General features: G+C 40.2%; 8 protein-coding genes and 1 long non-coding RNA gene across 19 annotated transcripts; 5 read left to right on the top strand and 4 right to left on the bottom strand.

The window, feature by feature from the left end:
• Positions 1 to 5,169: 5,169 nt before the first annotated feature.
• LOC123716412 (rab GTPase-activating protein 1-like) lies at positions 5,170 to 20,962 on the bottom strand. Of its 7 annotated transcripts, XM_045672184.1 has the most exons (25): positions 20,801 to 20,962; positions 20,548 to 20,694; positions 19,545 to 19,754; positions 17,037 to 17,166; positions 16,638 to 16,881; positions 16,369 to 16,568; positions 15,425 to 15,606; positions 15,227 to 15,352; positions 15,032 to 15,130; positions 14,795 to 14,955; positions 14,619 to 14,721; positions 14,373 to 14,535; positions 10,155 to 10,245; positions 9,938 to 10,082; positions 9,662 to 9,850; positions 9,451 to 9,576; positions 9,272 to 9,382; positions 9,062 to 9,192; positions 8,860 to 8,981; positions 8,672 to 8,775; positions 8,404 to 8,514; positions 8,135 to 8,326; positions 7,957 to 8,050; positions 7,824 to 7,851; positions 7,455 to 7,583 (listed from the first exon to the last, which is right to left on the bottom strand). In XM_045672184.1, exons 2-24 carry the CDS (start codon positions 20,683 to 20,685, stop codon positions 7,844 to 7,846), a joined length of 3,180 nt encoding a protein of 1,059 aa, XP_045528140.1. In that variant the 5' UTR covers positions 20,686 to 20,694; positions 20,801 to 20,962; the 3' UTR covers positions 7,455 to 7,583; positions 7,824 to 7,843. The 7 variants fall into 7 exon arrangements, with proteins under 7 accessions (XP_045528114.1, XP_045528122.1, XP_045528106.1 ...); XM_045672158.1 differs by lacking the exon at positions 7,824 to 7,851 and having other exon boundaries at positions 5,170 to 7,583; positions 20,847 to 20,962; XM_045672166.1 differs by lacking the exon at positions 7,824 to 7,851 and having other exon boundaries at positions 5,170 to 7,583; positions 16,638 to 16,824.
• Positions 20,963 to 22,995: 2,033 nt separating this feature from the next.
• Positions 22,996 to 24,487, top strand: LOC123710413. Its single transcript, XM_045662283.1, has 4 exons — positions 22,996 to 23,222; positions 23,388 to 23,466; positions 23,787 to 23,870; positions 24,204 to 24,487. The coding sequence occupies exons 1-4, from the start codon at positions 23,129 to 23,131 to the stop codon at positions 24,478 to 24,480; spliced, it is 534 nt and encodes a 177-aa protein (XP_045518239.1). The 5' UTR covers positions 22,996 to 23,128; the 3' UTR covers positions 24,481 to 24,487.
• A 669-nt stretch (positions 24,488 to 25,156) lies between these two features.
• On the bottom strand, positions 25,157 to 28,903 carry LOC123707623 (stress-activated map kinase-interacting protein 1). The gene is made up of 6 exons (XM_045657856.1): positions 28,471 to 28,903; positions 27,952 to 28,341; positions 27,336 to 27,670; positions 27,054 to 27,223; positions 26,200 to 26,338; positions 25,157 to 25,980 (listed from the first exon to the last, which is right to left on the bottom strand). Exons 1-6 carry the CDS (start codon positions 28,791 to 28,793, stop codon positions 25,778 to 25,780), a joined length of 1,560 nt encoding a protein of 519 aa, XP_045513812.1. The 5' UTR covers positions 28,794 to 28,903; the 3' UTR covers positions 25,157 to 25,777.
• Positions 28,904 to 30,087: 1,184 nt separating this feature from the next.
• Positions 30,088 to 35,149, bottom strand: LOC123707613 (SET and MYND domain-containing protein 4-like). Its single transcript, XM_045657844.1, has 7 exons — positions 34,775 to 35,149; positions 34,452 to 34,647; positions 33,930 to 34,289; positions 33,182 to 33,823; positions 32,846 to 33,061; positions 32,626 to 32,749; positions 30,088 to 30,430 (listed from the first exon to the last, which is right to left on the bottom strand). The coding sequence occupies exons 1-7, from the start codon at positions 35,094 to 35,096 to the stop codon at positions 30,239 to 30,241; spliced, it is 2,052 nt and encodes a 683-aa protein (XP_045513800.1). The 5' UTR covers positions 35,097 to 35,149; the 3' UTR covers positions 30,088 to 30,238.
• On the top strand, positions 30,496 to 31,946 carry LOC123707632 (dynein light chain Tctex-type protein 2B-like). The gene is made up of 4 exons (XM_045657868.1): positions 30,496 to 30,552; positions 30,761 to 30,884; positions 31,260 to 31,409; positions 31,490 to 31,946. Exons 1-4 carry the CDS (start codon positions 30,537 to 30,539, stop codon positions 31,653 to 31,655), a joined length of 456 nt encoding a protein of 151 aa, XP_045513824.1. The 5' UTR covers positions 30,496 to 30,536; the 3' UTR covers positions 31,656 to 31,946.
• A 5,413-nt stretch (positions 35,150 to 40,562) lies between the features above and the next one.
• LOC123715906 (aquaporin AQPAe.a) lies at positions 40,563 to 63,591 on the top strand. Of its 4 annotated transcripts, XM_045671274.1 has the most exons (9): positions 40,563 to 40,741; positions 43,708 to 43,794; positions 44,889 to 44,963; positions 52,055 to 52,251; positions 60,012 to 60,155; positions 61,377 to 61,448; positions 61,594 to 61,731; positions 61,803 to 61,883; positions 62,839 to 63,591. In XM_045671274.1, the coding sequence occupies exons 1-9, from the start codon at positions 40,720 to 40,722 to the stop codon at positions 62,938 to 62,940; spliced, it is 918 nt and encodes a 305-aa protein (XP_045527230.1). In that variant the 5' UTR covers positions 40,563 to 40,719; the 3' UTR covers positions 62,941 to 63,591. The 4 variants fall into 4 exon arrangements, with proteins under 4 accessions (XP_045527230.1, XP_045527238.1, XP_045527255.1 ...); XM_045671282.1 differs by lacking the exon at positions 43,708 to 43,794; XM_045671299.1 differs by lacking the exons at positions 43,708 to 43,794; positions 44,889 to 44,963.
• A 1,552-nt stretch (positions 63,592 to 65,143) lies between these two features.
• On the bottom strand, positions 65,144 to 99,915 carry LOC123712244 (E3 ubiquitin-protein ligase UBR4). Its single transcript, XM_045665289.1, has 88 exons — positions 99,774 to 99,915; positions 99,432 to 99,529; positions 99,100 to 99,236; positions 98,693 to 98,813; positions 98,283 to 98,545; positions 97,892 to 98,191; positions 97,613 to 97,735; positions 97,394 to 97,533; positions 97,116 to 97,317; positions 96,635 to 96,791; positions 96,396 to 96,556; positions 96,151 to 96,316; positions 95,903 to 96,075; positions 95,672 to 95,828; positions 95,483 to 95,586; positions 95,265 to 95,408; positions 94,978 to 95,193; positions 94,716 to 94,903; positions 94,466 to 94,646; positions 94,289 to 94,394; positions 94,058 to 94,208; positions 93,504 to 93,978; positions 93,117 to 93,433; positions 91,435 to 91,574; positions 90,216 to 90,414; positions 90,075 to 90,139; positions 89,846 to 89,996; positions 89,615 to 89,776; positions 89,385 to 89,536; positions 89,193 to 89,299; positions 88,898 to 89,112; positions 88,455 to 88,825; positions 88,219 to 88,383; positions 87,950 to 88,144; positions 87,696 to 87,880; positions 87,372 to 87,533; positions 87,154 to 87,286; positions 86,875 to 87,071; positions 86,561 to 86,803; positions 86,342 to 86,489; positions 86,131 to 86,264; positions 85,893 to 86,048; positions 85,739 to 85,825; positions 85,427 to 85,669; positions 85,180 to 85,360; positions 79,011 to 79,225; positions 78,788 to 78,935; positions 78,569 to 78,718; positions 78,326 to 78,500; positions 78,108 to 78,253; positions 77,857 to 78,029; positions 77,521 to 77,791; positions 77,259 to 77,435; positions 77,078 to 77,176; positions 76,849 to 77,008; positions 76,277 to 76,775; positions 76,094 to 76,197; positions 75,873 to 76,017; positions 75,606 to 75,797; positions 75,358 to 75,532; positions 75,150 to 75,284; positions 74,973 to 75,072; positions 71,532 to 71,751; positions 71,262 to 71,452; positions 71,080 to 71,186; positions 70,853 to 71,013; positions 70,634 to 70,774; positions 70,446 to 70,546; positions 70,263 to 70,372; positions 70,036 to 70,184; positions 69,628 to 69,966; positions 69,474 to 69,555; positions 69,259 to 69,396; positions 68,950 to 69,147; positions 68,692 to 68,882; positions 68,420 to 68,608; positions 68,160 to 68,328; positions 67,845 to 68,080; positions 67,641 to 67,761; positions 67,283 to 67,557; positions 67,073 to 67,207; positions 66,845 to 67,003; positions 66,580 to 66,762; positions 66,231 to 66,509; positions 65,978 to 66,153; positions 65,771 to 65,911; positions 65,516 to 65,702; positions 65,144 to 65,440 (listed from the first exon to the last, which is right to left on the bottom strand). The coding sequence occupies exons 1-88, from the start codon at positions 99,893 to 99,895 to the stop codon at positions 65,219 to 65,221; spliced, it is 15,657 nt and encodes a 5,218-aa protein (XP_045521245.1). The 5' UTR covers positions 99,896 to 99,915; the 3' UTR covers positions 65,144 to 65,218.
• Positions 99,916 to 100,239: 324 nt separating this feature from the next.
• LOC123713102 (sideroflexin-1-3) lies at positions 100,240 to 106,495 on the top strand. 2 transcript variants are annotated; one of them, XM_045666615.1, is made up of 9 exons: positions 100,240 to 100,405; positions 102,408 to 102,555; positions 102,801 to 102,955; positions 103,021 to 103,138; positions 103,214 to 103,289; positions 105,096 to 105,181; positions 105,328 to 105,455; positions 105,532 to 105,716; positions 105,878 to 106,495. In XM_045666615.1, the coding sequence occupies exons 2-9, from the start codon at positions 102,410 to 102,412 to the stop codon at positions 105,935 to 105,937; spliced, it is 954 nt and encodes a 317-aa protein (XP_045522571.1). In that variant the 5' UTR covers positions 100,240 to 100,405; positions 102,408 to 102,409; the 3' UTR covers positions 105,938 to 106,495. The 2 variants fall into 2 exon arrangements, with proteins under 2 accessions (XP_045522571.1, XP_045522562.1); XM_045666606.1 differs by lacking the exon at positions 100,240 to 100,405 and adding an exon at positions 102,158 to 102,302.
• Positions 106,496 to 126,185: 19,690 nt separating this feature from the next.
• Positions 126,186 to 128,000, top strand: LOC123711170. The gene is made up of 5 exons (XR_006753910.1): positions 126,186 to 126,306; positions 126,940 to 127,019; positions 127,143 to 127,239; positions 127,319 to 127,444; positions 127,589 to 128,000. It is a non-coding gene; the product is annotated as an uncharacterized LOC123711170 (long non-coding RNA).
• The last annotated feature ends 7,686 nt before the right edge of the window (positions 128,001 to 135,686 follow it).

The raw sequence follows: 135,686 nt of genomic DNA on the forward strand, positions 1-135,686 counted from the left end.
TTACAATTTAAAATAAATAATTTTGCAAACACACAGAAGTTGATATGCATCAAGATACCTTGCTTTTGTTTGCTATATCTGGCACCTGTCATTGCACAGATAAGATATTAAAATGGATTTCTTATTTATTTCGGCTGTCCTCAATGCGATCATCGGATTAAAATAAGCCTTTGAGCTGATAAGAGCGACGCGTGACTTCAAATGCATATAGGAAGAACATTTCGTGACTAACTTCTTTTGATTTGAATTAACTAATGAAATTATTCAGCGTAAGATTTAAGGATTATGAAACTAATAATCCAAGTTTGTCCAATGACAAAATAAACTATATTTTACCGACTTCAAACTATGGATTGCAATTTTGTATGTATTTTTTAATTTCCTGAAATTGTTTAAATATTACATCAACTTTTATGTGATTTTCATTTCATTACCAATTATGTACCACAGTTGATATATCTAACCATCGGAATGTGTTCGACTAAACGGGAATAAAGAAAGCGAAACATGACTTTTTCACTTTTAAGATCTCCTCCGACCAATGTGAAGTTTCTCTACATAATTAAGTGCTACCTATTCAAGATATTATGAGGTCAGAGTGGTTCGATTTAGGAACTAACCTAATTCTAGTTTCCTCCGCCTACGCACACATCAATTATTTATTCGAACTCTATTTCAGATGTTTTAAGTTGATTATTATACATTTCTGATGGTATTGTTTCATATAAGTAAAATACAAGATAAATAACATAGCAATTGGCGCCAGGCTTCAATATGAAAAACCCAAAACAATATCTTTGCTTTATCTACGTTATTTCGCACTGATAATAAAAAAGAAATCTATGAAAATTATTTTCTAATTTATTAAAAACAGAAGCAAGTTTTAAACGTTCTACTAATATAAGTTCCCGATAATTTATGCATTGTAGCATGTACGTATAAATGATGGTCGATGTAACAGACAAATCTACATAAAGACTGCAGGAAGTGGTCACCGTTCGCCAGCCATCATTACTCTCCGCTGACCGCATGACATTACCGCTGCCGCAGAAGACATAATATACCTACTGAGTATGACAATAACATATTATTTATTTCATTGTACCACATATATTTCACGATATTAGAATAATTAAAATAAATAGACATGAAAAATGATTAGGATAAATAAAATCTATCCAATCCAATAAAACCGAGTGGCAGCTCCTGTTATAATAAAAGAAAAAAACACTGTCAAGCTGCTGAAGCGATGTGTAATCGATATGCATTGTGATCAGATTCTGTTGAAAGACCACACTAATGTCTTCCGGGAAGTGTTGCGTAAAACAATACAGTAACGATGAAATTCATCTTTGCGAAGTAACCTTACTTTCATTATATTACAGTGGAATTGCGATAACTCGAATGTCAAGGGAACACCAAAAAAAATCTAGTTACTTCATAGAGTTTTCAACTTAACAGGAACTTCAAGATATACATATGATTTTACTGCTGAAATTTCAACTAACAGAAGCGCGATTTTTAAGTGTATTTTTCGATTTGTAAAGTAGAATTTCAATAACAATTCAACTTAAGTTTTGTAGTATATATTTTTTGATGATTGTATTCATTCATTGCACGTGTACAAGACAAAAACAAATATAGAAGCCCCGAACCCGAACATTTATTTGGGATTTTATTGCAATTATTTCGGGGAATTCCCAGTAAGACGTCATATATTTTACCAACTACGACTTTTTGAAATTCGAGTTATAAAGTATTTATTATCATTTTACCAACTACGACTTTTTGAAATTCGAGTTATAAAGTATTTATTATCAATACTTCGTAGGAAAAAAAACTTTTTTTTCTAATTAGAAAGTCTAAATAATTCGAGATACCGCGTGGTTAGGGGTTGAACGGAAGGGAATGGTTTTTTTTTAGACTTAAAGACGTTCAAGTTATCGAGAGGCCACTGTATTATTTAAGGTTTATGTATTTTAGACGTGTAAATTACACGTCCAATCCTTGTACATAAGCATTTAAAATAATATCCATTGTAGGTAAGCGTATTGCATCAACTGGCCTGTCCCAATGTTTATGATTAACGTGACATTTGTAATAGATCCGATCTACTTACCTCTTTCATCTATGTTATAATTATAAACGATTTGTTATGCGCGTGCGCACAGAACGTGACCGGAGAAATGTGCCTAAGAAATACTGTTATAATAATATTCATCTACCTTATTTTAGTAAATTGAAAACAGTGATATATTTTAACTTTATAGTCAAAGTTCAGAATCCTAGAGTAAAAAATATTTTATAAAAATAAAAAATGTATCATGGAATATAAGATTCCACATCTTTAAATTTGAATCAGTAGACATCAACTTCATAGTAAGCCCTTTTACACAGCTTTTCTTTAATACATTTTATTACTAAAATTTATTAACAGGCAGGTAGGCCAAGATGATCTAATCTAATCTAATGAAGAAATTCGATACATTTTAAAATTTTACTACAAAAAAGCTAAAAATGCAACGCAAGCCGCGAAAATATTTGCGACCTAGTGCTGTGTCTGTGAGAGTAGAACAAATTTGATTTAAGCGTTTTCAATCCGGAAATTTTTATGTCTGGTCTCCCTATTACGCATAAAACGGACGCCATGAAGTTCTGAAATAGTGGAGCAAGATCGGCATATCAGTATTTACGACGTAGCTGAAGAACTGGGAATTGACCACAACACAGTTTTGGCGCATTTGAAAAAAACTGGGCACACAAAAAAAGCTCGATATTTGGGTACCTAATGAACCGTGTACTCATTTGTGATTCTTTATTACGACGTAATGAAACCGAGCCATTTTTGAAGATGCTGATAACTGGTGATGAAAAATGGATCACTTACGACAAGATCGTGCGAAAAAGGTCGTGGTCAAAGGCCGGTCAGACTTCACAGATTGTGCTGAAACCTGGATTAACTCAAGGATGCTGTCTGTGTGGCGGGATTATTCATTATGAGATGTTATCACCAGGCAGCACCATCGATTCTGAAATCTACTGCGAACAACTGATGAGATTAAAGCAAGAAGTTGAGAGAAAGCGGCCGGAATTAATCAACACAGGGGGTGTGGTTTTTCATCATGATAACGCTAGATCTCTCACATATTAAACCACTTCAGCAAAAATTAAGAGAGCTTGGCTGGGATGAATTTCTAACATTTATTTGAAATGGATAGTGTATTTTATTATATTTTGTTTATTGTTTGTTCGTAAATAACTTCAATATAACAAAATAGAATTTAAAAATTATTATCCACAAAAATAGCGGACTGATTATTGACTATCAAGAATAAGGTCAATATCGCATAATCCTATCCTGCCTTGCCTGACGACGACGAGGGGTGTTATGCTCTTATTGGACAGCTATTTCGACTAAGAAAATTACGTCCTTATTCATATCGTGCACCTAATTCTCAAATAGCATTTTCTAGATTTATTGATTTTAATCAGTATCTTAAGACACCGTAAAATGAAAAAATCAATAGCAATGTTACGTAAATAGATTTTTAAAGCAACTGCTATACATTCGTGTGATACTTCTGTAGACGTCTCCTTACGAGATTCGAAGTGAGCAATCCAGATGAATGATCGTTGCTCCAATTCAAACAACTCAGAATATCAACAAATAGAAAACAAGTTACAGACGTCTGAAGTTATTTGGAGATAATTGCTTATGGCGAAACAATAAAATTAAGATCAGAACGCCGAGAGGCGCCCATTCTGCTTCTGCTTGCGATTTATTTGTGGCATTCCCTAATTTATATTGAACCTTACGTGCTTGTTTGGATTTATTGGGCCTTTTACATTCTATTTAATGTAAAAATAGCGACGCAGTCTCTTGTCGCTGGAAAGGACTATGAAATGCATTGTTTTTAAATATTAAAATTTGGTTATAATCATTTTTTGCAGTGGTCGAAAGTATTATTTAAAGTAATCAGCATATGAAAAGAGATTCATATGACAATGAAAATATAATGCCTCAGTCCTGTTACAAGTAATAATTATACTAATTAATAGCTGACATTTGGACAGCGTAAGTTATTCAAACAACTTTCTTTAGCTGTCATAAAAGAGATTTTAAAAGTAATTAACGTGACAAGTAAGTGTTGTGTGAAAGCCTCCATTATACCGGTGACACTGAAGTTTTCACCGGCGCATATCGTGCGAAAATCTTGTAATCATTGGTTACAACAGCTATTACTCATTAATATATAAAACAGAGACGCCATTATATAGGAAATTAAAGAGATTTACATCTTACGAGAAGGTATGCACTATTTATAAATGAAACACTAATTCAAGAGCAACTCACTCATGAGGATGTGCGTTTGAACTTTGAATCACGTCTGTGCCCTAATGGACCTACCTGTGTAGTTAATACTAGCTTATAGCATCGACTGAACTTGACATCGTGTCATCTATCTGCGAATATGTATAAAAACCAACAAAAATCTATTTTTAAAATTTGTATTTTAATACAATATAATAAATAATCTGAATTTATATAATAATGTATGTACATTAAGCTAGCTAAACTATCACTACACTTAAAACTTTCGTCAGGCCATTCTCGAATGATTGAAGCATAATGATGAATAAATGTTTATGCAATATCCTGATCTATTAGCTATCAATTGTTCTTATGTACCTACTTACATAATACAAGATACAAATGAGTGCCAGTAAGTCGTGCAGTGAAAACACGGCCATAATTCACACAGCAAATTAAGCTTTTTTTGTACTTTCCAACCGGTCCGACTATGGCAAATGATAAATGACTACTTCGGACTATCCAATAGGAGATCATTTCTTTGTTATTTGAATTACGTAAGATATATATGTTAGATTGTAATACAAACGCTTCAAAGAATCGGAAGTTTTGGAGAAAATTAATATTCTCTGTATATTGTTCATTGACTTGTACGAGCAAAAGACGTTAACTTTTTACGGTAAGTGACTCGTGCTTTTATCTCGTTTCCGTTCACACGAGCACCACGCCGCACCTGCGAGGGGTCGGCGCGGTTACCTTACACCTGTCTTCATTTTCCCTTGACCTTTATAGGCTTTAGTTTTAAGTTATTCATATAAGTATTAAGGACACAAAATAATTACAGTAAAACAAAAGAAAATATCTCTCATCTTTATTTAGGAACCAGCGGAAATTAAAAATATTTTCGCTTATTTATACAGCAGCTACCGTAGTTGCCCTCGGTTGGACTCGTGGCCATAAGTTTTCATTAGTGCTTAATGTACTCTTGCAAACAAACGGGCAAGTACAGAAATCAAAGGTCGATTGCAGTTTATTAAATGAAATTTTAATGTATGACGGTAAATGGTATAAATTAATGTGTGTCAAACATGCTGTGAGTGTGACAAGACGAGGTCACGCTCGTGATTAGGTTTTTACATTTAATTTAAATAAGTTTACAGCCGACCCCTTCTTATTCATAAATTTATTTTCATTAACTGAAATGGACAAACGTAAATTTCCTAAAATGCCCGTCGTTTTGTAAAGGGCTCAATATAATACTAACGCCATCGACCATCACGATCATTCTAATCCTCAGACATAAATATCGAACAGCTGTTTGTAATCATGAATTACGTCAAGGGCGAAACGAGACATCGTATTTTTAACGGATTGCAGAATTTATTGTAGTAGAAACAAATTAACTGCTCGCCTTTATGAAGTCTTTTCAAAATACATGTTAATGTCATGAACGAAAAAATGTGATGAGGTCGACTGCATTAAACAAATAAATGCGGGTCTACTTCATTAGGAGCTAGGTTTCTTCAGGGTGTAAGTAAAAGAGAACATTCCTTGGAAATCATACATTTTCACAATAAGACGGAACAAATCACTATTTATCTACAATCGACGTTTTCACAATGATTCAGCTATTTCAACGTGGAATGCTTTGTGACGGACGCCAGAAACACTTCTTCGTCGCTCGCATTAACGAGCTTATTTAAAAAAAACTGTTGCATTTTCACCAAACATGAGAAACATCGGTAAACACAATTATATTTTTCAATCTAACGCTAGAACACAAATGCAAACTTAAAGGTTTGGTCAAACGGCGGACGGGGCGGGACGGCGACGCGACCTGAGCAGTTGTAATGTACTAATTAATATAGGACATGTCACGCAGAGAAGGTAATACAAGAAAAGCACCGCGGGACGGGGCGCGAACCTACACGTTGTGTTCTATGGATACTCGTTAGTAGTCCAACAGAGAGCGGGAGGGGAAACGTCGCGCCCGAATCGAAAATCGAAGCCACATTATACTGTATGATTTGGCCTTCCTAATACAGAAATTCGAGCTTGAAATCAGCGATTTTGGAATATATAGGAAGGGAGCTCAAAAAGTTTGTTTCAAAATGCTCGAGAAGTCACGTCGCGTCGCCGCCCCGTCCGCCGTTCGACCGAACCTTAAAGACTTTGAAATAATACTTAATATACATTTTAAACATTTCAATCGAGATCATAATAATATTAAGCGGTTCTCGAGTGGCGAATACTGATAATCGTAAGCTTCCAGAACTCAGATCTAACTTTAGTCGCAGAATAACGAAGATATGTACACATTTATCTCATGCATATATTCAGTTTCCAATGATTCGACGAAACCGTGGAAATTATTTCTAAAGAGAGACATTAGCAATTAACGGTAATAAAGTTAGCGATACACGAACACTAATTAAAATATCATTCGATATGCATTCACATAAAAGGCACGATCGCACCGAGCATCGTCACGTGTCACTCGAGACTCGGTCATTGTCGAAAGTCGAAATCACCATATGGCACTGACTCACCGAGCTTTACGACTAAGATTACGTTTTTGGGCCCACTCTTCAATAATTCAAAATGTCGCAAATATGAGGATATACTACGCAGAAATTCGCTGACACGTTAAAAAGAAAAATGTAAGACAGACGCGACACTTTTTGCCAAACGAGTCGGCCGAACGATACACAAACTGTTCACAACGATCGAAACGCGGCCCTTTCGATCTACTGCTTGTCTTCAGCTAAAATTGTGATGATATTTAATCTATTATATACAGCATATTCGACTAAGGCTATTCCCTTGACGTTTCGTCTACGTCCGCCGGCGCGGCTCGGCGCCCACGGCGAGCGAAGACTCCAGGGTTGCGACTAGGGTGACGAGCGGGTGCCCGAAGCGACGTCGGGGCGCTCGAAGGTGTCGCCCCGGGAGTGGCGGCGAGTCGAGATCCCGCCTCGTCGCGGAATCCGTCAACCCAGCGACGGATTCCTGAAGGTCGTCGCGTCGCAGCTCCGCCCGCTCTCCTCCCCCCCGGAGACGTCGAGCTCGACAAGCGAGGAGCGCCTCTCGACGTTTGGGTCCCTCGACCGGCGGACGGCGTCCGGGCCGCGGGGCTCGGAGACGCGCCTCTCGTCGCGGCCCCGCGGGACGGGCCGGGGCCGCCGGCGGACGGGCGGCGTCGACTCGGAACTCGAGTTCGGGAGGTACGTTTGGAAGGAGGGTCGGCTCTGCGCGGCCTCCACGATCGAACCTACGGGAGACGAGGCCGGACGTTAGATCGGGTCGAAACCGGGACTCGTCCGCGACGCGCGCGAGTCGGCATGCACTCTGGGAATACGCGACGCGGACGCGCCTCGCGGAAGACTACTTTGCGGGAACTGCGTCCGTTCGAACGACAACACTCTAAGATCGACGTCGAGCGTCGGCGAGAGGATGCGGATGCGGCGGATCTACTTCTGAACTAAGAACGTGCCGAGAACTACGTATTCACCTCCTCCTCGAAGCGTCGGCTCAATGACCTACAATGAAAGACAGCGTTCAGACCGGTGGACGGGAAACATTAAACGGAATCGTCTCGGAAGCGGGACGGCGAACGCCACGCGGACGCGGCTACTGAGCCTCACCGAGAGTGCGGACGAGCCAGGGCGTCACGGCCTGCTTCTGATTCATCGCAGATTGCATCTCGTTGAGGGCGGAGTTCAGCCGGTGACTGAGTTCCTGCAACAGTCGGGAGACGGTTCGAGTAAACTTTAAGCGGAGACTGAAACTCGACGCGAGAGCGAAAGGAAACTATGCGCCGACCTGATTGCTGCACTGCGCCTGCACGTGCGCCAGCTTGACCTGCGCCAACTCCAGCTCCAGCTCCCGCACCCGCTGCTTCAGACGGGCCTCCGTCTCGCTCCAGGTCTTCTCCTCGGTCTCGCCCGCCCGGCGTTCCTCCTCCTCTCTCTGCGCCAGCTTCAGGCTGCAGCCCACGCAGCTCTTCGTGCAGTCCTGTAGCGAGATCGATACCGATGCAGACCGAGTGAGCGACAAGGGGCAGACCGAAGGCGCTTCGGGGAGCAAAATACCTGCAGATGATGCAGTTGCCTGTCGAGCCTCTCGCAGATCTCTCGGTAGTCCCGGGCCACGGCCGAGTGGTGGCTCGACTCCTTCTGAGCTTCTTCCAACTTATTGCGACTCTGAAACGATGCAAAGAACCTTCGTCGAAGACGGGTAATCATTGTGGAGACGCATCTCTTCAGATTCAATTTTCGCACAAAACAATATTTATAATCATTTAAACAGAATCCGAAGAGATCAGAAATTAGAGGAAGTGCGTCCGTCGGCCCACAATACCTGCGCGAGTTGCTTCTCCAGTGTATCTTTATCCTGCTGCAGTTGCGCGTTGATTGCTTTGAGTCTCTCCAACTCCACGTTGATCTTCTCCTCTTCGGCCGATTCTGAGTAAAGTACGTTTTCTGTTCTAAAGATTGCTTTACAAAACACCGAATGAAAACCGTTTCCTTATTAAAGAAAACACCTACCTTTGATAAACTTCTCGTACTCCAGCTGGTATTTCTGCAGCCTCTTGACCTTGATGCCGCAAGCCAGCTTCACGATCTGCCGAGACGACTCTTCGGCCCGACACTTCTTCGGCAGAGTGACCCTGGAGATCGTGCGCGGAAATTGTTTTCACTCGTCTAATTCATATTTGAATCTTTTATAAAATGTAATAATTTGTAATACCTAAAGTACTTGAGCACCCCTTCGAAGTCGTGCTGCATGAGATCCTTCTTGCAGCGCGTCAGCAGGGCTAGAGACACCTGGAACAGCGTGTCCACGCCCTGCAGCAGGAACACGTCCAGGATGTGGTACACCTGGAATCAGAGCGTGCGTCGTCATCGGCGGTGAGGCGCTTCTTAGCGTCCGCGACGGACGGCCACGAGCGGAACTCACCAGCGGTAGAGGAAACCTGGCCGTGAACACCGTGAGAAACCACTGGGAGGCGAACATGTGAGGCTCCACTCCCAACTCTTGGAAGTGGGCGCGAAGGTCGGACAGTTGCTCCTGAAATCAATGCTACTGCTCAATTTCCATTCGCATCTACATCACACTTGTATAATAAAATAACTCACCTCCATTAACCTATCGAGCTGATGCAGCCTCATGTACAGGGCTTCGAAGCCGTCTTTGTACAGCTCCCGCAGGCCGTACCCGTACATGAGACGAACCAACAGACAAAAGGCCTGCTCCTCCGGCATCTAAACGAGTACAATAATGAATATGTATCATGTAAGCAATTCGTAGAGCGATCCAATTATTCCGACCGCTTCACAAAACACTCACGTGCAGCAGCAACGTCGCGGCAAGAAAGCTCAGCCCCTGGCAGTAGCCCACTTCGTGGTCGTAGACCGCGTAGGCCCTGGCCATCCTGAGCAGCGAATCTTGGCCGAGGCCACCCGCCTCGCGGAAGAAATCGTGCGCGGGGAAGGTTCGCGCTATGTCTCGCTGGATCACAGCTTCGAACGGACAATCCTGTCGAGAACGGTCGCCCTCGCATCACTTCGAGATAGAGTAATATGTATATCTACCGCGACCGCGACGGGAGCCAAAGAGACGCACCTTACTGATCAGCGTCCTGTAGGTCTCCATCAGCTTGTGGTTCTGGTCCACGTCCGCCAGACGCAGCCACACCTCTCCCCGAAGGGCCTCGGGCACGCCCGCTCGCACCAAAGATCCCAGGGCTCGAGGTCGGGGCCCCACCCAGCTGTAACGCATCACGCTCGATTCACAACCTTCGAAAATCCGACGTGTGGTCTAATTTAGAATTCACGCATACCTTCTCAGGACTTGGGCCCAGTTCTCCAGAACATCTTCTCCACAGTCCTTCGACACTTCGCCGGTTCCGCTCAGCAAGGGTTCATCGCCGTCTGCGAGCGGGAGCAGTGACGGTTAAACGATTTCGTTAAACTCTCAATTGAGACCGATTGAAACATCGATGACATGACACAGCCCAAAAGGTACTCGAGATAGACATTCGCACATTATTAATAGGAAAGATTTTACAATGTTTCTGACTAACTTTTTTGCAGAATATCTGCCGGCACATCATTTCCAGTTAATACTGAAATGTCTTTTAAGGCAGTTCGTACGAGATGATATTTTACATCAATGTGCTCGCTTCTCTTTCGACTGTCTTTTTCGTTTCTGTTCTAGACAAAGCTATTCATATGAGACATTTATAGAATAAAAATTCGACAGGGTAGTGCGTGCAGAAACTGTCAATACATGTTCCGTCTTACCAATATTATTATAAACATAATCAGAAGACCAGATCCATAGTTATCACACTAGCAACGATGGGGTTAAAAATAAAAATCTTCAAACAAAAGAAAAAATTTGAATCAACACCGTTCCATGATAAAGAAAATTTTCCTTAAGAAATTCTTAAAAAACGCAAGGAATTGCAAATAGTAGTAAAAACTGAACGAAAAAAGGAAGACTAGCGATTGTGAAGTATGATAAAATTATTTTCTTAAAGAATAAAAACACTGACCCTGAAAGGTCAAGACCAGAAAAAAATAAGAGAAACCAGTTAGAATAGCCGCGAAAAAAATAAATAGAAATAACCATATTGATAACTACTTGACAAAAGTACTTAACAATTTTTTTGGTCTGGTTTGTCTTTTACTTTTAATGTTTGAGTTATTTTCTCTTTGTCATTGTCATGTTGCCCACTGTGCACACTTGTTATTAATGCACATACATGTATCGTGTTGTTGTATGTCATGTTTTTTCTGTTTGTATGTGTTCCGTTACCTTTTAAAATAAATAAAAGCAAAAAATTCAAAACGTCCCGGTTTAAAAGAAGCAACAGCATCTCTAAACATCGCAGAATAACAATTACAAGCACCCCCGCCACCTCTCCTACCACGGCCGGTCCCCGCGGGAGAGCCAGACCACAACCCTCCGCTCCACTCTCAACTTATCTGTACGGACACACGTGCAAGCAAAAGTGTTAAAAAACTAAACTCTATTGTAAGAGCAGCGAACAAACTCTACATACTGACATACAATGTCAGAACCCTGTTTTCTTACGAGCGCCTCTTTGAATTAACAGAGGCACTCAAAAATATAAATTACGATATAATTGGATTATCGGAAACGAGACGTCTAGGAACAAACATTTAAGAATATAGTATTTGTATACTCTGTTATGCAGGACTTACACAAGGTCAATATGGAGTCGGCTTTTTAATAAACTGACACCAGAGAAAAAACATTGAAAGCTTCACTGGAATTTCTGACAGAGTCGTAATACTAAACATGAATGTACAGGGCACCAAAATCTCGTTTATACAAGTGTACGCCCCCACAGGAGCAGCAAAAGAAGACGAGCTCCAAGCGTTTTATACATACTTGTATCGAGCGTTGGATCTTGCCCATAATAAATATATAGTTATGGGCGATCTAAATGCAAAAATAGGCCAACCTAGGGCAGACGAGTATATGATAATGAATACCCTAAAAAGCGAAGAAGAAATAAACAAACATAAGGAATGCATCACAGCTCATCTACCAAACATACTAGAAGCGAACAAAAACTTATCGATGCAAACATCATTTGCTACACGATTTACACGACAACATACTAAGAGTAATTACACACAGCCTTCAAAAAGCTAGAACAAGTAATAAAGACAAAAGACATACGATTTTATCACACAGTACTCTAGCACTTTTACAGAGAAGACAGCTTCTGCAAAATACCAAGAATAAAACTAGGTCTATGAAAAACTAACTGTCAGCGTTGTACAAGCTAGTCAGCGAAGTATAAAAAGCGACTATAGAAAGTACAGATCGGAAGCCCTGGAAAAACATCTAAAGGAAGTTCAAAAAAAGCATTCAAACAGTTAAGGACATACAAGACATATATGGATAGACGGTTCAAAAAGTAAAGGAACAATCCTAAGCAATCGCAACGATATCATAGGAATAGCAATAAACTTCTATAAAACTCTCTACAGCTCACATTTGTGCGAAAACAACATAGACCATAATATCCAGCAGTCCGACGCAATCTCAAGTCGATGTATAGAATTCACCGTACCAGATCTTATGCAAGCGATTAATATACTAAAACAAACAATAGTCCTGGCTCAGACAACGTTACAAACGAGTCCATAAAATCAGTGCAGTCATTACTGGCAATTCCGCTAACTGAACCGTTAAACCGTATTTTGAAAAATGCTAAAACACCGACACAATGCTCAGAGGCAAATATAATACTAATTTATAAAAGGGCGACCCATGTGATGTTGCTAATTATAGAGCAATAAGCTTACTACCGTGCTTATACAAGCTATTCTCATTTCTTATAAACCAAAGAACAAGTATCATACTAGATGCAGAACAACCAATGGAGCAAGTGGGATTTAGGAAGAGTTTCTCAACTATAGACCACATTCACACTCTGGAACTTATTGAGAAAGAACAAGAAATACATCGAGCTCTTTATATCGCCTACATCGACTACAAAAAAGCATTCGATACCATTTCACATGCAAGCATTTGGAAAGCATTAACAGAGCAAGAGGTAGCGAAGGAGTATATACAGTAACAACACGGGCACAGTCAAACTAGAGAAAGTCGGCTAGCTAGCTTTCCCACAAAAAGAGGTGTGAGACAAGGCGACCCGACATCACCTATGCTGTTTATTGCCGTCTTAGAGTCGATAATAAGAGAATAAGACTGGGGCACAAGCTGCCCTAATATAAACTGTAAATACCTGAGTCATCTGCGCTTTGCTGACGACCTCGTGCTTTTATCCGAATCAAGCTCACAATTACAAGTCATGATTCAATCATTAAATGCAGCTAGATAGAAGGTAGGTCTAGAGATAAAGCTCACAAAGACAATACTAATGACAAATGGTATAGAAAAAATAATATCGATCGATAGAGAAATTATGTAGTGAGAGAAGTATGTTTACCTAGGAAAACAAATCAGCTTTGATAAGACATTCGAAAATAAGAAGCGTTACTAAAGCTACCGATGCACTAAACTATGCCCTAAAGCTTAAATGGAGATGAGCATGGCATGTAGCAAGACTCTCTGACGATCGATGGACCATAAGGGTGACCCGGTGAGGTGGGCCGCTCACGAGATGGGCGGACGACATTGCAAAAACGGCTGACTCGAGCTGGATGCAAATCACTCAAAACCGAGATACCTGGAGTTCCTTGGAAAATAGATACTTAAAAAATAGGAAAAATAATTAGTATAATTTAAATATATATATATATATATATATATATATATATATATATATGTAATATATATATAATTTAAAAATATATATATGTAATATATAGACGATGAGATCCCCAATCGGCATCTACATAGTCTACTGAATCATCGTCATCTTTTAAATATATTACGATATGTTTTGCACGTCTCCCATGATCTCGATTATAACTATCATTAAATCGACTCAAATAACAATCCGCCTACAATATATCTGGTCGAGTGTGTACTGCCGAATATAACACCCAATCAATGCTGTAGTCGAACTAATATTTTTATATTTATGGGATTTCAGATTTTTTTACTTAAAATTGATGTAACGAGGCAAATAGATAGTGCCCGATCCGTCACACCCGAGCAATGTTCGGTATTTCTTAAATGCTTCCATTGAGATTACTTTTTAACTAGCTTACAGTTAGAAAATACAAAAAGGTATATGTATATTGAATTTATTTCTTATGAATTTATTCCGCTTCTCGGCGGACTGTTTCAAAGCATAAGTTGCTCTTTTTAATTTGACACATAAATACCGTGACTCAAAGGTCCCTTCAGAAGAATTATGGTACACATCTAGGCCTTTAGCCACTGAGCGAGCACGACATCACCACTATACGATCATTGATCACGAAACAATAACTTTTTGCAAATGAAAACATTGGTTTATTTCATAACCTTCGACACAAGGATGAGGAGCCGCAGACTAAACGACTTTATTGCCATACACACTAATAAGGAAGACGTTGTTTTCGACCTGAGTCGGCCTCCAACGGCGAAGGCGGCGCGGGCGCAACCGAGAGCGGCGACGGTAGAAGACTGGACAGAGAGAGGGGCAGGTTCAGCCTGGATCTGTCCAGCTCCCCGGAGGTCTCCACGCTGGCCACCTCGTACTGTAACTGGCCCAGGGAGTCCACCGACTGCGGAATAAAATATGCAGCATAAGCGGGAATTAAAAATGACAAAGACTATCGAACGAAGAAGAAAAGATCACCGCGCGTACCTCTCTCAGGTTGATGTAGAACTGCTGCACCAGGGGCCTTTTGGAGTAATACCAGAACCTCTCGGAGGGCGGGTACACTTTCACCGGAGTCTCTATGACCAATCTGCAAATACAACGACGTAGAAATGTTTACGCCTCTCGCTAGGGTGAAGCGACGTGAAGGTCGCGAGACCTACCGAAGCGGATCCCTGATGCCGCGGATGACGAGGTCTAGCGCCATCGACATGAAGGCGGGAGCCCCGTCTCCGCCGGCCACGTTGAAGGCCGCGAGGGCCGACTCCCCGGCGTTCCACAGCGCGCACACCGAGCACCCCGAGCCGCCGGAGGCGCCGCTCACCTGCCGTTTCATAAATGTTAGTGAGTCAGGCCGGCGATGGAACCGCCGAGGTCGCGTGGAGTACCACCAATTTTACCATTTCGAGAAGCTGCATGTCGGAATGTTTGACGCTCCGTCCCGGCGCCAGAAGTATTCCGAAGCATCTCTCGATGTAGAGGCCTCCGGTGTACGACGGCTGCAACGTTTTCAATTCACATGAAGCCGTAACTCTCGAATGAGAAATTAAAGCTGCCTCAAAAGACAGATGTTTTATCTATGCTGGAGCTGTTACCGTCATGTCGTCGGAGTCCGTCGGCACGTTGCTCGTGACCTGCTTGACGTTGATGGTGACCTGTTTGTCGATGCCTCCTCGCAGTTTGTACCCGAGGCGCTCTTTCGGAACGTGGCTGAACGAGCCCTGCAACATTAGGACGCGACGCGGATCATATGTCTCTCGATTCGCATCGTTTTCCTTTACCGTGAGACGTACCTTGGCATCGGTCTCCTTGATGTCCACGGAGCACTCGAGCACGTGCATGAGCTGCATGGGCGGGGCGGCCGGGCCCGAGCCCTCGGTCAGGGACCCGGTCATGGAAGGGGCGGCGCTCGAGTCGCCGATCAGAGAAGACGCCATAGAGCGCGGTATCCTCTCGAAGGCTTTGGCGAAACAACCTAAAGAAAGAGAGACGTCGTCTCACGTTCTATTTACATCACTAGAAGTCTTTGTAAGTTTCTTCTCGAAATGAAATATCCGAGTCGCATCGCATTGTAAATAACAATTCGCATAAAATGTGGGCGGATAACTATAAAATAAATTCATTCCGTCATATTCTGGAAACATTCTTCTTCTAACCACACATTCATTATATTCGGTTAATTCGCGACGAAGCTTACGAGAATAATTTATTGCATTTCACTATAATTAACGAATTATACAAATTTTCATCCGATATCACAACTGGCACTCGACCGCCGCCAGCCAACAGAATGGAAAACAAACAAATCCGAACGTTTAGATAAGCCGTATCACGGCAGTTTCGTTTTACATCGAACCGATTGATCAAAACCTCTTCAATACACACACACTTCAATGTGTCAAAATTGTATCCGAACTAAATTGTAAACCAAAAATATAAATATGAAATATAAACAGATTTCGAGGCTCATATACCACGTTACTGTATTTTAGAAAATTGCGATCGTGTCGTTTGAAACGTCTAAGCCGACTGACGAAACTCATCGTGATGCAACGAGTGCCGGGAGTCCAGTGACCGACACGTGTTACACGATTGCCGACTTTATTACGACGACATTGCGTCGCTTTTTGAAATTGTCGCCGTAAACCGATCCGAGGCGATTGAACACAAGTCAAAGATGAAATTAATTTTAACTAAATAAAATACGTATTGACACATATTTGGAAGCTTCACTCACTCGACACCTGGCTGACGGCTTCGGCGATGTGGCACCTGAAGACGTGGCACCTGTAGACGGCCGACTCCTTGGTCTCGCCGTGGGACCAGGTGAAGGCGAAGCACGAGGCGACGGGAGAGCCCACCGCGCCTCGCGCGTAGAACGAAATGCGGTTCACCGCGTAGCGAGCCATCACGCTGTTGCTCTCCGCTTGGTAGAGGCTGCGGGAGGTTCGGAGCTGTACTATTTGCGCATCGAAAGACTTCTTCGGCGAAGTAGGCGACACTCACACGACGAGTCCCTGCGAGCAGACCGGAACGGATATGGAGACCGCGATCCCGTCTCTGTTCTCGGGCATCGAGCTCAACTCCTTCATGATCCTCTGTATATCCGTCTCCGACTTGGGGTCCGCGATGTTCTGAGCCCCCAGGTAGCTGACGCCGCAGAACACTGTGCACTCTTGGTCCACGTCCGACACTGGGGACAACGGCACCGTACTCGCGAATGTAGTCTCATCGATATCGCGCATGCGTTCTAAGTAAATTGTAAAACTCTCATCGTGCGTGTACAACGGTATGACAAAAACATGATAAACATATGTTAGAGCAAACATATTATACTCGTACAAGGCCTATCGCAACCTCCGAGTTTACCGAGAGACCGACTCGTGCACTAGACCGTAATTTTACCTTCGTCGTCACTCTCCGTGGGTTTGGTGGGGTCCTGCTTCTCCGTGGGAGACGAAATGCAGGCGTCCCCGGCGCTGGTTCCTTCCATCACTTCGTAGAACTTCGAGCCACCCACGTGCCGGCAAGCGTCCTGCAGACGGAATTAAATTATTTTATATTAACAGCGGCAGCGATATTTATACAAATATTAATCGTGAGAAATCCGGCGAAGATGCGAGAAGTTTGTCTCTTTTTATTCAATTAAATCTAGTACCACAAATACAGATTCCGAAAATCGCCTCAGTCCAAGCGTCATATTGTCTACTTTTCAACAGGGCTCATTGCTTCAGCACTAACAATGCAAGGATGGAATGAATCACTCGACCATCAACCATTATCGCATTAGCTGTGCGTGTGATAATATACTAATTTTAGAAAAGTGACAGAACTTTTTATCACTTGCATATCTTCTACTTGTTCACAGATCTTGGAAACGTACACCCGAAAAATTTACTTCTTTTTATAGTTTTGCCATATAGTGGTCTTCGAGGCTAACTATATCGTGGAATTAGGTAAAGCGTTTTATCGTAAATGGGCATTCCTCCTTTTTCAGAACCCTGCGATCCCGACATTGCTTTAGATTCTTTCGACGTCATTTAAACAAAAGAGGGTCCTAATTTACCTTGAAAGCGACCTTGGCGTACATTGTGAATAGGCATTCCTCGCCCAATCATTAGCACCGCCCAGCACTAATATCACGAGCCACTTGATTTAAAACCATTTTGCCACTGAATCATCGCGCCTTACTAATCGGCATCGGTACCTATGTCTCATTTTAACGACCGGATAGGTTAAGTAATTAAAAATACTTAACACTTTCAACGAAACGTTCTCAGTCTTTTCAATACATAGTAGACATGTAATCGTACGTATTGAGCTATCTTGACAACGTTAACAGTTTGGAACCATAAAACACAGTAATCAACACGATAAAAGCGAAACCAAAATAACCACTTTAAACAGATAACACGATATCAAATACTTATACACTCAGGATTCACCCCGACACTTTAAATCCGTTCCCCTATAGGTGTTCCTTCCATAGAACTATTTTACTTGACTTGTCGTCGAAGAACATTAGAAATTTCTCGATGAAGGAATTGAATTTCACTTAGTGTTTTCTTTGGAACGTCAATAGACTTATACTCCTCCCTTGAGTTAATGTTTCTAAATGAACTAAGAGTTCACCCGTAATTGTCTCGATGTCTCGCTCGGCCGAATAACGAGCTCACAATGGACAGCCCGAGCCAAAACAATGAAGTTTGTCGTTATTAGTTAACATGGAATGCCTAGACTACCGATGTCTTGCACTTGATTTATGTCTTTTCTGTTATCGCAATAGTTATCGGGTGACTTTCGTTTCCATTTTTAAAAAGATTTGCCTTACTCAAAACTGTAGCCGTAGTACGGAATGAAATACATTTCTCATCAATTTCACAGATTTGTTTATCGATTACGCATTGTCCAATTCTGTACTGAAATATCACGAAACATACGGTTCTCTGTTTTTTAACCTTTAACATTCTAGCAGTACCCTGACACGATAACCTAGTGACCTATCGTAGAAACCACTCTGGTCTTCTCCAACAAAGTAATTGTACAAAAACAAATCAATTCCGTGTTCACGTATTTGCTACCGAGTATTAAAACCTTCAAGCTAAACTAAACTGGTTTTTTATACAATATTACTAAATATTATATAAAAGTAATAGCTGGTAACATAATATTATGATGATTTATAGATTTAACGGAATATAGACGAGAGGTTCGACGATGCCAACTAGTTCTTAAAAGTAAGATGCACCGAGGTAGAGAAGGCTGAACAAAAGACATTTTCATATATCTCACGGATATAACATTATATATCTGCTTATATTGTATATTAATCCAATATTACTATATAACAGTTTCTATGATACGGAATGCGTGACGTTAGATGTAGGGATATGTTGAAATATATAGCTCAAACTGTTTCTCTGATTTTCGGTTTTTGACCATAAAACCCTTTGAACACTGAACACAAAAGAACTGAAAAAGTAATTCTGAAATTGTACAGGTGGCTCTCGGTAATGATTTTAGTGGTTTTATAGCCTTACAAATGTTAGTCTAAATTGGTTAGTTTTATTTTGCATGACCTTGCCCAGTAATTGCTAATTACGCACGCAGATATAACATATTTCAGACTAGGAAATATTGCAAAAATATATAACACATTGAATATTAATATTTTCATAGATGCAGTCATTTTTGTAATTGAAAATAATAAACAATTTTAATAAACCTTGTAAAATCATCTTATGGGACGAATATTATTACACTACAATTAAAGTTTTAAAAGTGCATAGTGCTTCATGGCTCGGATGAATTCAGACATTAATAAGCAAAATTTCAGAAACTCTGATCTGAATGTTTACACGTAGGCACCATATGGCAAAAGTGTGTACTGAAATTATAAAGATAACTGCAAACCTGATCTTTAGCAGAAGTGTGTGCTGATGGTCCATTCACATCAGCCATTTTGCTTTCACTGTCACTCTCTACTTCGTATATCACTGTATACAAATCAAGCCCTTCAGGAACGTTTGATTCAATATTTGCTTCTGGCCTTATAGTTAATTCTTGATTAATCAATTGACTGCAACTAACTCTTAGAGATCCTTGTAATGATTCTGAAATTGCCTGTGAACATTTATTTTACAATTATTTTTACAGCATAGAACAGTCAAACTAATAAAAAATGTTAGAAAATTAATTAAGATAAATGTTCAAAATACTTGTCATTTTCTATACCTACCCTAATAAAGAAAAGGAAAGCACAAAAAGGAGAATAACAGTGGTACTAATCATAAGCAAATATAGATGAAAAAATTTGGAAAGCTGTAGCAATCGAGCTCTTATTAAACTCTAAATTCTCGACTTAAATAAATTTCTTAATGAAATCTTTTAAAAACTTCCTTGGAATCTATTTTATGCATTATGTTATAACTGTTAATTTGTTTGATTGATTAATCTTGCTGATTTATAAATTTAAAAGCTGCATAAAATTAAATAAAACAACAAAATCTAATTTAGTTTGAGCTCATTCTAAGTAATATTATAGATTTACAAACTGTTGAAGATTACCTGAGGTTACTCAAACAAGGATCAGACAAAATGTGGTATCAGGGTAAAATTACTTATTTAACAGTATACAAAAATATGATATATATATATATATTATAATGATATAAAATAAATTAACCTTGTATCAATATTTTAAAACACTTGATAGCTAATAGTAAATGGTGACAGTGTTTATGATGATAATTTAAAAGTGATCAAGTTTAATATTATTAATACTGTGTATGACATTAGTTGTCTTTCACAGAAGTAGAATTAGGATTCAATTATTTTTAAATATTAATGGCGTTAAATTTTTATGATATTTTGTTTACTAATTTTTCTGAACATTTAGAAAAATGCAAGAACTTACGTCGCTCAATATGTCCTCCAAATCACAACAAACATTACTTGTTAAGACAGGTGTTGGACTAGGTGTTCGCGATCGATCGGAGAAGAAGTCAATTTCTACCGGGTCCAAAACCTCATTAATGCGACTACTAAACTCCATTACTATTTGCTAAAAACACCAAATTACACACTATGTTAAATTATACTCTTCTGGATAACAGCAATTTACTTATTGAATAGATCGAAGGTACGCTTTTAAAGTTTTATGGTCTTACCCATGAATAAAATTACGTTCCCTTAAGAGAACAAAACATTGTTTACCTAATTTATACAACTTAAGCGTGACGAAAATAAATTTTTTTTTTGGTAATTTACATTTACCAGTTTTAGAAAACTAATGCGGCCCCGCAGCTCATGGTATTTATCTTAGCATAGCATTTTTGTATAGACTACAAGAAATGACATACAGTATAGAAACAATATTCCTAAACGAATCTTAGAAGTAAACTACATAGGGTCTGTAATTTATGTCATAAAACATAATTTTCCTTTTTGCACTAATCATAATATATTAAACTGGCTCAAAGGTCTCGTTACTAAGCCATAAATTTAAAAAATATATATAATGATTTAACAATCGCCACTAAAAAACTTTTTACTCTATTGATTTGTAATGGTCAATGCAGTTTTCTTATGTATTTCGCTTTACCCCTCCATGGAATCTTTCTGTTCTATGGCGTAATTTGGATAATCTTATAAACATTTTTTTGAATCTATTCATTTGTTTCTAAACATCTTGGAATCGCTCCCTATTCGCGTTGGCATATTAGGAGTACGCAAGATAACAAAATATGTATGTTCCAGCGTTTCTATCACTCAGCTCACAAATTTTATAGTCTAGGAGATAAAATCCTTAGATATCTTATTCTACACGAGATTGTAAATTTAACAGATGCGACCCAGGCATGAGTTTGCCTTCTAGCGTCAACTGTCAAAAGAGCTCGGTTAATCCACTTTGTAAATCTGAATTCCAAAACTTATTAAATCACACCTCAATTACAGGCTGCGAAAGCATGTCGTTTTATTAGCCACACCGTGCTCCACGACATCATACGCAGCTCTCTTGCCTCTGTCAACTATTTTACAGCTATTTTGGAGCCTAAAGGCATCGCTAAAATGACGGCTAGCATTGGCGTGGAATGTCTTTGATCCTTTGGAGGATTGTACTTGTGAGGACACGTTAGCCCCATCTTACATCCCTCGGACAAGCACAAAAGCTGGCGGGCCGCAGAGCAGACGAATAGTATTAAACGGCTCAAATATAACAACTATTTTTCCTCCAACTTTTATTTTATTTGGTAAATCGGACTCTCATGGAAAATAGAGAAATAAAAACTTGTAGTGGGGAAATTGGATAAAATGATCTTGATACTGTTTAATTTTTATTGATGTCTTTAGCTTTAATTAATGTGAAGTACATTATTTATTTGTATGAAGAATGTTGTTATACAACGGGTTCTTAAGATAGGAAAATATGTCATGAAAAATAAATAAATCATTAATAATTTATGTACTAATTTATTATATGTATAATTTTAATCATACAAGTAACTTAACTTCATTCAGAAAATTCCTTGCAACTTGCGCTTCTTGTTTTTCATCAGATGATGAAGGTAAAGCGGTGTTTTTTTATTAATCGCTCTTCTAGCATTTTAATTAATATATCTTGGTTATTGAAATCGTTGTAAATTTTCCTTACATGTTAACAACATTTTCGCCAATATCCTGCACCAATTTCTGATAAAGTTTCTACTGTTAAAAATCTATTTACATTTTATCAGCAACTTTTGCTGTCATTACACCCTGCATAATTTCTATGGGATTCAATGTGCAATAAAAAGGCCTTTATGTCCTTGAGTTTTTAATACTTCATCTATCAAATATAGGGATGTTGTCTTGTTTCACTACTTCAAGGAAATGACATTTAAGCCAAATATCATCGTAATGTAAATCATTTGCACGGAGTCATTTATTTATATCAGCGATACGATTGGCTTGTGTGAGCGGTTTGTTCATACGTAGGGATTGATAACTAGCATTACGCGTAACAATTTATTTTATACTTTCCTTCTCTCCTCTTTTTAACAGATGTGGAAAACACATCATCAATTGGTGACTCCAGAGCTGGTGATTTCCTCGCTCAAAGAATAGCTAGAAAAGACAGCAGTATAATGCTGCCAGCATTAAAGCTACACTGTCACGGGGACCAAACTTTTTAAATTTATTTTAATTTTCTATTTATAAATTTTTAATCATTATTATTACTTAAGACTATTTTAAATACTGTATATTTGTCTGTTGGAAAAAAAATATTGAAAGATAGATATGCAGGAGTAGGTTCAAGGTTAACAGCTGACAACTTAAATGTTACCCTAAGTCATATATAGAATTATAAATTGTTTCAAGTTTTGACTTTCCGTATTCCGTTGTGATTTAAAATTTTAAATATAATTTCAATTTGTATTACAAATATACAATTTGAAAGGTAGTTTTCCTTTGGAATTTACGTACAATTCAATTTCATTCCATAGTTATTATCAAGAATGGAAAATTGTTTAGAAGAAAGTGATATACAGGTGCCTGTGTCCCCACCGCGTCGTCGTAGATCTACATTTTTTGTAAGACGCGAATCTCTAGGTAAATAAACAATTTTTAATAATGAAATGGTTATGTAACAGGTGTTTTTATATAATGAAAATAAAATATCTTTCTGATTCACTTCGTGCTTAACATATACACTATTATACAATAATAATTCTCTATCCTATAATTTTTATTTTAAATTAATAATTCACTTTCTAGCGCCAGCTCTTCATGCAGAGAATAAACTGGATAGCACCAATGGAGATGAGAGGAAAGCACATAATGAAGCTGTCACAAAGTGTGTTTAATAATAATAGTAAATGTCTACATTAGCCTAATGGTTAATATTTGTCTCAACATTTTATTGAGAGGAAACAAACATGTTTCTACTGGCATATGGCCACCCACTCTACTTTTTTAAAAACATTTTATCAACTAATGCTATGAGCCTTTACAATTTTATTATTGTTGTGTTGGGCTCAGTAGGTAGGAAACTGAAATTTCTGTTCATTTTATTTTTTTCTAAAGTGTGTTATTTTGTTCTAAATATTTAAAAAAAATGATTTTAGAGTCACTAAATATTTGTTATGTGTATATCTAAGAAATATTTTGTTTTAGGTATTATAATGCTTTATTGTATGAAAAGTCATTGTGGAAAGAAGAATTAATAAGAAGACGTGATGTTTACCAAGAACTTCGCTTGTAAGTTTGAAATAACTTGTTTTTCCAAATAGCTTTCTTAGTATCGAGTTTTTCTAATATCAAAAATGTATGAGTTAAAAGTATCTTGATGCAATTTCAATTTTGTTTGTTTAGAGCAACAGTTTATAACCTTTTATTAATTTTTTAAACTTTCAGAAGACTGAAAGTATCATTTATTAATATTTCATATCTTGTAATAGGTTCAGAAGGCAATGGTTATGATTAAGATAAGATTGATATAAACCAAAACTGAAAAGATTTTCTATAATATTTAATGTAAATACATTATCTATTATGTTTACAATATTTTTCATGCCCAATTCTTGTTTGCAGACAATGCAAGATTGCTCAGAAAAGACCTAATTCCTTGGAAAGCCAAACTTATTCAGTTCTTAATGCAGAAGATATTGAATTTCTGAACAGAAAAATTAATTTATCTCAACTTATTGAAAGGCAGCAGGGTCTGCACAAATCTGTAAAAATTGCTCAAGCATTTTATCGAAAAGCAACTGAACTAGAAAATGTAATTCTTACAAATGTGGAATCTAAAATAGATAAAATTCATGATTATATATTTGAAAACAGTACTATGGATTTTGTAGAAAATTAAACCAATCATAAAATATTATATTTTAATTTTAGAGTATTTGCACAATATTTAATTCTAATTGAAAGTTTAAAAACAATTATTTAAGAACTTTATTATTATAGTTATGCCCATCAATAAAATCTCAAAATGTTTTATTCTTAATAAAAATATATCCTAGTAATTGGAGATTGACTCAATATGTTCAGCCTGGAATTGTTCCTAGCCAGTAGAAACAACAATTTTTTTTAATTTTGTAATACAACAAATTATATATATTCAAATTAAGTAATTTTCCATTTAAAAATTTGATTTTTGTATGTTTGTATAATTGAAAATATTCAATTAATTAAATTATTAAAGCATTTAGCTATAAACAAATTTCAACTACCATATGGTTATTATTAAGGTTTGTAATTAAAACAATCATCATTCAATGGACGACAAACTATCACAACTCACAAAATACAAAGTATGGCAGTACAATTTCCATGTGGCAGTGTTTAAGGATATCAATTCTGTGATCTAAAACCCTGAATTCCATTTTAAAACGAGAATGGAATTAAAAAATACTTACACCTACTACTATTTAACTTAAATACTCTTGGTAAACTACGTTAATTTTCATTGTTGAGTGAAAGGAATTAACGGTTTTGCAGGATATTAGTACTGGAATTAAACTTTTAAAACATACATAATATTAAAATTATAAATGATTTATTGACTTTTTAATATTGATAGCTTTTTGATAAAGTATATTGACAAAACTGTAAAGTATATGGTTGTTGTTACCAGCCCTAATACTTGTTTCTTTCACAGTCACCATAGTGACTGTTTATATATAATTAACAAAGAGAATTTGGTTACCCTTATAACTAGTTACATGTTAGGTCTGCAAGTCAAAGAAGAATGTAAACAACTGCAAAGAACGAAAGCTACTACTACTACTTCCTTACTTTTATTAATAGGAAAATGAGTTTGAAATTTAAAGTTGCCTTTAAAACAATTACACTTCTGCTTGTTGAAAAAATAATCATTATATATTAGATACCATAAACTGCAACCATAGTGGATGAGTGATTGTCACACCAATCTATAGGAAGATTATTCCTATCAGAAAAAAACTTAAAATTATTTAAATAGTTATGGAAATAGTAATGTTTAGCTATTCAATACATTTTCACCTGTAGTTTTTTTTAGACTAGGTCTGTTTTTACTTTTTCGAACATCTTTTCAAAAAGCTTTAGCCCGTCGTATTAATTTCATAATAAATTCAGTCAACACTTGTATAAAGGAACTTTCAAAAGGCAGAATATAGCACTCAACTTTTTAATTGTTTTGTGTGGAAACTTCGTCTTGTATGAAGTTTCTTCTCTTTGGTGTTTTTATATTCTCGACGACACGGACTATTTCTGAGATCTAATATAGTGTTTACTTTATCGACGATTCTTCGTGCTGTGTCGTGATCGCACTCAAAATCGTGTTTCTTATAAATTGCTGTGGCTTGGAAAGCACTGGAGTTACCTATAATTATAAATAAATAGAAAAGCTTTAAATATGAATAAAAAGTTAGTTAGTCTCATTTTTTTCAGGTTAAATAATGTGTTTAGAGATCCTTAAATCTCTCGCAGAAAAATAAAGATATTTGAATAAAAACTCAGGTTTAAAACCCTTAGTGTTATTTTTACCCTAGTAGTGAACAGTTTTTTGACAATAAATGATTAATTAAAATAATTGATGTACCTGCTGTGTATGAGTCGTTGAAGGCAGTATCATGACTAGGTGAGTAGACAATCCGGAATGATGTCTTATTGCTCTTTGCTTCTAGTATTTGACACCATGCCACCGAGTTCATGCTGTGCAGAAAGTATTTTGGCCTCGACTATAAAAAAATATTCAATATAATGATGAAAATAGAAAGAAGCAATAATGTAAGTAAGGAATGCAATCTCGAGTATTAATTCGAGATCTCAGGAAATTTTCGAAAACCAGAGAAAGTTATTTCCAGAATAACTTCTATCTACCTATCCTAGATTATTAGGAAGGATTTTGAAAATAAGCACGAGTAAGCTATTATAAGCGAAGTGTAAAAAGCTACCCCATACTCATAGAAACACGTGAACGACTTTTAGCTGCTCTCAGAATCTGTTCTAATTTCTCTTAAACTGTAATGTTTGTCTTTATGCAGCAGCGCGTTAATTAAAATCATCAAAAGAGGCAATTTATCTTAGTTTTCTGTTGCAGTGTTAATCTCATTACCAACAGTGGAGAAGTTTAGAAGCGTACCTGACGACTATAATAGTTTGATTATATTTTTAATTTCTTGCAATGGGAATTTCTTTAATTGGAATATTTCGTCGGCATTCAAGTATTCCAAGTAATTACAGGGACTTTCAAATATAACAACGGTGCGATTGCATTTATTCAACGTTCAGAGATAAGCTTGTTCATAGAAGAGATTAACTTTTCTGATGCTCCTGCCACTGAATGTCGTTAATACTACGATATCTCGTCATGTTAAGTTCGGGATTGATCTCGATAAATGGCACGAGATGTCGCGAAAAGCATTGCGTAAATGTTAGTATTAGTTGACTTACCCAAAATGCATGTTTTTGCGTTACAAGTGGGACAACTTCAATCTGATCCAGTGTTATACAGAGTTGGACTGGAGTGCTAGCCCTCACTTTGTGTAACAACTGTACCCGGTACAGCTTATCCTGTGGTGCGTCCGTCAAGGGCGGGCCCGACTGGAAGCCCAACCCCTTACCTAAGTTAACAAAAAGAAACATTAATTAGCTTGTTTTAGCAATAAATTAATTATATTTATGTCAATAAAAATTGTCACAGTATGTTCTCCATGAATACTTATCAAAATATACCTTCAGTAACAGAATACATGGCTTTCATAATTTCTGATGTATCACTGCCACCTGTATGCTGCTTGGTGGAGTTTATATTACTTTGTCCAGAATCAGGGGCTTTTGGGAAACAAAAGACACTGTGGCCCATATCAATATCTGGAATTGGCGTAGTCACTTGAATAATTTTGTCCTTTTGTTTTGTATCTATGAGCCCAAGACAGGTAAAACCAAACTTTGAACATGGTTCATTGTTGTCTAAGCAGGGGAAAGCCCAGTCAACTTCACCGTCATCCTCTGCTATACAAAGTCCATAATCATGTACTGAGCCAAGTGTAATATCAGGATGTTCTATACTGAAAAATTAAAATTGTGTACAAAGATTAGATTAGATTACCTAATAAAATGAATTGTGATCAAGTGTCAATATACAAATAGTTTTGATTGAGGTTATTGATGTTCCTATTTTTTTGTACTGCTTAGTATTAAATATAACTCCCATAAATTCATAAATTTCTGCTTCATTCATTTAAAATGCCAAATTGAAGACAGGCTAGGTTAGAGAGTTTCAGAAGATTTTACCTGCATAAGTGAGTAAGTAAAGGGATTTATTAACTTAAATAAAATAAAATATTACCTGTATTTATAGCAAGTGAAGCCTATCAAATCTTTGATCTTGGCACTGGCAATAACACAAACAATGACTGGATAATTTTGATGTTTTTCTGGGACAGTTGTCATGAAAATTTTAAATACTTTAGTCGGCAACCCAAGTTGTGCTGTGCCATCAAACTTTGCATACTCTAGATATTGACGATGAGGCAAATCAGGACACTTCTCTAATTGCTCTGTAAGTAAAGACTTCTGTTTTTGTGGCCTTTTAACCTCAACTTTTTTGAATGCTTCAGCTTTTTGGTCTTCAGTTAATTGAGGATATGGTTCTTCCCATTTTACCACTTTTATTTTCGCTGCCTTTTTTAAAGCTAATTCCTTTTTGTCTAGCCATTGCGCTGTGTTCGATCTTTGTCTGTAATAAAATTGTATCATATATCAAGTTACCAAAACACTTTTTCATTTGACTACCTAATTAAAGCTTTTTGAAACCATGATAATAAAATCTTATTTTAAGTCGTTCTAAGAGTCTGCTGTGTATAACCTGTGCCCTCCAAACTCTTCGTGACGGAACCAACTGCCATACATTGGATCCTCATCGCTGTCTTCCATATCAGGGTATGGATCAAACAGTGTCGCTATATCTCTCTCATCATCCTCAGCGAAACTGTCTCTGCCCTTACTTGTGCTTGGCCTATTTATTATTCTATTTTTCATACGCTTTTTCTCTTCAATTGCTTTGGTTTGGAAAATTTTTGAAAAATCTTCACCAGCCATTACAATTTCGCACAAACCGGTATCGTCTGTTGCAATAAATGCATCTCTTATATTTTTTAGAAGCCAAGCTTTGTTATCATAGGTAGCCATAGCTTTTAAATTCTTTTTTTTTGTAAAACTCAACTATTATTGGAATCTATTTTATAGTTTGTGCTTATAAACAAACATTATTAGGACCGAACGCAATTTGTCAAAGCCTTGACGGCTCAGAAGCTACAGATAATATATATTAAAATGTTGACAAAGAACTTAGAAGTCCCCTACAGAACGTATTGCTGTGAATTGAGATCGCGCGATGGAATGTTGCCACTTGCCAGCATCGATTAATTTGAGCTGCCTCAAATTCTTCTACATGTCGACAAAGATGGGATTGGGAGAGTAAGTGATGACTCTTGTATAACTCACGGTGTACCTCAAGGCAGATTTTAGTTTTGTTGTTGTTAAATGCCAATCAAAAAATACCATTTTGATGGAGAGAGAGATAACATAAAACTTCATAAATACAAGTTTTTAAAGCGTATAAAGGAAAACCGCGAAGCTGCAGAGAAAAATAAATTGAATGTCATTTATTTAGACGAGACTTACATTTACGGTTCATGTTTTGTGAATAAGTACTGGCAACGCAAAGATATGGCTGGTCCATCTAAAAGTATATCACTTGGAGCGAGGTGGATCATTGTAAACACTGGTGGATAAAATGGCTTTGTACCAAATTTTTGATTTCATCAAGCATGATAAGCTAATTGGAATGCTAGAAGAGCGATTTATAATAAACACCTTTTTATCATCACCATCATCTTTTATCGTTTTTATCATCGTCCTTTTATCGTTCTGAATGAGGTTTTAAGTTATTTGGATGATGTTGATAATTGGAATTTATGTAATAAATTAGTACATAAATTATTTACGATTGATTGATTTTTCATGAAATATTTTCCTATCTTATGAACCCGATGTAAAACAACATTCTGCATACAAATAAATAATGTACTTCATGTTCATTAATGCTAAAGATATAAATAAAAATTAAACAAAATCAAGATCAATTCAACAAATTAATCCAATTTTCCCAGTATTGCTCACAACAAATTTTTATTTGCCATGAGATTTCGGTAGAACTATAGTAGTATAGTACTGTAGTTTACTAGTTTTTGAACTTTATTGGTTCCCATAGTAACTGACGCTTGTCAATTGTCCGATTGAATAAGTAGTTGAACCAATAAATAATTATTGCAATATAATATAAATTCGAATAAATTCACAAATAAGTAATTAGTGCTTTATTACAATAACTAAAGCTATATTTTTATAATTTAAGGTTATATTCTTTATTTCCTATATATTGACAATAACCAGAGGAAATAAATAAAACAAAAAATATATTTTCTTGTAAGTAAAAAGCAATTTTTTTATTAGGGGTAACCAAAGGTCAAAATACTAACTATACTCATCTCTTTGCCAAAACAAAACTATAATACGTTACGTCCAAATTTTACTTGAGATTATACAAAATGTTAATTATAAAAGGTCATTATTTAAGCAACGCTGAAGTTTCCAAAGGATAGCATGCATCTTCTTAAATCTTGTACACAATCATAATAGGATTTATAAGGTGGTGCGAGAGTTGAATCATAGAGCTTTAATACTTCTACTAATTTCTTTATGGCCTCTCCATATTTTCCTTCTTCCATAGCAGCTCGACCAAGTGTGTACATTACCTCTGTGTCCTGAAAATATAAGAAACTTGGGTAAAGTAGGACAATAATTTATATTTTAAATTTTGAAATGTATTTTTCAGATATTAGGGTGTAATATGTGACATATTTTATTCAGATGGCAGATGAGGAAGGTTAGTTGGTAAAAAATATGACTATATAAATACTTGCTGGATACAAGGCAAACAGATGATCGTTGTTATTATAATAAACTAGATGATTTTTTTTAAACCTTTATACATAGTTTCCACTAAAAGACAACTCAAGACCAAGTCCTGCTTTTTGAAATCTTAGTATTGATAATTTATTTATTAATGGTGCCAATATTTATTCTGGTTACAGTAGAGGAAGAGGCAGAGGTAATAGAGGCAGGAGGAGCAGAAAGTGAAACTCCTCTTACTCCTGTGGAGACAGAGAAGCCTCTTGCCCCACCTAAATATGAAGTGCGACCTAGCCTTGGAGAAAAGTAAGCAAAGCCATTATCAGTACTAAAGGGCAGGGTTTCTTTTAGGATTTTTTCTCTCTCAAATCTGTCTTTATTAGGATGCTTTGAATATCTCTTATTTAAAGGACCAAGGTATATAATTCAAAATAATATTTTACAATAAGGTGAATAGCTTGTCATAGTCAAAATACATGTTTATTTTGTATTTAGTATATCTACCTAAAAAAAACAAGTCTTAATTTACGTTTACTGCTACAATCTGTATTCATGTTAAAAATGTATTATATAAATTATGTATAAAAAGTGTGGTATAAAAACTGTCAAGATTGTTCTCCAGGGCTTATCATAGTACTTAAAAGACTCCATCCGGGATCTACTATCACTCGTAAATTATAGATTTCAGGCTCAAAATGTGCGGGATATTATTGTATCGACAATGCAAGAGCAGTTGAGCGGGCGACAATACCGCTCCGACCAGGCGCCGCGATGGGCCAAACTTATCGCTAACGCCGTTCGGCAACGCGTTCAAGAGCTGGACATGAAACGGTAATCGATGCTAAAGGCCCATAACCACCAGAACCAAACATTAAATAAATGCCACTTGTTCAATTATTATATTTTTACAGGTACAAAGTAATAGTGCAAACAACAATACTGGAACTGAAAGGGGCCGGAGTAAAGTGTGGACAGCGATGTATATGGGACCCCGAGACAGATGACTATGCAGATGATTTGTATAGGAGTGATACAATATTCTGCTATACTATTGTGTACGGTGTATATTTATATTAGAATTTGCGGATTTCGCTCTCAACGTGATCACCGCCGATGCCTTTGATCGGAGCGTTGACAAATCAAGTGACAAATCTTAAAGATCTCGGGAGAAAATGAACATTTCACCTGAGCCCAGACCGCCGACTGATGGTGCAAGTGAGTCTTAAAAAGTTTTAGACTCACTTGCTACTTAACTGAAACTTAACATTAAACAAGAATAGTTCGATGGTATTTTTGTTTAATTTAATTCATTAATTAAGGTACGCGACGGTTGAAAATACTTGTATTGCAATAAATAATTATAGTTTTTGTGGTCATTTGCTTCCCATTAATAAACGTAAGCCAACATTTTCTCGTGATAAGAATGTCAACAATAGCCCAAAATGAGTTTAAAACAATTAAATTTATGCATTTATCATTCAAATAAGCCTATTTAACGGATATAAAATGGGCGATCATTATTAAAGGTCTTGAATAGCCGAGTGCGTTGTTTGTCGATTTACGGTTGTGATGCCGACTCGAGAAGGTATGCTGTTGCTGTATGAGGCGAGGGAACAGTGCAAACCGGCAAACCGGAGACTTTATTAAACTTAATTTAAACTGGATTGAACGTGAAATATAGATATAGCAAAAAGTGATTGGTACTGTGTTGTTAATAATGTTATATCGCGGAAATTGTGTATTTATGCTATTATTGAAATGAAAAATTATCACATCCATGTTAGGTATATTTTAGAAATTGCTAAAAGCCACAAGCCAAAACAGATATTTGCCTTATATTATCAAATGGATCGTAATTTGTTGTAATGCGGACATGGGATCGCTTCCAACTCGGCGGCTAATTTGTATGTAAATATATTATCGTCTTATGTTGCCAGAAAACGGTCGATTTTCGTTGTAGAGTAAAAAACAACAAGTTGACATGTTGATTTTCTAAATATAATAGCTTTTCGATTTAAAATACTAAAATAAAAGATAAATCAATTACCTGCAGTGCCTTCAATCCCTTCAAGATGTTAGTGAATTGTTGACAAAGTCCACATTTAACCATGAACTCTGTGCAATCATGGGCCACTGGCAATACATTGGGACAAGGTTGACCTGAATCGCATCTATGCAAAAGAATGATGTTGTAGATGAAAATTTCCGTAAAATTCGTCTTTTACTCATGTAGTCTCTGCCATCAAATTGACACATTAGACACTTACCTAAATCTCATATAAGTTTCATTCATTTGGTCGTAGCGAGGCCAATTCTGCTGACAAGGCTCGCAGGTACAATCAAACCAATACTGGTCTTTCAGAGTAGCCTGCCTCTCCTCTTTGGATGTCATGGTGAATATCGGTCCATAGTTCTCTGCAACTTCTTCTCCCTTCTTTATATTTTTTACAGAGCGCACGATTATGTAGGGTCCTGAAAAGTATCTGGAAAGGCAACTCTATACTTCAAAAATTTTAATTTGAAAAAAAATATGATTAACATTAACATATTTTTTATATCTATTTTTTACCTGTTCTTATTCTTAGTAGCTTAGTTCTCATTACCTGACAACACTCGGATCACACGAATGGTTAAATAACGCGAGGGTGGGAAACACAGCGCCTGCCACGAAAACTGAATCACCATTATGTTTGATTACATTTTGTTCCTGACGGGGCTTAGAACACTGTAATTCAAATACTTCATGAGCGTTAAACTGGAGAACTTGGGTGTTCTTTAGAATGAGACCTCCAAACAGTTCTACGTCGTCGCGATGTCTTTCAGCAACACCCATTGTCTTTATTTCATCTATATCTATAAGTGTTTCTCTAGGTTTGGTATCGAAATAACCACTTAGTTCAAGGAGCTTTACCAGAAATACTGCCATATGACTCCTATGCAGCAAGTCCTGCTTAGTTCTTTTATCTTCATGTGATACTAAGTTATAGATATTTCTGTAATCGTTTGTTTTGTATGGACCAGTGGGTTTTTTATCCAAATCTTTGCTTATTTCTTTGAAGTACTGTTTAGAGTTCTGAGTAATCATTCGCAAAGCTATGTGGCACGTGATAGAGCAACCCGATTTCCATATTAAGGGCAGGATAGGGCACTCATAAGCATGGTATGATGTCAGCGCCACTTCTTGGCAGTGGTCGCTACAGAATACTACGTTAGGGCATGTCGGACAGCCAAGAGCTATTGGGCATCTGCAATGATAAAAATCTTTTAGATTTCATTATTTATCAAAAGAATGCTTAAGTGTATCCAATAAGGATTATATAGTTTATATATATAATGCGTTATAGTACCTACTTAGAAAAACAGTTTTGACAATGCGTTGCAGCGTATTCTGCTAACAAAACACCGCTGTGTGGCTTTTCAATGAGCAGTGTTTCTCCAACTTGAATATCCCTGGAAGCTGTCGCATATCTTCCTCTTGTTTCATCATGGTCTATTTGAATAGCTTGAGATGCAGCGGGATAGTTTATATTATGTTTTCCAGGCAGTTTCGGCTTGGGCACAATTTTGTTTATGGGTTTGGGGTCTTTTGGATAGCCGGCGAGGACGAGGCCTTTGTTAAGAACCTCTAACATTAATTTTGCATCCGTTAGTAATTTTTGCTTCTTTTCTTGGTGCAGGTTTTTTGCTTCGTCAAGGGATGAGATAGTATTCCTAAAAAACACATTTTATAGATATTTCGATATTAAATAACTCATGTCGACGTGTTATTAATATCTAGTTTAGCTAAATGAGGTCTTTACATCATATTAGACGGCGGTGAAACGGTGACGAAGGAAAAATAATCAGAGAGAAAGGCTTAAAATTAAAACACACTGGAAAGCTTTGACAGCATCTTGGTTCCTCTTGAGTACCAGAAGACATCTGGCTCTTCTCTCATAAACCTTGTAACGCAAGTGGCGAGGATATCCCAAATCGAGACAGCGCCTGATGTCCGCCAGACACTCCTCATGTTGCTCCAAGTGATTGAGCGCAGCGGAGCGGTTTGCCAGTACAATAGCTAGTTCTTCAGCTGAAAAAATTGGTAAGAAGAATGGTTTGAAAGCATACCGCATCTCGGTATTTTAGTTGACATGATTGCAATTCTCATATACATTTGATTGTCTTCATAACTTATGTACATAATAAACACAACTTACTTTCTTTCTTTGGCATATTGATCAAACTCAAACTGTATAGTTGCATGGCCTTCGCCCAGTCACCTCTTTGCACTTCCCTATTTCCCTCATCCTTGAAAAGGCGTGCTTTCTCCAGACGCTTATTGACAGGAAACTCACCCCCACTTTTACATTTTGCTACTTCCGGTGTCAGGTCGTAGGATTTTATTAGAGGTAGACCACTTAAATATGCTACACGTTTTGAATTCGTTTCTAAATTAGCAAAATTTGTTCTCGTCACATCATCTAAAGAACTATTGACGTGTTCATGAAAATGCTTAAAAAACCCGACCACATCAGCCATTGTTGTAAAAGAACAAGCAAAATTGACTGCAATACTATTGCCAAGCGCAGGAGTTTAGGTTAAACACAGCGTGTTAGTGAAAGCCGGTGTAACGAGGCGATCTATTTTTATTTTTGGCTCCAACTGGTGTCTTGACTCGAAACATCTAAACATTCATGCGTCCAGATTACAGCATAGTTTGTATTTATTAGTAACTCATTTAGTTAATACAAAAACAATCATACCAAACGTAGTCGATACTAATTGTGTCCCAAAATGCTGGTCGACAAAATAGTGTGAATTTGAGCAGTATGGCGAATGCTTTGTATTTTATGTTTTTTGTTACACTTTATGGAACTCAAGGTGATAAAATATTTTTTTTGTATATATCTACGTACCTAAGAGAAAGGCGACAAATATTTATATATGACATTGTTTTTAATCAAGTAGTTATTTGCAATTACATTACAATTGCCAGTAGGTACATATAGCACATACATACAGCATGTAATATTAGAAATTGACGCATTAAGTGAAAATTAGTGTTCTATTTAAGTGTAATAAAATTGTCACAAACGGAAATGTGTCCGTGCATGTTGATTGGCTTAGGAAAAGCTTGTCTCGAAAAATTTTAAACTTGTCGAAGGTCATGTTCACTCACCCGTGCTTATTTAACGTAAAAACTTAAACGCATTGTAACTTGGGTATATATTTTTTATCAAAAGTAATCATGTTGCCTAAATTCATTTGGCCAGAATTAGGTACTTTTGTTAAATAAAACTCAAACGCGATATTCTGCAGGAAAACATAGGTACGAAGTTTAACAAACTTAGTAGGTACAAATGGAAACTGCAAATAACTTATAATTAACATAATGATATGTGGTACAAGTCACCATTAAGTTACCAGTATACATGTCTTATAATAACTTTGTTATATAACTCATTATTAAAAGTCACTTACGCTGGTCTGTAAATGATGAATGGGCCGAAAAAAAAACATGTTTTATAAACAAAATATTTACGAATGAGATATTTTAATACACAACAGTGGGTGACCAACATGAATATACGTTTTCAGTGCTATTACTAATAAATAAGTCGGTGATTGATTTCCCTTTCATTGATTATCCTAATTTTATATTCAGTCGACTGCTTTGTGGCATTGGATTTCGGGTCTCGGGAAGCGGTGTAGTCTTCCTCTTGCTAATTATTTTCCTCGTCGGAATGTTTTATACATTAAACATTGTATTGTGACGATGCAAACAGTGGAGCGATAACACTGGCCAAAGAACTCATTTCTTTATAAATATTACCCTTATTATTCATAGGTATTTAGTATTGTTGTGATTCCAGCCATTTCCGTGACCGTTTGACTTTTGATTGACCTAAGGAGGCTCTGTGAATCATTTGCTTATTTACATAGTCTGCGTTGTGTCGGAAGATGTCCTCTTCCCTTGAAGATGGATAAATTCATCATTGCTATAATTATAACTTCGCATTATAAGTTTATTGCTCGTTTAACTTGCAATTAAATAAACAATGTCATAAGCAAGGTTAGATAATTTGTAGTCCGGTCGCGTCGTTAAGAGCTTGTCGCATGTCACATGTAGCATTATTATTTGACAAACTTCCGGCCTTTCTTATTATTTTAATCGGATATATTAACATTTGCAAAAATAAAAAAAAGTAAAGTGGTTAGGTTACGTTACATAAATTACACTTGCTCACGTAAATAATAATAAATAATGGCAATAATCAGAAACTTTTCCACGGTCGATTGTGGAATTTATGATCACGACTTGTATTTCTTTGATTGTCAAACAAATCAGGTCTCAATGGTGATGAGGAACCTCAACGTGCTCTGATTAATTCAAACGCCATTAATATTCACATTGCGCATTATATATGTACATTGATAAATAATTAGAAGATAATCGCTTCATTTGTTGTGATCATTTCTTAATTTCAAAATGCCACACCAATAGTTTATGTACATTTAAGCAGGACATAAACAATTTAATATGTTTGATAAATGACATTGTGCTTCCTTAAGTATTTCCTCGAAGATGGAGGAAAGCCTAGAACTTAGTATATCTCGAAGCTTGTGGTTAATGCTCAATGCTCATGTGGTTATATTAAATCGAAATATCCTATTATTTAAACATTATTACAGTATTTTGTAAAGACCATAACGTTTAATATAAAATGGTAATTAAAAAAGTCTAATAATTAAGAATGCACGGTTAAAGCAGTTGATTTTTTATCCAGTTCTAATACTAAGACAAATGAGAACGAGTTTCATATATAATATGTATTGCAGATTGTTCGAAATACATAATTTCAATTTAATAATTTTTGATGAGGGTGATCCCAAATATTTTTTCTCGGCCGACCGTCACATTTGTTAGTTGAGTCATTGTTGAGATTTACTCGGGCTACGTTAGACACATTTTTATTTTGAAATATACTTTTTGTTAATTATAATTGATAATAGTTAGATTAGAATTTTATAGTGAGTGTTGAGTGCGTTTTTGAGAACTATCGTGAGGCAAGGTATTAGCATCAGTCTAACCTCTCTTTCTTTCCAAACTAATAGAATTTCTCCAAATCCTTACGGCTGATAATATTGTGTGCCTTTCTTCCTGGTAAGAAGATATTTTAACGTTGTACTCAGGACTTATTATTCTAGTATAAGATTGTGTATCGACGGCCACCGAACCGTTATTTGTGGCACATCTAGGTTCATTAATTTCAATAAATATACAGTAAACTATAGGTTATTGTTAATCAAGCATATCCCAAGGTCAATGCCACTCTGCCAGAGCGGGCGCCGGTTATCAGCTATGAAATATGGCATACGAAGGTTCCCAGTGCTTATCTGCTTTCTCTGTTTAGCGATGATTTAATTTTAAGAAAATATTTTCTTTGTAAGTAGTCGGCGTCTTGTAATCTGTCTTGATTGTTTAATTTATCATGAGCTAATGGGCGTACATTTCGTTTTACAAGAATATGCACGAGGTTTATATTTTAAACTTCGGATTACACCTTTTCTTATGCTGTGAAGCGAGAAAAGAAACCCGAAATTGGACTATTTCTACGTGGCTTCCAAGTAATTGTTATAAAATTAAAAAGTAATACTGGTCATATATATATGCTGGTCATTTTCATAAAAATATTTCCGCTGTGAATAAATTGCACTATAATTATCCTCTGCTTGTTCTCCAAACTTTGCCGTGTTTTTCCATAAGTCATTTAGAGGATCGAGAGGTACTTTAAGGTGCGAAGAGACCTAATAAGACAGAAATTATCTATACATTTTAAAATAAATTTATTTTAGAATACAGTTTGATTATTAATCACCATGATGTGGATACATCCACATGTGGTAAATCAGTTTCACAGAACTTGAAAAACCTTAAGTATTATGTTCCTCAAATATTGAAATTCGATACTAGGACTTTATCAATTTATCAAGTCAGGGCTATAACGGTCAAAGTAGGTATATGTTTTAAAAGATAATACACGAGGGCGTATAATAGGGTACCAAGGAAATAAGTAATAATGCGTCTGCTTTATCTAGTTAAAGGAAGAATGTAATCATTGTACAACAAATACCTTTTTATTTCATTGAATTACAAAAAAAGATAAATAAATTTTTATTTATACCTACTTTAATCAATGAAGTCAAGAATAACATAACTTTTATTTATCGATATCGGTTCATTGAAAATCTATTGACTTAATAAGCTAATGATTAAGACGTTATTATTAGTAGCTCCAACTCAATGCATAACATTTCATCTCATTCAAAACTATTCACAGCATACTCAGTGACAACACAACAATTAAACTACTGACATATATAATGTCAATTGCTGAGTATAAATAATATAACGCTTAGACTGATAATATTTAATTCTTAAATCCAATACGATTCAATACGCTATTGTTAAATATAATATTTATCTAATCCTAAATGCTCCCTCAAATAATCCTCAGATAGATTTCGTGCCACATTTACACGTTTTATCGTAATCCAGCTCGATAGTATATCTTTATTTATCTTCTTTTCCATATTAACTAATAAAAAACGTAATAAATATAGTAGTTGTTGCTTTATCATGTTCAAGGCATTTAAGATACGCTTTTATGGGATTGGATCCAATAGACTTGTCATGGAACACGACTGTAAAATTTTAGTTGATGGTCAAACTATTTGGTTTGAAACCATATCTATGTAGATGATCTGCTCTGATGATCTGTCAAGTCTAAATCCGCGACTTTTCCCTTCTTGCCCCAATCTGATATAGAATATCCGAAAACCGAAGATTTGCTATCCTATGAAAGGCAGCCACTGTCAACATTGTAATTCCCCTTAAGAAATCAGTAAACCTTAGTGGGTCATTTTATTATTCTATTAAGAAGTCTGTCATTAGTTAAATACAAAGAGCTACTCAATGTAATTATATTTATACGAAAAACAATAGGTTGTTAAGTCAGTCGGGCGTTTTTATTTCGCTTTAGATAACATTCAATGTACTTGTTGAGACGCCACGATGGAATTTAAGACTTTTATTGCATAATGTGTGATTATTAACACTTAAATTAGCAAATTATTTATTAAGTTTAAATGTATCAGAAGAAAGTTATAGGCGTTGCGATCACCAAGCAAGTGACAAAGCTCGACTGAATGCTATACGAAGAAAACGCAGTACCATTTATTTGACATAACACGGTGATCATCCAACGGCACCAAACCTCGCTTTTCATTTTTAAGTGAATCGTCATATCGGGACGTATATGAGCATTAAGTGGAAGCGTTCAATTGAACAAATTTTCCTTTTGGCCATTGTCGGTCACAGTCGGGTAAAATGTTCAGTAATCTAAAGTCGCAGGTTTATAACAATGGAACCGAAATAATAATAATTATAAAGTCAATTAAAAGCTATTTTAGTCAAAAACTGAATTCTTTTACCTGTCATTTGTCTAAGGTAAAAACAGTGAAAGCGATAAGATAGGCTGATATAAAGATCAGCTATTGTCCTTATCGATTTAATAATATTTTAAATACTTAAAGTATTTGAGTAAAGTCTGAAATGTGGATTCACTCTCCAATATGTGTATAGGACAACGTAAAATAAACAAAATTGTTAGGTTCCTTAATTAAAGTGGTTTAAATAGTAAGTTTATAGCTGTGACGTGGTCATTTATTAACTAAAATTAAAACAATTGAATTCTTGGTAGGATCTTAAATAACGTGGAATTTAGATTATGGTAGAGCTTATTACTATGGTTGTCCAGGAAATCCCCAGAATTGAATCAACAGTTTAATAAGAATTTATGAAAATTATCAAAGATGCAAACTTATGTTGGATGACATGTCTGACGATGTTTAGGTGTAGTTGGAGTTTAAAAGTAGTGAATGACGGAGCCTGCCTTTGCTCTTGACTTAATTCCGCAACTTATGAACTGCGAAAACAGTCCGGGAACAGAATCACTTCGAGTTCGGTCAGTGCGCAGCTCACACGCGCCCAAAAATTATTATCGTCTTTACTTTCGTATCGAATCGATTCGTAGCGTCGTAGCAGTCGTCTACGGAGGTGCGCAAACGCGGTGTCGTGATCCAGACGCGTCCAGACGAAATGGCTTCTAAGGATGTTCAAAGTAAGTTTTGGAAATTTTATTCTATTCAATGAAATTTAAAGTAAATAAAGTATAAACAAAAGGATATTTATTCAATGTACATAATGATAATAAAGAAAGGCTTCTTTAATTGAGAATCAAGTATTAGTTAAAACCAAAAAGGGAGGCTAATAAGTCAAAATGTATGTTTTGATAATTTGTACATGAAGTGCACAAAGCCCTTAGTGTATGCCAAAAAGACCCTTAAGCAGTTATGTGTAGAAATGACCATGAGTGCTATATACGTAATTTGTATTGCGTATTTTTTCTTAAATTCAAGCAAAAAAAGATTTAGTTCAAGACATTCTACCGGATTTATTTGTACTGTTTGTATAAATCTATAATTTATACAAAAAGAACTTATAATTGTCGGGGAGCGTGATTTTAAATATTACGTAACAATAATTACCTTTTAAAATTTAACATTATTTTCACTTCTACAATTTCTTAGGTAATTCCTATTTTTCGAAAAATTAATTTTGGAATAAATTATACATTTAAATTCACGTGATGAGGTATTTGCGGTTACCTCGAATTATTCCTTTCATCATATATCATCATGATGTCAGGAAATTCCGCACACTGTTTATCGTGATAATCGTTTTATGGAATTCGAAAAGTACTTATATAAATTCAGCAAATTTATTACCGGGTACAGAGTTAGATATGCCGTAAGTAAAGTAAATATGTATCACTTAATAATGATACTGATGCTAATTTTCCGATATTATAAATACATATACGTGTTCAGACCTACAATGTCTGTAAACACAGACATTGTATACTCAGGAATTGTGGCTCAGCGACCCGGGTCGACTTCCCGGGTTTCAAAATAGATACTGTTACGATTGAAAATTAACAAAATATTACATTTGAATTTAGAATCTTGTCATATTTATATTAAGTTTGCTCATTGCTCATTGGGTTTTCTCATTTTGGCGCCAATACATTGTACAATATTTTGCGATATTAAAATGGAGTGTAATGATAAAGCGAACCCAATCGCTGTGATTGCATAACTCAAAGTAGGTATGGAGCCAAATGCAATTTTTAAAACTATCCATACGCTTGGTATTAGTAAAATGTTTGTATACCGGGCTCTTACTAGGTACAGTGACACCTCCTTTGTTTGTGACAAAAAGATCTGGCCGTCCACGTAGTGTTCAGGTGGTCAAAGCAGTAAAGAAATCGAAAAAATCCTGTCCGAAAGGAAAAAAAAATCTGGGGTTGAAGATAGCACCTAGAACCATGTCGCGTATTTTAAAAGATGACTAAGAACTTGTAGCCTATAAGAGACTTACTGGTAATTTATTAACTGATAATTAAAAAAGAATAGGGTGTTAAAATAAAACAACTACTGAAGCGGCACGCACAGGCAGGTCACAGAAAAAAAAATTGTTTACGGAAAATTAGTCGAAAGAGTGCAACGTGGGCACTATCCGACTTCAGTGATGTTTTGGTGGGGTAGTAGGTATGATATATATCAAAACATCGGCACAAGTGTATCAAGATACCATTCTTCAGAAGGTAGTGAAGCCCCTTAACAACACCATGTTCAATAACCAAGAATGGTCTTTCCAGCAACACTCGGCCCCGGGTCATAAAGCTTGATCTACGCAATCTTGGTTGGAAACGAACGTTTCGGACATCATCAGAGCTGAAGACTGGCCGTCGTCTGGTCCTGATCTTAATCCGCTGAGAGTACGACTTGCTCTCAACACCACGATAATTTGGAGTCCCTAACACAATCCCTACGATTGGCAGTGAAGAATTTTCCCATGGAAAGAGTGCGTGCTTCTATATCTGGCCGCAACGTTTAAACGACTGTATTGCAGCCAATAGAGAGCCATTCGAATAAGCTTTCTATATTTTAAATTGTTTTATATTTATGTATTAATTTTAAAAACAGTAGAAGGTTAACGGACTTCTTTAACTGATAAAAACACGAATTAATGACGTTATTTATATAATTCGTCGTTTTGAGTGCTTCAGCGATTGTGGTCGGCGAGAGACTGCCGCGTGCACGTACACGTACTGTGTATGATTTTGGTGTGATTTGGCTAATAGTAAATTTATTATTTAAGGATCTTTTGCTTCTTTACTTTTGCTATCTTACTCCTGATAGATACACCGCAGGCGATCTCTGTAGCTATTGATCATTAGCTGCTTAACGAGGTTATAATCACAATTATTGATAAATGCAATCAATAATGTTTTTATCAATATCGTAAATTTTGTGTAATTTGATGTTTTACACGCTTGTATCTTGAACGATAAAATCATAACACGTGCATTAATTAAATCTATACTAATGTCAAAAAGCGACGATACTAATGTCTGTTTGTTGGGTGCCCTAAATCATAACTATTGATCGGATGGCGCGGATGACATTCGCTCACCAACGCTATAAATAACATAACTCTATAAATAGAGGCTTTGTACACAATTAATATAATATACTTAGTAATATTTAAAATTGCACAAAATGGCGTCAAAGGTTTGCATATTTTTTTCTGTCTCATTCGTACTTTTAGTAAGCTGAGTTTCCAAAATACAAAAGCCAACAATTCTTCCGCGCTGCCGATGATACTAAAAGGTTTTTTTTCGTAACTACGCATTGTAATATACGTAATAAGACTAAAATAACCATTTAGCAGATGAAAACCAAATTAAATTATTTTCATCTGGCACAAAGTTCTGATTGGTACATTGACCCAACACTGTTTTGGGACAATTTGCCAATTTTCAATTTTCTGAATTTTAAAACGCTTAAAATTTGTAAAATACGAAAATACTCTGAGAGAATTAAAATATCATTATAATAGAACAATAATAATCCAGTGGCAACAACAGTGAAAAGTCTGTAGGTTTTGGCCTCTGATTTAGGCATCAGTTTCTTGTTTATTCAGGTTGCCACGCTCAAAACGGTATATGTAATTTTTTTTAAGCTGCAGCCTCTTTGAAATACGAGCCTATTACAAATCACGATGGCTTTGTAGATGGAGACGAAATTGCAGTAATGGTTGCCAAAGCTGGTATGTCGATTTTAATATTCTCTATTAAATTGGGTGTTGCAGGCTAGCGTATCTCGTTATTATAAACTTTAAGCAAGTTTCAATAAGATCGTTTTAATAACAACGAAAGTTTCCCTAATATAAATTACACTCATTATTAGGATAAACAAATAGTGAACATTTTAGTCGCAGAAATGTTTTGTAGTTATTGTTTTGTAGTATACGACTATAGCTCAAATATATAAATGTCCTTTAAGATCTTATCTTTCGTGCCAGTTCTTAAAAGGCCGGCAACGCACTCGCAGGCCAGCAGTGTGAGTGTCCATGGGCGGCAGTTCTATAAAAAATGTTAATGTTTTATACATTCGATAAAATAGTAAATAATGATATATTTATCTGTATTCTGTTCATGTCTTTGGTAATTCCTTTATATTACGCATGCCAATGGATAAATCAAGCCTGACAATTCACTTGAATGACTCAATCCAGGGTTGAAGCTGCTACTTTAGCTTTGACAAAGGATTTGTTTTGGCTGCCAACAAGGATTTACACGAACGAAAAATGTTATTTATTTCTGATTTCACCAGTTTCTAAGGGCAAGGTTTCCTACAATATATTATCAATCTACGCATTAAATGTATATATAACTTGTAACAATGACACAATAAAGGCATTTTTGCATATATATATAATGAACCAATTAATATGTACCGTACGCGAGTGATAAATTCTTACATAAATAAACGATAACTGTAAATAATGAGGCTCTTTTCTGAGTTTCATTAATTTATGTAGTCCGAACATGATTCTTCTTTTGAGCTTTTGCTTATTTATTACGTTTATTTAAGAGATTTAAGGGACATTTATAAGCAGGTAATTCCTGTCGCCTGGCTTAAGGCCAGGGAAAACAAAGTGGCGCCTGCAGTGATGCATGCCTTGACGGAACGACCTTACAAATGGCAAATGATTTTGAATCTTATCAGAGGGTGTATTTCATGCGCATGATTATCTATATTATTTCATTATACCTTGTTTAACCGTTTTGTGTATACTATCAAAGTATCATTTGTACGTTATAAACTTGATATTTTATTTAACAATATATATGATTACAGATGTAGAAACGGGCAATGCAAACGCCAGGCCAGAAGTTGCCCCTCCCACCAGGGCCTCCCGAGTGCCCCTCATTGGTAAGCCAGCATGGGGAGCCCTGTAACGTTTTGCATGCACCAAAAAGACACAGTGCACTGGTCTATATTGCAAATCATTAATCACGTTCAATCATTTTAAAAATCAGGCGAAGGTCGAAGGTTGTGGTACTTTTAAATCCTTTAAACTATATCAGTTCGTAGGCATACATATATTTAGTGTACACGCATCTGCATGCTTTTTATAATAATTCATAAGTATGACTTTATTGCATTCAAATATATTCTCATTTATATTTGTAATATGTATATTTTATAAGGCTTCAAAGTCGTTTGTATCACCAATTCCACTTTCAAGATTCTTAAAATTACTTTTTAAGGAGCACAAAAGCAATGTTATTAAGCACGCCAAATAGTAAAAATTTTAAATTATAATCGAGTTATAAAGTTATTAAACTGTTAAAATTTGCGGAAGTAGGTAGAATATTAATTTATATTTTATTTACATAATCTACCTGCGCTTTCAATTGTAATTGAAACAAGGATAAAGACAGGTTCCGGTATTTCGTAAATCCAAAGGATATTATTCGAAATAACTACGAATGTTTTCGCATTGTTAATTAGTAGTCTTTGTTTTGTCTTTTTTAGTAATTGAACTCGTCTCTGATGGTGGAAGACTCCGTAATTAACGAATTATACACGGTGCTGCCAATTAGTCACTATGTTCTTATAAACTTTATATTTATTCTCGATTTTGCGATTCTATGTTTCATAAGAGTGGTGGTTTCGATTAAATCTTTGGATGTGCATCACTATGCACCACTCTTATTTTTTCTCAAAAAGCTTCCAAAAAAATATATTCAAGTTACATTCAGATCTATACACTTTGTATATCGTTCTTCTATAACTAAAATTCCCGTTTAAGAAAAGTCTTCTTCCTGAACCCTTAAAAATTCGTGTACCACGGCGACTACTGCATCATCATCTTCAAATTTATGGCTCCTGAGATACCACGCAAATAAGTAGAAATCACCTGGACCTATATCCGATAAATATGGAGGATCAATTGGTGAAACAAAACAACTTTAGCGAGTTTGCCGTGGATTGTATGTTTCGTCCATAGTTATGAAACGAGCCAAACGTAGGTGAAGATTTTTTTGTAACAAACCCAAAGAGTTTTGTGAAATTGTCTTGTTTGTTTCTGCGAGTCAGTAAGCATTTTTGGCCCTCAGCCCAAATCTTCGAAATCGTCATTTCTTCTAATATAAAACAAACAGCAAGACGACAATCCATTAAGACAATGATTTGAACTTTTTTAACAACTTGTTCAGTCACTCCGATATTGGGTGTCCCATGCGGGGGTCGTCGTTGATAGCAGTTCTTCTTCCTTTGAACTCAGCACATCAACGCACAACCGTAGAATATGGAGGTGCAGGAACCCCAAATGTTGTGTCAAGTCTTGATTTACCATCTCCATAGTAACATTTTTCAGGCACAGATATTTTATGCTTTTTTAAGAACACGTTCCGTCACGACGCAAATAAACGACTCTTTTTTTATGAAAATAGAATTGTTTATTTTTATTTTATTATATCTAATGTGAGGCCGTATTTATTAATATCTTTCCTAGGAAAATTATTCCATTATCACTATCGATTGAACACCCCTCGTAAATATTAAATGTTGTCTGCCTTTAAAAGATTCTACTTTAATTTACTTCAATTACTTCATTATAAAATTCTATTAAATATTGCGATAACTTTAATTGAAAGGTATGCGGAAGCGCGTTAAAGTATATAAACAATAGTTATTTGAAATTATACTCTAATTCGAGAGTTATATGGTTCATAATAAATTTATATCTCTAAGGCAACAGTGAAAGGATAAAACCGTGAAAGTAATAGTTCCCTTTCCCTTGAAGATATAATATTTAGAAGTATCTAGTGCTAATGATGCCTTTGCATCTTTGCATAACACATTTATATCCAAAGTTCGGTAATCCACCAGTTTGAAAGATCGACACAGAATAGGATATATTATGAACTAACGGTAGCAGGTAGAGCCTTTTAGATAAATATGAATAAACTGGTTACTAATAGAGTTTTTAGAGAATTAATAGTTTCTTGAAATGGTTGACAATCACTGAATTGTCTCACGATTAACGATTGTACACTGTGCAGTTACGTTTAACATAAGCCTTTTTTCGTAAAATTTAGTTTAACTATTTTAATGAGTAAAACATAATAATAGGAAACCTTCCGTTTATGGGTTTAATTGTAATAGAACTAAAGTCCTAGCGAATACAATTACATGAAATATTAATTATCGTAGTAAGTAGGTGTTAATTATTTGGTATCTAGGTGTGTAGTGTTTTGCCTTAATTGTAGTTAAAACCTGTTCTTTTTCGAAAACAACTTTTTGTTCACAGCTTTATTATTTCAAGTTCCAGTAAGTCAATCTTTTGGCCAGAATGCTCGTGCCAACGCTAATCACGATTTCAGATCAACATTTTTTAGAACTCTTTGTCAACTTTATAATTATGAAGTTAAAGTTAAACTTCTCGCCAATTTGGCGTAATTTCCTTTTGAACCTGCTTCAACTTTTTACACAGGCAAAATGTGTTTAAATAGATTGCCACACTATTCAATTACGTGCTTATCCTGTATATAAGCATCGATTAACCGTGATTAGGTCCAGACTTTAGGAGCACAGTTCTGGGAGTCCCGGCTGCACACAGAAATCTTCTATGTATTTCTTCTGTCCACAAATACAAATCGGTTCACTGTCTGCTATGCTCAGACCCACGTACTTATTAAGCAATAAAAAACTGATTTCCGTGTTGCTGATTACAATATTCTTAGATAATAAATATAAATTGAAACACAATGCGTAGTAGACTCATATAATTTGGGTATCTTTAAATATACCATTGTTCTTGCTCTTCCTAGAATTACAATCAGATGTAAATAAGCAGGTGAACGCCTGTTATTTCACTATTTCTTAGACTTCTACGAAATATTAAGATTTTATCTTTCAGAACAAAAACTGTTTATATTTTGTTTTTTTACTGGTTATTACCCGCAAGTACGAACGTCATTTTTATTAAAAAAATTGTCTTAAAGAGAAGATATTTCTTATGTGCATGAATATGCACAGAATAATATTAAATGTATTTGTTTCTTTAGTAAGCTTGTGTCTAAAAATATTTGTTAATCAGAACATCAGGTTTTTGCCTTTTCTCTCACAAATCACATCATTTATAATAGCACTGTCCACTTCGGTGTCACCACGCTGACCATGGATGTCTCGCATTCTCATCACATTAAGATGTTTACCAACAGAAAAACTTTTCCGTTTTTCTTTTTGTAATTTAAATTAGTTTTTCTTAATGAATTTCCGAAAACAGACAGCAAATAATTTGGAACGGGGATTATGTGACAATGGTTTCAATTTAAATGAGTACCACAAGTGAACAAACAATGACACCACACAAGGCTGCTAAACAGCATTTGTTACGGCGATACCGCGAAGGTTTAGGTTACGCATGTGTTACGGACTTCAATGCGAACTCTCATTAATATGAATTTATAGTTTAACTGATCACCACCTGTACAATCTGAAAAGTATATGTTATAACTTCAAGTGGTACGGTTACGTGGGCATATGATCAGCTGTGGCTCACGATCGCGGCTAGCGAACTGAAATATCAATTTAGACAATTAGCATGGAATTGCGACTGTCATTGTCACGGCCTCTATATTTTTCCACCTCGCGTTTACTTCTCTAATTCACGTTATTATTCGGCGACAATATATTTACATATATATATAACATTGTAGAAACATATTTATTCACGTGGATACGAGGGATAATTGATCTACAAGTTTATAAGTTGTAAAGTAAAAAGTATCTTAATATATTGGTTATACACTATTTACGTATAAAAGGGCCATGTATCCTTGATTATCAATGAATATTTTGAATCAAGTGGAATATCAATCAATTGATTCGAGCTAAATAAAACAAATGACGGCCACTCAAACACTCGATTTGATGGACTGAAAGCGGTTAATGGAGTCAGAAGCAACTGTCTTATCAGAACCTTTTACGTACTGATAATGTTTTGGTTAATGTTGCGAATCGAAATCTTCAAATATCCTAGTCTGTATATATATATATATATATGTGGATAATTTACCATATTTGGTTACTTAAATTTTAGTTTGACTTTAATTCGCGAATTTAGTTCTTCTCGTAACATATGTGGCCTGGCCTAATAATAGCTATCTAGTGGTAAACATCCAATGTTTTAACAAGCCGAGGCTGAGACAACAGTGCTTATCACAAAACATACAGCAGCTACTGAATTTTTACAACCGATAACATACAACCTATAAAGTGTAAGTTTATGACCTGCAGGCCTTATGTATCGACCTTGGTTTCGATTTGGTTAAAACATACAAGAAAATAGCTCAAATTTTTTGGGTAAAAGTACTTCTACTTAAAATGACTATCACGAATGACAATCACCTGGTTGTACGCCACTTCCTTCACAGGTCGGTTTTGGCGTACCTGTCCTTAATTGTATCAAAATACCAACATATTAGATAGTCAACAGTCAACACATTAGAAAGAAAATTGCATTAAGTTCTTGAAAAGTCTTTTTTCCCGTTTAATTAAACAACAAAAAGCAGCTTTTATCTACTCATAATACGCATTTAGCAAATCGAATCTACTGTAAATAATAATTTTATAAACAAATAAAGGTGAATCTTATTCGATACCATTTCGTCCTTATTTCTGCGTGATTATATGATTAGGATACGGCAATAGCTCTTAGATGTTTATAAAAATTGAAGATGTTATGCGTGAATAGTATATAATTATTTTAGACAAAACGTCACATATTTTTCATTACTACAATAAATCAGGCAATATTTCTTCCTTAATAGGGCATTTGAAATATAATGCAATCATACAATTATCATTACCAAGATTACCATTACAAGCGCGTCGTTCCTTCTTCCCTCATCACGTGAGACGTCAGGCAGGTTCCAACATCTGGTCCTCCCGGGGCGATGCCCTTAAAGAGGAAAATAAATACGACTAAGGAGCGTCCTAATTACAACATTCAAAAATTATCATGATTTAGGATTCTTAGCGCATAGTTGGTAACTTCGCGTTTAGTCACCTCATCGTGACTTCCTTTATTTGAGATTTAAGTTAAGACTAACATTTGGCACAAGAGTGCTGACACGATGCCAAGCTGGAGAATATCCTCGGGCTACAGTTCTCGCACAGAATAAGCAATTGCTACTGATTTCACTATTATATTTAAAAATAAATAGTCCTATGGAACCTGGATATAGTTAAAAACAATAGGTGTATATTTTACATGTGCGCTCGTTTACGCTATTTAATAATTTCAATAATAAAGTTGTCACTACTATATCTTAATATATTTTAGAGTGAAATCTAAAATAGAGGTGATTATTGGGAAGTAAATAATATTTTTTTAATTACCGTATACATTATGAGCGCATAATAAATGTATTTTTAACATAGTTTGCTACTTATATCTATTAGACTACAATATATGAGGTAATCAATTTATGAAATGGTAAACCTTGCCTATTATAAAATAAATAAATAAAATTACGTACATATATTGAAGTACCAAACCAGTCCGTAGCAACTAACACACCATATATAACATGTAACAGAAGAATATAATATAAGGAATGTCTTTAAAAATTGCTCACCACTTTTATAAGGGCCAACAACGCTTATGCGACAACCTTTACGAATCATAACAACAATAAAAAAGTGAGAATATTTATTTGCGCGCGTTTTACTATAAAATACTATAGAAGTTGGTGTACAGTCTAAAGAATGTCTCACTACGTATAGTTTTGTAAACACACGAGAAATTCAAAATAAAAGTGTACACCTGCCATCCCCGTGCAGTCACACTTGGTCCAGTGTAGCGAAGCAGAAAGGTAGTGCAGGTTGCGCGGCGCAGCCTTCAAACTCGGTTTCGGAATCTTTCGATTAAAGTGCTAAGTTGCGGGTCAGTGGACTTATTAGTGGTATCAAACAGAGTCAAAATGAAAACAGATTATGCGATGGATGAAATGCAGAAACGTAAGTTTCGAAACGTTTAAGATTTCTAGAAATATTTTAGCAGTGTTTAATGATGATGTGATTCTTTGTGCTTATTTTTATTGTTACTTTTCAACTAAATCATATTTAAAAAACATCTAAAAACGTATAAATGAATTGTCTAAATGAGGAAGAAATTGAAATAATAAATTAGAAGTATGTAAGTTTTCCCCAGATTTTAATGAAATGAAATGAAATATTATTCATGGAAGCTTTGATAATGGCCGTGGCCATAAAAGCTGAGCTATACGTAATACTAGGTTTAAAGATATTGTAATTTAAACATAAGATTAAATCAATTGATAGATTAATTTATTCGATTTCTTTTGTATTTAATGTTCTTTCACTACGATAACGGACTCCGTGATGAATACGCTTAATTGATAAAACATTCGATAACAAGTCTTGTCTTGAGATCGGAACAATAGTAATAAAGTTATTTTTTTGGGTTGTCGAAGCAGTTCTATTAAATGTTGAACTTAATTAACTAGACAGCTCTCCCTAATCGATCGATCTCATATATATCGAATAAATAATTTGTAATTATTTAAATGAAGAATGACTGAGAATGATGAAAAATTTATGGTATTTTACGGCGGATGTTGTATTTAAAGAACATATGTATTTATTAGTTAAATATTTAGTGTTCTTGACCGTGTTCTATAAAACAAGTTTAGTGTTTATTTAATAGTTTCAAAAGGTTTAAAGAGACAATACTTTATTATCATACTTTAAACATTCTTCGTAATTGATAAAAAGATTGACACCCGCATACTTCATTCTATGTTCTTGCGCATAACTTGGTGTAATTTGAATTATGATGAATTTATAGTCTTAATTATATTAAGAGAAAGGTATAAAAGGGATAAGAAGACTATATAATTATCGTTTGAAATGATGATATGATGATAATGATGATGCAACGTTCAATCACATTGTTTTATACCTCCAATATTGAAACGTTCTTCCAGGGACGAGTTCCATCATTGGTCTCGCAGACGTGACTGACAACAAACTGATATGGAGGCAGCTGATAGCCGAGCTCTTGGGAACATTCCTCCTCACCTCCATCGGTGTGGCGGCCTGCATTGCCATCACGGAGAGCAATGCTCCACACGTCACCAGCATCGCTTTGGCTTTTGGTCTTCTCGTTGGATCGATTGTGCAGGTTCGTGAAAAATAGAGAGTAATGCAAATTGTCGTCAATCTCTATTTTATGACGATGCGAAAGCCTTGACTATTTATATGTATTTACTTTACACTCGGAAATGTTCAATAAAGCTTAAACTTAACGAAGTAAAAAGTCGAATAACTTTCCAGTTGACACTTATAACTGGCCGATTGTGAAAACACACAACTAAATTTAGCAATTTCATTTGTACAAGGAACTACCCGTTGCGTTAATGAGACCATCAGATCTGGCTATGAGTCTTGGCAAAACTTATCATAACTTAGCTCACGTTGAAAATGGCCACAATGGAATCCCTCGAGAAAGTGCAAAGATGTAATATTTCAGCTTATCCATTATAAACGTACAAAAAGTGAATATATACAAAATTGTGGCTTGTAATATGTAGTCGCCGTAATGACCAAACCCAATTAATAATTGAGATTAGAGCAATATATCCGTTCGGCCTCTCTCACGCGGTCGCGGACCCGTGATCGTTCGTGTGTTAAATGTAACACATGTACCGTTCAATATCATTCAAATGTCAATATGCAAAACAGACGAAGTAAACCTTGACATACGATCACATGAGTACACGGGGAGCGACAGCCATGGAAGCTCTTTGCCGTTGCTAATTATATCGACAGATATTTATATGCACAAGTCCATCTATTCATTTATTTCTAGAGAATAATTCAAACTCATTTCATTATACAACATTTGACTATTAATAACCCTTTCTGATAAATGAAAAATTCGTTATTATGATTTGGTAACATATCGTCATTAAACACTATCGGAGAATGTTATCGGCTCGATTGGTCACGAATACTTCATCTGTACATACACTATTATATCCATATAATGTAGTAGGTATGTCACGCCTGCTTAACTTCAGCTATTGCGCAAATTGATCAAATGGTTGATATAACTGTGACATAGTGGTTGTATACCATTATGCCAGGCACATATTTAATCCGAAAATTAGAAACGGTGATATGAAAAATGTTCTATATCTTATGATTCACAATTGTAATTGTTGATTAATGAAATAACAGTAATTTTGTGCCTTTGTATTTCTAATTAATTAATTATATTCCTTAAATTTTGTCCACCGGGCAACATAATACCTGATAATCACGTAATTATTGTTATCTCACAAGAAACAAATATTTAATTGTTTATTAATTCGTTTTCTGGTCTTCCTTTGACCTTTGACGGTAATCTATTGTTCTCGAGATATCAAAGGAATCTTACAACTGATTCTTTATCGACAGCTTCCCTTCTCCGTTTCTTGATGTTTTTTTAGCGATGAAAATTGGGATTTTAAAATATTTGAAATAAAAACAAATGCTAACATCCGTAGAATTCTATTATATTGAAACAATGGCTTCATTTGCTGTAGTGGTGTTTTTTTGCTCTTCTTAAATTTCCGTAAATAATGCATAAGCAGGAAAAAATAGTTCTATGCGTGTTATTTTGTGACATTGGTATCGCACGACAGTCACATCATTGTGATGGTAATCCGTGATTGACAGGTTGCGTAAGAGTCGTGAGTTGGCGCAATTTAATCCAGAGAATACAGCTGAATTTGTCATAACAAACTTAGTCCAAATTTATCATATTTTGCCCTTGTGTTGGCCGCTTTGATTTTGTAATGAAAACGTTACTGAGATGTAAAGTCAAATTATTGTCAAATCTGTGAATATTATTCAAAAAATAAAATTTATTTAAAAATTCATGTTCATATAATTGACCAGATATATATGTTCTGACTTCTAAAAGGAAACAACAATATTTAACCACAATCTTCTTGTAAAGTAGGCACAGTTCGCAGAACGCATTATTCTGTACCTATCAGGAGTAATATGGGCTTTTAAGCGTGTGACATGTGGATTGAGAAGTGATTAATGACCACGTTTGTTCTGCGAATGGTGAACAAATCATCTAGAATAATTTTGTTATATGATTAATCCTTGAAACTATGAAAGATTAAAATGGAGTGATTTTGGCAATTTTTTGTTTCGGTAAACGGGATAATTAAATTCAAGGGAACGGTTGAAGATGTCGGAGGCGAGATACGGTTAAAATGTCCTGAACTTTTTTGACCTTATTGTGTATAATCGTCGCATCGTGACTACACATCACTGAGTGACTTTTCAGCGTTAGTTTTAGATAAACTTCACACAAACACTTTAATTACGAGCACGATCTGATCATTGGGTCAAGGCTAGCGTTTAACTAATTACTCGTAAATGAGACGCTTTTTGTCGCACATTTGAGGCGACAGTCCGTCACACAGATTGTGCTTTCCGGTGACTCTATCTGCCACTATGTTAAAATCCTTCCTTTAGGCGGAGATACCGAGTTTTGAGTTATTTGAAGGCATGTAAGTATAGACAGCTCGGTGCCACGACAGTTACGCGATAACCAAGGTCGACGCCCTCTTACCTAAATTATATTCATAATTCGATTCAGTTTATATTTTTAATATATTCTCCATGCAAATGAGATTAATTAAATTATTTTTATTCTTCGACGCTTTTCGATGACCATATTTAAAAAACGGCTTTTACAATGTCTTTATGCTTTCAATGTAACGCTATTTGTTTATTCAATCGCGTGTTTGTACAAATAAAATATTTCGACATCTTATACTTGTTTGACATCTCTCTCAGTCCGTTTTCAAATATTTAACTCAAAGTAGACTTTCATGTAGATCGATACGTCCGTGTTCGTCGCCTTCTAAGGGCGGTAGGTCGCGAGCGCGCTGTAGCCCTTTTTCTACGTTATATTATGAGGTTTTAAAACAGTAATCATTATTACAAGAATCGTGTACTACATAAATTGGTCGAAATGCCCTTTTAATTTTGATAACCGTCCGTGACATTTTTCATTTCGCAAGTGAGACTTGAAAAGTTGTCAAGATAAAGCAGCTCTGATATTAGCCCTACATAATGTGGTTTCAACACTTATTAATTATTTTACACACGAGCCCTCGGCTAGGCATCTCGCGTTGCGTTCAACGAGAGATCCCCTATCAATCATAATTTATTTAAATCAAAATTAAACGCTTAACTGATTCGTTTTTATTTAAGGAATAATTTCGTATATCAAAAGCTCTCATTGAGTCAAGCTCCAGCTTGTGGTCGTGTTTCCCATATCATCAGCAGATTTATTTCTTAATTATAACGTCACCCATCTTGCCCTTTAAAAACACTATTTAACGAAATGTTAAGTTTCGATATACAAGTATTTATCATCAGTTTTGCCATGAAAGGAACGCGTTAACACAAAATTAAGAGGACAATATTCTTAAAGCTGAGTATCTTTATTTAATTATATCATTCTTGCGAGATATTTATTTAACTATGAAAGCAATTTTCAAGACACGAAGTTTTTTAAAATATAAAACGTTTTCGTTTGAAATATCATCTCATGGCCAATTTAACTCCTGTTCAAGCGGAAAATATATTATTTTATTGTAAGATTACCGAGAGTAATAAAAAATGCGCACGCGCCACTCGATTAAAGTTCATTCAATCATTGACTCTTTGTTATTTGAGCATCTTCTCACGTAGACCACCTACACCTGTAAAATTAATGTTCGATTGTTATCGGTTATATATTATAAGTTATTCGACGCTGCTCATTAAGAGTTAGAGCGGAGAGTTTTCTCAAGAACGAGATAGACAGAAATTTGAGATGAATCGGCGCAAAGATTGCATAATTGACGGAATATATTACGAAGCAGTAGCAGTGATCGCAGCGAATTGTCCGGCTTGCGCGTCATAATTACGGAAATCATCTCAATTTTCAAGTTATCATATATCATGCGAGTTGTGTAACTTCCGTGGAGTTACGTTTTAGTTATTTTAAATAAATGCTAAATATTATTTTCCGCTGCTATATTTTTCTTCAAATTCAAATTAATAGTTAAAATAAACTAAAATATACAAACATGTTATGAATTTTCGCCTTAGCGAAATAGTTATTTATTTGAAACTAAATCTTTTTAACAGTATTGAATTCAATGTCCGATATTATTCAAATAACTTTTTATTCTCGCCAGCGGTTTTTAGTTTTAGTATAGCGGTTAATTAGTTTGCTCCCAAATTGATAAATACATTCTTTGGTTCACTGGCACTGTTGTTACGCTTTAAAGCTTATTTTCTCACTTACATACTATATATTAAAAGCCGTATCCTTGCTCTACAATTAGCTGACAAAATATTACGATTACTGACCACTTTAGCTGATGCTTAATTATATTGAATATTGATATGTGAACTTGACCCCATCTCGTTTTATTTTCAAGGGCAAAACGCCTTTGATCTTTATGTACCTATTAATAAAATTTAGGTTCCCCGAGCATTCATGTACCTATAAACTTTTGTATAGCAATATCTCCGCGTCTGTCTTCACTGTGTTCATCTGATAAGTAGCATATGCAGATCTTATTCATTTAAGACTTTACTTAAGGAATATAAGATCGGATCTCAAATAATACATTTTTTGCTTCGAGGACTAAAACGGGCAGATGTCAGTGTTTCGGAAGAAATGAAAGCTAGTCTCCTATGCATACTTGTAGTTTAAGAACTTTTAAAGTTTTCCACTTTAGTCGAGTCTTAGCTTAAACTAAAATCACCTCATTGTCCAGTAAAGGAAATAATAATCTACAAGCTACAAAGTTTAGTTGCAAGCTTCGAAAAAGAAATCAAGATTGAAGAAGTAGAAAGTAAGAAGTGTTGTACTTTCTCCGTGTAGACCAATTCTAGTTTTATTTTATTAATAAAACGAAACTCGCGTCTCGGAAGCGAACGCATTTATATATAGCTTTACACGTTGTACGTCTGATTTGTCGTTTTAATAGATGTATATGTTTTTATAAATAACTGTTGAGTAAATTATATTTCGAATGACTAACCTACTACAATGAGCATGTAGCATTATAATTTTTCATTGTGTCCGTCTCTTCCTTACCCCATTGTTCTCTGACGAGTTAATTTGCTATTAGTATGGATTATTATCTATTATTTGCCCGTTAGTAGGACATAAAATTGACAGAAAGACAAGCCAGGCAAACCATAAAAAACGTAAGTGTTGCTGGTATCATTCGGACATGTCGCGGGAACTAACAAGTATTTCCCCAGACAATTCTTGTTGTCAAACTTGATCATCGACCAATTTTGGTTTTTTATTGCCTCAAAGAGTATTGAACTCAAACTGTGTCTCGGCCAATGATCTAGAGCACGCCACTTTCTTCGATCCCGTGTGATCCTGCGGTCTTACCGCGTAATCCGCGTATCCAAGCTATGGATATTAGTTATACAAGAACTACATCTTGTAGTTTTTGTGTTTTACGATTGTCATTTCGGATCTCTATAGAAGCTGTATGCATATCTCCGAGAAGGCTATTACGGACTACACAAGGTATTATTAGCAGATACTTATTCTAATTTCTAAGTCAAATGTGCAATAAATCATTATCAAGAAAGAGCAAGACTTAAAGGCATGGCTTTAAATAGATATCGTCGTCAATTAGTTAAAATTGATTGATTCCGCTTCAAGTCATTAGCAGCCTTTTGCTAATTAGTATTCGAACACAATTTTTAAATGGAATAGCAGCAATTAAGATGGCGATCTTTGTTATAGCTAGTTACGATAACGCGAAAATGCGATTCATATACAAAATATACTTCAAGAGGTACACGTTCATCAATCGTTACAACCCTCGATTGAAAATGCAAAACAGAGGCATTGATTCAATAAACACCCGCATGGTTCGGTTACACGGAGTACAAGTGACAAATGTTGTCTATTTTTACTTTTTATCGCAGTGTGATATAAATAATACAATTAAGACAGAGGAACATTCATTTGATTGTATTTTGGTAACCCGTTGCACTATCAAACAAATAATTAATGTGTAAAAACGATTTGTAAGAATTACGGTGCGAACCTATTGGTTTTGTTTTCTCTTCTGCAGATGCATTGCTTACTTCGGCCACGCATCAGGATTTTTGGCCAAATATAATGGTTAAATTAAGCTTAAACGGCAAAAGTGTATGTACAGTACTGTGCAGGCATACATTAAAGAAATCCAAAGCAAATGTTAATGCATTTGTTTTATTGCCGTACTTGAAGTTATTTGATATTCTAAGTGCAGTCAACTTTAGCTCCAAACAATTCTTAAATTATTATTTAACTGATAACCTGACTTTACTTTTACAATACATACTCTCACATTGTGTGCTGTTGGGGATTAAGAGTAAGTTTAGGTGGAATTCATCAGTTTATTGACTACTTAAGTTATTGAATTATCCTCTTCGTGTTTGACACAGAGTAATTGAATGTAGTCTTGATCTCTGACAAAAATATTAATTTGTTTAGAAACACATAAAGGTAATTGTGAGTTGTGGTTGTAGTGACCTTTGATTAACGTTGGCACACCCACTCTACTGTAGACGATATTAATGGCACGTGAAGATGTGGCATCGCGGCATATTGGGGCATGGCCTAGCTTCGAACTTTCACAGAAGTATGAACGAGTATAACAATAAGGAATGTTTTATTGTTCTGCACGGGTGCACCTTAACTGCTTCATAATTCTTTTGCATTGTAAGTAATCGACTTCAAAGTAACAATAAAATCTTTATCAGTATGGCTGAAGTGAATATTATTATATTAAATAGATTCACAGAACATGTGTGACCCGAATCCAGCCCACGTCCGATCACTATCGAGTGAACTATTGACAGCCCTTTTCAAATACCTTCTAGAAATACGAGAATTCAATCAAATCGTAATTTTGTTTGACCTACTACATTATAATTATAGTAAGCCCTACGATAATTACTTTGAGAAAGTGGATATATCTATGTTTTATTTATTTCATTAACTATATATATGCTAGTAAACAAAAGCCCACCGTTGTTGTATTATGTTAATTTTTAATAAAAATAATGCTAATTGCCCTCATTCAACATAAGGAATGTTGGAATAATGTGATATGAAATGATTATTTGTTTGCAAACAATTTGGACTTCAGACGATATCATATACATAATTGATTAATAGAGCTTTTGAAAATCCTAATCTTCTGCTGAAGCGAGAGTGTAACCTTGCTAAACGCTCACGACTAAGATCTCCTGCACCCGTTTCCAATTCGTTATTATAATGATTTTCCGAAAAGTGTTTCGCAACTTATTTGTTTTTCGCTTTAAAATGACTTTCGCATACGTTGCGTGTGATTGTAGCTGCCCTTGAGAACATGTTCACATGGACCATGCTCTATGGTACGTTGAAACTAACAGTGCAGAGGGACCTCTCTGAACCCCGCTTTTTATTTCCCCACGACATGTACAGCGATTGAAATCTCTACCAAGTCTATCTATAGTTAAGCCACAATCTGGAACTACGACGTGATGAATGGATTGTTACATATTATAAGGCACGTAAGTATACAACTCATAGGTTAGTTAAGTCAGAGCAACGACGACAAGGTCCCGATCTTTATGTCGTCCGCTATGACATTGCAATCCGATAAAGTAGCTGATTACGAAGTATACATTTGAATTAATCGTATTAAATACTTACGAAAAAGTAACACAATATATGGTTTATTGTAGGATCTGCGAATACATATATTTATATACAACACGTCCTTTATATTTCAATATATATGTAATGAAACAGGAGGTAGGAGTAAAAATAAGTAAAAAGAGTATAAAGCTGAACATGGTTTTACTTTGTTACAGGCAATTGCTCATGTATCCGGTGGACACATAAACCCTGCAGTGACTGCGGGTCTCTTCATTTCAGGCGACATTAAGCTCATCAAAGCTCTCTTCTATGTAATAGTTCAGGCCCTCGGTGCGGTCGCAGGCGCAGCGTTTATAAGGGTATGTTACATTTTCCTATATTTCATAATATTACATTTAAATAGAGAGTTGTAACAAAAGTAATTAAAATAAATTTAACTAGCTTATATTTATGCAAATAGTAAGCGTTTTTTAGAACAGACCTTATCATTTTGATAAGTAGAATACAATCTAGGTTCAGATGTTAGTTTATTAAGTAGTTTGGGCATTTATAACACAAATGTACTACATACTCGTATGTATACGCGACGGCGCAGGCTTGCTAATTGTGATAAAAAATGTCTCGCTCGCCCTGACACTGATGATCTTAGAATAAAGGAACAAATTGGAGCTCGACCTTCACTGGACGACTTTTATAAGATAAATGGCAAGATGTGCAATCGAAGTGAAGGCATTCAAACCGACGATAAATGTTCTAATCAATTCAGTATCAAATACGAGTATTTGAGCTTAATAACTCTCTAACCTTATGAACATAATAAGCTTTTAAACCCTCGACTTGACGACAAATCAATTGATTAATTGTAAAGTATATGCACTGAACTGTGTTGGGAATGAATTTATTGATCACGATTCGGCCCTAAACTTCAGCCGAGCGACGTCTAAATAACTCTACTAAGTGAAGGAATGACGTACATTTTATAATAGAGTTTACATGTTCTATGTAAGGGGTCCTTTTTGTCCAATATGTATTATACGCAATTAAAAATAATGTAATCTGTACGTACATTATAATAATAGTTACATTAGCAATATCCAGTATATTGCCACCTACGTACCATTGTTGTCTGAATTGAATCAAAGTAGCTTAGCTTAGTAACAAGTTTATAATAAACCGGGCATTTTATACACAAGACAAGCAAAACAGGCAACATGGATCGCGTTATTATGTTCCAAACATGTACTATAATTTATACATATTATTTTTACTTTAACTTTCATATTTAGGCTGCGGACAAATATCGTAAATAATTGTTTTACATAGAATATGTGGTTTTCCCAATAAGATGGACGATAAATAGGTGATTCATTTTTAATTATATAGAAATTTCTTAGTATTGTTTTTTGTTAAAATAGCTTTTACACATTAAGAAAAACACTTTTTGAACGCTATGTATTATTTTTATTTTTTTCCGACGTCGGAAAGTAGTTCTAAAAATAATACATAGCTTTAATGCGTTCAAAAAGTGTTTTTCCTAATAATCTATAGTTCATAATAACGAAAAAACTATTGTTTTGCAGTTGGCTATACCTGAAGAAAGAGTGTTGGCCTTTGGGATGACGTTGCCGGGGCCCGGGGTCAGCGATGCACAAGTATGTCTAATTACAATTGGTACAAACCCACCTTTATTCTTTATAATATTAGAATTAAAACCACAAGATTAAGCTAGCATAATAGCGTTAATATATTTGTTAAATTGTAAATGTCATTATTCAATTAAATGCGAATTCATTTCAGGCTGTCCTTGTAGAAGCTCTCATCACATTCGTCCTAGTACTGGTGGTTCAGGGCGTGTGCGACAATGGAAGGTCAGATCTCAAGGGCTCCGGTCCTCTCGCCATCGGTCTCAGCATCACGGCTTGTCACGCCGCCTGTGTAAGTAGACGTTTTAATTCTCGTTGTTTGTTGCATATCTTAGTTATCAAAATCATCAATTAACTTTGCAGATTCCATTTACCGGCTCTAGCATGAACCCAGCTCGATCCTTCGGACCCGCCGTCGTAATGGGCAACTGGACTTCTCATTGGGTTTGTATCTCGTTCTATTTATTATTATATTCGAGTACTTGGCTTATTAATATGGCTTTTCAAATTTCATTAAACATTTATAATTAGAAGAACCCCTAAACACATTTCTATGCAAGTAAACATTGTACTATATAGGAACTGTGATTCGTCAAATGACATTCAGCAATATGTCGATAGACAGAAGATTTTAATGCGATTAAAAAAAGTTAACATAATCTATATATCAGGCACTTACTAAATTGTTTGACCTTACATACCTATTATTTGCGATTACGCTAATGAAGATGTCAATATCAGAATGTTTCTCACAATATGTTGTAGACTTGAGACAAGGAAATGGATTTTTACATGATAGGATTAGGTTTTTTGCGGTTGACTAAACTGGTGTCCGCTATGTTGACCGATGAGAGGTAAAAACGCGTCTATATAATATAAAAAAAACCACTAAGCTAGGATGTAATACATCCAGCCACGTGAAAGTTATTTCCTGTCGCTTCGACGACCTTATCGTACTTGGCATACACATTTATATGACGTAGAAATAGTTAAATAATCTAAATGAATCCTCAGAAACTTGTCTAAACTAATCGTGCCGTTAACGTTATAATGCGACTACTGTGCACTTACGCAGACACAGCAGCCATGGGCCGGTAAAACCTTTTCAGCGGCAAAGCGGAAAACCTATTAAATTTCCATTTCATTGCGATAAGATTATATTACAGCATTCCATTATGTTATGCAAATACAATGACGGCTAATGTCCATTGTATACAATACTTTCTCAAGATTTGCAGAAAGCATGGAATTAGTATTGCATACGACACTCACCTGAGTATGTAATTTATCCAGTTTCTCTTTACCTCTGAGTTAATATATATAGCCTTGTTATTTTATATTGTATAACACTTATTGATTGGCCTAATTTGTAAGTTTCTCATATATTGAAATTGCACAGGTATACTGGGTGGGTCCCCTCGCCGGCGGAGCGATCGCGGGTCTGCTCTACAAATACGTGTTACGCATCGGAAAAGACGAGGTGGGATCTTACGACCTCTAAATATATAACAGCTTTTAGGTTCACAGTCTCGAGGATTCGCATTATAAGTGTTACGCGGACCATTTCTATTACGCCTTGTGTGATTTCTTAAAACGTTTATCTCGAAGATAAAAGTGGAAAAAATATAAACGTTTCCGATGTTAGGAAAACGATAAAGTCTTCCCAGGTTCACATCCGTTTCTCTTAAGCCATAGAAGGAAAATAAGTACCAGGTGTTGATAATTTAGAAAACACCATATGTTTATAATGTTGACTCGAAAACGACTGTAATTCTCACAATGGGATATTTCACATTTATTAAGATTAAAAAGTATTAAGAGATGATAATTCAACCGCCGTTCGTTGACTTTCGGATTGCCTTTTAATTGCCAATCGACGAACACGAAACACTGGAAATAATATAAAACCAATGGCAACCAATAGTAATCATTGGTTATTTCAATGTTTTGAAAATGGCGCTTGAAAAATCATCTCTACACCTATTTATACATAATATAATGTCATTAATTTATTAGGGAATATTCAGCACAACTCGATTTGTACTCGAATGTTCGATGATTGTATATAATGTGGGGGTAGTGATCTTCACGATATTATTGAGTGAATGGATTTCAGAAAATGTATATTTAAAATAAAGCAATTGCTAAATAACTGATCGTTTCATTGCTCTCCATTGTGGGGTATACCACGTAGCGACATCTACAATCTTCGGCAGCCAACAGTACGACGTCGTCACACCTCCACAACTGCTAAAGATATACACCAATATTTGCCTCCTTCCTTCCCTACCTCCACCGTAAATCGGAACTCAGTTTAAAAGGTCTTAATATCACTATAAAATTGGGTTAAAAAAGTAAAATGATCTCAATTCTCAATATCTATACAATAATCATACCAACGAGGGCCGTCCTACGAAGTCTCGTCATAGGCACCAAAGCATAAGCAGAACATCTGAATATATTACCGTATTTAGTTTCTTTGCTTTTCAGCACTTGGAAAAAATTATATTATACGTATTTCATTTATTAATTAATTTCACACTGTTCCTTTCTTTTGAAATACTCTGTTACTAAAGAAGAGTTATTAGTTTTTGGCCATTCTTTCGATTGACATCATAAAAGTAGGGGTTTTTTTACATTTAAGGTGGTTCGAATCCCAGACGAGGCATGTAATTTTTAGAAGGTTTTTAAATGCAGAATTACTAACTTTTAAAAATAATATAAAGTGTTCTTTCAGTAAAATACCCTATCTCCGATATGTATGTCCCGTAACTTTGGGACGCCCTGTATAGCACTGTAAGGCGTCTCTTTTGCTAACTTTATTAACTCTGTCTGAGATGCAGCTCTCGTTCAAAGTGACCTTAATGGTTTGATCCTCAATATAAACAAGTACAAGTGCTTTTGATATTAAATACACAACGAAAACTTGCTACTATGTATGAGCTTGACGGCGCACCATTGAAGGAGGTTCGGGATCTTCGTAACTTGGGTGCAAGTAGTTTTTTTTATTTGGATTATAACAAGTAGATACAATATACAGTGTTAATACAAACAACCATAAAATTTCTGAAACACAAACTATAAAAGAATTAAACTATTTGAAACAAGAAAATAAATTATCGGTACTGTGCCCTAATTCTACTCTTAGCTGAGGCCAGAGAACCATGAAAGATGTCAAAACTCTGTGCAATCTATCTCTCAAACTCTGTCATTATGGTAGCGACAATCTATTAATTGGAGAGTTTCTGGCAACGTTTGTTCGACAATGTGGGATGTGAAAACATCTTCGATTGTACAAACGACTCCCAACCCGAACTTGTATGGATAACCGTTCTAAAATTTCTGGGCAATCAACAAGTCCGTTAATTACCTTAAATAGGTATAGCAAGTCGACGTTTGCCCTACGAACGCTCAGAGATTAAAAGGTATGAAAATTTTACCTAGCCTCATATTTACTTAAAATTGCACATTTATTATTTTTAGGGGATAAATGGTATAAAAACTGTTTTTTGCAAGTATTAAGTATTGACAGAAAATTAACGTTTATATCTCAAGTTAGTAAAGTATGAACTTCTTAAACGGAGTGCCGATCGTTTCGGTTGTAAGTCTAAGACAATATTGTATTAGCATTATATGGCATCCCACCCATCACCGACTTAAGAAATCGGAGCCGGTCCCCCTTTCCATTAAATGAAACACTCGTCGGAAGGTAAACATTATATTATGAAAAAACAGAAAACAATATAAACACGCGGACAATTTAGGTCTCGGCCTCACTCTCAGAGCTCGTCGAAGAGAGTCGACAGGAACGCGTCCGGGTCGGGGACGTCCTCGAGGAGGCCGGCCGCGTCACAGAACTCGGCGAAGGAAGTGCAGGGCAGCAGCTCCTCGGTGAGCGTCGCCACGATGCGCTCGGCGGCCTTCGCGTTCGCCTCGTCGCTCACTCGGATGTACTCCGCCAGCTTCACGGGCCACTGCTCCGCGGTGGCCGCCGACACGTTCTGCGAAGCGACGGGCGCGTCAGCAGAACGAAGGCGACGGCCGCCGACGAGTCGGCCGGACGCGGAGAGTCTCACCTTGAACATGACCCCGTAGAGCTGGTCGACGAGGGCGGCGAACACGGCGAAGGCCTTGAGGTCGGCCCAGGGCCTCGGGACGCGCCACTCGGGCGTCAGCGCGTGCAGCTGCACGCCGCCCGATACGCTCCGCGCCTGCCCCGTGATCAGCAGCCGCCGCAGCACCTCCACGCGGTTGCGCCTCCACCTGCCGACACGCGCGACGTCAACCTTCCGATCGATCGCACATCCCGCTCGAGGCCCGGGCGTACTCACTCGGCGGGCGGGCAGACCAGGAGCGCGAGCGTCGCGTAGTAGAGGGCGCCCTCCGCCTCGTGGGCCGACTCGAGGCGCTTGACCGGCGTCCAGGACAGGAACTCGTCCACGGCGTTGGCCTCGCGAGCCGCCATGCGGGTGCTGCGGAGAAGCGCGCCGTTAGAGATTGTCCGGGGACGCTCGAGGGGAATCGGTCGAGACGCTCACGTGTTCATGACATAGAGCGCCATGTGCAGCAGCGCCGGCAGCAGCTGCATGTTGGAGAGCGGACCTCCGCCACCGGTGTCGTCGTGGAACGTGCGACCGCGAGCGAAGCGCCACGCGAGCAGCTTCAGGTCGTGCACCGTGCACTGGTAGCCGATGTCGCGGTGGCCCGTGCACTCCTGCGCAGAGAATCGCGGTTAGGAGAGGGACGAAGCGGAGCGCGAGCGGGAGTCGGAGGGGTCCGAGAGAGACCGACCTGCAGGTAGGTGGTGTGTCGGGCGAGGCAGCTGGCGAAGGCCGACTCGGGCACGTTGGGTCCCCACAGCGGCAGCAGGCCGTTGCAGCGAGTGCTGGCGTTCTGCAGAGCGGCGCTCTCCCATTCGTCCCTGGCCCGCTGCAGCCTCACGGCAGCCATGTGGCACTCGACGTGGACGATGTTATAGTGCGAGACCGTCGTGAACCCGAGGGTCTTGCGCGCGCGCGCCTCCGCCTCCTCCACGGGGCAGCGCTTCGTGTAGGTGTAGACGCCCAGCACCTGTAACGCGAGACGCTCGTCATTGAGGCGACGGGGCTCCCCGCGTGAGCGGCGAACGGGTCGGGCGGACCTTCGTGGGCTGGTACTTGTATCCCTCGCGGCAAATGCAGCACACGGCGCCGGCCTCCTCGGCCAGGTCGGCCACCTGCTGCGTGAGCGAGCACTGCGCCGTCACCTGCCCTCGCTCGTTGCTGCGCATGCCCAGCGCCCCCAGCTGCCGCTCGCGGACCGCCATGGCGAGGCGCTTCTTCTCCTGTGGACGGCCGCCGGGTCGAGAGTTTTAGACGAGAACGGTTATAGAGAATCGCGATCGGCGAGATCTCTTGACGCGGTACCTGTCTGGTGAACTCCCGCACTTGCCGCACCCTGTCGGCGCACTGCGGCTGCGACCGGAGCGCCTCAAGAAGGTTTTCGGCCAGGGAGCCCACGTGTTCCCCGGAGGACACCTGCTCGAGCCGATGCACTATCGGGATCGCCTTCTCGCACACCAGCATCTGTACCGATCGGGAATTAGACGACGTCGGCTCTCGACCGCGAGCACGTCGGTCCGATGGATGTCTCACCTGAGTCGGTTCGTGGTCGGAGGCCAGGCCCGTGAGGAACCGCAGGATGAACTTCAGAGCCGGACGACTTATGAACTCCTTCAGCTCGTCCGAGTCGGTGCAGACCAGCGTCGGTTTCACGCACGGCGCGTGTCTCTGTGCGGGCGAGAGCGTTCGTGAGCGTCGATTCGAGAGAGAACGAAAGCACAAAAGCTCGAGTCGCCAACTCACCACTATGTAGTCCAAGGCGTCGCGGACGACGCCGAGCGAGATCAGGTAGTCTTTGAGCGTGCCTCCGACGCTGTTTCTCTCGACGTTGGCGCAGAGCGCGCAGAACAGCTCGATGCGGAACTCGCGCTCGCCCCACTGCTCGGCGTCGAGGCGCTCGAACTCCAGCGCCGGCTTGAAATGCTCCACCAGCATCGCCATCTTCAGGTCGTTGCCGTACACCAACGCGGCCAGAACGCGCATCAGGTGGCCGAGAGACACGGAATTGTTGCGGATGGCTGTAGATTTATTCGATTCATTATTACCGTCCATCATTGCCAGAATAGCTTTTATTCACCGATGAAAGAGTGAGATGAGCCACCTGTCAGTTCGGTACAGTTGAGCAGGGCCTGCACGTGTTCCGGTCCACCGAACGTCAGCGAGAATTGCAGGAACGACTCCAAGCTCTCGCTGGCCGCCACGGTGAGTATGCGCTCCATTATCTGAAACGAAAAAATTCCACGATCTAGAAAAAGTTCCGCGCCGTCGGCATCCGCGATCGTTCGACGCTTTCGCGAGGCGTCACCTCGAGCAGTTGATGCACGAGCTCGGCCCTAGGCATGTCCTTCTCCTCGGCAGCGGCGAGCGTGAGCGCGTGCAAGAGGACGGGCAGGGCGCGCGTGTCCGTGCTCGTCAACACGCGTACGCAGCGGCGCACGCGCACGCAGAGGCTCAGCAGGCGCAGCAGCGTGGACACGAGGGCCCGCGCACCGCCCACTCGCTGAATCGCCGCCAAGCGACGCAGCATCGCCTCCAGGCCGCCTGATGGGAAAAAGAAGACGTTCACTACGTCCGCCGAGGAGACGGAGCGAGAGGAGGCCGGAGGGTGCCCGGTACCGACCGCAGTCCGCCAGCACGTTGGCCATGCGGTACGTCTGTTCGTCGTCGACGGCTTCGGCGTTGGTCTGGCTGAGCGTCTCCACGAACTCTTCGGTGGCGTCTCCAAGAAGTCCTCTCATACGGTAAACGACGCGCATCGCGTCCAGACTCTCTCCCGACGTGCACCACACCTTCAATTATATACATTTTTATATTGGAAGTAGATTTAGTAAACACGGACAAACATTTGTTTTTAAAAGAATTCGGTATAAAAATACGGACCTTCTTGTAGACATCCTTCACGGGCAAGTCCAGGGACATGATCTTATTGCAGACGAGCAACTCCATGCCGTTGTCGTCTTCGAGCAGAGCCACGAGCTCGCAGTCCGTGCAGATTTTGTTTTTGACATCACGCATCAGAGGCCCCATGCCCGGCTCTCCTGACGAATACGGGTTGCCCAACATGCGGCCCTGCAACGAGCCTTGCCGTGAAAGAGGCGCCGACTCCCGTTTAATCGGAAAAACTAATGGGCGAAGCGAGAGGAGGAACCGACCTGCAAGAAGTCCTCCTGCTGCGGATCTTTCTCCAGAGTGAGGAAGAATTCGCCGACGTCGTTTTCTTCCGGGTAGATGATGGAGCAGAGCCGTTCGAAGATGAACACCGGAGTGCGGTAATCGTGCAGCGGGTACTTCTGCACGGTCTCTATGCACACCGCCATGAACTCGGCCGTCTCCGCTTCGGTGCCTGAAGGACCGATACAAATTATACCCCGAATTGTGGATGTGCGAGGCGAAAGCAATGTGTGACCGACCAGTGGTCATCTCCTCGAGCAGCTCCAACAGCTTCTCCTGCGTGTCGTCGGTGAGGCGCGTCCTCTGCACTACCAGCCTACGCAGAGAGAGGTAGCCCCCGAGAACCGCTCCCACCAGCCGGCCTTTGTACGCCCTCCGAGCCCCCGGCTCCTCCAGGAACATCGCCAACAACTCCGTGAGACGCTGAAGAGCGTATCCTATACGACGACGATTCAATAAATCATTATATTAATGATACAATTAATTATCATTAATATAAATGAAGAAGTATTATTTAATATGCCGGCAACCGACGACGGAAAAGGCACCTTGAGCGAGGTCCGAGGTGAGCGTGGTCTCTTCGAGGCGGTGCAGCTGCTCGATCTCGTCAGTCATGAGATCCGCTATCTGCTGCAGCACGCCCCGCAGCGCCAGGAACTGCTTCCACGGGCTCTTCGCGGCTAGACCTGACGAATTAACGATGCCACGTTTAACATCCGATCCGACAAACCCGGCCGCGACTACACGAAAGCGATGTACGTACGCTGATACAGCTGAAGGAACTGCTCGCTCGCCTCCCCCGCAGCGCCCACCTCGGGCAGGAAGCTCGTCAGCAGTATCAGCACCTACGACGAAAAGACAGTTAGCCATCCGGTTCCTTTTCGGGGGTCGCCGTAGCCGAGGTGCGGGGAACTCACCGCCTTGGTCCGCTCGTAGGAGTCGCAGAGCGAAGCGACGACCCGGCAGGCCGTGTCTCTCGCGATGCGTGAGCTGGGGTCGAACATGACGGGCCGCAGCCAGCTGCCGTCGGACAAGCTGACGCGCCGCATGCCGCGGCCGAGCAGCACCCGGCGCCTCCACCGGCCGACGCACTCGCGGGCCAGGCGCAGGTCTCTCGACGGCAACTCGCAGTCGGCGGGCGGCGAGGCTTCCGGCGCGGCCAGGCTGCGCCACTCTTTCTGCGATACTCGGCCGGCCAGCCACGCCGCCAGGTCGACGACGAGGTCGCCCGTTCGATTCGGCGGCTCGTCTCCCTCCTGCGGACAAGCATCCGGCGTTACGGTCGACCGGCGACTGCGTTCACGAAACAATTCGACGACACGTACCTTGACTTCCTCGACTCGGTCGTCCGTCGCGGAGGCCGCGGCGGAGAGGGCGGACGGGGCGGGGGACGGCGAGGCAGCGAGCGGAGCCATCAGCTCTTGCATGTAGCGCAGGCAAGGCAGGGCCACTTGTTGGAGGGCGAATTGGTGAGCTGGCGAGGGAAACGTACGCTCCATTAAAGATACGTCAAGACAATTGAGCGACGACTGCGGCGACGCGAAACACTCACAGTTGGGCGAGCAGGTGTTGATGCCGGGCATGTCGGCCAAAGCTTCGTCCTTGAGGATGTAGTGGGCGGCCGGCGGGATCCCGGCCACTTCGCTCACTTTCGGGCAGCACCTGCTCGAGTGTCGATATTATTAAACGTGACCCGTTGGGCGAAATCTAATTTATGACTCGGCGGCCGACTCACCAGACCCACAGCTTCACGACGCAGCGGAGCCTCACCTCCCAACATTCGATCGAGTCCTGTACTTTGACCAGCGATCCCAGGAGTAGAACCAGGGGCCGCACCTGACAAAGGGAAAGAGAGTAAAGTCATCCCGCGAGACGGACGATCGAGCGTACGATGCGAAATCGAGAGCGGTGGAACTTCCTTACGGAGTTGTTGTGGTCCTGCGAGGCGGCGTGCCCCACGAGCGACAGAGTGATGCGCTGCGTCAGCAAAGTGCACAGGCGTTCCGTCGCCGCCAAGTTGTCACGCGTCACCAGGCAGATCAAGGCGCGCACCTCTTCCTGGCTCTGTGGGCGAGAGGCGCGTGTAACTCGACGGAATCGCTTGTAGTGACAAACGGAAGGAACGGAAGGAAGAGCCGGTACCTGCGGCGTGCCGCGATGCAGATTGTGATGCACGAGCTCGTGCACGAGGCCGGCGCCGCACAGGGCCGCTCTCTTGTCCGGCTGCGACGCCAGGGCCCGCAGCAGGGTCAGACAGTGCTCCGCCGTGCACAGCGAGCACCCGTAGCACGAGCCGCCGCTCTCTGCGAACGGGGACGGCGTCAGACACCTCCGGTGCGTTCTCGGGCGCGGACCGAGCGAGGGCTTACCCTTGGCGAGATCGCCGTCGTAGTTCTGCGCGAGGACGGAGTACGCGGGCGACGCCTCGCCGTTTTGTCGTTCGCTCTGAGCTTTGTCGTACGCAACCAATTCCTTCCTGCGAGAGAAGTAGAACACGATGAACGTGACGAGATGTAAAGGGCGGGCGAGCAGCGACGGAGCGACGCCTCACCTGCAGGCCAGCACCTTCTGGATGATCTTGGAGAGGTCCTCGAAGTGCCCCTTGCTCTCGACGCAGTACTTGTGGGCGAGGGCCTGAATGACGCGGTTGACCTGACCCCCTCCTAAGGTCGCGGTCGCCGTGTTGCTGTTCTCGTCCGGTCGACCGTCCACGCGGTGCTCGCTTATCTTGTGCACGAGCGACTGTGGAGCAGAGGGAAGGTTCTCTTCAGGATTCCTGTCATCGCGCGAACCGACGCGGTTCAACGAAGCGGTGACTCACCTCCAAGTGGGGCTTGTTGGCGATCAGCTGGCGGTAGACGCGGTCGGCCTTGTCCAACAGAGTGCCTATTGTTTGCACGGTCTTCTTCCGCTCCTCGTCGTTCTCGATGGAATCGACGACGCAGCAAGGTCTCGCGATCAGAGTGTAATCGAACTTGGCGTACTTGCAGAAGCCGCACGCGTGACACAGGAACGGATCCTTCTCGTCATAGTTAATTGCCCTAAAATATTAAAAAAAGTTGAATATAAATAATTAAGTTACTAATAAGAAGCGAAACTTATGTAAATGTATGTTCATGTTTCCGATTATAAATCCAATGATATAAGTGTCCATACAACAACCTTAACAACTTAATTCGTGTTATTTTTATTGAAATAATTTCCAACTTCGATTCACTAGTTAAATCGAAACTCTCAAGTCACGACTGACATAAAATAACGTTTCGAATAGCTCTCCTGGCTGACAAAATCCAATATTGTTGGTGAATAATAGTCAAAAGTGCATTTAAACCATAGCAATAAGACGAACGAACCCATAACAATAAGGATTCGTTTCTTTCATGTGGTAATAATAACATGGAATCCTTGGATTATAAATAAATCTAATCCAGGCGATCATACCGATCAACCTGTGTAATAGACCGATATGCCGTAAGATAATATGAACTGGCATAATGGGTATACACTATCTTGATTGTATGTGGATCAGAAGGTTTTTTAAGGAGTTTGAAAACATTTATAAGTTTGCAAACTCGAAAACATAAATAGTTTATTTGAGGGCCCCAACAAAGCCATTCATTAATCATTAATCACTAATTAATTCATGAATCAATAATTAATCCCAGGTATTTGTTTGTTTTAGTGGGTTCCAGGAGAGGACCGTTGTCCCGGTAGAATGCGACAGCGACCCCGGAGCCTCTGTAACGCAGCTTTGTAGGAACTACTCGAGGTGGTTTTAGTGGGTATTGTTCACCCAGTCTCTGAATAGCAGATATTTTGGCGTGGGTCGAGTCCCACGTACCCCTGCAACCTTTGAGAGCAGGGGATGCCCAAATGCATTTTCAGCTCGGATATAAAATTAAAAAGAAAAAAGTAGGGGACAGTTTCAGTTGCTGTGAAGGTTCTAACATGAGTGTAATTTGATAGGCGGGATAGGGTTTGGTTTGCTGGATTTCGATATGTGAAAACATATGTATTTGGTCTTAGACGTATTAAGAGAAAGAAGACGACAAGGAGATCTACGTATTGTTGCCATCGAAACCATAGTGCACAGGCTTGCAGGGATATACTATTTTTTTCTCGGTTACCTTTTCATTCTTCAACAAGATTAATAACGGGATGAAGTGCAAAGCTTGCAACAAAATTGTGAAGCCAATTGAAGACAAAGTATGTCTCTCTCTCTGTGTTTTGGGCACTATCACTACCAATGCTTGGGTACTACAACGGAGAACTTTCACAAAGAATCTAAGCAAGCAAAAGCAAACTGGAAGTGTCCCAATTGTAAAAGTATAGAAAAGAAAGGTGATAGCACCCCAGTAAGGCAAGAGAATCCGAGTACTGTAGTTTGTTCACCCTCAACGTTGAGCGGTGTAAGTGATTCTTACATGGATGAGCTTAAACTGTACATAGAGGCCAAACTCCAAGAGACAACTGCAACAATTCTAGCAGAAGTTAAGCAGCAGATAATATTGGAAAATAAGTCAATTCACGAGGATTTTGAGCAGCTGAAAGTAAAACTTAACTATCTTTCATCACAATTTGAAGGTATAAATAAGAAAGTAAGCGAAAACACAAAAGTTATAGAAACGCTTCAGGCAGAGAACAGGGCTTTGTGGAGTCATCTTAATGCACTAGATCAGCGATCAAGGTCCTGTAATATAGAAATTCAATGCGTTCCTGAATTCAAACCTGAAAATCTTCTGACGACCATCAAACAGCTTGGAAAAGTAACATCAAGAGAGATTAAAGACACCGAGATAGTAGATGTCCATAGAGTGCAAAAGTTGGACCAACAATCCAGCAGGCCCCGTTCCATCGCTGTTAAACTCATCAGCCCTCGAGTGCGAGACGAGCTACTGGCATCCGTAAGACGTTTTAATCAGGCGAATCCCCGATAAAAGCTGCATTCTGGGCATCTAGGTATTGCAGTGAGCACGCACGCCGTATACGTTACAGAACAGCTGTCACCCGCAAATAAGAAACTGCATGCCTCTGCTCGAGTAGCCACAAGAGAGAAGGGATACGAGTTTCTGTGGATTCGTAACGGAAAAATATTTGCTCGGAAGAACGTTACCTCTAGGTCTCTTCTAATTGATAGTGTGGAAAAATTTAAAAACTTGTAAATACTTAAGTAAATTATTTTCCCTTTTAATCTTCATCAACTAAGTTTGTGTTTTGCTAAAGTTCCAAAGAGTGTGAGTAGAAGACTATAGCTGTGTTATCAGCGAAGGAAAAGAGTTTAACATTAGGAAGGTCGAGAGAGCATAAATCATTAAAGTACACTAAAAAGTGTGTTGGACTAAGAACACTTCCCTGGGGCAAAACACATGAAACGTTTTCTAGTTGACTGGTATACCCATCAAATTGATCCCTATGCTGTCTATTAGATAAATGGGACTGAAACCAACGGAAGATATTTCCACGAATTCCTAGTTTTTCGAGTAGTTGTGGCCTGGAAACAGAGTCGAAAGCTTTGGCTAGATCAGGTAAAAACCAAATCACCTTTGTCCTTCATCTAATTTGGAACTTATGGTCTCATCCATTCCAGCGGTTGCATCTTCTGTAGATCTAATATGTCTAAATGCGAATTGATTGTTGGCAAGAATAGATTCTTTTTCCAAATAATTCAGTAATTTGACATTAATGATTTTTTCTGTAATTTTAGCAAGGGTCGGGAGTAATTCAGGAAAGATAGATACCTTGCTCAATACTAAGATTGCAGAGATAAGAAATTGGTGCAACAACAATGTTTTTTAATGAGATGACCACTCGGATGATTTACCTACTAAAGGATATCTCCCCATGCTATTGCTTGTAACGCCTTTTGGGCAAAATGTTTTGTATAAAATGTCAAAAAGCGACTGTGTTTGGAGATCCACAATCCAATAGGATCATATATCTCTATGTATAGTCAAAAGTACTATTTATTTATTTTCAGAAATACACACTGATTAACTGAAGAGTTAATAATTCCAACGGCTTCCCTAATTTAATGCCTGTACATTAATTCACCTAACTATCTTTCGTGTATATGTATATCGTGTGTAGTATATTTTAAGTATACTAACTTAAAATTTGTCGACCGTTTTTTAAAAATTCCTTTGAAATATTAACTTCCGGTTTTGGGGGGAAATTATTTTCTCTCAAAATACATTTTCTAATCAAAAAGGGAAAAGAAAGATCTATACGAATTGTAAAGAACGAGGGAAGAAAGAAAGCTTACCGGCACTTGTGACACTGGAAGACGTTTTCGCCGCAATTGGCGCACACCCCGGGATTGGCAGGCACCGACTGCGAGCAGCGAGGACACTGAAGAGATTCTCCTGCGAGCAGAAGGTCACGTGCGTATTACGTATAGCGCATTCGGCGAGGTTTAAACTTTGATAGGGTTCGCACGAACCGGTGGCCTGCTGGTTCTCGTAGAAGTCGGCGTACTCCATCATGAGGTTACAGGCGACTATCGGCAGCGGGAAGTCCACCCGCACTTCGGTCTGTCCGGATTGCAGCTGGACGCGCTTGGCCTTGTGCCACATGCCTGAAAAGCGCAGAAGAGACCGTGAGGTGTCGTCTCGCGAGAGGGGGGCGAGGCCGAGGGCGCGGGCACCGACCGGGTTTGTTCTTGAGCTCTTGCACGGCCTGCACGGTGCGGTTGTTGTAGTAGAAGTTGATGCCGCGCACCATCTTGCTCCGCTTGATGTCTCCGACGCGCAGGCTGATGCGGCTGATCGTGTGGCTGCTCACGAGCTTCACGATCTGCGTCGTGGTTGTGAACTTGGAGTCGATCTGCGGACGGTTGTCGAGATGAGTCCTCGGAGGCCGTCGCGTGAATCGTGCGAGAGCGTGAGACGCGACAGACCTTTATAGTGGGCAGCTTGATGGTGGCCATGGGCACTTCCGGGTTGTTGCACACGAGACAGGGCTCCGACTCCAGGTAGTATCCCTCGAGCTCCACGTACGCTCCCAGAGACGCGTACAGAGCCGAGTTCCCGTGGGACGTCAACAGACGGTTCTGGTTGCGCAGGAGGTCCACCGCGCTGCCGATGTACTCCTGTACGAATCACATTTTAGTGGACGGAAACGGAAAGCGTGCTTCGATCCGTCCCGTCTTGAGCCCTGAACTCACCGAGCCGTCCACCTTGGAGGTCTTGAGCGTGAAGTAGCCGAGCAGGTCGACGAATTGCGCCGCCTTGCGTCCGTACTGCGGCAGCGTGGGCCACAGACTCCAAAGCAGCGTGACCAGAGATGCTTGTTTATTCGGAGACGAGTTGCTGCAAACGACGTTACGTGACGTTTCCCGTGATCAATCGGATCGAATCGATCGAAAATATATTTACTTCGACTCACTTGTAAATGGCCAACAGCAAGGCGTGCGCTTGCCAACGAACCGCAGTCGAATTGGTCTCCAGAAGGAAGGCCTTCACGAAAAGTTTCAGTTCTTCCTGAGACACCTGCAAATAAACTCAAATGAGCGCCAACCGAACGGCGGCTTCGCGGCCGTGCCGCCCCGGCTCGTCCGAAAGCGGATACCTGTTTGTGTATCTGGGCCACGAGGTCGGGCACTCTCTGCTCTTGAAACTTGGAGGCGTCCGACACGTAGCCGTCGCTGTCGGCGCTGCGCTCGCGTTTTGGCCACTCGGGCTGCGCCTTGGCATCTTTGGCGCCGGCCTGGTTCGGTTGGGCGGCGTGCGCGGGCTGAGCGCCGGGCGGGCACAGCGCCGCCTGCAGCAGCTGCAGAACGGTGGGCGCCACGTGCGGGTGCAGGCGCCTTGCCGCGCCCAGCAGCCACGGCAAGGTCTCGCGCCGCTCCGAGCGGCACGCGTGCTGCCAATTGCCCGTGCGAGGGGTCACAATCTCCACGCACGCCTTGAGATGCTCCATGAGCCGCACGAGCTTGTCGTAGGCGGGATCCGTGGCGAGCAGCGCCCGCGCGGCGTTCAGGTGTGTGTCGAGCGCGTGCACGTCGCGAATCTGACGATAGCGTTCTCGAGTGTCGCACAGGAGCAGCAGGAGCTTGCGGACTTGTTTCCTGGGATTTCATGATCGAATCAGAAATTGCAAAGCGCGGACCGCACGCAGAGATACCGTCTCCGTTGACCTACCTGAGCGGCGTCTGAGGATTCATCATGTACTCGCAGAGAAGAGTGCGCCAGCGAGAATCAAAATGCGACGGATCACAGTGCTTGTGGATCTGGTACGGAAGGCGAACAGCCATTTCCATCAAAAGCTGCGGGTAGTTATCGAATACGTCCAGCACGTGACCTGTCGGAATGAAACCGTTAGTTTTCATGGAGGATTCGAGAAGAGATTCGAGCGTGAAAATCTACTCACTCTTGACATACTCCTTGACGAAGAACGGCTGCATGTCGGGCAGCGGCTGCGGCGGTTGAGGTTTGAGAAGCTGTCGCGTCGGAGTCGAGGCGGCCGCGTCTAAACCGAACGGGGCAATAGCCCAGAAATAATAATTTCGGAACGGAACGGCGAGAACGATCGAAGAAAACCGTTAACTCACTGCTGTTGTTCTTCTGCCGCCAATAGGGAAGCAGCGCAGCCAGCACGCCGTAGCAGTGGCCAGGGGCGCCGGCGCGCACGAAGGCGGCCGCGGCCAATCGCGACACGTGGGCAGCGCACGACGCGCTAGGCGCGTGCTCCCGGGACCCGCACGTCTTCCACCGGCTCATGAGCACGCCTGGATACGCGAACCATACGTTAGTACGCGCCTGAATATTGTCGCGAGCTAGTTAAGTGGCACTCGTCGCGCGAAAGTCACTCACTCAGCAGTCTCATGATGACGAGCTGCAGCTCTCTGCGATTAGTCCTCTCGTAGATGGGCGGGACGCTTTCGTCCGCGGACTCCGGTTCTGAGACCAGAGTCTCCAACCTCGCGATGGCCAACTGGAAGTCACGTCTCGCGTCACGATCTTCGCCGGAGGGCTCCTCGCTCTGAATGTCCAACTCGCCGATCAGAACCTCCAGCAGGAGATCCAGGAGCGCTCTGTCCCCTTCGACGCTCGAATCCAAGTCGCCGGCTAGCATCAGCACCACCTGAGGATATGGCCGGTTTGAGAGGGGCCATTGCTTTTTACAAAGTTAAACGTAAAGCGACTCACTTGCACGAACGGAATGGCTCTGACTCCCGGTAAGTTCCTGAGGGTCGGCAGAGCGTCCAGCGCTGCGGACAGCAGAGACAGGCGCAGCGCGTGCAGCTTGCGCGTCTCGCTCTCCGCCTCGAGGCCACGGGACGTGGACGCCACCGGCTGCGACGACGAAGTCGAAGGCCCAGCTGGGGAGAGAGACGGACAGACTCAGAACACCTGGCACGAACGCACCGCCTCACTGTGTACGGGGACTCGTCGCTCACCATAGACGCTGCTGCGGCCGGACACTCCGCCGATGCTGTCGGCGCCGGAACCCCCGCTCTCCTCGCCGGCCGACCCAGCGGCCTCGGCCGGCGACGTCCGCAGGGTGCTGCCGTCCGTCGCCGCCGTGCTGCCTTCGTCGTCCGAGCTGCGATGTATTAGATCGTTTAACGTAGGTCGCTCGACAGACGACAGATCGTCGCGGGAGACGGTCTCTCACCCGTTGGGCGAGGCGTTGGCGTCGCTGAAGCCGGGCGCGGGCGGCGGCGGCGCCGTTGGCGTGTGCGGCTGCTGTCTCCGTGGCTGTTCCTGCTCCTGCAGCGACAGCGCGATGGCCAGCTCCACCATTGTCTCGTCGTCCGCGTCGGCCGGAATGTCCAGCAGCGCCTCGAGACCTGTCGAGTCAAAATATAGTCATACGGGTCCGACCGTAGTGATCGACGCAATCGAGCGAGAGACGCACCTCCGTCGGGCGCCAGCAGCACCATCGGTTCGAGCGAGTCGTCGACGTCCACGTATCGAGGTTCCCGCCGAGCGCCGAGTTCGGGCTCCGAAGCCGCGACCTCGGACGCCGAGCCGCTCGCGCGAGCCGCGTTCGTCGACGAGCCGGCTCCTGGGGACACGACGGTGACCCATTGCCCACTACGAATCGAGTTGTGCGGCGATTTCGGTCGAGACTTACCGGGTGTGTTCGGTGGAGACGGAATGTAGACGCGTCGCCTCTTCACCCGAGGTCGCAGCACTCGCACGAGAGCCGCCTTCGCGCCGAAGCTGATGTTCTGGTCTTCGGCGAGGAGGAGCGACAGATAGATTTGATTTCCGAATTCGACCTGAGATTTTTTTTAAATAGAGCGTCGGAGAAATTGGACAATTTAAAGTTCAAAAGCTCCTCCGTCGGTACTCACACATTCCGGGTCGGAGTTAAGTTGGAACGCGTGAATTATGTCGGCCAGGGCGTGCAACGTGTGCTCAGCGTGCCTCAAGCCGTAAGACAGAATGCCGGGAGGGCCTCGCGCCTGGCTCTTGCAGGCCGCCAACTTCCAGAGCACGCTCGCGAGCAGAACGCACGCGTGCGGCTCGTCGCCCGACCCGTCTCCCTTCCACAGGGCGGACCAGTCGCCTATAAATTCAGGAGCCGGTAAAACGACAGAAACGCTTAGACAACCTGTCCAGTAGGTAAACCAGTTTTCTTGATAAATCCTTCAGATCTTAGGTTCAATGGGTCCATAATGTAACTTAAAAATCTATCACTGTATTCGGCAGTGAACCTTGAACTTAAGATTTGATGGAGAAAGAATAGTCTCCCCATGTCTACTTCTTACTTCGACTTAAAAATATGTATGTTTCTATGCACGAACAAGGACATTTTTATTTGTAGATTATTTGAATTTATCTAGTTATGGCGTCGTCCAGAAATGTAATTAAGTTGTTTTTTTTAATCTTGTTCATTTTTCTTTTTATTATAAGTGTGTCATCAGCAAATAGTATTTAGTTCTAGTGTATAGCACCTGGGAGGTCATTTATGTATGTTGTGGGTAATAGTGGGGCCAAAATACTGCCTTGAGGTGTTCAGTACTGATTTTTCTTAAAATTGGATCAATAGGTTTTTTTGTTATTTCCACATATTGCATTCTATTTTCAAGGCAACTTTTCATTACCTCTTAGGCTATGATCAGATGGCAAAAATTTGACGCGCGTTTACAAATCACGCGACTAGACATTGTGGTATTTTCATACAACTGTTCACATGAGCGCACCGAGCGGTGACCGTGCGTTGCGCTTTGACATGTATGCGACGACCGTAGACTGTTCAGGTGAGCGCGCGTTTCCATCGCGATTATACGTTTTTTTTACTTGCTTTCGTATTCAGTTCAAAATGAGTGAATCTCAAGATATTGAAATGGATATTCTAATTGATGAAGTCCGGAAAAGGCCAGCGATTTGGGATGTAGCTTCAGAATCCTATAAAAATAACATTTTAAAACGTTTTAATTTTCTGTTCACACAAGTCGCAACGCGCGTTAAATGTGAACTTAGCCTTATCCCGTAGCATTCCAACTTATTTAAAAGTATTTTATGACATAAAAGAGAAAGAAAGTCAAAGCCTTTGTCATATCAAGAGATATGCAACCTATAAGCATTTTATCATTTAAGCATTCAGTTATTTGTTTGACTAGGCAAAAGCACGGTAGAACAATTTTTCCTGAAGCCAAATTGTTTTAAAAAAAATATCGTATGATAAAAGGAAATTCTCTATTTTATTATACATTACTTTTTCGAAAATTTTAGATAATATGAGAATTAAAGTTATTGGTCTATAATTTGTCATTTGTGTTTTTGCTCCATTTTTATGTAATGGTTTGATACATGATATTTTTAGTTTTTCAGGAAAGATTCCTTCTAGTATCGAAAGATTAATTATGTATGTCAGTGGTTATGTAGTAGTAGGTATAATGAGCATGATTTGTTTTGGTATCCAAATTATAGTATCCTGTAGATTTTGTATTTTTAAACGATGTAATAATTTAAAGAAAACACTTTCTTTTAGGATTGAAGCTTTGTATTATTATAAACTTATAATTATTTTACACAATTTTAATTTTTTCCCACGTTTCGGAAAGAAAAATACTTTTATGATTTAGAGGTATTTTAGCTTCTGGCAAATTGTTTGTATTATTTTTAATAGGCAGTGAGGTAAAATAGTCATTAAATAAGTTGCATATTTCATGTGGTGATCCATATGTTTTGTTGTCGATATTAATTGCTTCTATTTCTGAATAAAATGTCATGTCTCGTGTTTTTGTTTTAATTACATTCCAGGCGGCTCTATTTTGGTTTTTTGGGCAATTTATGTATTCTGCATCAGCAAGCTGATGAGATTTATATGTCTACATTTTAAAAAATAGATTAGTATTTGTTATATTATGCAAATTGATTTAGTTTTTATTGTTCTTATTTAAATTATTTTAGGTATAACGTTCTTTTTCTTACACAAAATTTTTTTAGCGCTTTAGAATCTATTCTTGATAGGTTTGAATGTAGTTTTAGTTTTTAAGATCGGAAACATAAATTGTAAAATAATATTATAGTGTCATTAAAGTTATCGAGTTGCTTCATTAGTTGCGCTTCAGCTGTATACGTCAGAGACGGTGAGGCTTGATAGATACCTAATAAATGTATTAGTGTTCTCCCTATTGAGTTCTCGTCTGTATATAAACCCGTACTTAGGAGTATCTTTAAAGTTTTCATTTTCTTCGAGTGTAAAAGAAAGTGCCAAGTAGTGGAGGTGGAGTGTGTCATTTATGTTACTTACTATTAAGTCTAAGCAAGAGTTTTACGTGTTGGGCGTATTACATGAATTTGTAAATTATTATTTTGAAGAATAGAGATAAGTTCCCCGGAACTTTTATTATTTCTTAAAATGTCTACGTTCCAGTCTCCAAATAATGTTTATTAGTTTACTTGAAAGTTGTTCTAAATTTCCTTGTATTTTTTATTAAGACGCACGAACCTCCTCGCTTGTTTAAGGTGTTAGGGGTAGTCAGAATTTTCAAAAAATCATTTTTTTTTCGTTATGTCTAATATCTAATAAATACCTACATATATATAATTACAATTTCTAGGTAGTATAAGTGCTACAAATTATTTTTTTTCGCCACATCACTAGTATGCCTGTGGCAGTTGCGGAGAGCAGTCGATAGTTGTGCGTTACTAAAATATATTATTTTTGAAGTTATTTATTATGAGACGTGATACGAGAAAAGTTTCGAGAGAAGTTCGGAAATCTGAAAATATCCGTAAGTCGTATTCAAAGAAACGAAAAAATATATTTAACCCAAAAACGACCGAACGTGATGAAAGTGTTCGGAGTACATCGTCTAAAAAACTGAAACAAAATACTGAAAACGATGTACCCTTCGTAGGCAACAGCAAATTGATGTTTTGGAAACTTGCACAATGGCTGAAGAACTATTATATGGCTCAGGAATAGATAACTCGATGTAAGTAATTTAATAATTCGTATTTCTGTACGAGAATTTCAAAAATTTCTATTTTTTAAGACCAATGAAATTTTTGAAATTTGAAAAAAAATCTAGACAACAATTTCCTGAGACCGCCATTTTGTTAATTTTTGAAAATAAAAAATCCTTCGATCAGTCCCAGGATTATCTATTTATAAAACGAATTTTTTTCATCCGATTAATTTTAGATGAATCTCCAAGGACTTATGATTGTCATCGCAAGAACCTTTTTTTGAAACTGATTTTTTTTTTTAAATTTTCGTGACTTCAAGTCAAAACATTGTATAATAATACCATATTACTACTTTTGTAAAATAACATGATTTAATAGCAAAAAAAAAATACTGAAAATTCTCATTTTTTCGTGCCTCTGACTACCTCTAACCCCTTAATAAAAGTTTCTGTGAAATATATGACGTCTACATTTCATAAATTTCTTTGCAGGTCTGTGATAGCTATATCAATTAAATCTTGTTTGTTAAGTAACCCTGCTATATTTTGATGGACGAGTCTTAATTTATTTTGCTTATTAGTTGCTACGAAAATAATTACAGCTGGAAGGCTGGTTTTATTTATAATATAATATACCGGATATTTTAAGATAATTGTTATTTTTAATTGTACAGTGTGTTGAGTTTGTGTTACTCTCAATCGATCACAATCTCCGTGTTTATTTCATCACATAAGTTGAAGAGGTGTTTTGTATGAGGATAGGGTGTGTTTTTATCGTTCTTCGAGTGGCGTATTTTTAAGTAGTAGTAATATATATAGTTAGATATTATAGATTCTAGATCAATGTTAATTAATTTTACATATAAGTGAGTATTATATTGTATATTAGTTATAAACTCCTTTAGCTGTCGCAATTGATATAACACATTTCACAATTCTGAGATGAAGGTAGTTTATCGTTTGCAACAATTATTACACTATAATGTCTTTAGGTTTACCAATAGTTTTATTAATTTCACTAATACAACTACTTAAAACCTGTGCACTCGTTGCTTGGGTCTTAATAAACGAAGTAATATTGTAATTGTTCTTTATCATGTTAAGTCTTGATTTTATTAATTTATGTGTCAAACCACAAGCTTGCTGATCCCCAAATATTATTATTTTGTGTTGATTTTCTATTGCCAGTCATGTCATTGTCGTTTTGAATAACAGCTCTTTAATATTCTGCGAGGGGTTGTCAATATTTGGAGCAAATTCTTTTATAATATGCTTTTTCTGCTCCTTACATTTGGAAGTGCAGGCGAATTCCGCATTTTCTTGAGTTTGCATGTGTTTTTAATATTACAAATAGTACATTAGTTAATTTTTTTTTTTGCGCAAGTTTTAATTCCACTTCTATTCTATTTAATTTCTCTTTCAGAAGATAAGTTCCATCGCAGCTATTTCCAGATATATCCAAAAAGCTTTCATTATTTGATGCTATAGATGTTATAGATTAATTTACAATTTATTTGTATAACATTTATGAAGTCGTTTCTTGCGCGTTGTATTTATTATTATTAGCGTCTAGGCCCATTGTTTCTTCAGATTTTTGCATTGCTTGGACTTGAATAACTTCTTCAAATTTTTATTCAACGAATTAATTATACATTTTTCTGAGTCTATATCTTCGTTGTAATCAATACATTTTTGTAGTTTTGTTTTGAAACATGATTATTTGTTGTTTTCTTTTTCGCCAAGCCATCTAAGTTCCCTCCAAACCTCAGCCAAAGCCAAGAATTCCAGTTAGCAAGTTTTATTTGTTTTCTAGCAATAATAAGTTTTCGACCGTAGTGCGTTATTTCCTGAAACTCGAGGTAATCTCTCAGTTACTGCTTTCGATAAACCAGGATTCCACCAAGGTTTAGGTTTGGATTTTTTATTGTTAAAACCGGGTGTAATTTCATATAATAATATATGAAATGTTATTATTATCACTTTTCTTCACTTACCTGTATGAGTTTTTTGTAGTTATATTGTACATTATCTCTGTAATCTAATCCCTCACATTGGCCTTTTTAGTTCGGGACTATTTTGGGTCCTGTCGAATGTTTTAAAAGAAATAATGTGGTGATCACTGCCAAGAGATTCGTTACTGACGTTCCACTCAAAGTCGAGTAAGTGATCGGCACTACAAAAGGAGATATCAGGTGACGTGCATATTATACTATCATTAAGCTTAGCGCAACGGGCAAATTTCCATTGTTAAGAAATACGTAATTATGTAATATGCCATAAAGCACTTATTTCTTCTGCATAACTGTAAGTGATTTCCGATATGTCTTTAACTCCACATGTGTGTGTGAGATACTGTTTAACTTGTTTTCCAGATAGTGGATACGTTTTACCGGAAATGGTTGTAAGGTTTTCCAAGTGATCCCAGTCAATTGATTTCAGATCGCTATGTAGAATTGGTTTGAGTTTTTTTTGTCCCAAGAGTGGATATGTAAACTTCGTTTGAGCTGGATTGGGAAGATTTATCGTCGAAAGCATCATCACTATTTTCGTTGCTAGTTAAGTTGTTTTCTTTTGTTGTTTCGGACTCCATGAAATCAGTTGTAGTAGAAGATTCAGGGGGTGGATGTGGACGCTTGAAAATTGGTGTCTCCGTAGTAATCAAACACAGTGTAGTGGACACGCAATACTCGTCGAACGAGTTTACTCGTGTTGCCAAAGCCGCTCACAAATTATTTGAAGAAGTCTATTAATATGCAATTATTTAATGAATTACCGTCCAAAATTGGTAATATTAGCGCCTTAAACCAATTCAAAGGCATTATCAGAATGAACCTAGTAGGTTGACGGCTAACATCTCGTACGTATATAGTAAGTCTCCCATGTTAATAACCATATTTTTTGATGAGAAATGTTCTTTTAACTTTAAACGTAACATTTTGGAAACGGCAAAAGCACCGTAATGGCTCTCTCGCTGTCATTGACATCATGACATCATGAGATTGGCAGTTTAGATGTCATAAGATTTGTTAGTATTGGCCTACGCGCGGCAACACGCGAATGTTATCGCTCAACGAGTACTAATCACAAAGAACGAAATTACCGTCGGCGGGCTTCTCGGGCGTTGGCGCCGTGAATCGAACCAGGTTGTGCGGACGCGCGACGGCCACAGAGCGGGCGAGGAGCACCAGGCGGAAGTACGCCTCGGGGTCCACGTTGCGAGCGTCCGTCGCGTCGCGCAGCTCTCGGAGGGAGGCGCACACGTACCGCAGCACGGCCCGGTCCTGAAACGATCCGAGCGTCAGGCGCGAAGGAGCGGGCGGAGGCGAACTCGGCCCGCTCGCACCCACCTTGCGCTGATGATAGTCGCCCTGGTAGACGGCGCGCAGGAGGCACTGGGCTCTCGCGTGCAGCGCCGGCGAAGCGGGCACACACAGCAGGCCCTCGGCGGCGTCCGCGGCCGCGTCGGCCCCGGCGGCGACTGCCGGTCGGACGGCCGTGCCGGCGCTCAGCTCCAGCGCCTCGAGAGCCGAGCATGCCAGACGCTCCACGGCGCCGGGCCCGTCGGCGCTGCCCGCCGCGCCCTCGGTTTCCTGCACGAACGCGGACGGTGAGCGAACGTGACGTGAGACACGCGAACGTACCGGAGACGGTTCACGCACCTGAGGAACTCTGCCGGAAGACGGACAGGCGGCCGGGTCCTCGTTCTCCTCCGGCCAACCGAATTGCTCCTTGTTCTTTCCGTAGATCTGCAAAAGACACGGCGTTCGTTACCGTCTTTTCGATAGCCGCGATCGTCGAACCGCGCGAGCCCACCTTGACGGAATCCACCATGGTGACGCCGTCCGGATCTTGCGAGGGACCGAAGACGATGCAGAGTTTTTTGTCGGATTGCAGCGACTCTTCTCTCGAGAGAGGAACGTCGAACCATCGATTGCGAACCACCATAGTCGGGACTGCCCTTCCGTATATCTGGAATGGGACGAGAGACGGCGTAAGTCGTCGTCGGACTCGAGGTAGCTCGATGGATACGAAGTGAACGGCCGACGATTACTTCGATGTATGTAGGCGTCCTGGCGACGTCCTGGCTGCCGAGCAGGACTCGAATTCCGCACACGACCGAGTTGGGGTCGGAGTTGGTGACTTCCATTGTGAAACCGCTCATCTTGGTCGACACGACGTAGAGGCCTGAAAAAGTCATCTATTTCAAAGAGTGCGCCGAGAGACTTCCGAGAGAGGTCGGAGGAAGCGCGACGGTGGAGTACCGGTGGTGTTTAGCCGATGCTTGATCTGCGCCGTGTTGTACACCTGCAGGAGGTCGTTGCCGCCGAACTCGGCGTCCCTCATCTCATGACAGTGCTCGAAGAAGTCTATCGGGAACTGGGGAGCGCCGTCGCTCGTCTTCGGCGTCGGCTGTCGGGAAACACGACGACGTTAGGGCGAGGCCGGCTTTACGAGGCGCGGCAGAGACGCCGGCGGCGTACCTGGTGCTGCTTTCGGGGGACGGCGTGCGCGTGCGAGGGCCTCGCGGGACGGGCGCGCCTGCGCGGCGCGTGCACGGGCTGCACGGCACCTGAGAGCCAGAAGCCCGTCCGGGCGGGGTCGGCGGCGTACATGCGCAGACTGCCGTCCTCGCACAGCAGGATCAGCGTGCTCTTCTGCTCGCCGGGGCCACACCAGTGGCGCACGGCCACCATGTCGGTAATCTTCGCCTTGGCCGGAACGACCTGCGGGAGGCGGACGATCATTGCTAGTTTCGTTCCGGCGACGGAGACCGCCGAGTCGGTGTTTGTCGAACCTTGATCTCTTGCACGTGAATGCCGGACGGCGTGAGCATGAGCACGACGGGGTTGTTGGAGGCCTGCATCAGAGCCGTGAGCAGGCCCGGGTGTCCGGGCACTTCGGCCCACTGCAGCAGAGACTGGGCGCCGCCCTTGCCGCGGCCGCCCTCCTTGGGGCCACCGCCTCCGCCGTACACCGTGATCATGGCGGTGCCTGGACGCGGGGACGGGTTATAATTATTACACTGCCGCCATTCCACTCGGCGTCACCGACTTTCGGTAGAAACCGTACACACCTTTGACGCTCTCTTCGACCGAGTTGAGCGGGGCGAGAAAGCTCTTTCCCTGAGCGTACGAGAAGAAGAGCATCTTCAGAGTGTGCGAGTAGTAGATCGAAACTCCACCTCCGCCTACCAATCCCGCGACGTCCTACATACAGAGACCCAATTAATTCCGGAAATCGGGAGTCGCGCCTCTTTTTCCGACGCGTCCTCCGTTTGCGTGCGCCGTATACCTGTATCTCCGGGTGCAACACTTCCAAGGTGTTGGTGACGTAGAAGGTGCCGAGGGTTGCCCGAGACTCCTCGCTCAGCGGCTGCCAGTAGATGTGACCGGCCGAGCTCATGCAGAGCATGTTCATCACTCCCTCTTGGTTCACGAACGTCACGTCGCGGACCTGAGAACAATATCTTCGACTTAGGGTCCTTCGAGAAAAGAGCGTACCAATCCTCGAGAGGTCGGCAACGCACTCGCGAGCCTTCTGGTAATGTGAGTGTCCACGGGCGGGACGTTAACATCACCGCTTATTACATAAAAAGAAAAAAAAACGGCGCCTCACCTTTCCGCTGGGCACGAGGAAGTAATGCGAGGGACTGTCGAGGTCCTTGCTGAGATCGAATATCTTGACGAAGTTCGACGTGACGAGCGCGAGCTGCGTCTGGGAGCCCGGCAGCCAGATGGCTTTAATTATGTAGTTGTTCGCCTCCAGGTCGGTCGTCAACACCAGATGATCCGCCACGGCTCCTGTGTCGGGGAGACGCGTCGTTAGTCCGGTTGTCACTTTCGATCGAACGGATTGGAAGAAGCGCTCACCGCCAGAGTTGAAGGTAAGCACGTGGCACTCTTTGAGTCCGCACACGGCCAAGAGGTCTTCGTTGGCCGCGTTCCCGCTTAGGCTGAGCACGGTGAACGGGATCGGGGCTGAAGACAGCCGGGTCAAGGTCAGCCTGTGCTTCGACGAGTCCGCTTGTTTGAGAAGGGCCGACAGCTGGAGTACCGTTATTTTGCCTGTGCGGATCGAAGACTATTATCTTGAGAGGCCTTCTCGATCGCAACGTCACGAAAGGTTCGATAATCTTCACCTTTCTCGTGCGAGACGGCGAGGTGTTGCCTTCGGCCCTGCGGCGAAGCCAAGCAGCACATGGCCACGCGACGCAGCTTGTGAGCCGATATCAACTGTCTGATGGTCTGGCCGTTCTCTCCCGTGTACGACATTCGCACGTTTTCGAACGCGCCTTCTTGAGAACCTGTCGGATAGAGCAACCGTCACGCTGACCGTTCTCGGAGATCGCCGATCGCGAAAGAGACGGAGACGTACCTAGGGTTGGCAGCATGAGCGAGTCCGTGTGCGAGAACTTCTTCTCGCCCAGATGGAGTTGCGCCAGCGCCCTCTGCGCTCGGCCGTGCGCTCCGACCGCGGCCGTCCGCTCGCACGCGGCGCGCACGGGGCCCGCCAGCGCGCAAAGCAGCGTGCGCACGCGCTCGAGGCACCACTCCCACTTCCCGTAGCTCGCCAGGAAGCTCCGGCAACCCTGAATGTTATGAGCCAGCACAGGCCTCCTGGGTGGGGCCAGCAGGGCGGCGGGCGTGGGGCTGGAGGGGCGACGACGCAGGGACGGCGCCGGTGGCGCCTCTTCGGCGGTGCGGCCGCCGCCCGAAGACTTCTCGCGCTTCACCAAGGCTTGGCAGCTGGGGCGTATAAGGCGAGGGTCATTCGAGTGACGAACTCGAAGTCAAGTGCCGACCGATATCGATACAGACCTGAAGTCCGGCTTGGCTCCGCAGTCGCAGAAGAAGTTTCCGAACTTGGCGTAGGAGATGTCGTGACCGCGGTGGCACACCCTCGCGCAGACCGTGCATACTCCGACGCCGTCCACCATCTTGCACGTGTGGCAGTGGTACCAGTGCTGGTTCATGAACTCGCGTTGCGTTATCGTGAAGGTACACAGCTTGTTGGTCAGCACCGCGTCCTCGTCCTGGCGAAAGATAAAGGGCGATAAGGTAGCCTTGGGAGTCGGCGACGGGAGCCCTTCCCTTCCCCCTTCGGTGCACTCACGGAATCGTCGGCGCTCGTATCGTCGTCGTCTTGCTGTTCGTCGGCGTAGTCCAAGTCAAAGCCGAGGTCGGAAGGAGATTCCCACGTCGGGCTGACCGATCGCCACGCTGGAATACACGTTTGGATGTATCGCAGCTCTCTTTGTTCGGACACATATTGACGAGAACGTTCACTATCACGACGCGATCTTACCGTGCGAGGGCGGAGCGCCGATAGCGTGCAAGGCGTCTCCCAAGTACGACAGCAGCGTACACGCGGACTCTATCTGCGGCGACGTCTTGTCGTTGTCGATCGTGCCCTCCTCTAACTTCTCCAGCACCTCGGGGCTGCTGAGACTTTCGACGCTGAAGAATTTATCGTAACGATTTTTAGATCAGAATACTGTCGAGTTAATAATGGACCTGAGCGAATAAAAGCGTTACCAGGAGGACAGCCACGCCAGCGCGGCCGGAAAGAGTAGCTCGTGCAGCGTGCCCGAGTGCGAGTCCGCGAGGCGGCACATTTCTCGAAGCAGTGGAGGAGGACAGCCTTCGCCGCTCACTTCGATCAGGGTCACCAGCATCCGCTCGCTCGCTTCCTCTTCGCTGGAAAAGCCAAACGCGATTAGAACGAGCGAGCGTCAATCTCTCGCGACGAAGCCTCGCCGTACTCACCAGTGCAAGACGACGTGTTTGCAGAGAGCCGTGAGAAGGGCGGCATGGGTGCCCTCACCCACGGGCGAACTTGCTTCGGCGCGGGACTCCCCCACGCCCGCACCGGTGGCCCCCGCGCTGTCTTTGCTGCAGTCCGACCAGCTGCACGTCTCTGCGAACCGACGTCGTATCCATGAGTGACGAGAGCGGTGAGCGATATGATGCGCATACGGCGAGGAGGGCGACTCACCTGAATTTCCGGATTGTTGGGCGTTCGTCTCCGATTGAGCCCCCGGAGCCGGAGTCGCCGCGACACTGAAAACACAATGAGCCTATATTAAAAGGGAAGCCGGTGCGAAGAATCGGGTCGAAGGTGAGAAAGGAGACGCACGGATTGTCGAAGACTGGCAGGTCCCGATCGTTGCGAGCGTCCGGGCGCGGGGCGGCATCGCCGTCGGTGCGGAAGAGCACGCAGCGGATGGCGTTGCGCAAGGCGAGCGAGGCGGGATGGCCTTCGGGCGCTGAGCACGTCGGAGTCGGGAGTTCCGTCTCCGTGGGACTGCCGTTCGCGGTGCCGACCGTCGCGAGAGCTGTGCGAGATTTGAGTGAATAATATAGTCCGGGAGGTAGCGTTGCATTTTCGGCAGTGATTTTACGCCGATTGTTTGCCTTATTTTACTATTTATCGCGAATTACTTATAACTGAACCAAGCGTCAGCTGGCGCACCCGCGGTGGGTGTCGAATTGGGAGGTTACGGAAGTGGTAAAAAAAAATAATTAAGTAATAGTACACTGGCTGGAACTTTTTCCATAAATAGTTGACATTATACTGAGCAAAAAAAAACGTCAGATGCATCGTAGAGGGGGGATTATGCGTCAGCTGCCCGCATGAACTTGTAAAAAAAACGTAAAATAAAGTTATTTTACGTTTAAGTTACAGATGATGGTGAAGAGAATGGAGGTCAAGAACTTGATCAAGACTAAGACAACGATCTCCTGCAGGACAGTTCGGCCGATGATTCGTCAGAGAACGATGACGAAAGCGATGCCATCGACAACGAATAATTTTTTTGACCTTCTTATTTTTATATTTCGATTATGTTTTATTATACCCTTTATTTTATTTTGGGTTCCTTTCCGGTCTTTCCACCGCTACTCGATCAGCTGATTGTTGTTTTCGTTCTCTAAATTATTTGAAGAATCATGTACTTAAATTTCATTCGGCGTATTATAACTTTATTTTAGGTTTTTTTTACAAGTTCATGCGGGCAGCTGATGCATAATCCCCCCTTTACGATGCAGCTGACGATTTTTTTTTTGCTCAGTATAATGTCAACTATTTATGGAAAAAGTTCCAGCCAGCGTACTATTACTTAATTATTTTTTTTTACCACTTCCGCAGCCTCTCACACCCGCACCCACCACTACTTGAGCAGCTGACGGTCGGTTTACTTATTAGTCATATAAGATCAACTATCGATGTCAATATCAGCCGGCTTACTATGACTTTTTCATTTGCAACGCTACCTTCCGGACTAATAGAAATCTGTAGACGACGTAGGACGACCGTAGGACCCTAGCGAAACATTTCTACACAAAGTAACACTCACACGGTCCGTAAATGCAGATGTGGCCGAGAAGGTCGAACAAGCTCTGTCGGTCGGCGACGCCGATGAACTTGCACACGCCGACGCACAGACTTTGGCTCACGTCTTCCGTTTCGCAGCCCGCAAATATCTTAATGAACAGCCTGAAAAAAATGCATCGCTCGCTATTTTAAGAAACTGTTGTATGTTTGTTTAATGTAGATAGTGATCTGCTTAAATGAACATGACAATCGACGTTGGCCCTCACGTGAAAAGGAATGATGTGTTTCTCTTCAAGAGAAAAGTTTTAAAATCATGTTAAGATATGAGATATCAACAAGATATGGGAAAGCAAGATATTCCCAAAATTTAACCCTTAAGATATTCGCAATACTTCTAGAAAAGAGAATAGCTATATTTATAGAAAAGCACCAACATATACAGCTGGATTTCGGGCGGGATATTCGACGACTAACCGATCACATACACACGGTAGATTAGATAGCAGAAAAGCATCAGAGTTAACCAGTATCTAGCATTCATTGAATATTCTAAAGCAGTTGACTGCATCGCACATAAAGTATTTGGCAGGCGCTTTCATATCGAGGCATAACAGCCATATTAGTATATCGACATTTTGTATTAGGAGAGGAGTAAGTAAAACAAGAAGACGAGGGATCACCCAAAAAGTATTTACAGCCGTCCTTCAAAATATTGTGAAAGAATTACAATAGGTAAAGAAAAGGAAAACAAATAGACTTGAGATATTTGATCAACCAACATTTTGCAGACGACATAGTATTATTTTCAGGAACGCCAAATCATAGACGGCCTAAATACTGCCTGGAATAAATATTGCAGTTGTAAAGAAATATTTAAAAGTGATATGCCTATAATGCTTAAGAAGAGAGTTATGGACTCACGCCTTATTCCATGTCTGACATATGCATGTCAAACATGGAAATTTACAAATAAAACAAAATGGAAAGGAGCATGCTTAAACATTTAACAGGTACAGGTTAAACATTAAAAAGGTACACAAGATCAGACACAAAAATAAGATCAGGGACCAAAGCAATTGATGCTGAGCCACGCCAAAAAACTGAAGTGGAAGTGGGCGGGTCATGTAGCACGCCTTAGAGAACCATACTAACTGTTACAAATATTTACTAACACATAGCATAACCAGATGCTAGTGGATCGGGAAATAATTTAAGGCTTAAGATAAATAAAAATATAAATAAATAAATATTGAACTAAAAAATTAAAATTACATTCGTCTCATTATCTTGAAAACAAAATTTTTGAAGTTTCCCTTTTTTCAGGTGAATAAAGGCTTATTATTATTATTTAGTGTCTCTAACTCCCAAATCCCTCAACTCATCGAAACGGAGCACTCCGTTTATTGTATATTTAGAGGGGACTGGTGGTTTCCTTTCGGTAAAAGTAATTTAAAACCATTTTGTTACGATCGCACCACCTCTGTACACCCACAACCCACAACATCGCTTTGCAATAACTACATATCTCGAGCGCTATTAATTACTTTCATAATTCTCATATCATCCGCAAAGTTTGTCAAACGAACCCATATAAATAGGTTCCTCTATAAATAGGACAAACGTCCAAAATTAAACAGGTGGCAATTGGAGAGAGAAGTTTATGTTTTTTTAAATTAAATGGACGTAATAATGAGGTATTCTCACTTGACGACGCGATCGGTGAAAGGATTGCTGGTGTTGGGCGCCGACAGAAGGATTCTCCCGAGCACGAACTCGCCGTCCCCTTCGACGAAGACCGCCTCGTAGGCGGCGCGACCGGCCTGACGATCCAGTATCTTCTCCCAATACTTCACGATGTGCACGAGCATCCCCTCCGCGGAGGCGTCGTAGTCGCACAGCGCCGGGTACGTGGTCCGCAGGATGTGCTCGTGTATGATCTCCTCCGCCTTCACGGCCTGCGGCACGATCGAGTTCAGAGTGGCCGTCAACGGCTCCGCCAGGAACTCGAGGCGTCCGTCGGTCTGCGGAAATGAAGACGGTCACGGAAGCTCGAACCTCTCGCGAAAAGCGCCGCTCGCTTCGGACGCTCACCAGAGCGGGGACAATGAGCGCCAGCGTCCTCCTCGTCAGCTCGAGGCTATCGGCGATCTCGGCCGCGCCGACCTCCAGGAGTTTGGCGGCCGAGCGAGCCAGCATCGTCAGAGAGGGCCCGACGCCGTACGCGGGCCTGTCGCTCATCAGCTCGCAGTGCGCGGACACCAGCTCGAGCACGGCGCCCTCGGACGGCGCGACCGACGAAGCCTGCGAAACGACGGCGGTCGTAAAGCGCGTGCGAGGCGCCACCCGGAGGAGGCGTTCGGATCGCGAGTAGAAGAGCGCCAGGCTCACCGGATCCGCCGAGCGGGAGTCGAGCAGCGCAGCCACGTCGCTCGGCAGCAGCGCCTTCAGCGCCGGCCCCAGTCGGGGCGGGGAGGCGGCGCCCGCGCTCGGTCCGCCGCCGCACACGCTCAGCAACACCTCCGTCGCCGCCCCCGCGGACCCGCCCGCCTCCAGGCTCGCGCTCGACCTGAAAAGAGCACGAATAGAGACCGGTCGCCGGGGCGCCAGGCCCAGCGTGGACGGGAAGCGGAGAGCGCGCGAGTCACCTGCAACACGCCAGGACGGTCTCCAGCAGTCTCAGCAGATGCGGCACGAAGGGGTGGGCCTCGGCCGCGGAGGAAGTTTCCGCCAGGCACACGTTGAGGCGCATCAACGCCGCGTCGCAAGATATCACGTCGAGGAGAGCCGGGAGTCCGTCTGCCGTCGCGGATTAAGTTATTTATTTAGAATGGGAACGTGCATGTTATGATAATAAAAGTAGAAAAGGGATCAATCACCTCGGAGGTTCTCTTTCAGGTGCTTAATGGTCTCCGAGGCCAGCCAGGCCGAGTATTTGATGTTATCGCAGGACGAGCTTACTCCGGCCAGAAGGTTTTCGGCGTACTGAAACGGGAACGTCGTTAAAAGATTCGGCCTCGCGCCCGAGGGCCGAAAGGTCTCGCGCGAGTCCTCACCTGCGTGTACATGCCCTGTTTGACGAGCGCATCCTTGAGCCAGGGGTTGAACGCCTTCTTGGCGTCGGCGCGGGGAGCCCACACCAGGGCGTACAGCGGCAGAGGCGAAGGCAGGTCGGCCGCCGTCCCGGCCTGCAGTTTGTCCACGTGCGGAGTGGCCGGGGGCATGCTCGTCACGAGCCTGAAAAGTACGCTCGTTGAGATCGGGAACCGCCGACGGGAATTGGGAGAACGGAGAAGGATCTCCCACCTCCAAGCGGTCTGGAAGCAGTAGTGCGCCGCGGCGCGAGCGGCCACTGCGGTGCGATCGCCCCGACCGTCGCAGACGCAGGCGCAGTTGAGCAGGGCCAGGAGGGCGTCCACCAGCACCGGATACTTTAACTTGTGCGGAGTGCCGAGCACGAAGTTGCAGGCCAGGCCGTCGAACTTGGGATTCTCCTACGAAACACGCGATATCGTCACTTTTCCTCCTCCGCCGAAGCGCGAGCGACGGGCGAGGAGCGTGGCGTCACCTGGTTGTTGACTTTGGTGTCGGTCAGCGCGTAGAACTTGGGTCTCATCGAGGTCTCGTCCTGGGACAGCCTCCGGTAGGTCTGCTCGACGAAGGGCACTTCGCAGTAAATCCGCGTCTTCGGCGGGCCGGCGTCGGAGCCGGTTCCGACTTCGCCAAGAGTGGTCTCCGCCGACGGCCGGGCCAGGCCCGTGGCCACTACGAGGTTCCACTCGATCTGAAAAAGTTTTCTTTTTAGAAACGACACTCGCCTTCCTTTCCGAGACGAAAACGAGTCGTTGAAACGACCTGCTGCAGCAGCGTCTGTGGGGCGTCGTATAAATGTTTCATGAGGTACTCCAGAAGCAGCATCAGTCTGGTCGAGAGTGTAAGCCGATGCGGAGCCAGGTTCGTCGCGCGCTGTCTTTCGTTTATGCCCAGCGTTTCCACCACCTGCGACGAAACAGATTTGAGCGACGCGTGATACGGCCGGGCCTCGTCTCGATCCGATATTTGCGCCGTGATACCTTAATGATGGCGTTGGCGGTGGAGAGCAGAACGGACTTCTTCTGCATCAGCGTCAACGAGTGAAACAAGTACACCATAAGCTGAGCGTGTTCGACGTTGAGATCTGTTGAAGGGAAAAAGATAACCTGTCACGTCACGTCACGTCTACGACAGAAGCATCGGCCGCGCGATGCCGAACGGAGACAGACCTTCGTAGTCGTGGTCCTGCGAGGGCAGCGGCTGCAAGGCGTACTCTTGCAGGGTATTGATGAGGTTGTGCCACATCACCAGGATACTGTTCTCTCTCTCCGAAGCCGGCTTGCTCAGCACCATGCCGCCGAGCAGCTTCACCACGCGCGGCCCGACCTTCGAGAGACACGCTCTATTAGTGCGACGCTCGCGGTCTCGCGAGAAGTAGCGAGATAGCAAAACGCACGTACCTGTAAAGGAACGGTGTTGGGTCGCTCCGCGGACGCGAGTTGCTGCTGCAGCGAAGGCCTCAAAGCGGCGAAGGCCGGGGAGCCGCTCAGCGTGTGGAGATATCGCACCAGCGCCGAACTGAACGACGAGTAGAGAGCGCCCAGACGGGCGCCGAAACACGGCGAAATCGTTCCTAGAGAAAATTCACTTTTAGCGCTCCCGGCGATCGAAGGGTGCGGAGATCGCTGACGTGCCGCAGAATAATTACCCGTGTCGGTCCTGGCGCTCTCCCTGTCCAGGTCTCGAGCCAGCGCTGCCAACAGGGCGTGGTGGGCCTCGTGCAGCTGGAGAGCGTAGCGACCGAGGCGCTCGAAGCCGCCGCCGATCATCTCGTCGGTCAGGAGGGTGAACACATCGGTCGCGAGCGATATGTACTGCAAGAGGACGACGGTCAGACGGTCGGGGACTCGTCGTCTCGGTCTCGGAGGCGAGGCGGGAGAGGGAGGCACGTACCGAGTAAGGTTCGGCCTTGTCGGGCACGATTCCCCGCTCGGTCGAGTCGGGCGCCGCGTCAGTGACTTCGGCGGCGCCGAGGCGGGTCAGCCCGTCGTCGTCGGCGTCGGGCGCCACCAGCGTCGACTCGAACCAGAGGCCGAACAGAGGTTCGCTGTCATCTGAAACGCGACACTCGTCGGACGAATTCGATTTCATAGGAGTGAATAATAAACGTTCCGATCCACCGCCTTACGCACCGTCGTCGGTCTCGGAGTCCTCCGAGCACAGGCGCATGTCCCGGAAGAAGGCGGCGCCCTCGGAGCGGTCGGCTTCGGCGTCCTGGTCCTTCGGCACCACGGCGCGCTTGAGGTTCGTCGCCTTGCGGTAGCACACTACGCCGAGGGTCACCAACAACTGAATCAAGCCGTTCCCGCGTTACGCTATAGTATTGGTAGAGTCGAAGCCGTGTAAAACGACGCACTCAACGGTCGGCAACAGTGTTCTCGAGGAAACGCAGGGCGCGGGTTCGAACCGATACGGCGCGGTCACCGACCGAACATCCGGCGAGGCACGACGACACGCGACGAGGGCCACGGGAATCCAACGGTGAGAATGCGCGACGTCGAGCTTGCCAGGATTCCATGTGAGAGTTATTGCAATCAAACGTGGAATCCTGGCGGGCCCGAGCGTCGCACTAGGCTCTGAAACGCGCGACGGGTTCGCCGGGGCGGAGCTCACCTGGTGCAGAGGAGCGGCGAGGGCCAGCCTCAGCTCCCTCTGGTGCGCCGAGTGAAGAGTCGAGATGTGAAGCGAGGCCGGGCCGCTCGCGGAGTCCGAGCCCGAGCTGAGCGCCTCGAGGCGAGCGTCGGCCAGCAGGGCGCTGAGCCACGACAGGCAGCGTCCGCCCAGCGCCACCCACACCACGCCCAGGCTCTGCTGCCTGCGGAAACGCGTCGTCAGTGCGGAGAATCACTCGAAGGACACGACAGCGACGTAAAGAACGACGGACGACGTACATTTTGGTCAAATTGTAGGGTCTGAGGGGCGTTTTGGCGGGACTCTTGCCCGGCGGGGTGGGTCCCGGCGCGCCTCCTAGCGCGTGATGCAGACCGCAGACGAGCACCCACGCCCCGATCATCAAGTGGTTTTGGTACACCTGCAAGTCGTGCCGTGTGATACTGAGCCGAAACGAGATGAACCTCGAAGAGCCAGTGAGAAACCAGAGTTATCCTTACGTATCCTCCGGCGCGCGTGGACTGCTTGAAGATGTCTCCCACGGTGCTGTAGAGGTTGAGCGCGGTCTCCACGATCGTCGCCGTCTGCGCTTCACTCTCTTCGTCCTTTTGGTGGAGGGTGGCCTGCGAATTAATGGGAAATCTCCGTACATATTTATCTCCACATTTTAAGAGCGAAGTCAGCCCAATCAGCCGATGCGGTCCACTCGTAGTTATTAATAACTCAAAAGGGACTTCCATCACATCCCGTCCCTTATCTACACACAATTTAAAATTTACCTGTGCGGTAGCGCAGAGGAGCCAAGAGGCGCTGACGTCACTGAGAGTGACGATTCGCTCCGGGCTGAAGGGCTCCAGGCAAGGCAGGGACAGCGCTAGGCGACACACCTCCACCTCGTTCACCAGGAAGTACAGCAGTGCGGCATCCGAATGAAATGTCGGGGCCGAATCGGATTCCTTGGCAGTTTGCCAGCGGTTCAAGTATCGCTGGAGGCAAGGCAGGGATGAACAGATAGCCAATATTGTGGAGCCCGCTCGCAGCTCCATCAGAAGCGACGCGCACGTGGATGCCACCCACTTCTGTCACGAAACAAAAATATAAAGCTAGTGTGCCACCACCACTACTGTCAGTCAACTTCAAGTAAAGCGGTAACATCTTATTATAACTTACTTTTATATCAATGGAAGACAGTTGAGCATTTCCTTCCTTAGCACTCTCGATACTGTCTTTGCTTGCCGGTGACATGACTCCAATGGCAGATGGAACCGAAGGCATTACATTTGATACTTGACTGCGAAGTGGCATGGTCAGCCGTTCTAGCAGTGCATCAGATCGTCTTTGAGCATTTGTTGGCGGTTGCTTCTCTGATGTAGACGTGTTTGATGCGAGAGATGTTATGGGGCTTGATATTGAAGACTTTGTTGTTTGATTTTCTGTTTAAAGTAATAACATTTAAATATCGCCTTTAATACACACTCATTTGATAAAGGAATAAAGATAAAGTACCTTTTATAAAAGACAATTATTAATTATATAGTAATGCTAATAAAAATAGTTACAATGTTATTAAAAAAGAATACCATTTGTGTTTCCATGAGGTGGTAGCTTAGCAGTCTTTAGAAGTGCAAGCAAAATAACAAGATCCGAAGGGGGATAACCATTGCTGTCAATACCACACAAGGCCACAATTGGCAATAGCAGCTGAAAAAGCCAACGTAATATACAAAATGACAGTTTGTATTATGAGCCCCATGCAATATGACACTGCAATGGAACTTCCAATTGGAAAATATACTGAAACCTCACTATATATCACATTTTGAGCTCAATAATCTTAAAGAGAAATCTAAAGAATTACACATTGATACATAACATGATATGGTAATTGTTTACATTAACAGGGTGAATTTAATTTCTAAGAAAACTAAACAAAAATATTTCTACACACAGGCATATTTCAATAATCTAATAATAACATAATAAATACCTGCTTGACAGACACATTGGGGCTCAGGGTATTAGAAGTATCTTCCTGGCTCTGCCCAGCTTCAGACAATTTCTTGAGTATTTGTTGAAGGATAATGCGAAAAGCATCTTGAGCTGTGCTTAACTGATCTGGAGGTACTGTATTCAGATGATTGCAATTTAATATTATATATATTTTAATTATATATATATATATCTATATACATATAATATTATATATATAATTATTTATTTATTATAAATTTTATACATGCACTGTTAGAAAAATCTAGAAAACGAATTCTTCCTTCGGCGCATTGAAATAAAATAAGAACATACATAATATATACTTACTGTTATTAGCATTAATGCTGATAAAATGAGCTGAGAGGCAAGCAAAACATGTGTAAAACAAGTCGTATGCTTCTTCATGCTTCTGAAATTCATTTTCACTGCAAAGAGTAACAATATTTAAAGGATTTCTGTCGGACGGTAGAATTAAGAGAAACAAAAGAGAAATTTAAAAACGTAATACTATCAAAATTTAATACTCGGCAAGGATAATTTAAAATGTTAATATTACGTACATATGTCAATAAAATTAAAAAACAACCGAGGTACAAGTAAAATATAGATTTTTTGTAACTCTGAGAAACATCGGCATTAACATTCTACATAATAAATAAAAAAGTATACCTTTTTATAATAGCTTGTATTATTTCTACTGCATCGTTTTTATCGAAAAAGGGTCCATAAAGTGCTGTTAAAATTGGTTTCACATTGGTAGACCATTCTATTGATCCACCAGCGGCGGCCATTTTCGAGAATACTGTGAGAAACTGAGTAATCATTGGCTTTGACTTGTTCGATTTTGAAAATAGAGCACAGAATATTAGAAGGTAATAACAATTACCAGATAATAATCCACAGTTAAAGTTTGATAGAGTATATACAACCCTGATCATTGATACAGATCACAATATCATTTAAATTTAAATATTAATAACATTTTATTTTAATCGGATATAGTTGAATACAAATTGCAAATATACCGTAATATCTATAAATGTCAAATTTTATATTTGTTTCATTTTTCTTTGATAACTCTCTATGTGTACGATGCTTTTAATCTCTATGAAAAGCATATTGATTTTATGTCATATTTGGAGGTCTTGTGACGGCGCAACATTTAAACTTCAAAATTGTGATAAAATTTACGGAGTATAGTGAAAAGATAAAAATGTTTATAAAAGATTTTATATAATTTTTATTTACAAATAAATAGTATTTAGTAAAATCTAAATCCTAAGTATTTAATAATATAAAAAGTAAGTATTTTTATTATATATTAGTTTACGGTATTTATTTAAAAAAATATTTTCAAGCAAAAGAACCAACTTTTTTTTTTATTAGAAGATGTAAAATCAATTATTTATTAATGTTCGTTAGATTCATTATTGAAGTATATATAAAATTTTAGTGTTGTAATTTTTATTGATTAAATTGATGAATGAAAAAATCTAGTTTATAATACTTGAGCCGTCTTGATAAGAGGGCACGCCAGGTCACACCTAATTTGATAACAGCCATAGATGTTGCGATTGTAGGATATGATATATTATTAACTATTACAATATAGCTTTTTGGCCACTTTGCTAATATTTGTTCGTTTGTACAAAACATTTTATAAAAGGCTAATATTTATGTAGAAAATTATTAAAAGTTAGAAGTTTCTCTATTGATAGTTTTGAGACAGAAAAATAATTAATCGTAATCGTTTCTAAGCAAGGCCAGTTAAAAATAAATATTGATTCTTTATTAAGTCAACAATCCCCGATATTTTCGTTACTCTCATGAATCATGATACATCACACATATAATATTTGTCTTCTTATATTATGTATTACTACTGGTTGTAGATTTTCAATCTTGTAAATCTTTTATACCTTTAGCAGCAGATAGAGCTTTATCTTAAGCTACTGTCTGTCTCGGTTCCGCTAGAACATTCTTTTTTTTGCTTTGTTAGGCATTATAATGCTTTCGTTGTAATTAATAAGTAATGAGAAAAAAAGTATTATTAATACTGTACATACTAATAATGTGTACTGTGTCCAAGTTAAATAATAAATGCCGATATGAATGATATAAGGGTGAAAGCTTATGGCGCTAAAAGGTTGTGGGAAGTGTCGCAAGGACACGACATGATCAACTATATTTTGTTAATGTTGAAAATTCCACTCGTATTCGAAAAAACAAGAGCATTGATCGATTTCGTTAATTTATTCATAAATAACAATGACTTACGCAAAATAATTAGCAAATTGATTAGGTAGGTAGGTAATTATTCTCTACATACGTATGAAACTTGTGAAAACTTGAAAGGAAATTTTATTTTGACACCAACCAGTTTTAAATATGTCGTAGATGACTAAATTCGATGTGTGTAAAGAAAATAATATTATTAAGCGAAGTGTGAACTTTTTAAAACCTTGAAGCCATTACATAATGTTACTATTATTATTTAAACTAGCATTCTGATAAGACGTCAGAAGTTACCCACTATCATTGAGAATTGTCTATAGACATTCATGGGTCCGTATGTCTACTAATAATAATAAAATTATTAAAATAAAGAAAATTTAAGCAGAAGATTTGCAATTCGCAGCAATCTTTAAATATCTGTTTATTGATTACTTAAACAGCTAGAGTGTTATTTACGGGTCTTAACAAACGTGATGTTCATATTTCATAGTTCACATAGAGCATGGTTCATCCCGGCGGAAGCGTTAAGGTTTTAATTGACGTATTTTGTCATAAATTATCTTCTAGATTACTGATTCTTGGTTCAATGAGAAAGTCGGCCTTGACCTCGGTCTTACCTTGGAAAGTTTGAGTTTTAAGTTAATATTCTATCAATAATAATTCCTAGTAGTGAAGACTACACCCAAAAAGTGTTAAGGAAAGGAAATGCCCGATTAGAACTGGTGAAATCATCAATTGCTGATTAGAATCGTCAATATCAATTAATTATATTATCTCTCGTAATATTATTGGTTTTTTTAGGTTATTATAATATTAATATTTCTATAATAACAATGATGAAATGTAGTCAAAAATCTACGTATAGAGTTGCATCAAATACATATTATAAATACGAGATCCCGACATCGGCCACGGGGCTTCCGAGCCGCCCCTTCAGAGGTCAACCGGCCGAGGTTGCTCCAGGTTCGAGGAACATTACACTCTTCCATGCTTCACGTATCGTGTATTGGTGGAAATATATTTAAAAACTAAATTGACAAAATTGTTAACTTGAAATATTGTGTATAGAAATGAGCATCGACTTAAGCCAGCCCCGCTACGACCAAAGCTCGTACGCGGGACGAGCCAAACACTTCCTGCTTCTCACCAACCCCCTGAACGCTTTCGCCTCCACGGAGCAGCTCGATGAGGCGAAAAAAGTTGTTACAGAATTTAAGTGAGTATATTGTTCTGCCCCTCTCATATTTTAATGCGGCACAAAATAAAAAGTTTTAAACGAGTGACTTGTATTCTATTTCAAATATAGATGTTGTATCATTGCTCACCTTCCTCGTCCTCCGATCGCTATTTCCAGCTAGATGGATAGCGTCAGAAACCTTTGTACCTAGGATTTGTGATACCAAGTCGCTCCATCGTGGTGGACTGCATCAATATTAATCTTCCATTGTACATTTTTATTAGGCGAAGTCGACGAATGCCAGCCGGTTATGATTTGGACAAATTGTGGGCGGCCAAGTACTTGTACGACAGTGCCTATCACCCGGACACCGGCGAGAAAATGTTCGTCCTCGGCAGAATGGCTGCGCAGGCGCCGATGAACACTATCATCACCGGGTGTACGTATAATGATCCCATCGTAGAAGGATAGCCGATGATAAATAACGAGATATTATTGTTGCAGGTATGATTACGTTTTATAAGACGACTGCGGCGATCGTGTTCTGGCAATGGGTAAACCAAACCTTTAATGCGCTCGTCAATTACACGAACCGTGGAGGAGATGCGCCCATGAGCATGACGTGAGTCTCTTTTTATACTTGTTAACGTTCACCCTTTGAACGTGTAACGTAATGTTATCGGAGTTGACATTGCAGACACCTGCTAGGCTCTTACTGCGCAGCGTGCGGGGGAGCCCTCGGCACAGCTCTCTACCTCAACAGCAAAGTTAAGGTACGGTACGGTTATGAAAGACTATTAATATGGTGATCGTTGAGTATGGTAATACCTTAAAATAACAATAAATACAAAGAACATGTTATCTTATCACACGATATATCGTGACGTCACGAGAGGTATGTCAGTAAACAAAATAATGAAACTCAGACTTCAGAATAATAAGCGGGGCCGCGCCGACCCCTGGCGGCGCCTGTGTGCGAAACAGATGAAGCGAATTCCTATTTTACGAATCTTCAAGTTTCCTTGTATTTGTTTATTTTGACCGAAAGAAAAATGTTCTTTAGTTTAATACAATTACGTTAATAATATGTTCTAAAATAGGTAAAACGTCCGCTTGCCAACTGCTGCGAAAAATAAAACGCGAATTTGAATTATTAGGTTACTTACTTTATTAATGATGTTTTTAAGATCAGATTTATGACAATTTTAATAAATACAAATATTTTTATAATTCTTGCACAATATTAAAAAACCCAGTCGTGTGATTATTGTTGTTGACAGCGTCGTTTACTATTATATTTAATCTATGACTAGCGCATGGTATATAAAAAGCGCGGGGTTTTAGATCCAGCAATCTTTTTAGAAGACAATTATTCTTACCGCGCATATTTGATCCCTTATCATAAACCTTATCCCCTTAAGTTGTTTATGTCTAAATTAATTTCGTTTAGTTTTATTAGACGTTAATCCAGCGCCACTTGCAAACGGGTATAATTAGACAGAAAGCTAGGAAATACTCTCATATTTCCAACTTTCCAGTTTTTTATTATCACACTAATTTGCTGTGAAACGCCAGGAGTACAATCCAGTATTATTGAAAAACACTTATTAATTCGACATAAATTTAAAATATGTTGAATTTCATTACCGACTATGAAAATTAATTAAATTTGGTATTTATCCAGGTATATTATTGAAATGATAAGACAAAGTATAAACACACTCAAAAAACCTCACGGCCCAGCGCGGCGGCCGTTCTTTTGATTGAAACTTTAAACGTACATATTAGTCTTAGCATTATATATTTTGTTGTTTACAAGGTATATGTGGCGTGGGGGGAAAATGGGCAGGAGGCTCATCTGATGTTCAGTGATACCGCCGCCCATGGACACTCTCAATGCTCTGGTATTGAGAGTGTCCATGGAGCCCTCTGGGGCTCACGTGTGCGATGTCGGTCTTTTAACTCTTCAACAAAGAATACTATGTTGTTTTGCAAGTGTAACATAAGTAATTTCGGTGGCGACGCCCTCATTGTCTTAGCGCCTGTGGTCACCGCACGCTTCGCACACATGGCCGGCGCGGCCCTAATAATAAGTTGAACTAAAATTATAAGAATTGATAAGTAAATTTCCTTTCTTTTGTATTTTAAATACTTGCTTAGTTTATTTAATATAGGGACAATAATTAATCAGACCTTTTTGACATATCATGGTTAGTATCAATGTAGGTAAGTGTTGTCAACGAACAAGATAATGAAGAATAACGTGATAACAGCATTAGAGGTGTATTGTCGTTTGCGAATGCACACTTTGCGTTACTAATGAAGTTAATAAATAGTAAAGTACACTGTTGTGTACTAGCTTTACATAATATATTGGTAAAGACAAATTAAAAACAACTTCTGTCATGTAATCCCCTTTCTTTCTGCACATACTGCTTTCCTCCCTTTTTCATTTTGAACTTGAAATATTAAATTCTAGCAGCAATCTATAGTACGTAGAAAGAATTCATAACCATCGACTGAACGCTATTCGGTTCAGCCGTAACAAAGTAGTAACAGAATAATATCGATAACCCTAGAACATGAGCCCGATCTACTCTCGCCTCGTGCCGTTCGCTGCCGTTTGCGGCGCCAACTTTATCAACATTCCTATGATGAGGAGCGGGTAAGCAATTCAAATATTTACAATTTATCAATTTAATAAATATTATTTTCCTTTGCCTTTCGGATGCCATTATCTCTCGAGGCAGACGCTCTACTAATATTAACTATTAAGATGTGTTTGTGGTGTATTTGTGTTTATGCCATTAGGGAGTTAATGAACGGCACCCCGGTGTTCACGCCGGACGGTAAGAGAGTCGGGGAGTCGAAGGCCGCGGCGCGGTACGGAATAAGCCTGGTCATCGTTTCCAGGATCTTCATGGCACTGCCCGGAATGAGTAAGTGTTGGTTTCCTCTGCCGAAAGAATCGGGTCCGATGAAGGCGGTGGTGTAATTCGGAAATCCTTCTTCTAGCGGTGACCCCTATCATAACAAACATAGCGACGCAGAGGGGTCTCTTTTGCCATTACCCCAAGGGGGTGATTCCGTTCCAGCTGTTCCTGGTAGGTTTGTGCGTGACCTTCGCGACTCCGCTGTGCTGTGCGATCTTTGACCAACGCGCTTCCCTCGCCGTCGACAGCCTCGATACAGAGCTGAAGGTGAGACTCAACGATAGATAAATGACAATATATAGATACAGAATTTACAGTTTAAAAGTGAAAGTACAACTTTAGGCACGAGCATTTTATTTGTAAAACCGCTATTCCTCGTCAGGTCTTTGCATCTTTTTATCATGCCACTGATGAATGTTTATTTTCAGGATGCCGTAAAAAAGAATCACCCCTACATAACCCACGTCGTCTTCAATAAGGGTCTGTAAACTCCACTCGCCGGGGCCCATCGGTCCATCCGAGAGAAGCCGTTTAATAGTTAGGCATAAATGTTTTCGCGATTGTAAACTTCAAAGACGCCATTCCAATTAATTTAATTTTAATATTTTTTAATTTAATTTTTACTTTCTACACAATGTTTTAGAGATTTTTAAATATTTTGCGTTATATTACTTTTAGCTCGACGTGTTAGGTTGTGATAAATTTTGTTGATGTGATCTGATAGTGGTAGGATTCCGTGAAATTGTTAGATTGATTCATTAAATCTTCCCCGACCGGTTCAGACATCAGCCAGAAGTCTTCCCAGATTGCTTTTGAACGGAAGGGCTCACTATAAACTACCACAATGGCACCTTTCTCATGTTCTTTGTCTAACAATTGTAATAAGGAATGACGCTGTACTTAGTTTTATTTATTAGTTTTGACAGTTTGTTGACTTTGCTATAAGAGTATGTGAATATGTGAACGGGGAGAAATTCCAACGACAATAATTATAAATTAAAAGTAGAATAACTGTAATGTGAACAATTAAATTTTTTTGAAACAGAGTTTAGTTTCTTTACATAGAATTGTGACAGGAGGGGAAATTAAACTTAAACAATAAAACACTCGTCACACTCTCCGCCACAATTTTCACGTCTGTTATAATTACGCAATATTAGGTGTAAAGCCTCTGCTGCTTGAACAATCATGTTAAATTTAGTTGTGGAGAAAAGTAAATGCAGTTAAAGAAATGTTACTAATATAGCCTGTAGCTATATTGTAACATGTGATATTATTAAGAAAATAATAGTAGAGTAACTGTCGATAGATTTCGATGCTACTGCTGGTCGTGGTAATTAGACTAGTGCGGGGTCAATTCTCACTGCCGCTCAACTAAGAAAGTAGCTTTTCAACTGAAGAACAAAATATTTATTAACCACTGATACTGTTCGCGCTACATCGGTGTCAATCAAAGAAGGATGACAATTGTCGATTTGACTTTGACACTCGAACCGGAGATGGTAGGTGGTGTCCTGGCGTAATGGCGCAAGGGAGTTAAATTTTAACTGCTGTCGCGTGCGCAATAAATATATACCACATACCTTATAGCATTTATTTTTTTTTTGATTCATCATTGAAGGATCCAGTGTTTAAGTGAGATACGCCACCGTTGATGGTAAATGCTAGTTTTAGTCTTATCGATTAATGGATTCCTTTGGATTATACTGACACGCGGCAGCCGAACCAGCGCATATTATATCACCGAGGGAAGGGAGCATCCTGGATATAGCTTCCGGATTCCGAGGCCCACACAGCTTTTTTGGTCTTTCTCGAGCCGTATATGTATTGCCTCTTCGTTAGGCATATTTATTTTTCGTATCTTTTTTAACGTATTTTAGGTTCGTTAAGTTAAATTGCCGGTGGATATTTTCTTACCTGTATAACGACAAATTATAATTATAATATGTATATAGATTTTTAAATATTATATGTATTTATAAATCTATTATCCGTATTTCGTATTTACGTATTTAATAATAGATAGTGCCTGATTTGGTGAGAATGATCATGCGTAATTAATATCTACCTACATCACTTTTTTCTAAAAATTGTTTCACAGTTAACGTTAGTAATAAATCTGTTTATGCTTGAATTTAATCGTATTGTTATTATTTCACTTTATTTTAATATTTGCATAAAGTTAATTTTGGAATAATTAAAAATTATTTGTAGATAACATGGATAAAAGAACAAGAACAAAGGCCGGTGAATGTTTACCAGACAAGTTGAAACATGTTCCAAGTTCCATAATATTATTGCAAACACGACAGAATTCGTATTTTTCTAAGGTTCAATCATTATAAATTCCCGCCACTCTGAAGTTAGTCGTAGAATGCGGTGTGGTATGGAAAGAAAGACTGTCAACGTTGATAATTGACAATGCCTATTCTGTGTGATCTACAATCTAAATGTCAGTGGCGTGACTGTTTCGTGGCAGTAAGTGAATTCTTTAGTCACTTCAGTTTCGAACGTCGCCTGCGCCGTACCTGCGCAATGACTGTTCAAATATTAAGTTATAATGTCGGACGACGGTAGTAACATTAATTTTGCATATATTAATCGCGTTGAATCTGCGACATCAGACGTGGGATCGATACAACAATCATCCTGCGTGCCTACCGCAATGCCTGCTACTGGAAATAATATATCCTGTTTATGAAAGAAATAGAGCGGCGGGCCCATCGACGACGGACCCAACACGTTTACGCCTGAATTATGGACAAAATTTATTTAAAATATGATGGAGGGCTTCTTAAATACCAAAGAGAAGCATTCGAGTGTGGGTGATAAAAGATCGCTAAAATCAAGTGACATTTATCTACCCTCGTTTGATCCAGACTATTGTCAATTCGCGGCAACTCGGTGGTGTGAAGAAATTGAATACCATATGAAGAACAATTCGTGGTCGGATTACGAAGCTAGGAATGCTGCCTTGATTCACTTGCGCTTGCGAAAATGGCGCTGATTGACTGGTTGGGGTGAGTCCAATAAAATTGAGGTCGTGATTGCTGGAATCACGGATGTTCAGGTACGCACAGATTTACTTAAAAATACTCCGACAAGTTTTGTGTCACTTGATAGGCATTTAAATACGTACCCTAACATTAAAATCCTTAAGCGATATTCAGACGAGACTCTTGACGAATATGCTTCTAAGCGCCTTAAAATTAGCGAGTTAACTACAGGTCGTCGTTGCCATTTTTTGTAATAAGGTAGGACATTTAAAACGACACTGTTTATTGTTACGTAATAAAAATAATAATGGGGGTACCCACCCTCGCATGTCTGTTGATAAATGTAATGAACAGCCAATAGTTGCGCGATGTTCTTATTGCAACAAACTTGGACATTCTGAATCTACGTGTGTCAAAAAGCAGCGAGAGGAGAATTTTAACGTGTCTGTAAACGATTCGGCAAAAACGAGATCTGTTAACGTTTACTCTACCTCCCGTGACACTTTGATTGTAGTATGTGTAGGCGGTTATAAATTACAAGCGCTGATTGACAGTGGTTCAGAATGTTCTATAATGAAAAGGGAGATTGCTAATTGTTTATCTGATAAAAAAGAAATCTCGTTCATCCGCCTCACCGGAATTGGTTCTGCTCCATGTTTCTCTTATTAAAACATAACGACTTATGCCGAGTTTGATGAATTTCACACCGAAGATTTGATTCCATATGATATTATTTTAGGTAGAGAAATATTTAAGACTCCAGGTTTGATTTTTACTCTTAGTAGTCAAGGTGCTAGAATTACTCGCGATGTTAACGTTTGCCTGACTATAAACACAAACTCAGTACTAGACCAAATTAATACCGATTTAACTAACGAAGAAGATATTGATAGGTTGAAATTAATACTAGAAAAATATAAAACTAATTTTGCTAGTGGCAATTCTAACACTACTGTTAAAACTTGTAAAATGCAAATAAAATTAAAGAACCCCGATAAAATTGTGCAGCTTTTTTTTTATTGAGAATGGAATCTCGCTAAAAAACTTTACAGCTCAGCTCGGGCTGTTTTGGCGAGCGTAGCTCGGCCATAATGGCGTTTTATCCCGCGGCTAGCGCAAGGGCGTCTCCTGTGAGACTCGAACCTCGGCTTGGGCCGTCTCGGGGTGGTCAATCGCCTGAAGGGCAGGACGGAAGCTCACTGGAGTGAGCGAAGTGCGAAGTAATGGTCCTCGCCTTCCCCGGTGAAGGCGGTTTTTTACCTTAATCTGTGAATTTCTATTTTTATTATTGGCCGCGCGGGCGGCATTTAATTTATTGTTTGCTACAGTAATTGGATCGTGGGGATCGCACAAGAAGTCGTGTACGATACGCACGAGTCTTAGTGGCACATTAAGGTGGTAGAGCTTGTAAACCAAGCCGTTGTGCCAGACCTTGTCGAAAGTTTTCGCTATGTCGAAGAAGAGCGCACCCGTGGCTCTCGGTTTTAGGGAGCTATTCATCCCGGAGAGGATGTGCTCCGTGATTCGATGGACTTGATGAACGCACGAGTGGGCCGGCCTGAAGCCAAACTGCTCATCGGGAATGAGCCCCTTATCTAGGGCAAAGTCTAGGAGGTGCTTTTTAAGTACCTTCTCATAAAGCTTGCTAAGGGTATTGAGAAGGCTGATAGGACTGTGGTGGGATTGTTACGGGGCTTGCCTGGTTTGCGAATACCAATGACAATGGCCTCTTTCCACTGCGCCGGGAAGGTGCAGTTTTCAAGGAGGCAATTGAATATGGCCACTAGTAGGCATATCTGATGGGGCGGTAGGCACCGGAGGACCTTGTTCGAGATGGCGAGACGAGATCTGGTGATTTACGAGGCAGTGAACTCTTTATTAGAGTTTTGACCTCGGCGATCGACGTAGGAGGGAGCGAACGCTTTTTCTTCCGGCCGACGGTTTGAAAGCCGTCGCTTTCGGAAGATGAGATTAATGCGGCTTCGTCGGCCGTTACCGCCGGAGCGGATTGGGTCGACATGACCGATGACGGGCGTGAATTTAAACTCGTCTCCTCATCGTTAGCGCTTCCCACTTCAGGGAGTGGTGAGCGCGAGCGAGGGCGGGTAACGAGTCGCGATGCCTTCGCGGAGGCATTTTTCTTCGATAAACGCGGCGACGGCGATGGGGAACGCGGTGAATCCGCGGTTTCGGACTCTTGGAAAGCCCGTAGAGCGTCTGGATAACGCTGTTGAAAAAAGAGCAGCATTTTGCTCATGTCAGGGGGTGGATCCCCGGACGCCATTCTGATGGCGGGAAGCCAACAGTTTGACGGCGGGTGTGTACCTAGTTGCCTAAGTGTGGTGAGTACCTAAGCTAATGGTTTGCCCTACTATGTGGTGTCTCCGCTGGTGATAGCGGAGGTGAGGTTTGTCACCGACCTAACCAGCCCGTAGGAGATTGGGTATAAGAGCCTCTACGGGTGTGACAAGACCCGTCCAACAGTGGACCTGTGTTTAGCCGGTTGCTAGAAAGTAGTTGGAGTACCTACCCCCCAATACGTGCCTACTAGGAGGCCCGGCCGTGCACAGGACTTGGAGGAAGCGGAGGGGCTGTTACGCGCCTTGATAAAGGCACGGTGTATGTACCCCGACAAAAACACTCCCGCACAAGGCGTTAACCGACAGATAACCGTTTGGCACCGTTAGGTGGCTATCTGAGGACCGCAGGTAAACCCGCGTTCATAAAATGCAGCCTTCAACCCGATGTCCAAACACCGAAGACGCGAAGCGACCAATAAGAGGGCGGCAGGCAGCAAGGCAGCGGTCGGACAGCGCGTGCGCACTGTACAGCGGCAAGCGGAGATGACTCACACGCGAGCGAGCGAGAGAGTACTAGAGCACTGATGACTCACACGGAGAGAGCACTGGAGCAGACGTCCGCACGGGTCGGCGGTCGGAAGCGAAGTGACGCAAACAACACTGCGTACGTGCCTCACGTACAACGTTCACTGTTCGAATGAATTGTGCAGCGACAGCCGTATAGGCTAGCCCCTTCTGAACGCGCCATGATGTGTGAAATAAAAGCTGATTTAGAACATAACGGTATAATTCGTGAGAGTTCCTCACCTTTTTCTAGTCCGGCTTTGCTTATCAAGAAGAAAGATGGGACTGACCGTCTTTGCGTGGACTTTAGGGAACTCAATACTAACACGATAGTGCGCGATAGTTACCCCTTTACCACTAATATCCGAACAGATAGACACCCAGGGCCAATCTTCTTACTTCTCCAGCTTAGAAATGGCTTCTTGGTTCCATCAAAAATCGATGGCATCCCAGAGCGACATCGAGAAAATCGCTTTTATTATTCCAGATGGTATCTGGGAATATCTTAAAATGCCATTTGGGCTTTGTAACGCACCTTCTGTGTACCAAAGGGCTATTAATACGGCGCTTAAGGGTTTAAAGGGTAAAAATGCGCTCGTTTACGTGGACGACGTCCTTGTATTTTCAAAAACCAAAAATGATGCATTTTGAGCTAGCGACCAAGTCTTATCTGCCCTGTCAGAGGCTGGTTTCGCCTTCAACTGGAAAAAATGTAATTTCCTGAAGACTTTTGTTGAATACCTAGGATATGCCTAGATTAAAGGCCTAGCAGGCCTACCTACGTCTGTGAAAGAGCTCCTTCAGTTTAACGGTCTCGCTGGTTACTTTCGTAAATTTGCTCCATACATATACCAAAGCTCTTTCTACTGTAATAGGTTACCTCACTTCTGCACCTTTTTTTTTCGTCAGGAAATGCTTTTACGCATATCCCTACGGTATTTTACACAGGCAAGGCAGACGTGCGAAAACACGGCGTCGCTGCCCCGGTCGTCGTTTCCTTACTGGCGGAGCATCTGAATCATTTTCACGCTGACGCTCCGCATTCTCTTTCTGACTCATGACGGCCTCACAAAAAGCCTGGAAGGCATTCCAAGGACCATCATTGTCAGCTTCCACCATTCTTTGAATAATTAGTGGAAGCGACAGATTGCCATCAATGCTATCAGCAAGCACCGAGCGAAAGTAGTCCCAAGCCGGACATTCCTCCACTGTATGCCTCACCGTATCATATGCGACAAGCGGGTGTCGCCTCTCTTCCAACGATTCGATGCAGATAACTTCCGAAGCATCCATGGCCAAAGAGAACCTGCACGAGCCAATAGGAAAGCGATCCCCACCGTCGGTCCACCCAGTGTTTCAAAAAGGGACGAATAAGATCAATAGTATGTAAACCAAACCGACATTCACTTAACTCTTCCCTCCATTCTTGCAAAATTAAGCGGCGATACTCCTCCTTCCACACCTTGACTACCTCCAGAGGTGGGTCAAAACCACCACTCCTGGCTTCAGCTCTTCTCCAAAAAATGTCTCCCAAAGCCAGAGCTTCCAAGTGCCAAGGTGGAGTGGCGGCTATGACACATGCTGCATCACAGGATACTGTACGGTATGCCCTCGCAATTCTAATGGCAACTTTACGGTGTGACCGCCTCAGTATACCTTATACCAGTACGGGGCGTACGCAGTCTTGGCTTTTTAACTGGTGCCTGAAAACCTGTTACTATTGGTTGAGCTAACACAGCACCCGACCTTTCCCTTTTCTTCTTTTTTCTTTTCTTTCCTTTCCCAACAATCAACCAATGCTCTTTAGAAAGGTTGGAAGCCAATTGCAGAGGCGAGGGCTGATAGCAGATACCTTTTCAATGGCCATTGTTTCATCTCCTGCAATTCTTTTATTTTTCTTCTTTTTTGAAATAGAGGATGGTACTTGGGGCAAATCAGTAGATGCTGCTTGCACCAAGCCTCTGCTATTCACCTGCCTATTATTCTGGGATTGATCTGGCTCAAATCTAGGCGGCCTAACGATCTTGCATCGGTCCGCAGCTAGAGAAGGCCTTAATACAGGTGCAGGATTAAGCCTAGGCTCAAGACTCTCAATCCGCGCATTTAATCTATCCCCAATACGGCGCATCAGATTCGCCTCAAATTCCTCGAGGAGAGAAGGAGTAAGCAATGGCTCCTTTGAATTAACTCCAATATGTTTCCGAAGATCCGTCATATCCTGCTGGAGTATCTCAATTTGCTTTTTAAGGCGCTCGTTGTCTTCACGCAGAGATCGAGTTTCCTCAGAAACTGAACGTTGAGCAAGTACCCCAATATCCTTCCGCATGTCCGCAATGGCATTTTTTGCCATATGGACCCATTGTCCTTTGATATTGGACGATTTTGTGGCAACCTTTTCAACAACTCCCAGGCTAGCCTCAATCCTCTTTAGTAAATCCAATGACATATCCTCGCCCTGTTCCGACACCAAGACAGAAGATAAAGTGCATCGTGTTTCTCGAGCTTGAATTTCCAATGCTAAAAGCTCTTCTTCCTCTCGAGCCTTTTTCTCAGCTCTTGATTCTTTTAACTTGGCAGACTTATTAGTAGCAACCGAATCCACATTCTCGCCCTTAGTGGATGGCCGACCTCTGCCTTTACGCCGCGTTATCTTTGAAGACGCCTCTCTTGCGATATCTGAATCGGTGTCAACGACTTCTCTGAAACGCTTCCGGGGGCTCCAAAACCGCGATGAACCTGTCAAAGACTCCCTTGCTACAACACCTGAGTATGTGGAAGAATCCGACATCTCAGGGCACTCCACTCATAATATCACCGGGGGGCGCTGGCAAAACAAAATGATCGCCCGCCATTGCCACTCCAGCTTCCTGCTCAGCCGCATCACACGGCATCTCCACACTAACATCTTCTCTTGATTTGTTTTTTTTTGTTTTTTAGATTATTTCTTGTTGTCATTTCATAAATTATTTTTCCATAGGGGAAAAACATAGTCCACCCAGGTGGTGCCCCCTGTACCTAGGTAACCCTTATACCACTCGGAGGACGGGAGGTATCCGAGGGATGGCCGCTAGCGACTGACTTTACTCACCAGCCACCTGTAAACACAGGTAACCGACACCGCACAAAACCTACAAGGCGCCCCAATGTCGGGAATTTAAGGGTTTTTTTTATTGAGATTTTCCTTTCTCTCAAGGCCGGCCAATTAAGGCAAGCCCCCCTGACCACAAGCATGCCGCTAGACATGACAACGACACACGCAGGAGGTAACAGGTTGCCCGACGGAGAGTCGAAACCCACCCGGAAACTGCTTATCGCAGCCACCAGATCCGTTGCGCCATAGACCTAGAAGGTCATCCACCATATGCAGAGCATTAGCAGAGCAAATGTATAATGTATAATAATAATAAAAATACACTCAACACCGGTCGTAACCGATTCAAAAATTGAACCGGGGGCACGCCCTGAGCCCACCAGTTTTGGTCCACGCCAGTTGGATGTCGGAAGTCCAACCGGTATCCCCGCGGGCGAGTGCGAGGACCCCTATTCGCCACCTGGGGTCGTGATCTATGGAAGTCTGGCAACTCCACAAGTTTAAAAAAAAAAACAATATGCCAAGAGCAATGCTCTTGATATTCACTAATACGAGTTAAACTACAAAGTTCAGTCCATACATTTCCCCAAGGTGCTGGCTTACACCTCAGATATAATGTAAAACCAAATGAAGCGCAGAAACGCTGGCCGGCCATCCCAACGTGCGAAAATAGATGACGCACACCCTCCCCTTACGACCTCTACTTCTACTGTTGTTCATCAAGTTTCTTCTATTTAAAGAAGCCTACTGAGAACTGTACCATCGGTCCAATCGGCTTCCCTAAGTGCTGGCTTGCACTCCAAGTACTAGAGCCCCCCGCCACGTCAAGGCTTGGACCTTGGGGGGGACACTTCTGCACCTGTTTTAACCATATTTGATCCCAGTAAACCAATTGAATTGCACACGGATGCAAGTTCAATCGGATATGGTGCAATTTTGTTTCAAAAATTTGATAATCAGCTAAAGGTTATTGGATACTTTAGTCGAAGAACATATCAAGACATACGGTGTCTTGGCTTTTATTATTTGGATAATATTTTTAATTTTAAAACATTAACAACGTCTTCTACAGACGGTTTAAATAGTTTTCTTGATTATTGTGTTAAATCAACTGCTTTTGAAAAACTAGAAATACCTAATAAATTGGATTTTATTTCAATTGAGAATTCCTTTAGAAAAAAAAAATACCCTGTTATACGCAATTAACCCCATTTAACCCCAAGAAGACACCAGTCGGCGCGTTTTCCGCTAAAAAAACTCCTTTTGTCGCTACTCCCCTCTTTGAAGGCACTCTCCTTAAAGCCTCAGCTAACATCAGAATATTGGGCATTGACATATCGAATGACGTTCAGTTTCGGATTTGGAAGGGAAGGCTAAATTAGCCTCCAAAAAGCTTGGTGTGCTCAGCAAGGCGAGACGGTACTTCACTCTGGGTCACCGGACGTTATTCGATATGTCAACGCCCAATATTCCGATGTTAGCTGAGGCTTTAAGGAGAGTGCCTTCAAAGAGGGGAGTAGCGACAAAGGGGCGCATACTTGTGTCTTCTTGGGGTTAAATTGGACTAGATTTAGTCTACCCCAGTCCGAGACTCCACGTAAAAGAGTTTCGACTTCAGACACAAGTTTGTTCCGGCACTCATCAACAACAGCCCGAGAAATACCTGCCCGGCCCGTGTAAATAGTAACCCCAGTGCTGTCGTCCGCATAGCAATGAAGGTTGCTAAGTTGCAACATATCATTAATATGCAGAATAAACAGGGTCGGGGATAGGACACAGCCTTGTGGGACACCAGCATTGACGGGTTTAAGGTCGGAGCATGCTCCGTCGATGATGACCTTAATGCTCCGATCAGCGAGAAAGCTGGAAATCCAGTTGCATAATTTCTCGGGGAGCCCATAGGCTGGAAGCTTCGAGAGCAGTGCTCTATGCCATACCCGATCGAAGGCTTTCGCTATGTCCAAACTTACCGCCAGCGCCTCCCCCTTGGACTCAATTGCCTCTGCCCACCTATGTGTAAGGTATACAAGGAGGTCACCAGCTGAGCGACCACGACGAAAGCCGTACTGAGAATCGCTAATCAGCTGGCTGCCCCCTAGATAGCTCAAGAGCTGGCCGTTAATAATGGTTTCCATTATTTTGGAGAACAAGGTGGTTATTGCGATTGGGCGATAGTTGGACGGATCAGACCGATCGCCTTTTTTAGGGATCGGATGTATCAAAGCTGTCTTCCATTACTTCGGAACAGTGTTGAGGGAGTACAGGTACCGAAAAGGCGCGTTAGGACCGGAGCCAACTCAGGAGCACAAGTACGCAGCACAATTGGGGGGATGCCATCAGGCCCGCTCGACTTATGGATGTCCAGGGAAAATAAATGTTTACGGATAGCACGTGGCCGGAATGTAACTTCAGGCATCGTAGTATCACACCGCAATAATGTCGGTGGTTGCTTCCCCTGATCATCCAAAGTTGAGTTCGACGCAAAGAGACAGCCTAGAAGATCGGCCTTCTCTTTTGCAGTATGGGCCAGTGAGTCATCCTCCCTATGCAGTGGTGGAATAGAGGGCTGACAGAAATTCCCTTGGACAGCTTTGGCAAGAGACCAGAAGGCTCGAGTTCCCGAAGGAAGGTGGGCCAATTTCTCACCAAACCTAGCGATATGCTCTGACTTTGCCTTAGCGATTTCCCGTTTGAAGGACCTAGAGGCTGAATTGTATGCTTTTTTACGTTCGCCGATCGCCGCATCACAGGATGTCGCCGCTTCTGCCCAGGCTTTAAAGCATTCACGCTTACGGCGCAAAGCCTCTTTGCACGAACGCCTAAACCAAGGCTGGGACTTGCCACCGACCGGCACCGCAGAGAATGGAATAAAAAGTTCCATGTCCTGCAGGACCACATCAGCGACAGAGTCAGCGACGGCATCCGGAGTACTCAACGAAAAGCAAATGAGCCCCCAAGGGTAGGACGCAAAAAAAGACCGCATCCCGTTCCAATCTGCTGACTTATAGTGCCACACACGGCGACAGCCCGCAAAGCTAGGCCGTAAAGGGCGTGTGAGCGGCACAATGCTCCGTACCACACAATGATCTGATGAACCCAATGGCGGGTCAACAGAGACTTGGTAGGTCTCCGGATGTGAAGTCAGCAGAAGGTCCAACAAAGAAGGTTTATGACATCTGGTGGAACTTTATTAAATATCAATAAAGTTCAAATTGACTCTACGTTTTATTTACAAAACGTTTGTATGGGAAAAAGAAAAGAGCTGTTTAGGGTTTTCCCAGAAATTATTCGAATTTTTCATTTCGAACGAACATTTAAAAAATAGAATTGGTACAATTGGTCCAGGCGCTGTAGAGTTATGCGCTTACCAACACATTTTGCGATTCATTTTTATATTATAGATTAAGTATCTGGGCATTTAATTTACAACATCTATCCGATAAAGATGGAACATGGTGGCCTATGAGGGAAACAAAGAAGAATCCGCGAAATGATGACAATTAATACGTAAATACGACGAGACACCGGTTAGCGCGGCGACCTATGGATCTTCAACATCACATCAAATCATTCCTGTGGATGGAGCCTTGCAGTGGATATTTCTAAAATCACGGGCTGTATTGGAAAGCAGAAAAAGAACGAAGATTCGAGCAGTGAATCGGCTAAAGTTTCACATCGAGCTCGTCCGCTAAGATAAGTGTCCTTCCTTAATTAATTCCTAAAAAACCTAATAAGTAACAAAATAATATTCAAAATCGTTCGTCATTTTTGTAAATTAAGTGTTATTAGTCAAGTTTTACAGCATTTTAAGTACGTAAATTTGTTATTTAATGCAAAATTGCATCTTTTTTTACCAACCCGTATGTATAAAAAAGTGAACAAAGGAATTAACTTTTAGCTATTTATCGCAATATTATCTAAATTAATACATAAATCATTCAATTGTATGCTCACTATTCCGTAAAATAGGTCAATGGAAGTTGTTCGAAATACATAATTTCAATTCAATAATTTTTGATGAGGGTGATCCCAAATATTTTTTCTCGGCCGATCGTCACCATTATTATTTGAGTCATTGTTGAGATTTACTCGGGTTACGTTAGACACATTTTTATTTTGATATATACTTTTTGTTAATTATAATAGTTAAGTCCACTACTTAGAATTTTATAGTGAGTGTTTAGTGAGTTTTTGAGAACTATCTAGAGGCAAGTTATTAGCATCAGTAAACCTTCTTTGTTGTATAGAAGTATATTAAGCAATAAACGTCACTCAATTGATATAAAGTTAAATTATTTTACGAAGTAACGTTGGTGTCGTATTTTAGTTTTCTCTCTACATGTTGTACTTTGTTATGCTATCAAAAGTAGCTTACGAGTATAAAGTTCTGTTCCTTTATTAACGGAAGACAGTGCTATGTTTTAGGTTTTCTAAAGCTTTTATCAATTGTAACCTCTCGGCCCTGTCTTTTCGTATTAGTTATATCGATAAAAATCAAAGCTTCCCAACTGATACCTACCTAACATATATTGAAAGAACAGGAGTCCGATACTAGTATAATTTCTTGTTTAATTGTAGGTATGATCTTGAATTGTCTGATTTTTTTAACCCTCTAGAACGCAAAGAACATTTTACGTTATTTTTTATTTTTAAAAGCTGTTACATTATATATTTTTATAATACTTACCGATTGTATGAAGTCGAAATAAAATTAATAAGTATATAGGAAAGTTTATAATCTTTATTTATAAGAGGTTATTAGGGTAGTGAAGCGTTTATTTAGCTAGATATAGAGGCGTTATGTAAACTAATATATAGTATTTTTCACGCCTTGGGTGTGAACTGAATGCCATAGTAATTTGTAAAAATATTATTTAGCCCATGTTCATCCGAGATAACGTAGTGTTCTAATCGTAAAATAATTTGTATAATTGATCCTGTCAATCCATCCAGTTTCGGGGCCTATTCAAAGCAAACAATCAAATCTTGTCTTCTTATAGCATTCGTATTTTTTTTTATAATTTTCACAATTATACAGTAGTACAGAGTACAATATTTTTATAAAGTTTATTTTTTTACAGAAATAATTGATATTAATTTATTATTAATTTTAACTTTTAATTAATTTAATTATAAATTTTAACCATTATTTTAAAATTTACCTTAAAAGCAATCTATAACATTTTTATTATTTTTAGAAGTTCCAAGTTAGTTTAATATTTTTATATAGTTTTTTTACAAAAATAATAAATATTAATTGTTATAATATATTTTTTTTTACAAATTTTACAAAATCTTAAGCTAGTAAGGATTACATAAGCAATTTACATTAAATAATTATACCATTTTTAGAAGTTCTCAGTGATTTTAATATTATGATATGGTGTTTACAGAATTTCTTTATATTTTTATACAATTTTTACCATATTTGCAAATTCTGAGATGAGTCGAATGTTATAAAAGGTTTTAACATAAATAATTAATATTAATTCTTATATCTTTTTTTTTTACAAATGTAAGAAATTCTTAAGAGACGTTAATATGATAGAGGAAGATAGAGAAGGAGGATAAACTTTCCAATATGGACCGTCGATTTAAATGCCCATATTTTTTGTAGATAGTACTCAAGTATTTGAAAGTATTTATACCTTTTGCGGATCACTAAATTTTGTCTTTAGGCAATTCTTTTTGTTTAATAGCGTCCAGTCATCGTTTGTCAAAAACCGAATCAGAGCACCCCACTATCCACGTGGTCGTGTCTGCCCTACACCTAGAGTGTATATAAGAGTTTGGAGGCGCGGAGGAAGAGTTTAACCGAGAAGGAATTTCCATAATTAATTAACTTTAATTTTTTTTAATTCAAGGTCAGATTAATATCAAATTATGACTATGTTATACGAAAATTACATTGAAACATAATACAATATTGTTTCAAGTATATATATGTTAATATGAATTTATTTTCATAAATAGAAAATATCTTTGTTACTTAGAATCGATGCCAATCCTTATAAGATTCAGATGGCGGGAGTAGTAATGTACAATGTTTTTCTTATGCGTAACGTTTGTTTCCAGTAGTATGTAGTCGCAAAAAGAATCCAGGGTTTTAGTCCTGAATTACGAAATGGTTTTAGGGACGAGGCATATAGCAGTCGAACCTTATGGTTATTTCATTGGCGAGACTAAAGCAGCTCGCTTCCCAATGCAGTAGGAGCAAGACTATAGGGCAGTCGTAAGTTAACCTTACCACAAAGCCGCAGTACAGATTACGCAGGCGTTGCCTTACGGCACTACCATTACAGGACTACGCAGTCCCAGCATATAGCCACAAAAGTAAGGCACGCGAACGACGATTGCATGAATAATGCAAGCCGTGAAAATACAGCAAACGGCTGATTCATTATTTAAATATTAAAATTACTTTATTTGACAAAAAAAACATTACATTTTGTACTTACATTTTAAAAGTTGTAAACATACAATAGGCAACGAAACGTTGAGCAACAATATTCATTTTGGTTAACCTTACACATAATATACTTCTATGAGCACTAGCTAGCGTTTAAACTAGGCCTAGCCTGTATCTTAAACGCTAGTTCCTTCCAGTGTCAAAAATAAATTGGGTAAGTAGTTTGTCATTAGATATTTATTAATTTTATTGTTTATTAAACGAAATGAAGGTAGAATCTATTTAAGTTGTTGCAATGGGTATGATGAGGATGAGGAGGAATGGGATGAGAATACGAGAAGAATACGAGAGAATACGACGTTTGAATACGAGATATGAATTTAGTGTCGTTATTTAGGCAAGTAAAGAAACTAATATTTATTGTTAAGATTTTCTATTTAAATTAAATTTTAAACAATATAACAGATTGAAGTTAGAAGTTTTAAAATATGATCTTGGTCCCAGAATTCAATCCGGATAAAACCATTACAATTTGTCAAAGAATGTGTGCTCGTCGCAATCGCGTCGTCTATAGTAAGTCACTAAGTGATATTACGACTCGGTACATTATACGACATACCCATATTACGATTATTATCATTCACGCAAAATAGCATCGATGTACGATGTACTAAATTATTGTTTACGAAGAGGCTACAAATTTAAATCCGTGATGAGACAACTAGCAGATTGTTAATCAAAACGTAAAACCGTTGAGTACGGACGTCTACCGATACAAATTCATATATCCCATGGATTAAGTTAAATTTTTTAAAACTATCTGTAGTTATAGATGTAATTCTAGAGTATGTTAAAAATTTCGTTTCTAATTTGAGTTGTATTTTACAAAGCATTGTCTTTATACTTTTTGTTAATTATAATTGATAATAGTTACGTCCACTATTTATAATTTTATAGTGACTGTTTAGTGCGTTTTTGAGAACTATCGTGAGGCAAGGTATTAGCATCAGTCTAACCTCCTCTATTTCTTCCCAAACTAATAGAATGTCTCCAAATCCTTACGGCTGATAATATTGTGTGCCTTTCTTCCTGGTACGAAGATATTGTAACGAGGTATGTACTCAGGACTTATTATTCTAGTATAAGATTGTGTAGCGACGGCCACTGATCCGTTCTTTGTGGTACAAAAGTATATTAAACAATAAAAGGTCACTCAATTGATATTCTCGTTTCGTATTGTTTATACATACAAAATTTTGCGTATTTGCCGAATATTCCAGGCTAATATTTATCATCGCCGTGCGCCGTTTGCCGTTTTCAAGTACATACTTATCCCGTTGGATTACATTGGCCGGCCGCAGCTCCTGCGCCGGCCGGGAGCGAACTGTTGAGCGTGCGCAGCCGGGTTCCCTGAGCGGCAAGCGCCACCAGAACGAGAAACGTAAGCCATTTCAATTGAATAACGCAGGAATTGCATTGTTATTTTAATAAAGATAATCAGTATTTAGTTAACTGACTACCGAAAAAGAAAAGTTTAAATTCTTTTGTTGTTGTTTGTTCGTAAGTGTTATATTTAATGACAGAAGAAATGATTAAACAAAGTTTACGTGATTTAATCACTACAAGAATCACGTCCGCCAAGGGACAAATTACAAAATTTAATTTTTTTTTAAATAGCATTGCCTGTTAAATGGAACTTAACAACGTTCAACTAATGGAGTTAGATTTAAAAATCACTAAATTTTAAGCTTTGTCTATGAAGGTTGATCATTTGCAGATAGAAATAGAGGTTTAAAATTATGAAAATATTTCGGCTGAAATTGTGGAACGCGATAAAATTGAGCAAGATATAATTATGAATCAGATATAATTATGATATATCAAAGGCCAAAACTTTAGTCGAAAAATTCTCCAAAAGATTAGAATGCGAAAAAAGGCGCAATTCGCCAATGTTGATGCAGTAATAAAAAGGATACGTAGGTTAAGTTGGATTTTTTGCAATCTACGTCATGTAGCGGAATCAAACATCATATATACCGTGTATAAAACATTAGTTCAATCTGTTATCACCTACTGTATCACGGTGTGGGGTGGTTGTTCGAAAACCAAAGTTCTAACACTTGAAAGAGCTCAGAGAGCAGTTATAAAAATAATGTTACTAAAAAATAAAAATTTTCCAACTGAAGAGTTGTACAAGTCTTGCAAACTACTGACCATACGCCAGCTCTATATTCTCCGTTGTGTCGTCAGGAGACACGCAACCTCTCCACATAGAACAGCCACACCTCAAAAAAGGACCTAACATAATATAATAAGCTACACAGTTTGCAAGACTATCTTTGCACGTAATCAATTCAACTATCGCTCAGTTTATCTCTATAATAGTTTAAATAAAACCCTTAGCTTTCATAATCGTACATACCAAAAATGTAAAACAACTTTAAACCATTGACTCGGTAAACTCAAGTACAACAAAACAGAAGCATTTTTAAATCCTCTCATATAATTTTTTCCTTAATCCATCTTAACATGCAACATTTGTTTCGTCTTTCACAAACACATACAATTACATAGTCATCATAATATATTCATATTATTTTTTTTTAAACCAATTGTGTTGGTTACCCTTGATGAAACCCGATTTGCCGATAAAAGGGAACTAAGATCCCTCTTCGGAGGGTTTGTCGATTGGGTGGGCCTTTTGGCGGGAGGACCGCCGTTGGCCGAACACTTTTTCTTCGGGCCGACGGTTTGAAAGCCGTTGCTCTCGGAGGATGATGAATTTATTGCGGCTTCGTCGGCCGTTACCGCCGCAGCGGATTGGGTCGACATGACCGATGACGGGCGTGATTGGTTAACCGTCTCCTCTAGCACTTCCCACTTCAGGGAGTGGTGAGCGCGAGCGCTTCGAGTCGCGATGCCTTCGCGGAGGCATTTTTCTTCGCCTTACGCGGCGACGGAGACGGCGAACGCGGTGAATCCGCGGTTTCGGACTCTTTAAAATTCCGTAAAGCGTCTGGAAAACGCTCTTGAAAAGAGAGCAGTATTTTGCTCAAGTCAGGGGGTGGATCCCCGGACGCCATTCTGATGGCGGGAAGCCAACAGTGTGACGGCGGGTGTGTACCTAGTTGCCTAAGTGTAGTGAGTACCTAAGCTAGTGGTTTTTGCCCTACTATGTGGTGTTCTCCGCTGGTGATAGCGGAGGTGAGGTTTGTCACCGACCTAACCAGCCCGTAGGAGATTGGGTAAAAGAGCCCCTACGGATGTGACAGGACCCGTCCAACAGTGAACCTGAGGTTAGCCGGTTCCTAGAGAGTAGTTGGAGTACCTACTCCCCAATACGTGCCTACTAAGAGGCCCGGCCGCGCACAGGACTTGGAGGAAGCGGAGGGGCTGTTACGCGCCTTGAAAGTTTGGCACCGTTAGGAAGGGTTATTGACATTTTTCTTGGACTGTGATGAAAATAATATATAAAAGAATGCCACAACATCTTTTATACGTTTCATTTATCTCTCTTTCACAAATATAATTAATAATACAAGAGGAAATGTTAGAAACTATCTACATTCAAAATAAAAAGTATTATTTATTCAAAATAAAAATAACCTACGACCTCAGGGATGAGAGTCGCACGCTGAAGCCACTAGGCCAACACTGCTCTGCTCACAGACTTCAGTCTTACTGAAGTATAAATTCTGCAAAAAAAAAATTGTCCAAGTCAAAAATTATTTATTCATATAGGCAACACAATGTAAACTTATGAAGGTAAAAAAAAAGAAATATATACATTAAATTCTTCTAATTTTACATTTACTGCCAGTTCAAATGCGTAGAACGGAAGAGAAGAACTGGCAATAAACTCTGCGCCACTCTTTTTAATCGCCAAGTTATTTTTGTATTACACAACGTTTATTATTGTTTATTACTTAAGATGCCGTGTTCCTCATTACATCTTAAGTAATAAATAATAATAAAATAAATTAAAAACAAAGATTTGTCTCGGATTATCAAAGATCCTCTATCAGCAGAAGGCATGGTGAAATTGGAGAACGCACTTACATTCTCGTGGGAACAATATGCAAATACATAGTCGAAATTAGTCGAAATAACTAACATCACCGCATACACGAATTCAAGTACGACTAGTCACCACAAGTAGCACCCGTTCACGAGTATCACGCATGGCCAGCCATGTATTTTAGGGAGAGAGACAACCCGACGCATGGACGCCGCCACAAGCAATGCCATTTAAGCGAGCATGACGATCCTTGAAATGTGAACTGGGCTACATAACAAAATAATAATAATACTAATTATACTGAAATAATTTGATACCACATGGATCACGGTTTGTTCCCGCTTTACATTAAAACAGATGTTGACGATCGCCCCAGAGTCTGTAAATGCAGCCGAGAGATTTAGTTGTGTTACCTCTTTATACTGGAGCAATTTATATCCAAGAAATAAATATTCATTTATATTACTTTAATGTACAATTTAAATTTATTTATTGACAACACTTGTATCTCACTAGGGATTTTGTTGAAAAAACGTATACAATTAATTGACTTGGAAAGAATTACTCGTTTTATGCAGCCTTGTGGTTGGTGCGCTAATTTTGTCTTTATTACGAGTACTATAATTACGGAAGCTACTATTATTTTTAAATGTATTTATGTTTTTCCGTACATACAAATATTCACATAAATTTATTGACTAGCCAAAGTCAACATGTGTAATTCCTTAAACTTCCTTCGGACCATCTCCCGTGGGACAACCCACAGATCGCTCTTATAGCCCGCTTTTGCACTACAAATATCCATTGAATGTCAGCTGCATTACCCCACAAAATAACACTATATGACATGACGCTATGAAAATACCTGAAATAAACGAGCTTTGCTGTTCTCATCTGTAAGATCGCGTATCTTTTTCACTGCAAACGCTGCAGAACTTAGCCGATTCGAAAGAACAGTATTTCATTAAATTATTTAAATTATCAAGTCTATTGGCGAACTCACTTTCCTCAGCGCAATGATTAGCTAATTACACGTCATGGACCAATCGCAGAGCTGGCTGAAACGAGATTGTAAGTTAATTCAATTAAAATTTTCACCGTCGTCCTGAGGCTCAAGCTTCTTTTTTCACGCTCTGTGCTATGACGTGATGCTCTTAAGTATTAGCTACGTACTAGCAACACAGTTCATAGCATACCTTTCCTTATAAAACTTGTATTATTTATTACATGTAGATCAATAACATTACAGCATATTGATAGTTAAGTTAAGTTAAGTATTTGGTTATCTCGATTTCTGCCAAACACAGTATTATAATACAAATAAATACATTTTAAAGAAATATTGCAAAAACTTTACTGCTGTTGAAAATATACTGTGTTTACCTCGTGGCACTGTCAATTAGCTTTCGCTGTATGAAACAGTTTCAGTTGTAAGTGGTCCTTTGGGCGGTCACGTCGTCTAACTACTTAACCATCCCGGTAAGTTTCACTTTATAAAAAATGTTTGCACTTTCATATTTCAATAATATGATCAATATGACTTTGTTTTGTTTAACATTAATTTTATGTTGCATGTTTTAACAATGTACAAATAAAATTTTGCTTTGTGTTCACGGGCGTTGTACGAGTTTATCCTGTATAGAAGAATATCGTAGGTAGTGAAAAAAAATAATTATATTAAGGACTTACATTCAGAAAGATGTAAGTCAGGAAATTGTATTGAAACAAAAACATAACAGTTGATATGATTGATTGATACCACTACAAGATAGCTTCAAATAATCTTCAATTACACTGGTCTGACTTCATTTAATCGTGTCATCAAAAAATCTTAATAAGAAGAGCTTAAAATATGTATCCCTTTAAATAAAGTTTGCGCCCTCCTTCATCGCTTTCATCTCCTCCATTTCGTACTTACTTGATATAACGTATTATAAAAACATTTTTACTTCTTGTCTTAAAAGAAATGAATCTATTATGCAACTAGACTAGTTTTGTATACTTTGCACGAAAAAGTTGCCGTTCTTTCGTAGTAAAGACCACATTATTGTAACTAGTACAAGGTGATGAATCAGTATCAAGTACTGTTTATTTAAACGTTGTTCCAAGCAGTATCTGAAGCAACATGTGGAGACAGCTGTGCGTAGCGGCGCTTCTGACCACCCTTCTCTGCGCAGCTGAACACAGGCGAGGTAACTTTTGAAGATTACATGATTATACCTCCCAAGCTCTATCGATTTGTAATTGTTCTTTAAACGTTACGTTTTTCTTAATTATTGTTCTTATTGTGCCCAACACTTTCGTATCGTACACAGAGGATCGTCACCCGCGTTCGGCAGATACATTCTGGATCAGTGGTCGGTATGGGCGCTCACTGCGTGCACTGACAGAGTTCACTGCGAGAAATAACAGGTAGTGACGCTTGGGTATATACTATTCTATCAACACATAAGAGTTAACCATAACATCAGCACATTATACTTTGTCACAGGTTCTTCTTAACCAATCGGTATGGAAAGAGAGCAGAGGCATTCGGCGCTCGGTCGGCCAATCAGCTCACCGATCGGTGGAAGAAGCGACTCGTATGTGACTGCATGCCTAGCGAACATTACAAGCGGTAAAAAGCATTTCGATTTTTCACAATTAGTTTAACAGACTTCGAGACATGCAGTTTTAAAAGTTTTATGAGTAATGGGTTAGTTAACTGTCGTTTACTCACACTTTATATACTTTCATATATCTGAGGTATTACTTGTTTCAGAAACGTGTACAGAGCCTCAGTGTAAACCGTGATTTAAGTTTGTATTCTTTCTTATCTTCCGCTTACGAGACGACAATACTTGATAATATTTTTACTGGTCGTGAGAAAATTGGGCTGAAATGTATGCGCAAAGTAATATGTAATCATGTGTGTGTTTTACAACGTCTTTGTGCTTATTTCCTATCAGTTTGTATGAAGGATTTAGGCTGGAATTTACATACAAACTGAAAGCTCATATTCTTATCGTCGTGTGTGTGGATTAATTAAAATATATATCCCACGACCATAATACAACATAAGTCGTGTCTTTAAATAATAATCCCAAAAGGCAATCGGCATGTAGTAAAGTAAAAAAATTAAATGTATTATAAATTATTACATATTAACTAAGAGATGTTATTATAATAAAAAGATTCAATTGCATTTTTGTTTAATTTAACTACTCATAAATACTTATCAATCAGACAAACAATTAATTAATTCTAAACAGACAATTGCAAATGCACAATTTCAGAATTTAAGCTTTTAAAATTAATTAATTTACTTAATACTATCTAATTTGGACAGTCGGACCAGTGCTGATTGAGAAACAGAAAAAAAACAAATCGTTTGAAAAACTAAACGTCTTGCTTGATGAGATGTTCCAAATTCTGTACTAAGTTTTTATCAAAGCAGTAGAGCTAGGACTGTTTCTTTACAACCTTTAATGGGCGATCTTCCATCCCTTAGAATTAGGTGTAGTCCTTCAAAGGCCTACACCTAATTCTATCAATACACTCGAAATTCAATATTGAAATCGGCCCATTTTTATAAAGGCGTGACGCTTCAGGTATTAAGTATAGATAGATAGTTATAGCTGATCTTTCAAGTTTTGCGCTCTTTACTCACACGTCAGTACAACTAGTATATTGTTTCAAAGATTTATTTAGCCAAGTTTAGCGGGATACACATGCATATGGCAGATGAGCAGTATTAGGTTCTTTATTTCGAGGCCAAAATAAACGCTTAAATAATAACGCCTAACAATGTAAAGCGTTGTGCATTTATAAATTTACAAAAAACTCATATTCGTCTTGCCTTTGTGACAAAGTAGTTATGGAAATACAGAATATTATATCAACGTCTCAACGCTCTTGTTGTATTAGCGGTTCTTAATGATGTACCCATTACATTAATTTGTTCTATGGAACGGATCTTAACGAATATTATGAGCGAATATCGATCAACACACAGCTGTAAGGCTCAACGCTTTAATGTTGGTATTTAGACCATAATTTTATTAATTTTTTTATTACACAAATACATACTATTTCCATGTTTCGAAGGATCCTTTTATATTGCGATAAAGAAAAGAGGTATTGTAGGTATACAAAGCCATACTTCAAACCAATCATTTTAATATTCATAGCAAATCGTATTAAATGATATTTCAAAATCAATTTACAAGTACTTTTAGTGTTTCTAATAGCTTCCTTTCATTACAGATACTTTCATGGAATAAAACCTCTTCAGAACTAATCATATTTTTAACCAAAGAGACTTCAACCTATAAAGGCTGCAATAATTGGTTTTATTTTGTTATGGTTTCGAAATTACTAGAACGAGTAAGGATATAGATATGCCCTAGAAGACCACTTGAGGCGGAAACGACAAAAGTTTAGTAAAAAAATATTTTTCTTATTTCCGCGTGGGCTGCCATAGCACTGCCATAGCCATAGGGCTGTGTCAATAGAAGGTTTTAGCAAATATCCCCTGTGTAAACATTATATAAAAAACATATTTTTAGATAGTATTCGTACAGAGGCTTTGATTGAAAGCTTAATCGGGTATTAATTTATGCATTTGCTTATCAGTATTCCTACACCTACTTATTATACAATATCTAAACAATTACATACATACACAAAAGTCAAAAACAAAATCCACATTTAAATATAAACGTAAAACACAGTTAACAATTATTACCTACTTATACAGAAAAAAATATAATAAATGAATAAATGCATTGCTCATTACAACAAATATTCAATATGAAAAGGAATAACAATTCTATTCTATACTATACTATACTATATCAGAGTATTTTATATTACTTTTTAAGCATTTTTTAGTTAAATTCAATATTTCCATTTGCTGGTACAATGTGTGTTATAATTAGATAGTATATGATACATGACTGGGTTATGTAAATAGATTGTATGTATGTGTGGACTCTGTTTCCGCACTTAGACGCTCAATAGGTCCATTGTGCGTGCGTAAATAGATTGTATTAGATCGAGAAATTTGAAAAATTTGGGTTCGCCATGTATTGTATAAAGAAGAAGCAGGGTGCGAAATAGTAAAAGCGGTAAAAGGCAGCGCTAATTAAACCGTTCGAATACTTTTTTAAATGTATCCCTTGTAGATTGCGGCCAAACATTGCATGCAAATTCTAGTGTACCTACTTCCAACAAAACAAGCAAGTAACAGAACGAAACGCTAAAGGTAATAACTAATTTCATTACAATAAAAACATCTATTTATACTTGTATACCTGTAGAAATATGAATTTAAAAAGAGAAGTAAACTCGCATATAGTTTGTTTAAGTATTTCAAATATGTCGAAGGATGGCAGCATTATCGATTATTTTGAAGAAACAAGAAACCGGTTCTGTGCCTGGAATTTATCTATTACAGACAATCTCGTTACTAAAATGCACCAATGAGGGCAACGCAATATTTGACGTGAAAACGCCTTTGAGATTACACAGTAGGCGGCAAGTTAAGAACACAAAAACTAATGAAGCCGGGCGTGGGTGGATCGTGAATTTATGAGGCTCGGTGCGAGGAAGTCCGCCGTATAGACGTATAGACGCACACGGGAAAAAATACCTAAGTATGTAACTTTTAACCAGTTAGGGCTAAGTATCAAGGCAGACAGAACCTGCGAACGCGATACGAACCTAACCGACGCCCAAACTCTATTACATATCTAAATATTAGGTCCTTACATATGAAATTAGCGTTTTGTATGGGAGGAACAAAAAGTCGAATATTTTTAAATATAATATATTTAATTAATCAAAGTATGAACCATTGTTTTCTATGCACTTTTGCCATCTCATAGGTAGGTCATTGATCCCTTTACTAAAAAAACCAGTCGGACGGCATTCAATAAAATCTGTGAAGGCGATTTCGGGGCGAGGACTGCCCCATCAGAGTTAAATTTTTTCCCTTGCAAGAAGTTGTCCAAATTTCGAAAAAAATGGTAATCTCTTGGAGCAAGGTCCGGGGAGTACGGAGGATGTCTTAGACATTCCAATTGAAGCGCTTCCGATTATCGTAAAGGATCCATTTTTCATCACAGGTAATGATTCGGTTTAAAATACTTTCATTATTGTGCCGGTTCAGTAATGTAACGCAGCAGTCGACGCCCGTTTGCCGGTTTGCTTCAGTCAATTCGTGAGGTTACCCACCTTTCAAGCTTTTTAATCTTCCCAATTTGCTTCAAGTGAATTAAAACAGTTTTATTTTTAACACCGCAGTCTGCAGCTAACTCGGACGTGGTTTGCGATGGATCCGCTTCCACAATAGCCTTCAATACTTCATTATCAACTTGGGTCTCAGGCCGTTCACGGGGCTTGTTCTGCAGGTTAAAATTTCCAGAACGGAAACGTTGAAATCAAAAACGAACTGTGTTTTCTTTTGCAACATGACCGCCATGCACATCATTCACCCTTCGAGTCGTTTCCGCAGCACTAGTGCGACAGCGGAACTCGTACTCGTAAATAATGCGAAACTTTAAGTTTGCCATTTTGTAAAATGAGTGACGCAAACAGAAAAAAACAAACGAATGACGATCATCGAAGCACAGATACATGAGCTGTACAAATTTGAATTTGGAATTCCTTACCAAAGAGGAGAACATCGTGATTAAAGTGGCCAGTACGAAATACGCCAATTTCATATGTAAGGACCTAATATATACTTTGCTATAAGTATTTTTTGATAAAAATATAAGAATGTGTTTGCCAAAGAAATATAGTAAACATGGGCCTTTGTTTGAAGTGGACAACAATTCATTCGGATTATTATGTCAATTTTTTTTTATAAAACAGGGGGCAAACGGGCAGGAGGTTAAGTGATACCACCGCCCATGGACACTCTCAATGCCAGAGGCCTCGCGAGTGCGTTGCCGGTCTTTAAATGTCAATGTTTCTAATCATAGCTTGAACGTTTCCTATGAAATCTATGCCATAGAAGGTTTGCGATGTAACGAATTTTCTGTAGATTCACGCATAGCTGCTGGGTCGGTAACGATCGTCCTACGATTAAAATGCCAAATGTTTTTTTGTTTATTATAAAGCCTTTATTGCTGACACCCAGTAAAATATATTAACACTTATCGACGGTCCGTAGAGCGTAATGAATGTTTTATCTCTCTAGAAATTTATCTGTTCACTTTTTGATATTAAGTTTTCGGAAATGAAGTATAAGATATTTGAAGTTTATGATTCTATTAACCGTTTGTATGTTAATACGTACTTTCATGAAAAACTCGATAGATTACTGTTTCTACGTTATAAATTTTATATACCTAACCTTATCGGTCGAGTCTAATGGCAAGATCTATAGAGCGCACTTAGACTTAGCTCAAACTTTAGTAACGAAAAACTTTGCATAGTGTACAATAAGCATAAACTATGATTTAGTATTTATATACATTTTGCCACTGCTGCCAGGTGACAGATACGATATCACACCAGTATTTTTTAAGATCTCTCAAAAATGGGATTTGGACACTTATATAAATAATAAATACCATAATATGTATTATTATTTTATTTCGGGTCCTATGTTTGCCAATAAGATGGCATCACCGTTAATTTTACATTACGACAAAAATAAAAAGTCAAGTAAAAGATATGATGGTAAAGTAATTGTTGGGCATATAGTCTAAGTTTTTGGTAAGTCATCGATATCGTGAACTTAATATTAAGCTAAGCACGCACTCAGAGAGCTTCGCAGTTTGCATTTTAAATGCCGAATTGACTCGAAAGGTAAGTCTGAGCAAAGTCAAGTGTTCTCTATAGATTTCGCCCTCAGTTTACACGTAGAAGATATCAAATCAATTATATCAACTAGTTTTTCATTAAATTTATTTTAAAACGTGTGCTTATGTTATTATAATGAACCGATTTGAATATTCTAAGTAAAAAAATATACTCCTCTAGACATATCTCTTTATACCTAGTTAATTTTTTATTACAGTAGTAGGTACTGCTTTAGGGGAATGTAAATAACGACATATACTGAATTAAAATAATAATCAGTATGATTTTTTTATTAATGACATACCATTTTTAACTAAATAGAATACGTTAAGTTTTCAATTAACATCTCATAAATTTTTTTAAACACAATTAAATAGGAACTTAAACTTGAAAATATTATATATGTATTTAATGCTTATGAATCATCATCAACTATTCTCAGAAGAGATTATATAAATATAAACTATTACAATATTTTAATTATCTAAGGATGTAACAGTGATAATCTAATTATCACCAAACCTTCATTCAGACTGATTGTACAACAAAGTGGTACCTATCTATAAGTCGGGGAAAAAGAGCTAGTAGCTAATTTCTATTATTTCCTCCCTGCACTATACTATATAATCACTTTAATCGCTTTATCACAACATGTCAATGTCACATTAAAAATTGTATTTTGTGGTTATTTTACCAATGTATCAGTGTGCCGAGCGTTGGCAAGCTTTTATTAATAAAATAAAATAAGAGACTCTTCTTTCTATCTCATGGAAAGCCCAACTATCTGGATTGCTTCTGTCAGCTATTGCAGCATATTTTGAAGCGTCTTTGCGTTACATGAAATAAGCAATAATCGTCTGAGAATCTTAGTTCGTTAAGTTGTCTGCCGTTAATGTATTTGCCGGCATTATTCCCTTCCAAATTTCTAAATACACTCTTCACAATGGCTGAGAGGAGTTTTGGGGACAAAGGCTCGCCTTGTCTGTAGGAAATTCTTCACCCGTTGTCTCTAGTTTAATATAAGCCATGCTGCTTTTAAATATATTTCTAATTATACGTATTAAGGCTCTCCAGAGGCAATCTTGTTTTATAAAGTCGAATGCTTTACTGTTATCTACAAAAGCCATGTATAGGGCTTGAATCCAGCTTGTTCTATAGGTTGTTGTTAGACCATTGACCTTTTTATTCTTCGCATGATCATTTTGAAGAATACCTTATAGATATTAAACATGACGCTTATAGGTCTATAGTTTTCTATGATATTCCTGTTTCCCTTTTTGTGGACCAGTGTAATTATGTGCTTCGTGTAATGAGAAGGTGTATTCCGTATTTAGTATGGTGTGGAATAGCTCAGTAGTTTCTCCGAAGTTTTCTGGTGCTGCTGTATATATGCTGCTCATATGTAATATGTTTTAGTGGGTTTTTTTTTAAAGCACACGAAAGAAGCTCTTAAAAAAGAAATTTTTAAGACATCATCTGTTGCCATTCTCGATCAATTAACTATGCAAAAAAAAACTAATGTTTGCCTTGCTTTTTACGTAAATCAGTGTTATCTCGATTCGTGTAATAAGTACGTATCGATGCGTATCCAATTATGTATTTAATAAATTTTCAAGTACTGATAGCCATACAATCTAATATTGACTTACGACAGTGATTTTAATAGAAACATCTTTTGTCTAACTTTATCATAACCAAAATTTAATAATTTTGGTTATGGTTGTGAATTAATTTAAAACTGATTGTAAACATTATTTCTATTAAATAGTATACGCGATTAAACTAATGAAATTAACTTCGATTACATTAAATTTTAATACAATAAACAGAAATTCACATCGTGATCGTGTTGACATACCATGTTCCCCAAGTGGGGCAGTGACAGTAAGGCCAATATTGTTTAATTGTGGCAAGAGAGTAGAGTCCTAGAGATATCTAGTCCAGCCATAAGTTCTGTTACAAATGTAAAGGCTTTTTTTAAATGAAGTAATGGAAGACTGGCCTTCATCTCATTAATAATATTACAGTCTCTTATATCTCTCTTGTTTTGTTAGTAATAAATGTTATGTTATGTCTAAATGTCTTATAAACTCCGTAACATTGGTTTCAAGCCAAGCTTGGGTAGTTTGTGCCTCGTGACCAAGTGCGGAATCCTGCTGGAAAGTCTACGGTATATTTTTCTTGATACACTTTGGCTGAAGTTGTCACTCCTTTTTCAAAAAAATGTAGTTTTGTGTCTCCTTCATAAGACCTGCCCCACCAAACCATCACTGAAGCAGGAAGATAACCAAGTGGTACCTTTCCGACCACTTGAGCACGTTCTTTAGAACTGTGAGCGTACACTTCATCGTTTTGCTTATTGTAGTGTTTTGCTTATTGTAATTTTTTTAATCGATAAAGAGTATATTTCTGTGCTTTTCGCCTGCGTATCGCGACAGAAGGCGTTTTGATCGATCCACTCCCTTTAATTGTAAAGATTGATTTAAGGCCTGTCCTATATATCGACAATAAGCACTGAGCTTCAGGTCTTGTTTTATAATACGCGACAGTCCTAGCGGAAATCTTAATTTCTCGCGATAAGGTTTTTTTGATTCCTAATGGGGTTTCGATGAATTCTGTCTTTAACAACATTAATAGCCTTAATAGTACTAACAGCTCGCGGCTGCCTCGATCTTTCTTGTCTTCGGCAGACGAAGTCTTGTTGCATCTGTTCGTAGTATGATATAAGATATTGTAATTTAATGATGAACTCGAAAAAATATGTGAAATGGCGCAAAATCAAAAAAAGTTTTTAAAAACGTGTCCCAAATTCAAATAAGAATAAGAAATACAGAAAACTTCTTATGTAACAGTATTTAATGCTAATTATATTGGATAAATTAGTTTGGAGAGATCTTTATACGCAGTATTATGTTGCGTGATGCCTCTAGTTCTGGCAGTCCAAAGTACCTTTCGTATGCAGGGGGACGATTACTCACAAGTTCCAATGTTCTGGTGTAGTCTCTGAAATGGATAATACGAACAAGGCTGGGTGGTCCCTGTTTTAGAATTCTTATAGTATTATA

Source organism: Pieris brassicae, chromosome 1, assembly GCF_905147105.1.
Source record: "Pieris brassicae chromosome 1, ilPieBrab1.1, whole genome shotgun sequence".
NCBI lineage: Eukaryota > Metazoa > Arthropoda > Insecta > Lepidoptera > Pieridae > Pieris > Pieris brassicae.

Excerpts from the sequence above, each read along its gene's own strand:
- LOC123707613 (XM_045657844.1), bottom strand. The coding sequence starts at position 35,096 with ATGGCTGATGTGGTCGGGTTTTTTAAGCATTTTCATGAACACGTCAAT. Across the intron at positions 34,648-34,774 it reads CAATATGCCAAAGAAAGAAA|CTGAAGAACTAGCTATTGTA; the intron begins GTAAGTTGTGTT and ends CAATTTTTTCAG. Across the intron at positions 32,750-32,845 it reads GAAACTTATATGAGATTTAG|ATGCGATTCAGGTCAACCTT; the intron begins GTAAGTGTCTAA and ends TCTTTTGCATAG.
- LOC123707632 (XM_045657868.1), top strand. Across the intron at positions 30,885-31,259 it reads CGACCTAGCCTTGGAGAAAA|ATTTCAGGCTCAAAATGTGC; the intron begins GTAAGCAAAGCC and ends CGTAAATTATAG. Across the intron at positions 31,410-31,489 it reads CAAGAGCTGGACATGAAACG|GTACAAAGTAATAGTGCAAA; the intron begins GTAATCGATGCT and ends ATATTTTTACAG.
- LOC123707623 (XM_045657856.1), bottom strand. The coding sequence starts at position 28,793 with ATGGCTACCTATGATAACAAAGCTTGGCTTCTAAAAAATATAAGAGAT. Across the intron at positions 28,342-28,470 it reads GAAGAGTTTGGAGGGCACAG|ACAAAGATCGAACACAGCGC; the intron begins GTTATACACAGC and ends ATTTTATTACAG. Across the intron at positions 25,981-26,199 it reads CAACGACTCATACACAGCAG|GTAACTCCAGTGCTTTCCAA; the intron begins GTACATCAATTA and ends TTATAATTATAG.
- LOC123713102 (XM_045666606.1), top strand. The coding sequence starts at position 102,173 with ATGATGAAATGTAGTCAAAAATCTACGTATAGAGTTGCATCAAATACA. Across the intron at positions 102,956-103,020 it reads GAACACTATCATCACCGGGT|GTATGATTACGTTTTATAAG; the intron begins GTACGTATAATG and ends TTATTGTTGCAG. Across the intron at positions 103,139-103,213 it reads GATGCGCCCATGAGCATGAC|ACACCTGCTAGGCTCTTACT; the intron begins GTGAGTCTCTTT and ends TTGACATTGCAG.
- LOC123710413 (XM_045662283.1), top strand. The coding sequence starts at position 23,129 with ATGGAAAATTGTTTAGAAGAAAGTGATATACAGGTGCCTGTGTCCCCA. Across the intron at positions 23,223-23,387 it reads TGTAAGACGCGAATCTCTAG|CGCCAGCTCTTCATGCAGAG; the intron begins GTAAATAAACAA and ends TTCACTTTCTAG. Across the intron at positions 23,871-24,203 it reads GTTTACCAAGAACTTCGCTT|ACAATGCAAGATTGCTCAGA; the intron begins GTAAGTTTGAAA and ends TCTTGTTTGCAG.
- LOC123712244 (XM_045665289.1), bottom strand. The coding sequence starts at position 99,895 with ATGGCCGCCGCTGGTGGATCAATAGAATGGTCTACCAATGTGAAACCA. Across the intron at positions 89,113-89,192 it reads ATACGAGCGCCGACGATTCC|GACGAGGACGCGGTGCTGAC; the intron begins GTGAGTGCACCG and ends ATCTTTCGCCAG. Across the intron at positions 70,547-70,633 it reads CGCAGGACCACAACAACTCC|GTGCGGCCCCTGGTTCTACT; the intron begins GTAAGGAAGTTC and ends TCCCTTTGTCAG.
- LOC123715906 (XM_045671274.1), top strand. The coding sequence starts at position 40,720 with ATGGCTTCTAAGGATGTTCAAA. Across the intron at positions 52,252-60,011 it reads TCGTTGGATCGATTGTGCAG|GCAATTGCTCATGTATCCGG; the intron begins GTTCGTGAAAAA and ends ACTTTGTTACAG. Across the intron at positions 60,156-61,376 it reads CAGGCGCAGCGTTTATAAGG|TTGGCTATACCTGAAGAAAG; the intron begins GTATGTTACATT and ends ATTGTTTTGCAG.
- LOC123716412 (XM_045672158.1), bottom strand. The coding sequence starts at position 20,685 with ATGGAGTTTAGTAGTCGCATTAATGAGGTTTTGGACCCGGTAGAAATT. Across the intron at positions 16,569-16,637 it reads TGCTCGCAGGGACTCGTCGT|CCTCTACCAAGCGGAGAGCA; the intron begins GTGAGTGTCGCC and ends AACCTCCCGCAG. Across the intron at positions 10,083-10,154 it reads TGGGCCCAAGTCCTGAGAAG|CTGGGTGGGGCCCCGACCTC; the intron begins GTATGCGTGAAT and ends GATGCGTTACAG.